Source organism: Nomascus leucogenys, chromosome 17 (assembly GCF_006542625.1).
Source record: "Nomascus leucogenys isolate Asia chromosome 17, Asia_NLE_v1, whole genome shotgun sequence".
NCBI classification, from domain to species: Eukaryota; Metazoa; Chordata; class Mammalia; order Primates; family Hylobatidae; genus Nomascus; species Nomascus leucogenys.
This window is the reverse complement of record NC_044397.1, coordinates 48,767,981-48,912,159: the sequence shown is the minus strand read 5'-3', so window position 1 is coordinate 48,912,159 and position 144,179 is coordinate 48,767,981. Positions and strand designations below refer to the sequence as shown.

The following is a 144,179-nucleotide window of genomic DNA, read 5'->3' as shown; positions in this document are numbered from 1 at the left end:
CCAAAAATATTCTAAAAGAAGGGACAGAAAATCAAACTTCAGATACAGGAAACTCAGAGAATGTCAAATAGAACAAAAATAAGAATTACATTTTGAAAAATCTTTAAAAAATCAACTCTAAATTTTATATCTTGCTCCAAATATATAGAGATATAAACAGGTTATAATCAAGATATGGAGAAAGCCATATCATGGAAACACTAAAATAAAGCTGTGGAAGGACTACATTGATATTAGACACAACAGAGTTCAGAACAAGAAATAGTATCAGAGATGAGAGATAATATATAATATTATAATCAATTCTCAAGAAGATGTAAACATTCTACTAATTAGGGTATGCAGCTAACAACAGAACCTCCAAATACATGAGGTAAAACATGAAAGAAATCAAAGGTGAACTAGAAAAATCCAAAATTATATTTGCAGACTTCAACACTTTTGTCTTAGTAATGGACAGACTAGGCACAAACTCAGTAATCATATGGAAGATAAGAACAACAATATCACCAACAAGACATCCAATCTTCAATGGCAGATACTCTTTCCTTTCAAGTGAAAAAAAAAAAAACAGTATGGCGTATTCTCTAACAAACCCAGAATTTCTAATATTTGCGGTCTTCCTTCCTTCTTTCCATCTTCCTTTCTCTTCTCTTCCCTTCCCTTGCCTTCTTCCTTCCTGTCTTCTTTTCCTCTTTCTTTTCTTTTCTCCTGCCTTCCTTCTTTCCTCTTATTCTTCCTTCCCTCCTCCCTCCCTTCCTTTCTCCCTCCCTTCTTTTCTCTTATTCTTTCTTTCTCACTTTCTTGCTTTTTCCTTTTTTCTCCCTTCCTCCCTCCCTCATTTTCTTCCTTCCTCCCTCCCTTCCTTCCCTCCTTTTTCCTTCCTTCCTTCCTTGCTTCCTTCCTTCTCCTCTTTATTTTCTTTGTTTCTTTGCCTTCCTCCCTTTTACCATTCTCTCTTCCTCCTTTCCTTCCTCCCTTCCTCCTTTCTCTCTCTCTCTCTCTCTTTCTTTCTTTCTTTGCCCCATAGACGGGCAATAGAGGGAGCAGGACATCTGGTGAGGAGCTGCCACATCAACATCTTTTGATTACTCCAGGCCACGTTTTGAGCGGGGCCTCTGCTAGAATGTGGCCCAGTTTCACATGCCTCAATTCTGACACTCAGTGCCGGTAGAGGCCCCGTGAGGTCACACTGTGGAGGCTTCTTGGGAAAGTGTTGGCTCTTCAAAATCAACATCTTAGTTCATTCCTTTGATGCTGGAGACAATGACTTGTCTCTCCTATGTCTCATCAAGATAGTTAAAAACAGAGTGGAGTGTCTCTTTGTCCAGCAGCTTGGGCTGCTCTGGAGTTTGCACAAACACAAATAACCATCACAGGCTGTCAGGCCGTGTGTCTTGGTTATGACCCTTCGGCAGTGGACGTCTACATAGTGGAATTTCCCAAACACCTCTTTAAAAGAGAGAGAGAGAGGGTCTCACTATGTTGCCCAGGCTGGTCTCAAACTCCTCGCCTCAAGAGATCTTCCTGCCTCAGCCTCCCCAAGTGCTGGGATTACAGGTGTGAGCCACTGAGCCTGGCCCTTTGTTGTTGTTTTTAGACAGGGTCTTGCTTTGTCATGCAGGCTGGAGTGCAGTGGCATGATTACAGCTCACTGCAGCTTCAAATTCCTGGGCTCAAGTGATCCTCCTGCCTCAGCCTCCTGAGAAGCTGGGACCACAGGCATGCACCACTAACCACATCTAGCTAAGTAAAAAACAAAAAAATTTTTTTCTAGAGACAAGGTCTTGCTATATTGACCAGGCTGGTCTTGAACTCTAGATCTAAAGCCATCCTCCTGCCTCCGTCTCCCTCCCACCTTGAACACCTGTTTTCCCAGGTTTGAAAATAGAATCTACTCTTTGAGAAGGAGAAAGAAGGAGGAGAAAGAAATGAGTAAGACGGAAAACCAAGAAGCCAACCAGGCTTGCCTGGGTAAACACTACATCCCTTAAATTGGTTTTCCTTCAATGATACAGCTAATTAAGGGTTGTTTTTTTTTTAAGTTCCTACTTGGCATGTGAATAGTTTCTTCCTTAGTAAATTTGAATCTCAAGTGTCTATTCTGTGATTGAATGAAACAAATCTTTTACACATGGGAAACCATTATTAAATGATTTTGTTATAGAAAGGGGTGGATGGGGGCCGGGCACGGTGGCTCACGCTTGTAATCCTAGCACTTTGGGAGGCTGAGGCGGGTGGATCACCTGAGGTCAGGGGTTCGAAACCAGCCTGGCCAACATGGCGAAACCCCATCTCTACTAAAAATACAAAATTAGCCGGACGAGGTGGTGCATGCCTGTAATCCCAGCTACTTGGGAAGCTGGGACAGGAGAATTGCTTGCACCTGGGAGGCATAGGTTGCAGTGAGCTGAGATTGCGCCATTGCACTCCAGCCTGGGCAACAAGAGTGAAACTCCATCTCAAAAAAAAAAAAGGGTGGATGGGATGGGGGCAAGGCAGGGGCGGATGTCACTGTGTCTCTGTCCCTGTGCTCCCCACCCACCTTCCCTGTCCCTGCTCCCATGATGCTTGTCAAGGGGCACAATGTGCTGAAGGAGGGGTTACCAGGTGGCATATCCAGAAGGCATAATTGTTGGCTTCATGGAGTCCACTTACTTTGATCTAATTTGTTTACTCATAAAGTTCATTAAACATTCACATCAGCAGCTTCTGAATATCTAAGCCAATTAAATATGGTGATGTTACTCGTAACACTTTGGGAGGCTGAGGCAGGTGGATCACCTGAGGTCAGGAGTTCGAGACCAGCCTGGCCAGCATGGTGAAACCCCTGTCTTTACTAAAAAAAATACAAAAATATTAGCCGGGCATGGTGGTAGGCACCTGTAATCCGAGCTACATGGGAGGCTGAGGCAGGAGAATCGCAGGAACCCTGGAGTCGGAGGTTGCAGTGAGCCAAAATCGCACCACCGCACTCCAGCCTGGGCAATAGAGTGAGACTCCATCTCAGAAAAGAACAAAACAAAAAATAAGCTGGAGAAGGGTTTGTTTTAGCTTCATTTTGGAAATGTGAAGACAGGCAGTGAGAGGGAGTGAATTGTCCAAATTCAGGCAGCAAGCTAAAGACCATGTGGTCCCTGGCCCTTTGCAGCCAGAGTGTGTGGGCTGACTGTGTGGTGGTATGCACTCCCCCTCCATCTGCCGGCACTACCATGTGCCACATCTGGCCTTGTCACCTGGAGACCTGGAAGTCTTTGGTTTTCCCTGACCTTTGCCACCAGATCTGCTTACTTGCAAGTCCTGTTGGTTGTAACCCTCCTAGCCTTTCCCCTATCTTCCTCCGTTTTATCTTGTTTCATTGTTTTGTTTTCATTGTTTCAACCCAGCTGTAATTATATCTGGCCAAGATTACTGCAATAGTTCCTAGTTGGAGTCCTCCAAACTCTCTTTTTTAAACAAAGATGACTGAACAGGTGGCTCATGTCTGTAATCCAAGCACTTTGGGAGGCTGAGGCAGGAGGATCACTTGAGGCCAAGAGTTCAAGACCAGCCTGGGCAACAGAATGAGACCTCATCTCTACAAAAAAAATTTAAAATTAGCTGGGTGAAGGAAATAATATATACAGTGGTCCATTTCCAAGACAAAGTGGCTTAAATCAGGTTAGGTCAGCAAACTACAAAAGAAACAGTACATACTAGGTTTCTGCCTGGACACTCAATGCCTGCTTGTTACCACCCCCACCCTTTTAGTTGCCCCCACCTGAACCAAAGAAGTTTAGTCTAAGATGAAAGTTTACTAGCCTGCAAAATAGCTGGTTTTTTTCTGTTCTTATCAACCTGCCCAGCTACTTGGGTCATAAGTCAAATACTTGAAGAGGCTCTGAGCTAACTAGGATTGCAATGCATTGTGGGCTGCAACAAAATGCAGCAGGACAACTGTAGGAAGTAGAAAAGTTCCTCTTCAAAGCTCGTCTTGGTTTAAACATAAAATAATAGACACTAGGAATAATAGCTCCTTACTCTAAAGCCTCCTGTCAACTATTAGTTCTTACACTTTAGCCCATTGAGTTGCTTGGCTTACTCAGGCATGTCTGGACAGGCCCAGGCAAGTCTTAGCTCATAGTTTATGCCCCTTCCTTATTTGGAAATGTTATTGCTTCCTTAAGCCTTTCATAAGCAACTTCCTCTCTTTCTTTGTTCTTCCCTGCACTTACCTATTTAGGGAAATTTTAGGCTATTAGCAAATCGGGTATAAGTTTAAGATTGGAGGTTCAACTCCAACCAATGGATGCAGGACACAGCAGTAAGGACGACCCAAATAGGAATAAATAGATCTGCTTTTCCTTTGCTCAGGTGTGCTCTTGCCATTGTTCCATCTGTGATTGAGCACCCTTTCTGCAGAAAGTAAAGATTGCCTTGCTGAGAGATCTTTTGTCTTCATGCTGACTTTTCTTCATGGCACCAATTGTCTATTTCTAACAATTTTGGTATTTCTAACAACAACCCTAAAGAAAACACCTAAAGCCCCTACCCAAAAACCAATAGGCAACATCCAGGAAGATTGTGACCCCATAGTACTCAGCCTATGAGGAACCAGGGGAGGGACCTGCACACGAAGGGATACATTGCTTGTTGAAGCTGTGCTGGGTATGCCTGGTGCCAGACACCTGATCCTGCAAGACCATCATTAAAAGTCTCACTTTTGCTGTTCTCTGGGTCTCTGAGTCCATTCTTTTGGTTTGGACGGGTGAATTTGTTTCTCACACTGGGTGTGGTGGTGCATGTGTGTAATCTCAGCTACTCAGGAGACTGAGGCAGGCGGATGGCTGGAGCCCAGGAATCTGAGGCAGCAGTGAGCTATGATCGTGCTGTGGTGTGATCTCTGCTCACTGCAACCTCCACCTCTCAGGCTCAAGCGATTCTCCTGCCTTAGCCTCCCAAGTAGCTGGGATTACAAGCACCCACCAACATACCCTGCTAATTTTTGTATTTTTAGTAGAGACCGGATTTAACTATGTTGGTCAGGCTGGTTTCAAACTCCTGACCTCAAATAATCTGCCTGCCTCAGCATCCCCAAGTACTGGGATTACAGGCATGAGCCACTGTGCCTGGCCTCAAAAAACATTTTTTAATTAAAAAAATATAGTCTCAGCCAGGTGTGGTGGCTCACACCTTTAATCCCAGCACTTTGGGAGGCCGGATCACCTGAGATCAGGAGTTCAAGACCAGCCTGGGCAACATGGTAAAACCCTGTCTCTACTAAAAATACAAAAATTAGCCAGGCATGGTGGCAGGCACCTGTAATCCCAGCTACTCAGGAGGCTGAGGCAGGAGAATCACTTGAACCCAGGAGACAGAGGTTGCAGTGAGCTGAAATCGTGCCACTGCACTCCAGCATGGGTGACAGAGCAGGACTCTGTCTCAAAAAAACAAATAAAAAATTAAATAAAATGTTTAAATTATTTTAGACAAAGAACTAAGAATAGGATGGCAGGGGTGTGAGAAGTCACAGGCTTCAGGGTTCCTGAAGGTAACTGAGCTCTGTGACTAAGTTTAGGCTGGCAGCCAGGGTCTTGTTTATGCCTGTCTTAAATTATTTTCAGGGTCCCAGCGCTGAGGTTCACAGAGCTTGGAGGGAGAGGACCCCAGTTGAGACACATCACAGTGGCCTTGGGATGGCAGTTTGCAATGGAGTCTCTGCACAGTTTAGGATTTAAGCCTAGGTCTAGCCTGCTACAGAGCACAGGGGAGCCCCCTCTGTTTCACCTTGAGGCAAGAACAAGGGAACACCCTGGCCCTTGATAACACTGATAAAACAGAGGAAGTGGGTTGGGAAATATTCCATTCATTATATTCTGGGAATAAACAGAGCCTTCACATCAAATTGAGTGGTGATTTATTAAAGGGAAGCCAAGGCCGGGCATGGTGGCTCATGCCTGTAATCCCAGGACTTTGGGAGGCTGAGGTGGGTGGATCATCTGAGGTCAGGAGTTCAAGACCAGTCTGGTCAACATGGTGAAACTCCGTCTCTACTAAAAATACAAAAAATGGGCCAGGCGTGGTGGCTCACGCCTGTAATCCCAGCACTTTTCAGAGGCTGAGGTGGGTGGATCGCCTGAGGTCAGGAGTTCGAGAGCAGCCTGGCTAACATGGTGAAACCCCATCTGTACTGAAAATGCAAAAATTAGCTGGGTGTGGTGAAGGGTGCCTGTAATCCCAGCTACTCGGGAGGCTGAGGTAGGAGAATTGCTTGAAACCAGGAGATGGATGTTGCAGTGAGCCAATATTGGACCACTGCACCCTAGTCTGGGCAACAGAGTGAGACTCCATCTCAAAAAAAAAAAAAAAAAAAAGATTAGCTGGACGTGGTGGCAGGCACCTGAAATCCCAGCTACTTGAGAGCCTAAGGCAGGAGAATCGCTTGAACCCAGGACGTGGAGGTTGCAGTGAGACACAGCACCATTGCACTCGAGTCTGGACAACAAGAGTGAAACTCCGCCTCAAAAAAAAAATTTAAATAAATAAATACCAGGAAGCCACATGGAGGGGTGGAGAGGGAATACTATCAGATGGGCTTTGGTGCTAATTGAAGCTCTACCTTTTACAGTAATTGGGCAAGTTACTCAATTGCCCAATTGAGATTGACTTTTCTATGTAAAGTAGCTATTCCTGTGGATGGCTTAAGGGAAGTGGAAGCAAAGGTCATCAGAGTTGATGTATGACTCAACTCAGAGTTGAGGATGAAAAGTGGGGATAATAACACCTGCCTGTACCCTGGTACAGATCATAAGATGTTTATTTGTGGATACAGGGTCTCACTCTGTCACCCACGCTGGAGTGCAGTGGCACAATCATGGCTCACTGCAGCCTTGAATTCCTGGCCTCAAGCAATACTCCTGCCTTGACCTACAGGGATTTACAGGCATGAGTTACTGTGCCTGGCCAGATCTCATGAAGTTTAAATATGACATAGCATCTGACAGGTAGACTTGCTCAGTGGAGGCCTCTTTTTTGCCTGGTGGGTCAGCAAGTCCTGTGTGTACAAATGATGTTTACTGGTCCATTCCTCCAGGTTTATAAAAAGGAGCATTTTCTCTGTACTGACAATAATGAAATAAGGAAACTGAGGCTTGGAGAGGCAATATAGCCTGCCCGAAATCACATGGGTAATAAGTTAGAGAACTAGAATTCAAACTCCAAGTCTACCTCCTGGACCCAAGCTCTTAACTTCTGTGCTATGAACTAATACCACATGGAGAATTTTGATTATTTTCTTAGCATTTACCACCATATAACTTAATATGTATACTTATTTATCTTGGGATGTCACTTCTGGGATTAGGTTACAAAAAGGACTGTGATCTCACTCTCTCTCATTTTCTTTTTCTGTCTCTTCCTCTTTCCCCTCCCTAGCCCTGGGGTGAGCCAGTTGCTTCTTATGAAGAGGTGCAAGTGGACAGGAACTGATGTCTCCAGCCCACAGCCAGAGAGGACCTGAGGTCTGCCAGCAGCCGTCGAAGTGAGTTTGAAAGAGGATTTTGAAGCCTTGAGAGAGCTGCAGCCCTGGCTGACAGCCTGATTGTATCCTCGTGAAAGCCTGAGCCAGAGGACACAGCTAACCTCACCCAGATTCCTAGCTCATGGAAACTGTGAGGAAAAAAAAAGTTTATTGTTTATAAAGCTGCTGAATTTGGGGCGATTTTTACCCAACAATAGATAACGAATACAAGGATATTGCTTATTACTCAAAATCACTATATAAAGCCCCTGAAAAATTGAAAGCTGCAACCAAGGAAACACTGAAAATCTCCAAGAACACTGTGTTTCTTCTTAAAGACAGTGAGAAAAACACATACATCTGTTTTCCTTTTAGTTTTGGCCACCAGGAAGCTCAGAGCTAAATTTATGACGCAATTTTAATAATTGTATAAGCCCCTATGGCCTGCTTATCTGTGTTCTTATTCCTGGCCTTTCATTTTATTCTGACATTTCATTTTCTTCGTCCTGATTATATTAGCTCATCTTTATATTTTTCTATATTCTATGATTTATGACAAGCCACCTCAAATTCAGCTTATGGAGAAGCAAGGCATTAATAAATTTTTTTTTTTTGATACTCTCACTCTGTTGCCCATTCTGGAGTACAGTGGCACGATCTCAGCTCACTGCAACCTCCGCCTCTCGGGTTCCAGCAATTCTCATGCCTCAGTCTCCCGAGTAGCTGGGATTACAGGCGCCCACCACTACACCCGGCTAATTTCTTTTTTTTCCGTATTTTTATTAGAGATGGGGTTTCACTATGTAGACTAGGCTGGTCTCGAACTCCTGACCTCAAGTGATCCACCTGCCTCGGCCTCCCAAAGCGTTGGGATTACAGGCCTGAGCCACTGCGCCCGTCCCATAAATCATTTTTTTTTTTTTTTTTTTTTTTTTTGAGACGGAGTCTTGCTCTGTCGCCCAGGCTGGAGTGCAGTGGCGCGATCTCGGCTCACTGCAAGCTCCGCCTCCCGGGTTCACGCCATTCTCCTGCCTCAGCCTCTCCAAGTAGCTGGGACTACAGGCGCCCGCCACCACGCCCGGCTAATTTTTTGTATTTTTAGTAGGGACAGGGTTTCACCGTGGTCTCGATCTCCTGACCTCGTGATCCGCCCGCCTCGGCCTCCCAAAGTGCTGGGATTACAAGCGTGAGCCACCGCGCCCGGCCAATATAAATCATTTTTTAAAAACAGTTTTTAAATTTAAAACATAGTTTTGAACATTAAAAAAAAAAAAGTTTTGCACAGGTTGAACACAGTGCCCTTAGGTGGTCGTGGTAAGATCAGGTCACAGGAGTGTGACCCGGGTTGATTTGGATTGGGTCAGAAATATCAAGTGATAAGGACGAAAAAGGGAAAAAGGATAGCAATTGATTGCCACGCCCAGAGGGAGGGGCCGAGGCCTCGCCCAGTCACCCACAGTGGCATCCTTGCACCGCTCCCCGAAGTCCCTGCCGCGTGGGCCCACCTGGCCCCACCCCTCTTCGGCCCCTCCCGGCCACGCCCCGGCCTAGCCCCACCCCTCCCGGCCTCGCCCCTCTCTCCCTGGGCCCCATGCCTTGCGGGCGCCGTGGCGCGCTGCCTCAGTTTCCGCCGGCTGATCGGTCCTTCAGGGCAGTTGCGCGCTCCATCCGCTCCCTCCGCGCCCGCGCGCGCCTTCCCCGCCCCGCCCCGCCCCCCTCGCCCGCCTCGCCCGCCCGCCCCCGCCCGCCCGCCCCCGCCCGCCTCACTCCTTTTGGGGCAGTTGGGCCGCGCGCCTGTCGGGGCGTGGCCCGGAGCAGGCGACCGAGCCAATGGGGCGCGGCGGCGGCGGCAGATGGCGGCGCCCGTCCTGCTGAATGCAGGTGCCGCGATGGGAGAGGGTGACCTGATATGCAGTGAGCGCTGCCGCCGGGATCCTGCTCTCCATCTACGCCTACCACGTGGAGCTGGAGAAGGAGCGGGACCCCGAGCACCGGGCCCTCTGCGACCTGGGACCCTGGGTGAAGCGCTCCGCTGCGCTTGGCTTCGGGTAGCTGGCGTGGGGGTGTGGGCCGGGAGCCGCCAAGCGGGGCGAGGGCAGAGGCTGGGGCTGGGGAGCGCGCGGCGGGAGCTCGGGCCTGGAGGCCGCGGGGACCGGGCCGCGGGGGAATGGGCGGGGTCGGGGCTGGGCGGGAGGCGGCGGTCGGGCGCTCCTGCCCGGGGGCGACCCGAGCCCAGGTCGCGGGGAGGAGGTGGCGGGGCCGCGAGGTCGCCGGGGAGGAATGAGGTGGCAGAGTGCAGCCCGGAGGGGGCAGATGGGGAGCGGTCGGGCGCGCTGGGGCCGGCCTGGGCAGGAGCGCGAGGGGGCTGCGGAGTGTGGGTCCCGGCCGGCTTGACAGGTTTCCTGGTACTCGGGAGGCGGGCCGGGGGTGTGGGACCCTGTCCGTGGCAACCGCGAGACGAGCGGCCGCCTCTTGTCCCCACCATCGCTGCTGCTGAGTCTTTGGGGCGGGCTCGGACCCGGGGAGGGTTGCATTTCCGACTGTCTTCCTGGTGCTAGGACAGGTGTTTCCGTGGTCAGGTCTCTTTGTACTCCAGCGCTAGTGAGAATTTGCAGACTTACTGGGACGGTGACATTTGCGGGCAAACACGAATTTGACCCGAATTTGACCCTACTTTGGAAGAAGATACCGGCACTTAACATATCTGATTTTTTGGATTCCCCCTCGTATATTCCGGTGTGCCAGGAGGGGGAAATGGTCTGAGTTCGAGTCTAGTTTAAGCTTCATTGGAGTAAAGGACAAGTATGTTATGTAGATGGCGGTGTTATAGGCATTGGGATGACTTTTAGACATTGTTGCTTATTAGTATAATACGATACCCACAACAGATTAAAAACACACGCTTTGCTAAACTGGAGTGACTGGTTTGTGTTACCGATCATTTTAGTTTTTTTTAAAATGTTGTAATTGATTTGTCTGTTACGTTTTATTTTAATGCATTGAATTTCCCCAGGCAAGTTACTTTGAGAAAGGGGGAATTTATATTTTAAAAGTGGATGCGTGTTTTCTTTCTTTTTTTAATGAGGGGATTAAAAGCATAACAAAAGTCGAAGGAATGATTTCAAAATTGATAGGTTACGATTTTAATAGAGACTATGTGGCACTCTGCCACCTCATTCCTCCCCGGCGACCTCGCGGCCCCGCCACCTCCTCCCCGCGACCTGGGCTCGGGTCGCCCCCGGGCAGGAGCGCCCGACCGCCGCCTCCCGCCCAGCCCCGACCCCTTCCATTCCCCTGCGGCCCGGTCCCCGCGGCCTCCAGGCCCGAGCTCCCGCCGCGCGCTCCCCAGCCCCAGCCTCTGCCCTCGCCCCGCTTGGCGGCTCCCGGCCCACACCCCCACGCCAGCTACCCGAATGTGACACCCATCTCTACTCAAATGTGACAAAACAGTAGTCACATTTGAGTGATTTCTTCCCCTCCTGTTGATTGGTAAATTTGTATGTATCAGAAATATATAGCTCACTAGTTTATTTCGACTCACATATTGTTGATTACATGAACAAGCAGCATTGGAGTTTGTCTTGTTATTGGTTACAAACTTTAGGGAGCTGATCTTTCCACTTAGCCTTTTTCATGGACCAGATACTCTCTCATTTGCTCTTAAACAAAAATCCTGTAGCTTTTTACAGGAGAAATAATTATCATAGGGCCGAATGAAACATTTTAAAAATGCATTTAAAATGCAGGTATCAATTTACAGGGGAAAATACATAGATGTGACAAAAAGCTCACATTTGTTGTTGGTTATTAGGCAGAATAGGCTGATTAGACTCTCAGATACCCTTTGAGAATCATTGAGTGCCTTTTATGCAAACATTTTTATGTTATTTCCACTTTCGGAAAGGACTTTTAAACTTGCAAGTACCTTCCATCCAAAGTTAGTTGAATGAATAAATATATAAGGAAAACATGTAGCAGCACATTTCAAGTATTTAAGAAACAAGAAGAACTAAAAATAACTTTTGATCCTAGTTTAATATGGAATTTAAGCAGAATTATTACCAGTTTTAGATTTTTTTTTGAAACAAGTAGTCTACAATAGATGGACCTTTTAACACTGGGGCATGGAAAGAGTACTTTACTGTATGCTTAAGTTGTTTTATTTTTTGAGGTGGAGTCTTGCTCTTGTCCCCCAGGCTGGAGTGCAATGGCGCGATCTTGGCTCGCTGCAACCTCTGCCTTTAGGGTTCAAGTGATTCTCCTGCCTCAGCCTCCGGAGTAGCTGGGATTACAGACTCCCGCCATCAAGCCCGACTAATTTTTGTATTTTTAGTAGAGACGGGGTTTCTCCATGTTGGCCAGGCTGGTCTCAAACTCCTGACCTTGGTTGATCTGCCCGCCTCGGCCTCCCAACGTGCTGGGATTACAGCTGTGAACCACTGAGCCCGGCCTGCTTAAGTTCTTAAAATTGACTTCTCTTGGCTGGGCGCGGTGGCTCACACCGCAATCCCAGCACTTTGGGAGGCCAGCACTTTGGGAGGCTGAGGCGGGCAGATCACCCGAGATCAGGAGTTCGAGACCAGCCTCGCCAACATGGTGACACCCATCTCTACTAAAAAATACAAAAATTAGCCGGGCGTGGTGGCGCATGCCTGTAGTCCCAGCTACTCGGGAGGCTGAGGCAGGAGAATTGCTTGAACCCAGGAGGCAGAGGTTACAGTGAGCCAAGATTGCACCATTGCACTCCAGCCTAGGTGACAAGAGTGAGACTCTATCTCAAAAAATTAAAAAAAATGGACTTTTCTTTAAAAAAGACAGTTTTGAACCATTTAATAAGCATACACTCTAAATATTTTCATAGTTATGCATCCTGCAAGAGCTGTGTGTTTTTGCACCATAAAACATCAAGTAATATATTAAAAGTATATATAAGTACATGTAAGACTAAAGGTAACTGGATCTCTTTATAGTTTTAAATGTGAATTTAATATGTTGTGACTGAAAGTGATGTTTCATTGTGTAGCTGTGGACATAAAATAGTTTAACTTAGAAGCTTGCAAAAGGAGGGTGGGTAAAAATAAGATAGGCTAATAAGAGTACATAATTTATTTGCTATCTATACAGTGAAATTAAGAAATTTGTTCAGTTTGATCAGCCTGTTTATAAACTACTTGCAAAAATCAAGTAGTTTATAAACTACTCATTTAATTTACAAATCAACTTGTTTTGCAAGTAGTTTATAAACAGACTGATCAAAATCATATGTACGTATACATATATAATCACATACAGATGTACATATATAGACTAATTTTCTTTTGGAAGTGGTAGACACAACATCATTGAAAGTTTTTATTTTGTCAAGCTGAAGGAGACTTTCAATGAAAGTTGATTATTGGATGCCTCAAGTTAGTTTATTTTGATAGTGATTGCCATGTAGCAGTAATACTCAAAGATGTGACTGTTTTAGGAAAAGAAAGTTTAGCCCAGAGGAAAGTTAACAGATGAAAAAGATTCTGAAGAAAGCAATCTTCGAGGACCCAGAGTCAGCGTGTGGTTTTGGATTGCTTAAATTCACTTTATTCTCATTTCACAATCCCTAAATGTCTTAATCCAAACAGAATAAGGTAGAGATTAATGAGAGAATCTTGAGGGGCGTGTGTAATCTGTGTGTAAAGTCCTCTGTTATTCTGGGGAGGCATAATGATGGAAAGTTCCAGACTTTTAAATTTCTGAAGAAATATTTCCCCCCAATTAGGAGGCTACAATAGAAATGCTGATTTTTTAATTCTACCAGGTACAGCCAGTGAAAACAGTAACACACCACTATCTCCTATCACCATCATTTCATTTAACAAAAGGATATTTCCATTCAAACAATTTGAAAGAACAGTCTCTCAGAATAAAAGATCTTTAAATGGAATCAGTTAGCTATATGGAAAAGTTTACTTTCAGACCAGCCTGGCCAACATGCTGAAACCCTGTCTCTAGTAAAAATACAAAATTAGCTGGGCGTGGTGACATACACCTGAATCCCAGATACTCTGGAGGCTGAGGCAGGAGAATCACTTGAACCCGGGAGGCGGAGGTTGCATTAAGCTCGCACCATTGCACACTAGCCTGGGTAACAGAGCGAGACTACGTCTCAAAAAAAAAAAAAAAAAAGTTTACTTTCATGTTCTTACTATTCCCCATTTTCCCATAAATCAGTGAAAACTCTGCTACAAACCTGCACCAGCCTGCCAGCTAACATTAAGTTAGCACTCCCTGCCCCCTTGGTTTGGTACACTGAACTCAAATCTAAGGAATCTGTGTGGGCTTCCAACCCGCTGAGTTCTTAGACTTGTGGCCTTATCTTCATGATGCCTCAGTTTCTTATGTTAAATAGGGATTTTAACACCTACTTAGGGCCTGGTGCAGTGGCTCACACCTGAAATCCCAGCACTTTGGGAGGCTGACACCTGGCAGATCTCTTGAGCTTAGGTTTCAGACTAGCCTGGGCAACAGGGCAAAACCCTGTCTCTACAAAAAATACAAAAGTTAACTGGGCATGGTGGTGCCTGCCTGTATTTCCAGCTTCTTGGGAGGCTGAGGTGTGAGGATCACTTAAGCCTGGGAGGCTGAGGTCCACAGTGAGCCATGATGGTGCCACTGCCCTCCAGCCTGGGTGGTAGAGAGAGACCCTGTCTCAAAAAACAAACAAATAAACCAAAAAACCCTACTTTGCTAGATGAGTGTTAGGATGAAAAGTGATACATGTACGTTCCAGAAATAAAGTCTGTCCTCAGTTATAGCTGTTACCATTGATTGGAGATGTTCTTATTTTTTTCAGTGTTTGATAACAAGTGCCTTTAAGTATAATAAATTTCTTATATATACTTGTTTATATATTTGAATATTAATTGTTTTAATGTTTATTGCCGACATAAAGATGTGTTCATTTAAAACAATTTTGAAGTTGTACAAGAGAAACTAATATGCAGAATTTTTTTTTTTTTTTTTTTTGAGATGGAGTCTTGCTCTGTCACCCAGGGTGGAGTGCAGTGGCATGATCACAGCTCACTGCAACCTCCGCCTCCTGGGTTCAAGCGATTCTCCTACCTCAACCTCCTGAATAGCTGGGATTACAGGCGCACGCCACCATGCCTGGCTAACTTTCGTATTTTTAGTAGAGACAGGGTCTCGCCATGTTGGCCAGGCTGGTCTTGAACTCCCGACCTCAGGTGATTCGCCCACCTCAGCCTCCCAAAGTGCTGAGATTGTAGGCGTCAGCCATTGTGCCCAGCCCTAACATGCAGAATATTCTATGTAAGTATTTCCTATATATTAGAACCCCTCTAAGAAGGGTTTCTATGTAAGAATAGTACAAATGATCCGGAAAGGCTAATAGGCTTGACAAATCTATGTTTCTTAAAACTGTAAAAATAGTCTGATTGTCTTATGGTATATGTATAGGACATATGTATAGGACATATACCATAGGGGATTTGTTCCAGGACCCCTATTTCTACCAAAATCCTAGCATAGTCAAGTCCCCACTGTGGGCCCTGCAGAACCTGGATATATGAAAAGTTGGGCCTCCAATGCAGGTTTCGGTCTGCATTTGGTTGAAAAAGATCCACATATAAGTGGGCCCATGCAGCTTAAACCCGTGTTGTTCAAGGGTCCACTGCATTTGAAAATCAAGTCCACGGTCGGGCGCGGTGGCTCACACCTGCAATCCCAGCACTTTGGGAGTCCGAGGTGGGTGGATTACCTGAGGTCAGGAGATCGAGACCATCCTGGCTAACACGGTGAAACCCAATCTCTACTAAAAAAAAAAAAAAGAAATACAAAAAAATTAGCCAGGCGTGGTGGCGGGCACCTGTAGTCCCAGCTACTAGGGAGGCTGAGGCAGGAGAATGGCATGAAACTAGGAGGCAGAGCTTGCAGTGAGCTGGGATTGCACCACTGCACTCCAGCCTGGGTGACAGAGTGAGACTCTATCTCAAAAAAAAAAAAAAAAGAAAAAAAAAAACAAGAAAATGAAGTCCACAAAAAAGTTGCCGTGTTTTACAAAATGTTGGATTACTACCTCCCCCATATCAAAATGTTGGATTACTACCTCCCCCATATCTTAAAAAAAAGTACAATCCATTTACTACCCCTCTGAGATAATGAAACTTTTAGAATTAGAATAGAACCTAGGGCCCGACATGGTGGTTCACGCCTGTAATCCCAGCACTTTGGGAGGCTGAGGTGGGTGGATCACTTGAGTTCAGGAGTTTGAGACCAGCCTGGCCAACATAGTGAAACCCCCTCGCTACTAAAAATGCAAAAAATTAGCTGGGCGTGGTAATGAGTGCCTGTAATCCCAGCTACTCGGGAGGCTGAAGCAGGAGAATCACTTGAACCCAGGACACAGAGGTTGCAGTGAGCTGAGATCACGCCACTACACTCCAGCCTGGGCAACAAGAGCAAAACTCTGTCTTCAAAAAAAAAAAAAAAAAAAAATTGCCGGGTATGGTGGCAGACACCTGTAATCCCAGCTACTCGGGAAGCTGAGGCAGGAAGATCACTTGAACACGGGAGGCGGAGGCAGCAGTTAGCTGAGATTGCGCCATTGGGCTCCAGCCTGGGCAACAAGAGAAAACTCGTCTCCAAAAAAAAAAAAAAGAACCTAGAACTATTTATTGCTGCTTGCTTTGTCTGAGATTCGGAGTGACTTGCTCAAGATAACACAGGTAGTAGTAAACTGAGACTTGACACCTGACTTTCAGAGTACTTATTTAGAGTCCCCTTTGCAGCCCCATTTTAAAAATTAAATTCTTGGCTGGACGCTGTCGCTCACGCCTGTAATCTCAGTACTTTGGGAGGCTGAGGCCGGCGGATCACGAGGTCGGGAGATCAAGACCATCCTGGCTAACATGGTGAAACCCCCCTCTATTAAAAATACAAAAAAAGTTAGCCGGGCGTGGTGGCACATGCCTGTAGTCCCAGCTACTCAGGAGGCTGAGGCAGCAGAATCGCTTGAACCCGGGAGGCAGAGGTTGCTGTGAGCCGAGATCGTGCAACTGCACTCTAGCCTGGGTGACAGAGTGAGACTCCATCTCAAAAAAAAAAAAATTTTGAATTCTTGTCTAGATAATATATTCGCTGCTTCAGATTTGAAAGATAACAAAGCATGTACAGTGAAGTCTCCTTCATATCCCTTCAATCAGACAGTTCTCCCTCTCGGTAGACCGCTTTGAAACTTTTCAGAGCCATTTGACGCACAGACAAACATCCATATGACCATATGATTCCTGCCTTTTTTTTAACATGGGAGTATCACATATGCGTCCTGATTGATAGCCTGCTTTTTGCTTGGCATTTGTTCCATTACTCCCATACTTTAAATGCTTGTATTCATATTTAGTGAAATGTTAATAACTGCTAGTATGTAAAAGAGAGTTTGTTCTAGTAATTTTGACTAACCAAGATGAATTTCAGAAATAAAATTCTTAACATTATCGTTGTTTCTTGGTATGGAAATTTCAGAAGCAGGTTGAACTGGAAAATGTCCAAGAGGAATAGAGAAATATCACAAGGAAGTGAATGTGGACTGTAGTAGAGATAAATGTTAATACTTACAGATAATGCTTACTATGTGCTAGGCAGTGTTCTAAATGTTTTACATATATTATTGAAGTCTCACAACAGTCCCATGAGGCAGGTAGCTTTTATCACCATTTTACACATGAGAAAACTGAGCCACGCAGACTGACTAACATTTGATCCAGGTAGTACAGTGGCAGAGGCCTGATTCTAACCCAGGCAGTCTGGCTCAAGAGTCCAAGCTCTTTACCACTACTCTTTCTGTCTTCCTTCTCTTCTTTTTGCTTTCTTTCCCTCCCTCCCTCCTTTCTTTCTTCCTTTCCTTTCTTTTCCTTCCCTCCCTCCCTCCCTCCTTTCTTTTTTTCTTTTCTCTTTTCTTTTCTTTCTCCTTCCTCTCCTTTTCTTTCTTTCATTTTTTCGAGACATTGTCTCACTCTGCCTACCCAGGCTGAGTGCAGTGGTGCAGTCATGGCTCACTGCAGCCTCAACCTCCCTGGGTCAAGTGATCCTCCCACCTCAGCTTCCTGAGTAGCTAGGTCTACAGGTGCACACCACCATGCCTGGCTAATTTTTTCTGTTTTTCATAGTGACAAGGTCTCACTTTGTTGCCTGGGCTGGTCTCAAACTCCTGGCCTCAAGCAATCCTCCCACCTTCACCTCCCAAAGTGCTGAGATTATAGGTGTGAGCCACCACACCCAGCCTTTTACCACTACTTTAAATTCCATTTAGATTTAATATTGATAGAATGATAACCATATCAACCAGATTTTTAAAATATGCAAACAATGGTGCCATTTTTTTGTATCTGTACGACAAAAATATATATAGTTTGTATTGTAGCTTTTATCTGTTTAGAGCACTCTTGGGAAAGGCAGGGAAATTACTGTGAAGGTATTGGTATTCGAGAAGTAGGTTCCTGGAGTGTTTGCCTTCTAAGCCTGAAGGGGTGAGGACGTGGTTTGTCACATCCAATTAACCAACAGATAGGCAGTGGAGTGAGCTATCCAAAGACTTAGCAGATTAGCCTAGGGAGGAAGAAGAAAGGGGATCTGGGCACCTGAAGGGAGGGGGAGGGAAAAGAGTTTGTTTGAATCTGCCCCAGGTTAGGGTAGCTCTTTCTGAGGGAGGCCTTTTCATGTGGACCTGCTGCATATATAGACAGGAGAATTGGGCCTGAGGTGTGGTGCTAGCTAATGCACCACGTAGATCTGAGAATTTAAGAGGAGTTTATTTCCTCAATCATTAGAAAGAACTGGAAAGGGTAGCAAACTGTGGTCATTTGAGAAGAATAGCAAGTGGTCTATTTGAATGTAACATACTCAACTGGGTTGGGAAAGAACCAGAATCTAGAGGTTGGCCGTAAAAAGTGCAAAACCAGGCGTTCTTGTAAACCATGTAGTCTTGTAAACACTGATGAGACACAGCACTGAGTCCTGGGCTTTTCTTCTATAAAGTACTTGTACAGGCTGAGGATCAGAAAATGCAAAATCTGAAATGCCCCAGTGAGCATTTCTGTTGAGTGTCGTATTGGCACTCAAAGTTTTGGATTTTGGAACATTTCGGATTTTGGACTTTCAGGTTTGGGATGCTCAACTGGTATATAAAGCATATATTCCCAAATCTGAAAAATCCCAAATCCAAAGTATTTCTGCTTCATAGCATTTTAGATAAAGAATACTCAACCTGTACTACATGGTACTAGAATTGCATTAGATTACCAGTTTTCAAAATTTGTACCTCAGAATCCTTGTTCTGTGTCAATGAAACAGGGATATGATACACCTTTGATTCACATTTTAATGTTTTAAACTTTAAAATATTATAAATGTTTATACACACTCAAATGCATCTCATGCTACATTTTAATATATTAGAGACAACTGATTTGTACCACCCAGTTATCTCAAGTGAGTTATACTGAGTGAAAACCAGTGAGAACCCTAAAACGTTACATACTGTTTGATTGTATTTATGTAACATTATTGAAATAACAAACCTGCGGAGATGGAGAACAGATTTAGTGGTTGCTAGGAGTTAGGGATGGGAGGTGAGGGGTGGTGTGGTTATAAAGTGGTAGTATGAGGGAACTGTGTAGGGATGGAACAGTTCTGTATCTCAGGTGTGATTATATAAAGCCGCAAATGTGATGAAATTTCATGCAACCACACACATACATACTGCATACAAATCCTAGCATACTCAAGTCCCCCTTTGCTTACAAAACTGGTGAAACCTGAATAAACTCGGGACTGTACCAAGGTCAATTTCCTGATGGTGACCATGTACTAGAGTTACATCAATAACATTGGAGGAATTTGGGCGAAGGTACTTGGGACCTCCCTGTGTACTTTTTTGCAAATTCCTGTGATTTATAATTACAGTAATTTTAAAATAAAAAGTTGGCCAGGTGCGGTGGCTCACACCTGTAATCCCAGCACTTTGGGAGGCCAAGGCGGGTGGATGACCTGAGGTTAGGAGTTCGAGACCAGCCTGGCAACATGGTGAACCACCGTCTCTACTAAAAATACAAAAATTAGCTGGGTGTAGTGGTGGGTGCCTGTAGTCTCAATTACCTGGGAGGCTGAGGCATGAGAATCGCTTGAACCTGGGAGGCAGAGGTTGCAGTAAGCTGAGATCGCGCCACTGCACTCCAGCCTGGGCAACAGAGCAAAATTCCATCAAAAAAAAAAAAAAAAATAGCAATGCATTTAGAATATTTGAGAGAAAAGAGAAAATAAGCGAAAGGAAGAAAATGTAAATTATCTATAATGCCCACACCCAGGACAACAATCCTTGGAACAGAGTGTCTCACTTTGTGTATAGACTCGAAACTTTTAAAATGCTATTTTATTTTTTAATTAAAAATTTCTCTTTTGTTTTTTTCCCTCCTCAGAGTTAGGAAGGATAAAAATGTTATTGATCAGTGAGACTGTAGCTTTATGTTGATATTTTGAAATTTTAGGCTAGTGCTTGTTTGTTCATGTAACATTATATAAGCACAGTCAGTACTATTAGAACTAATTGCATTATGCAATAATGTGACTGCCTTATGCATATATCAAGATTAGTACATATTGTAAAGTTATTTTTTACCAAAAAGTTTATGACTACCAAGTATTCATTCCTTAACACTATTATAGAATTAATTTAGAAATGTTCTACTTTTAAAACTTCTGGACAGATGTAATTAAATCCTTAGATAGCGTTAATGTACTATTTTAAAAAAACACACAAAGCATTATCATTCGTAAAATATGCTTTATTCATCTTTGTGAATCAGGTTTTTCTTGATACCATGCAATGAAAACAAAACAAATTTGACATAAGACTGCCCAATCATCCATAATTTAAAGTTTGTGTTCATCAGAATAATTTTATTGTTCTCATTATACATGTTGTACATTTGAGTTTTTTTTTTTTTTTTTTTTTAAGATAGAGTCTCATTCTGTTGCCCAGGCCAGAATGCAGTGGTGCAGTCTCGGCTCACTGCAACCTCCACCTCCCAGCTTCAAACAATTCTCCTGTCTCAGCCTCCCAAGTAGCTGGAACTACAGGCATGTGCCACCATTCCCGGCTAATTTTTCAGTTTGTGTGTATTTTTAGTAGAGATGGGGTTTCACCATGTTGGTCAGGCTGGTCTTGAACTCCTGACCTCAAATGATCCACCCACCTTGGCCTCCCAAAGTGCTGAGATTACAGGGGCGACCCACTACACCTGGCCACATTTGAGCTTCAAAATACATTGATATAATACTGCTTTAACCTGTTTCTTTTTGAGACTGAATTTCACTCTTTCACCCAGGCTGGAGTGCAGTGGCTGGATCTCGGCTCACTGCAACCTCTGCCTTCCGGTTTCAAGCGATTCTCCTGCCTCAGTCTCCCAAGTAGCTGGGATTACAGGCGCACACCACCATGACCGGCTAATTTTTGTATTTTTAGTAGAGATGGGGTTTCACCATGTTGGCCAAGCTGGTCTCAAACTCCTGACCTTGTGATCTGCCCGTCTTGGCCTCCCAAAGTGCTGGGATTACAGGCGTGAGCCACTGCGCCCTTATCTGTTTCTTATGTTATAGATCCACATAAAATTTCATTTAGAAAAATCTTCCTGTGCTAAAATATTTAAAGCAGTTGGATTATGATTTATAAGTTTTATTTTGTAGTTAGCATCTCTAGGAAAATTTCAGGGACACTGTTGCTGTCTTGTGATTATTGATCCTTTAAAAAATTCATTGTATTTGAGAAGTAAAGTAGTAGAAAATCTATGACAAAATAGGGAATTAAAGTAGACAGTATACTCAACTCCACTGTGTTTAAAGACTTTGATTAATTCCCGTACATCGTGCTAGTAGTTAAGGTCTGGGACTCTAGAGTCAACCTGAGTTGAAATCTTGGCTCCATCACTTGATCTCTTGTTGTCTCAGTTTCTTCCTCCATAAAATGAGGGTAATAATAGTGTTAACTCATAGGATTATTGTGAATATGAAGTGGGCCAGTACATGTAAACAGACCTGGTGCCTGGTATAAAGGCACTCATAAAACATAGTTATTATTATTTTAGAACATGGATGAGATCTTAATGCATGTTTAATATGTCTTTTCCTCACTTAACATATCACGGCTGAGCGCAGTGGCCATAATCCCCGTACTTTGGGAAGCTGAGGCAGGTGGATCATCTGAGGTCAGGAGTTTGAGACCAGGTTGGCCAACATGATGAAACCCTGTCTCTACTCAAAATACAAAAATTAGCCAGGCGTGATGATGCACACCCATAATCCCAGCTACTTGGGAGGCTGAGGCAGGAGAATTGCTTGAACTGGGGAGGTGGAGGTTGCAGTGAGCCAAGATCATTGTACTCCGGCCTGGGTGACAGAGAGACTCTGTCTCAAAAAAAATAAAAAAAATAAAAACCAAAAACATATCACAACTGTTTTCCCATGTTGTTAAAAATTCCACCAGTAATGGAAGAGAATACTGGGTTCCCTGTGCCCTTGCCAATATTGGGCATTCTCATTTTTTAGATATTTGCCAATATGATATATGAAAACTGTCATGTTATTGTTTTGATTTGCATTTTCCCCAAGCGTCAGCAAGATTTAATGGTTTTCACATTTAAAAAATTCATTTTTTAATTTATGATCACCTTGTTTGATAATGAGATTTTCATGTTATTATTAACTGTGTTTCTTTTCCGGCCTGGATAAATCTTAGAATATTTCACATTGGTTTAGACAAATGCTAGTACCAAGGTTTTTTTTAAGTCTGTGACAATTTTAGTGATTTTTCTTGGTAATTTTTTCTGTAGATTCAAGTTCAGATGGGCATTTCCCATTCTGATATCGTGTAAATATGTGCAATTTGTTAGTTTTGAAAAACATGACATCTTTAATCCCCTAGAATGTAGTATACTAGGTGTTACATGAGTCTACAACATAATTTTTGTACAGACAAAAATTTTGCATTTCTTCTGGATATTGCCTGTTTATACCTTTGCCCATTTTTTCCCCTTCTGGGTTGTTTACCTTTTCTTCTTCTTGCTTTATAGGAGTTTTTTAGATACTGCAGTGGTTAATCTTTTGTTACATGTGTTACACATATTTTTCTCCTCATTTGTTACTTTTAATTTTGTTTATAGTGTCTTTATATAGAAGTTTTAACTTATGTGGTCAGATCTTTCACATAAAAAATTCTTCATCTCAACATTATCTTTTAAAAATTTTCCTATATTTTATGTGAAAAATTTTTTTTCACACTGAGCTCTTTAGGTTTGTATGGAATTTCCTTTTGTGTCTAGTGTAAGGGTAGGGATCTAAATTTTTCCTAAATGCATAGACTTTTGCCTCTCTCAGTTCACTCACTTGTTCATATTTCAAATACCACAAGGCTTTCCTGCATACATAAGGCCTTTTCCTGTATTCTCCGTTCTGTTCCAGTGACAGGTCTGTCTGTGTTTATTCTATTACCTCCTCTCCCCCATGGCTTTTTATAGACGTTTGATACCTGGTAGGGTAAATATGCTCATTTTCAAATTTTTCTTAGCTATTCTCATGAATTTAGTGTTTCTGGTGAATTTTAGAATTATTCTGAGTTCTAAGACACATCCCATTGATATTTTGGTTACAATTGTGCTAAATTTATAGATAAATATGAGAAAGTCAGTTCTCACTAGCAGGTCTTTCCATCAAGGAGCATATTGTATCTGCTTATTCTGGAGTTGCCTCTCTGATAACAGTTTTAACCTAGATGCTCATTGTGGCATTGTTTTGTTCTAAACACGTGTTACAAAGATAGTATTAGAGTAAATTAGTTGAGGGAAAAGCTTCATATCATCTGTGCCTGTTTTTATTTCTCTTTTCATCTTTAATTTTGGTCTAAGGAGACTTTATCATGATACATGATATATGTATACTTAGGCTCTTGTAATAATTGGCAGTATGTTATCTCGTTTTCTTATAGTCATTAATTTAATAATTAAGGACCATTTAATCAAGTTGATGACTGTAATTAACTCTTATTGTTAGATATGAAGGATGTTTCCAGTTTCTAAGAGTACACATTAAGATAGTGCTTTTACTCTTTTTTTATTTGAAAAATGTGGCTGGGCGCGGTGGCTCATGCCTGTAATCCCAGCACTTTGGGTGGCCAAGGCGGGCAGATCACGAGGTCAGGAGATTGAGACCATCCTGGCTAACATGGTGAAACCCTGTGTCTACTAAAAATACAAAAAATTAGCCAGGTGTGGTGGCGGGCACCTGTAGTCCCAGCTACTTGGGAGGCTGAGGTAGGAGAATGGCGTGAACCTGGGAGGTGGAACTTGCAGTGAGCCGAGATCGCGCCACTGCACTCCAGCCTGGGCGACAGAGCAAGACTCCGTCTCAAAAAAAAAAGTTTCAGGAGGGGTTGTTTTTTGTTTTTTGTTTTTTTTTTGAAAAACCTCTTTGAGGCAATGTGTAATTGTTGTGAAAATTTCGTACAATATTACAGCATATAAAGAAGAAAGTGCCTTTTGAGAAGGTGAGAGTTTTGTTCTCCAAACTTTCAGTCACGGGAGTGCCTCCTTGTTACTTTTGCCATATGTTTGTATCGTCTGTACTGTTAATTCATAACAGTTTTCTTAAAATTTACTAAAGAAACCCCAAAATCCTTAGTGATAAGAGCTGTGAACTCATAGATTGATATATATTAGATAAATACATAACATTGATATTATGTACATTGCTGTATATTAAAGAAATATAACACTGATGTGTATTAAATAATTTTTTCAAAAGTATGTATGCTTTATGACACACTGGCACAGTGAGTGGAAGTGTAGGTTCTGAAATCAAGGTTTGATGGTTTTAAATCCTAATTATGCTATGTCCTCCCTCAGTGATACTAGGTAATAAACTTAAGCCTCCACTTCCGTTTTATTTGTAAAATGAGGATAGTATGCCACCTGCCTTGTAAGGTTATTGTAAAATTAAACGGCAGTTGTACAAGCAGTCAGCACAGCCCTAGTACATAGGTGTTCAACAAATACTAGCTATCATTCAATAGAATAATTTGTAAATACTTTTCATCTCCTTCAAAGTTGGTTCTCACACAAGCATCTCATTTTTAAAGTGTTTACATAGGAATTTTTTTTTTTTTTTTTTTTTTGAGACGGAGTCTCGCTCTGTCACCCAGGCTGGAGTGCAGTGGTGCGATCTTGGCTCACTGCAAGCTCTGACTCCTGGGTTCACGCCATTCTTCTGCCTCAGCCTCCCGAGTAGCTGGGGCTACAGGTGCCCGCCACCATGCCCGGCTAATTTTTTTTGTATTTTTTTAGTAAGGAGACGGGGTTTCACCATATTAGCCAGGATGGTCTTGATCTCCTGACATCGTAATCCGCCCGCCTCGGCCTCCCAAAGTGCTGGGATTACAGGCATGAGCCACTGCGCCTGGACCATAGTATTAATTTTAAGAATGTACTATGATTTACAAAACTTAGCCTTTTTTAAATTTTGTTTTTTTTTCTGTCATAAAAAAGAAAAGCAACAAATAACAGGATTGGTTCCTAATATGTATCACCAGATTTCCCTCCCAAAGGACCGTACTAATTTGCTGTTCTGTCAGTTTAGACTTTATCATTTAAATATTTGGTGGGAGATGATAGTGGATTTAAAAATAAAAATTGTTTTTGTTTTAGTTAACATTTGTTATTCACCAGCCATTAAGGAACACATTGATTACTATTTATTCTTTCTTGTTGAATCTGCGCAATTTTCTGAGAGGTAGGTAAGCCCGCTTGTGTGTGTGTATGTGTGTGTGTGTGTGTGTGTGAGAGAGAGAGAGAGAGAGAGAGATGCAATTTATGTGTGTGGTGCTAGAAATTGAGAACTTATGGTAATTTCTTATTCTGGTCAGGGATCCCTGGAATATCAGAATTGTCTCCAATCTATAGCCACTCTTTTCAAGTCTACAGGGTTCCTGGGAGAAAGATTTCTATTAGATATTTGCACTGACAAATGGAAAACAAAAGGATTCTACATTTTATTCTTAACTAGGACTTAGGCACCAAACTCCAGGGTAGAAGACTGGAATGAACCCAGCTGGTTCAGGTGGAAATACTGTTTTTTTGGAATCTAGTTAAGCTTAAATTGTTTCAAACTAAAGCAGGCCATGAGATGAACCCTTTTCATCTCCCCAGTTCTCAAACACACTGAGATCTTCCCCACATTTCACTCCTTTCTGTCAGTTGCCCCGAGTCATGTAACCAGAGCAAGTCATGTAACCCATTTGCCCTGGCTGACTGCTGATCTGGCCTTGGACACCTGCCCTGGCTTCTTCTGCCCAAGCTGTAGGTTTGGCCCTGGCTTTCCCTTACTGTGGGGGTATAAGGGGTGCAGGGGGGGTGTACAACCTTCTCAACCACTTCAGTCACATGGAAGAAGCAGAAAAAGTGAGCTCGCATCTGTGTGCTGACTTTTAACAGTGATGCTGCCCAGTAGCGCACAAACCCAATCAGTGTTCTCACATCTGCCTTCCTCCTTCTTGAGAATCAGGAGAAGGAAGAGCTCAGCCTTGATTTCTCACCACAGAAGACAGCACATAAAAACTTGCAGCCATTCTCAGAAGTATTGGTTTTCTGTTGGGTTGTTGCTTGTGTCAAGTCAGCCAGAAAGAGGTGAAGTAAAACCTGGCCTGCTGAGTAGTACACGTAATTCGTGTCCTTCCCCTTTAACTACGCATCAACCTGCAGAGAGTGACTTCTTACTCTTGAGATGCTCTTTCCTCTTGCTTAATGGTTCATGACAATTCTTCATCTTCCTCCTATTACTCTCAGTTTTTTTTTTTTTTTTTTTAGCTGGCTTATTCTCCTGTATCTGGCCATTAAATATTGATGTTCCACCAATCAGCCCTAGGCCCTTCTGTCATTCTTCTTTCCCTAAACAGTCACAGCCATGTCCATGGCCTCAGTCATGGGTGAATCCAACATATTTATCTCTACCCTAACCTCTGCTGTTGAGTACTCCATCTGCTAGTATCTAATTGCCTACTGGACCGTCTCTACTTGGATGTCTCAAAAGTATTCTAAGTTCAGCATTTCAAAGATTTATTTCATACTCTTCCTCCGAAAATGCCGTTTGCTATCTCAGTGAAAGGCATCACCACCCAAGCAGTTGTGCAAGTCAGAAACCTGGGACTTGTCCATGATTCTTTCTCTCTCCTCCCCTCCCCCACCAAATTCAATCAACCACCAGGTACATTGTTTGTTTTTAACCTTCTTTTATTGTGAACTATAACATACACACAGAAAAATCATTGAGTGGTGCAGCTTTTTGTTGTTGTAATCCACAAAGCATAACCCTGTCACAAACATTCTGGTCATTAAACAGACCAATGCCAGCACTCCAGAAAGCCCTCCCTTAACTTCCCCCAATCAACTATATGCATCCTCCTTCTCAAAAGTGACATCTGTCCTGACTTTTATGAAAATCATTTTCTTACTTTTCTAACATCGCACCCAAACTTAGTAGTTTAGTTTTGCTATTTGAACTTTATATAAATGGAACCATTTAGTTTGTTTTCTTTACTCAGCTGCTTTCACTCAGTGTCATTTTGTGAGATTCACCTGTGGTTTTTTTTTTTTTTTTTTTTTGAGACAGGCTGGAGTGCAGTGGCACAATCTCGGCTCACTGCAAGCTCCACTTCCCGGGTTCACGCCATTCTCCTGCCTCAGCCTCCCAAGTAGCTGGGACCACAGGTACCCGCCACCATGCCCAGCTAAGTTTTTGTATTTTTAGTAGAGACGGGGTTTCACCATGTTAGCCAGGATGGTCCCGATCTCCTGACCTCGTGATCCACCCGCCTCGGCCTCCCAAACTGCTGGGATTACAGGCGTGAGCCACTGTGCCCAGCCTCACCTGTGTTTTATGGAGCTGTAGTTTGTACATTAGTCACTGCTGAATGATACTCTATTATGAATATAACACAATTGATGTATTCACTCTCTTTTTTTTGGAGACTGAGTTTCACTATTGTCACCCAGGCTGGAGTGCAATGGCATGATCTCGGCTCACTGCAATCTCCGCCTCCCAGGTTCAAGAGATTCTCCTGCCTCAGCCTCCCAAGTAGCTGGGACTACAGGTGTGCACCACCATGTCCAGCTAATTACTGTATTTTTAGTAGAGACGGGGTTTCACCATGTTGGCCAGGCTGGTCTCAAACTCCTCACTTCAAGTGATCCACCTGCCTCAGCCTCCCAAAGTGCTGGGATTACAGAAGTGAGCCATCACGCCCAGCCTTCATTCTCTTTTTGATGGATATTTGTCTCCAGTTTGCAGCAATTATGAATACTGCTGCTATAAACATTTTTGTGTATCTTCAGTTTTACTCAGTAATGCCAGACTATTTTCCGAAGTGGTTGCACTAGTTTAAATTCCTACGAACAATGTGTGAGCATTCCTGTTTATCCACCTCTTTGCCAAGGCTTAGAATTGTCAATTAAATTTTATTAACCATTCTGGTAGGTACATAATGGGTTTTTGGGTGTAATTGAGGTAGGTGTCATACACAATAAAATGTAAAAATGTATAGCCTGAAAAATATTTTACATAGAAATATCTAATCACTACCCAGATGAAGATATAGAATATTTCCATCACTCCAGAACGTTCTCTCATGCTCCTTTCCAGAAAGAAGCTGCTATTCTAACCACACTGTTTTGACTTCGGCCACTATACATGCATTTTGCCTGTTTTTGAACTTCATATAATTGGGCTCAGACAGTATGGACTCTCCTGTGTCTGGCTTCTTTTGCCCAGTGTAATTTTTTTTTTTTTTGCACTTTATCCAAGTTGTTGGCTGTATCAGTTACCCTTTTTTTCTTGCTGAGTTCTGTTGTATGATTATATTACTCTTTGTTTATTCATTTTCTTATTGATTGTTTCTAGGTTTTGGCTATTGTGAATTAAGCTGCTATGAACATTCTCATATATACTCATTTATCTTGGGCATATATCTAGGAGTGGATTTTTGGGGTAGGTGAGTGTTTATTAGAAATGACAACAGTTTCCCAAAGTGGTTGTACTAGTTAACACTCCAGTTTGGTTTTAAGCATTTCCCTGGTTACTAATGAGGTTGAGCAGCCTTTTAGATGTTTTTTGGCCATTTGGATGTCTTCTCTGTGAAGAGCTCATTTAAGTCTTTTGGCTAATTTTCTGGTAGGTGTTCTTTGTTTTATTGGTTTGCATAAGGGATAAATATATTGATCCCCTCCCCTCCCTGCCACGTATCTGTGTTGCAGATACCTATTACTAGCTAGTGGCTAGCCTTTCCTTTTTATTCTCTTAAAGGTATCTCTTCACTAACAGAAAAATTTTTTTAATTTTTATTTGTAATTATTATGGTTACATAATAGATACACATATTTATGGGGTAGATGTGGTATTTTGATGCAAGCATACAATGCATAATTACCAAATTGGGGTAGATTACCCCACCACCTGAAGCATTTATTTATTTATTTATTTATTTATTTATTTATTTTTGAGATGGAGTTTCGCTCTTGTTGCCTAGGCTGGAGTGCAATGATGCAATCTTGGCTCACCACAACCTCTGCCTCCCGGGTTCAAGTGATTTTCCTGCCTCAGCCTCCCAAGTAGCTGGGATTACAGGCATGCACCACCATGCCTGGCTAATATTGTATTTTTAGTAGAGATGGGGTTTCTCCATGTTGGTCAGACTGGTCTCGAAGTCCCGACCTCAGATGATATGCTTGCCTCAGCCTCCCAAAGTTCTGGGATTACAGGCGTGAGCCACCGTGCCCAGCCAGCATTTATCATTTCTTCATGTTAGGGATATTCTAATTCTAGTCTTTTAGTCATTTTGAAATAAAAAATAAATTATTGTTAACTATAGTTGCCCTATTGTGCTGCTGAACACTAGACTTACTCATTTTTTTAAACTATATTTTTGTACCCATTAACCAATCACTCTTTGTTTCCCATTTCCCTTCCCACTTCCTTTCCTGTCCTCTATCTACATGGGTTCAATTTTTTTTCTTTAGCTTCCACATATGGGTGAGAACATGCAATGTTTGTCTTTCTGTGTCTGGCTTATTTCACTTAACATAATGTCCTCAAGTTTTATCCATGTTGTTGCAAATGACAGGGCAGCATTCATTTTGATGGCTGAAGAGTACTGCATTGTATGTAAGTGCCTCATTTTCTTTATCCATTCATCTGTTGATGGACATTTAGGTTAATTCCATATTTTGGCTATTGTGAATAGTGCTGCAATAAACACAGGAGTGCAGAAATGTCTTTGATACACTGATTTCCTTTCTTTTGGGTGTGTACCCAGCAGTGGGATTGCTGGATCACATGGTAGTTCTATTTTTAGTTTTCTTGAGGACCCTCCACACAGTGATTGTACTAATTTACATTCCCAACAACAGTGTACGAGGGTTCCCCTTTTTCCGCATCCTTGCCGTCATCAGTCATTACCTGTCTTTTTGTTTGCTTGTTTGTTTTTGAGACGGGGTCTCGCACTGTCACCAGGCTGGAGTGCAGTGGCGTGATCTCGGCTCACTGCAGCCTTCTTCTCCTGGGTTCAAGCAATTCTCCTGCCTCAGCCTCCCAAGGAGCTGGGACTACAGGCACCTACCACCATGCTCAGCTAATTTTTGTACTTTTAGTAGAGACGGGGTTTCACCATTTGGCCAGGATGGTCTTGATCTCTTGACCCCGTGATCCACCCGCCTGAGCCTCCCAAAGTGCATTACCTGTCTTTTTGATAAAAGCCGTTTAAACTGGAGTGAGAGGATATCTCATTGTAGTGTTGATTTGCATTTCTCTGATTAACAGAAATTCTTAATTTTAATGTAGTTGAATGTTTCTGTCTTTTCCTTTGTAATTAGACGTTTTTATATCCTGACGTGAAGATAATCTATATTATTTTCTGTTACTGTTTTGCCTTTCACATTTAGATCAACAATCTCTGGAATTTTTGTGTGTGTTGTGAGATGGGGTCAGTTTGTTTTCCTAGATGACACGATGATGATGATGATGTTTAGTTCCATTTATTGAAAAGGCCATCTCCTCCTGCTCAGTAGAGCTACCTTGGTCATAAATCAGGTGATTGTGTATACAAGGATTTGCCTGCCTCTTCTATTCCTGTCTTCTATTTGTCTGTCCTTTGCCAATGACCCATTGTCTTAAGTACTGTATTTTAGCAGTTCTCAAAGTGTGGTCACAGGACTATGGGGGTTTCCTGAGACCCTCTCAGAGTGGGGTCTTGGCCAGGTCAAAACCATTTTTATAGTAACACTTGGTTGTTTTTTGCCTCACACTCATTCTCTCACAGGTGTACGATTTTTCCAGAGGCCACATGAAATGCAGTGTTGCAACAGATTGAATATAGAAGTAGCTAAGAGAACCCAGCTGTCTCCCATCAAGCCAGACATTAAGGAGATTTCCAAAAATGTCAAAGAGTGCTACTCTTCTCAGTCATTTTTTAAATTTGTTTTGCAAAACAGTTATTCTTCATTAAAGTGTTATTTATGTTAGCATATAATAGATTTCTCGTTATTTTTAAATGAATGAATTGACATTTAAAACTTCCCTGTTTTGGCCGGGCACAGTGGCTCACACCTGTTATCCCAGCACTTTGGGAGGCTGAGGCAGGTGGATCACCTGAGGTCAGGAGTTCGAGACGAGCCTGGGCAACATAGTGAAACCCCGTCTCTACTAAAAATACAAAATTAGCCAAATGTGGTGGCACATGCCTGTAATCCCAGCTACTTGGGAGGCTGAGGCAGGATAATCACTTGAACCTGGGAGGCAGAGGTTGCAGTCAGCTGAGATCATGCCACTGCACTCCAGCCTGGGTAACAGAGGGAGACTCCATCTCAAAAAATAAATAAATATATTTCCTGTTTTAATTTCTCATGTAATAAATATAATAGCTATTACCCATGTTAACAAAAGCATTTTAGAGTCTCAGTATTTTCCAGGAATGTCAAACCAAAAAGTTGGAGAATGACTCATCTAGTTTTATGTCTTGATATCCTGGGCTCTGTCCATTTCCACATACATTTTAGAATCAGCTGTGATGTTCCACAAGAATACCTGTTAGGATTTTGATTGGAATTGTATTGAATCAGTCTGGGAATAATTGATTTTTTTTTTGCTACACCTACTATAATGGGAATTTGAAATCTTTATACCATTGAATCCTCTGATTGTAAACATTATTTCTCCATGTGTTTTGGCATTTAATTTTTTTCTCAATATTGTTACGTAATTTTCTGTATAAATTATATTTGCATATTTTCCAAACAGAATTTTTGAAGGAAAAAATTGTACTTAGAAATAAACTGGTCAGGCACAGTGGCTCATGCCTGTAATCCCAGCACGTTGGGAGGCCAAGGCAGGAGGATCACTTGAGCCCAGGAGTTTGAGACCAGCTTGGGCAACATGGTGAGACCCTATCTCTACAAAGAAAAAGTAAGAGAAACTTAAGAATTAGCAAGAAAATGAAAGATATTCCTGAAAAATATTGCAAAACTTTACTGAAGCTCATAAAAGAATTTAAAAAATGCTAAAACATATTTTGTTCTTCAGTAGGATAACACTCACATTTATAAGATGTCAGTATTCCCTCTAAGTTGCTGTATTTTATATTGTTAGAAAGACATTTTTTTTTTAACCTTTTACGATTTCTAAAGGTAAGATATGCCTTAAAACTGATGACATCTTCTTGGTACTTCTGGCCATGTGGTAATTATGAACTTAGATTAGGAGCATCTTAACCAATTTATTTTACATAACTTTCCTTTCATTATGAGCACAAGTCCGATGTGATATGAAAACAGAAGCATTTAAGTTTTAAGCTCTTTCAATTGGCCTAAAATATCTGTGCATCTTACATTGAAAATGTCTTAAATTTAGTGAAACAGGCCAGGCAGAGTGGCTCACGCCTATAATTCAACACTTTGGGAGGCCAAGGTGGGAGGATCACTTGAGGCCAGGAGTTGGAGACCAGCCTGGGCAATATAGTGAGAAGCCGTCTCTGAAAAAAAAAAAAAAAAAAAAATACATATATATATATACACACACACACACACACACAATTTGTGAATTTAAAGTAATCCCAATTAATATCTCAATAGGCTTTTCAAAACTTGATTCTGAAGTTTATATGAAAGAGCAAAAATGAAAATTTTCACCAAAATTATGAAAATCTGTTCATGAAGGGGGTATTAGTGCTGTCAAATATTAAAGTGTATGTTGAAGGCAAACCAATTTGAGCCTCAGATCACTGGCACAGAATTGACAGCACTGAAGTAGCCTCATCTATAGAAATGTTTTGTGTGGTAAACAGTGGTATATGTGATGAAAATAGGGAATTCTTCAGTAAACAGTATTGGATGAACTCTGTGGCTATTCAGGAAAACAGGAAAAAAGAGAACTAGCTTGCTATCTCACTTCTTTTTTTTATTTTTTGAGATGGAGTCTCCCTCTGTCACCCAGGCTGGAGTGCAATGGCATGACCTTGGCTCACTGCAACCTCTCCCTCCCGGGTTCCATGATTCTCCTGTCAGCCTCCCGAGTACCTGGGATTACAGGTGCCTGCCACCAAGCTCGGCTAATTTTTTTTTTTTTTTTTTTAGTAGAGATGAGGGTTTCACCATGTTCGCCAGGCGGGTTTTGAACTCCTGACCTCAAATGATCCACCCACCTCAGCCTCCTAAAGTGCTAGGATTACAGAGGTGAGCCACCACACCCAGTCACTATCTCACTTCTTTTGCTTAACATGTCTGTGAGATTTATTTATGTTGTATATTGCAATTCTTTTTTATTGTGTAGGATTATGTTGTGTTAATTTATCATATTTTATCTGTTTTACTGTTGATGGAAATTTTGGTTGTTTCTGTATTTTGGCTAAAATGAATAAAACTGCTAAGAACGTTTTGTACATGTTTGGTGGACATACTCATTTTCTGTTGGAATTGAGTGGAACTGCTGGGTCATAGGATGTATATTTGTTTTGTTTTGGTATATATTGCATTTTCCGGAATGACTGTAACAGCTTACACTCCTGCCAGCAATATAATAGGTTCCTCTCCTATCTTCCTTCCTTCCTCCCTCCCTCTCATGATTCCCCATCATTCAACTTGAGCCTTTGCATACAGAAAAAATGTTGATGAATTTGCATAAAAACCGACAAGCTGCTGGGCTTGGTGGCTCACGCCTGTAATCCCAGCACTTTGAGAGGCTGAGGCAGGTGGATCACTTGAGGCCAGGAGTTCGAGACCAGCCTGGCCAACATGGTGAAACTCCATCTCTACTAAAAATACAAAAATTAGCTGGGTGTGGTGGCACATGCCTGTAATCTCAGCTACTTAGGAGGCTGAGGCAGGAGAATCGCTTGAACCTGGGAGGTGGAGGTTGCAGTGATCAGAGATCATGCCACTGCACTGCACTAAAGCCTAGGCAACAGAGTGAGACTCCTCATCTCAAAAAAACAAAAACATAAGCCAGACAACCTAGGCTTGGCAAAAACTAGTATAAACAAAATTGGGACTCCAGTGACAAACTGGGAAAAAATAGTTGCCATGCAGCATGTTCAAAGGGCAAATTTCCTTTAAAAAGCAGGATCACTTGCTGACATAAAAGACCAACAACTCAGTAGACAAGTGAGCACATTCAGAGACAGTTTAAAGGAATGACAGGTGGCTTCTAAATGTATGAAATGGTTCTCTTTCAGTCGGTATAAGAGAAAAGCAAATTGAAACTATACTGAAAGCATTTAAAAAAATATCCAATTAACCAAGATGAAGAAGTTTGATTAGCTGTTGGCTAAGGTGTAGGAAAATAGCTGCTTCCGTATATTAATGGTAAGATTCTAAACTCTATGGAGAGCAGTTGGATAATATCCATTAAAATTTAATAATGCTCATATTTTATGTAGTATAGATAAGTTTAGATAAGGTGTGATGTATTTACACAATGGGATATTATAGAGCAATAGGAATGAATGAATTCCAATTCACCTAATATGAATGACTCACAAACAAAATGTTGGGTGAAAGAGCCATGCACAAAAATATAAGTTTAAAAACAGACAAAATTGTGATGTTAGAAGTCAGGGTAGTATTACTCTTGGGGAGCTCACACTGGATTGAGACAAGGGGCTTTTGGAGGCTTATAATCTTGTTTTTTTTTTTTTTTTTAATCTGTGTGTTAGGTGGGATTATATTGGGAAAATTCATCAAGCTATGAACTTTAGAATTATGTACTGTTCTGAATGTATGCTATACTTCAATACACATTTTTATGTAAATAAAAGTAGTGTACATACATGCAGTCACACATAAAGAATGCACTTAACTTTTGTTTTAACAGTTTCATCCTAGGCATATTATATATATATATATATATATATATATATACACACACACACACATATATACATATATACACATATATGTATATATGTGTATATATGTATATATACATACATATATATACATACATATATATACATAAATAACACTTTAATGAAAAATAACTGTTTTGCAAAACAAATTCAAAAAATGAGTGAGAAGAGTAGCACTGTTTGACATTTTTGGAAATCTCCTTAATGTCTGGCTTGATGGGAGACAGCTGGGTTCTCTTAGCTACTTCTATATTCAATCTGTTGCAACACTGCATTTCATGTGGCCTCTGGAAAAATCGTACACCTGTGAGAGAATGAGTGTGAGGCAAAAAACAACCAAATGTTACTATAAAAATGGTTTTGACCTGGCCAAGACCCCACTCTGAGAGGGTCTCAGGAAACCCCCATAGTCCTGTGACCACACTTTGAGAACTGCTAAAATACAGTACTTGAGACAATGGGTCACTGGCAAAGGACAGACAAATAGAAGACAGGAATAGAAGAGGCAGGCAAATCCTTGTATACACAATCACCTGATTTATGACCAAGGTGTATATATACACATGTGTATATATACATATATGTGTACATATACACATGTGTATATACATATATGTGTGTATATACACACATGTATATGCATACATATTTATATATACACATGTATATATGTGTATAGATACACATGTGTATACATATATATGTATATATAGATACACATGTATATACATATATATACACATACACTTGTCTATGTGGGGGTTAAAAATAGCACGAAGGTATTCATCACTGTGTTTATAAGCACAAAAGTTCATACAAAACCTAATTACCCATAAGTAGGGAACTGGTAAAATAATGGATATAGTCATACAGTGAATTAGTAGCAGCTCTTAAAAGGAGTAAGGCAGTTGTATATGAAGTAATTTAGAAAAGGCTCTAAGATATATTAAATGAAAAGACCAAAGTACATAAACAGTACGTGTAGTATGTCACTATTTGTGTATGGGTGTGTTTTATCTCAAAAGGCATATATTTGCAAGCATATATATATGCCTTTTGAGATAAAGTTAGAATATATTAGATATAGTTAGAATATATTTGGAAAGATGGGAAGATATGCTAACACTGGCTGTCTCTGAGGAGTGGAACTGAGTGGCCAGAAGGCAGAATTGGGTGACACTTTCTGTACTAATTTGTGACTTAAAATTTTTAAAATTTTTTTTCTTTTTTTGAGATGGAGTCTCGCTCTGTCGCCTAGGCTGGAGTGCAGTGGCGCGATCTCTGCTCACTGCAAGCTCCACCTCCCAGGTTCAGGCCATTCTCCTGCCTCAGCCTCCCAAATAGCTGGGACTACAGGCGCCTGCAACCACGCCCGGCTAATTTTTTTTTTTTTTTGTATTTTTAGTAGAGATGGGGTTTCACCATGTTAGGTAGGATGGTCTCGATCTCCTGACCTCGTGATCCGCCCGCCTTGGCCTCCCAAAGTGCTGGGATTACAGGCGTGAGCCACTGCGCCCGGCCCCAAAATTTTTAAAAATTTTAAATTGTGATAAAATACTTACCATCTTAAACATATTTAAGGGTACAGTTCAGTAGTGTTAAGTATATTCATATTGTTGTATAAGCAGTCTCCAAAACTTTTTCATAGACATTAAACAAGTACTTAATACCTCCCCTACCCTTGGTGGTCACCATTCTACTTTCTGTTTCTATGAATTTGACTACTCTGGATAGCTAATGCAAATGGAATCATATAGTGTTTGTCCTTTTGTAACTGATTTGTTTCACTTAGCACAATGTTCTCAAGGTCCATACTATTTTGTGACTTTTGAATTCTGTTCTTTCTTTTTTTTACCCATTTTCTTTTTTTTTTCTTGTTTCATGATTTTATAATTTAACAGGCTTATAAATATTTTTTATTACTTTTTTAAAATTTTATTATTATTATACTTTAAGTTTTAGGGTCCATGTGCACAACGTGCAGGTTTGTTACATATGTATACTAAAGAGCATTAAAGTAAAAAAAAAAAAAAGACCTTATTCCGAGCTGGTTAATTACATGGTAAAAAGTTGATGGTTAGTGTATCTTATTCATTTCAACCAATATTAAATGCCAGTTTGGGCAGCAAAACAACTTTATGCCAAAGCACCATTTGAAGCCTGGTTTATGACATGTTTCTCCTTTTCTCATCTATGGGTACCACCCAGAATGCAGGCTCAAGGCCCCAGCCTCTTGACTCTGCTCCACAGTTTCCCCCCTTGGCTTATTGTCCAACTTTGGCCTACTCTTCCAAATCCACCTCTTTATCCCAGGAACAAGCTGCTTCTATGCCAAGGGCATGGCTTCCTCTTTGCAGATTGTCCTCACATCTCTGACCTGGAAAAAAGGAGGTTTTTCATTCTGCTAGCTTTTTAGTGTTGCTTTGAGATTATTATTTTAGAGCCTTCTGCAGTAATATTGTTTCTCATGGATTGAAATTCATTGTTTCCAGTAGGCTTTTTGACAAGATGTGGGAACAGAAGAACAAGCTGAAATGACTCTGAAGCTTATGGGAGGACTGGGTATCATTAACTGGCACAGAGGGAGAAAGGCAGGCTTTAGGCGGAAGATATGTGACTTGCTTTGAAAATAATGTGAGATTCTGGCCTGTGAAAACAGCTGGAGTTATGAGCTCAAAATGGGGACTTAAAAAATAGCTGTGTGTGTGTGTGTGTGTGTGTGTGTGTGTGTGTGTGTGTGTATTGAAAATACAGGAAACTGTTACCCATAAAATAGATAATCATTCTTAACATTTTAAGTGAATTAACTTCGTTTGATAGTATTTTATTTTTAATCACTTTGAGATTTTGGACGTTCTTAGCCCTTTTTTCTTCAAATAACCACTCTACCATGTTTCCTCCAATAAGTCCCATATTCTATCTTCATGTTTCGCCATTTTTTAAGTTTATTTCCATGACTTAATATTTATAAATGATACATCTTTCTGATTCTTTTTTCTGCTTTATTAAGTCTGCTGTTTTGACTCTAGTAAATTTTTCAACTATTATTTTATTCTTCAGCTCCACAATTTCAATTGGGTTGTTTTTCATAGTTTTTAGCTCTTTGTTGTTATCTCATTTTGTTTGTCTGTGTTCTAATTTTGCTTATTCAGCATATTTAATAGAATTATTTTGAAGTCGCTGTCAGATAGTGCAAAGTTTTGTTCCTTCAAGAGGGACATGTTTCCTGCCTTCTCTTTATGTCCTGAGCTCCTTTGATGACATTTGGAAATTTATAAGCAGCCATCTAATGTAGTATTTAAAGACAGGCCTACCACAGGGGTGTACTGACAGCAGTCAATCAGGCTATAGATTTTGGGGGCTTCACAAACATGTTCCCAGATGTGTCTTCTCTGGACTTATGTTTGTATTTTCTAAGTTAAAAACAATTTTCCTCATTTCATTTCCAGATTCTGTAGTCTTTTGCTTCCCTGGTTGACTAGTGTTACTAGCAGTTTCTCTAGTGTAATAATAAGTACCCACTTTTCTTCTCAACAGCTACAAACTGTTATCCTATTACCCCATCATTTCCTTTAACAATCCTTGTTAGGGCGGACAGAATGTAGTCACCAGACAGTTCTTTAAAATGCCAAAACTTTGAATGTGTGTTTCACTCTTCTAGGTCACTCCTGAGGGAGACACTGAGAGTTGTTTGTTTTTTCCTGAACCTAATTGCTATTCTGGGAAAGAAGAAGGGATGTGGTGAACAGCCTTTAAGCATGCAGCAAAGGAAGTATCCCTGGAATGTAAATGGGAGAAGACAATAGCTATACACCCAGATTGGTGGGAATGTATGAGCAGAGGAGATAACATACGTGAGAGGCCCAAAGGTCAATGATGAAACCAGAGTTCAAAATGTGGTTTTGCAAGCTCTGCTTCAATGGAATTGTTTTTTTGACAAGCCCACCTCGGCCTCCCAAAGTGCTGGGATTACAGGTGTGAGCCACTGCACCTGGCCTGTTTTTTTTTTTTTAAAGCTGAGTAATATTCCATTATTTTTATATTCCAAATTATATTTATCCATTTATTTGTTGAGGGAAGTTTGGATTGCTTTTACCTATTGGCTTTTGTGAATAATGCCACAATACATGGTGTTAATAACTCATTTGAACATACATGTGACAGTTTTTATCTGTGCTGTATTCTGTTTTGTTGGTGTAGGGTTTTACCAAAGTTCTTTGATTACCCTACCTTCATTTTGTATTTTGAAATCATTAAGCATGATGCCTCCAATATTGTTTTTCTTTTTTAAATAGGCTCTTTGTGGTTTCTTAATATTCCATATAATTTGGGGGTTGTTTTACTATTTTTGGAGAACTAAAATTTGGAATTTGAAAGGGGTTGTATTGAATGTGTAGATAGATCACTTTGGTCAGTGTGTTCATCTTCACAGTATTAAGTCTTCCAACCTTTGGACAGGAGCATGCTTAAGAGTGTATTGTTTAATTTTCATATTTTGCGAATTTTTTGGTTTTCCTTTTAGTGATTTTTAGTTTCATTCAATTTTGGCCAAAAATAATAGTGTGTAAGATTCAAGTTTAAAAAATGGATTAAGACTTGTTTTATGAGATAGCAGGTATTGTATCTAGGAGAATTTTCTTATGAGCTATTGAAAAGATTGTGTATTCTGCTGTTGTGTGGCATATTCTTTGTATGTCTTTTAGGTGTAATTGTTTTACATTGCTTTCAAGTCCTTTGTTCCCTTATTAATGTTCTGTCATGCTTTATTATTCATTACTGAAAGTATTAAAGTATTCTCCCAGTATTACATTACTTCATTTCTGTCAATGCTTGCTTTATATATTTGGGAACCCTGATAGGAGATATAAATAGGTTCCCAGTGAATGAACCATTTTATTATAATTTAATGTCCTTGTCTGTCTATTGTGAGTTTTGACTTAAACTATATTTTATAAAATATGTCAGCTTTTGACTTAATATAATTAGTTCTCCAGCTCTCATTTGGTTAACATTTGCATGGAATGTCTTTTCTCATCCTGCCACTTTCAGTCTATTTTCTGAGGTGAGTCTCTTGGAAACATGACATAGGTGGATTTTGTCTTCTAAATTAAAAAAAAAATCCCTTTATTTAATATTTGCCTTTCGATTGGAAAGTTTAGTCCATGAATATTTTAATACTTTTCTGAAAGGAAATGACTTGCAATTGCCATTTTATTGTTTTATTTGACCCCTGTAGCTGTTTTGTCCCTGTTTACTTTTACTTTGTATTCCTTTGTGTCTTGTTGATATTTGCAGTGACATGCTTTGCTTTTTTATTTTCTATTGTGTATCTGCATTTTCTTTATGGTTACCATGTAAATTACATAAAATATCTTAAAGTTACAACTGTATATTTTAAACTAGTAACAACTTGCACTCAGTTGCATACAAAAATTCTTGCTCATTATATCTGCCCTCAACTTACAGTGTCACTAAGTATATCATATATTAATGGGTGTTTTAATTTTCATGTTGTCTTTCAAATTTTAAAGCACAATTGTTTTCTGCCTATTTATTATAATACTACAAAGTATTATTTTTGTGTATGTGCATATCTTTCTCAGAGAGCTGTGTATTTTTATATGATTTGGTTTGTTTTCTATCATTTTAAATTTTCAGTGGGAAAGACTTCTTTTTGCATTTTTGTAGGACAGTTATTCTGGTGATGTACTTTCTCAGCATTTAGTTATCTTGGAAAATCTTTATTTTTTAAAACTTTCTAGGACAGTTTTGCTAAAAGTTTTTTTCCTTCAGCACTTGGACTGTATAACCCAACTCTCCTCTTATCTGCAGGATTTTTGTTCAAAAATTCACTGGTAATCTTGCAGGAGCATGCATATAGGTGATACATCCCTCTTGTCTTTCTGCATTCAAGATTCTCTTCTTTTCTGTGACTTTCAAAACTTTGCTTATATTGTGTCTTGTTATGGGTCTTTTTATCCAAGATGGAGTTTGTTGAGCTTCAGTTTTTAGTATTTTTTTCTTACATTGGATAATTTCTCAGTCATTTTTGTATTCTCCAAAACTTGTTTCTTTTTGTCATTTTGTTGATATTCTTATTTTTCTGATTACACTTAGTTGTCTGTGTTCCCATGTTACACATTGAGCATAATCAAGATGTTTATTTTGATTTTTTTCAGATAATTTATACATCTTCACTTCTTTAGGGTTGATTTAAGCATACTTGTTTCTTTGATTAGGCCGTGTTAGTCTGATACTTTGTATATATTGTAGTGTTTGGTTGAGATATGTGCATTAAAAATAAAGCCACCCATCACAGTCTGTATAAAGTGGATTTCTTCCCTGCAATTTACCAGGATAGATATTGAGAATTTCTCAAACCATTCTTAAGATGTCTCTTCCCTAGATTTGTGTTCCTCTTACTGAGTTGTGTGGGTTCGCCCATGTTTCTGCTTAAGAGCCTGTAATTAGTTGGTACACCTGCTGTTTCTCTGTGGTCCTACAGTCTCTCTGCTGGCCTAACAATCATTTACCTTTTGTCTCACAGACAGTAACCTGTCATTCAAAGTACAGCACCATTTCTTTCAGCACTCTGTGTCACAGTAAACAGAAACCAGTCTTTGGAAAGATCCCTCAAAGCCAGAAGTATGGACACATGTGCCACTATTTTTTTTTTTCACTTTTGAGAGAGAAGCCAGGAGTTGAGAGTTTACACTTAAAGGCATTATTTTGTATTTAGGAGGAAGTATGGCTGTGGTGGGTAAATGTAACAAATGCTCCTTTGTCTTCTCTGTGGCTCTTGGCATCATTCTCATCTATGGCACTGTAATCTCTTAACTGGTTTTTAGAGCTCTTACAAAGGCATTTTGGTCAATATATTTTTGTTAAGTTTGCATGTCTATTAAGGAATTTGGGCTTGTAGTGTTGTGCCATCTTATTGTGCTTGGTATAATTTTATATTTTGTATTTGTAAAGTATATACACCTGAGTCTAATAAGTGGTATAATGTATTTTTATTTCTTTTAGCTTTGTTGTCTCATTTTACTCCAGAACTTTTGCCTGAGCAGAGCATAAAACATTCCTAAAAGTGATACTGAGAAGATATGAAAGCTATGGCATTGAAAATTTAAATTTAAGAAAAACTGGGAATGTGTGGGTGACTGTAAGGGACAGAAAAAAAGTTATAATGGACTTAACCAATGTTTAACAACTACCCTTAGCAAAATCTTTCAATGTGATGAAGTGGCAAAGCTTTTAACCAGTGCTCAATCCTTACTCAACATAAGAGAATTCATACAAGAGAGAAACCATACAAATGTGAGGAATGTGGCAAAGCCTTTAACTGGTTCTCAAACCTTATTCAAAATAAAAGAATTTGTACTGTAGGGAAACCCTACAAATGTGAAGAATTTGGCAAAGCCTTTAACCAGTGCTCACACCTTATTGGACATAAGAGAATTCATACTGGAGAGAAACCTTACAAATGTGAAGAATGTGATAAAGCCTTCAACCGGGGCTCACATCTCAGTGGACACAAGAGAACTCATACTGAAGGAAACCCTACACATGTGAAGAATATGGCAAAACTTTTAACTGGTTCTCATACTTTTCTCAACATAAGAGAATTCATATTGGAGAGAAACCCTACAATTGTGAAGAATGTGCAAAAGCTTTTATGCATGGCTCAATCCTTACTAAACATAAGAGAATTCATACTGGAGAGAAATGCTACAAATGTGAAGAATATGGCAAAACCTTTAACCAGAGCTCACACCTTATTGGACACAAGAGAATTCATACCTGAGAGCAACCTACAAATGTGAAAAATGTGGCAAAGCCTTTAACTGGTTCTCAAACCTTACTAAACATAAGAGAATTCATACTGGAGAGAAACTCAAGAAATGTGAAGAATGTGGTAAGTCTTTGATCAATGCTCGATCCTTACTGAATATATGATAATTCATGTGATCGAGAACATCTATAGTTGTAGGGAATATAGCAAAGGTTTTAATTTGTGCTCAACTTTTACTGTAAGTGAATTCATTCTGGAGAGAGACCCTACGAAGGTAAAAAATGTGGCAAAACCATTAGCGAATGCTGACATCACAATCTACAGCAGTGATTTCATACTAAATAAAAGTGGTATTAATGTAATGACTGTTGAAGGATCATTCACAAAATATAACCCTTAATGTGCACAAGATTATTTTAGTGAAGAAAAGCATTACAAATATAAAGGCAGAATACCTTACTTACACCACAGATTTTATTGTACGCTGAAAAATTTATACTGAAGGGAAACTTTCCAGGAATTCCTCAAACTTTATATTGGGGAGAAACCCTATGGACGTAATTAATGTGGAAAAACTTTTGTTCCATACATATACCTTAGAAAACACTGGAGGGTTTCTACTAGAATTTATTATACAGATTTAGGAAATGTGAAAAAGTAAATTAGAAATCAAGCCAAAGTAAATGTCATAGATTGACAGTAGAAAGCACCAAGGCAGTAACAGTTTGAGGCATGACTCTAATCAGTGTTGATTATAGCAAATAATGTAAAATAGGTTGCTTACTTGTATGTAAGTTTAAATGGAGAAGGAGATTGATTTTCTCTTTTTTGGACAGTTATAATTACATTCAAATTATACTTTTTGGAATTGAAATAATTATAGTTACTTTGAAAAGCAAATATTTATGTAAATTAAACTCACAAATTTCTTGATGTTATATCATCATTTCTAGTGCTCGTGTGAAAGCACGTGGTTAATGGTTCTGCATCAGAGCTCTGAGACATCTTTCTCTATTAAGTGGGACCATTAATACACTTTTCCGTGGAACACTAAGGACACTTGAATGTAAGATGCATAAAGAAAATCTAAGTGGAGAGGCCGTTTATAAAAATGTTGTAAGTGATTCATGAGGTAGGTGTTCAGGGTAATATGATTCTGCATTGTAGGAGAAGAGAAGCATTTTGAATCTTAGAAGTAAATTGTTTTACCAGTTACACATTAAAATAATAAAATGCAGTAGAGTTTAAAATGCTTTTTGAGATAATGTTTGAACTTAATTTATTTTAATGGAATAAAATTGTTTTTAGTATGTTAAGACTATTTTCCATTGAATGATATGCATCTTACCACCAACATTAACCTATCCCACCTTACCCCATGTTGTAGGTAACTGATGGTCACAATATACTACTGGATAGCAGAGTAGAGGATAACATAGTACAATGACATCTTTTGTAATCCCTTTTCCCAGTGGAATATTGTTACCAGAGGTAATACATTTATTTTTTCTTCTTTTTGTAACTACAGGATCATTATGGTTATAATAAATATTACATAAGACTATAATAAAATATATTCACATACTTCTGAATTCTGAATGAGTATTTTAAAATTGTATTCTATATTTTTCTGAATGTGCCCACTCCAGTCTGCAAAACATAGATTTTTAGTTTTGATTTACATGGGTTTACATATACAAATCTATCACATTATAGATAAATTTCAGGTGTAAGAGATTTGTGGTGAATGTAACTGTTTGTGCGTGAGTGTGTACCTATTTTGAGAAGAAAAGACAAACATTAGATCAATACAGATAATTTTTAAAAGTGTTGATAATTTACTAGGCAGATCAAAACCTCAAAGATTCTGAAAGTAAATCTATTTTCTCTGCTTTGTACTGAATTCATTTATCTAAAATCCTATGGCCCCTTGGCTCAGAATCTCCATGGAAATCCTCTGTTTTTTTCTTGCCTGTTTCTTATGCTGGACCTACTATATAATTTTTTCATTCCAAGGTTCATAAAGTGTTCTTTTTATGATGTCCTCTGGGATTATAAGAATTTTATGAAATTTTATTATTTGATAATTTTATTATTGGATTATAATATGGGATTATATAAATTTTATGAAATTTAATCATGCTCAGAAAATAACTTTTAGATGAAAGTGTTTCTACAGCGAGTGTTTTAAGTTACATTCCATCCTTTTTCTTTTAATTGGAGAACTTCATTTAAGCCACTTTTTCTTTCATGATTGTTCTTTTTGTAATGGACATAATCAAGTTTACTGAGCCAATTTGTTTATGTAAACAGTAGGAGGCTTCACACATCATGAGGCTGTTTTGGCACAGAAATGAACACATACAAGGCAGTGCTCGCTGTGTAAGAGAAGCTCCATAATTAGTAAAAATGCAGAGGCCCAGGGACTGTCATCTTTGTTCACTGAATTATGCCAAGCATCTAGAAAACTGATGTACACATTGTGCCGAAAATATATGTATTGAATAAACAAACCTCAACAAGAACCTCCTCAGATATCTGAGTTGGGTAGGGACTCCTCTTTCAGCATCCTAGGAAGTTTGTTCATTCTGTGTCAAGGACAAAATCCAGCTAGAAGAAATCTCAAATGTGGTTTACCAATGCAAACACAGCTTTGCTTTCTAGGTGCTATTTCAAATGTAGAGGGACACAGGCCAACGAGGCAGGAGAACTTCTTGGGCAAAAAGACAGAAACAATATATATAAGCAACCAGAGCATCCTAAGCAGCCAGGCACTCGGCATCTGCTTGGTGTGTCTTATGCCATTTAGTCCCTACAAGAACTCTATGAGGTTCATCTTCTCACTTTTCAGAGGCATAGACAGGCACAGAGAGCTGCAGTGATATCCTTAGAACCCACCTGGTAGCTTGCAGAGTCACCGCTGTGTCTTGGAGGAGATAGACACCTACTGAATAGCTTACCCAGGAACTGTGGATTGGTGGTGAAGTCCTGGTAGGAGCCTAGGAATGTGGTAAAGGAGAAGATGGCTCAACCTGGAAATCTAGTACCAGAAGCTCATTCAGCTTCTCTCTTGTACCTGGCTGGGAGTATCGACATTATTCTCATCTCAGGGTTTAGGGTAGACTTATTTTCATATGCAGGGGAACAAGAAGAGACATATGGTCAATGACAGCACTGTGCACCACTGGCAGATTGGGGGCTGGGGCTTGTATCAGAAAGCTCCTATTTTTCAGAGACTCGTGCATGTGGAGGACACAATACAGTGTCCATGGTGAAGAAGGTTCTAGGCTTCAAGAGTTTTATGTGGGCCAGGCGCAGTAGGTCATGCCTGTAATCCCAGCACTTTGGGAGGCCGAGGTGAGTGGGTTACCTGAGGTCAGGAGATCAAGACCAGCCTGGTTAACAGGGAGAAACCCCGTCTCTAGTAATCATACTAAAAATTAGCCGGGCCTGGTGGCGGGTGCCTGTAATCTCAGCCACTGAGGAGGCTGAGGCAGGAGAATTACTTGAACCCAGGAGGTGGAGGTTGCCATGAGTCAAGATCGCACCATTGCACTCCAGCCTGGGTGACAAGAGTGCAACTCCATCTGAAAAACAAACAATGACAACAAAGTTTTATGTGGAGGTGGAGAATAATTAAGCCATTAACACCTTCAAGGCATCTTCATGATACTTTGTCATCTGTGGAGCAACAACACCCACCTATATTAATAGCCTATATGAAGAGAATTATCCCAGTGAGTCCTCAAAAAATGTCCTTCTTGTAGATTTGGGAAAACACAGGCTTCGCAATGTCAGATGTCTGCTCAACAGCACACGGGTCAAAACTGAGAACTGTAAGTAGCAAGGGCTGCAAGAAATTTCCTTCAATCAGAGACAATGCACATGGCAAGACAGCCTAGGAACACCTTTTTGACTTTAAGCAACACAATTTTTTAACATTAGAAGGAATCTTGTCAAACAGCTACAATTCTAGACATGACAAGGGGGCAAATGCTGGGAGAGTCCAGGATGGGAGAAAGCCCATTTAAAGGGCCAAGAATCTGAGCAGATGATTCAGGGAAAACACATGTATTAAGCAATTGAAAGATGACTCGAGGGCCGGGCACAGTGGCTCACGCCTGTAATCCCACCACTTTGGGTGGCCAAGGTGGGTGGATCACCTGAGGTCTGGAGTTCGAGACCAGCTGACCAACATGGTGAAGCCCCATCTCTACTAAAAATACAAAAAATTAGCTGCCCTCTTTGGGCCTCTGTTTCCTCATCTGGCAAATGAATAAATGATGAGCCGGTTGTGCAGCCCCCACAGGGTCATGATGGGGTTTGGGGAGGAAGGGAATTTGAGGGTGCCTGTGCCTGGCTTTTCCCACAAAGGATGATGGTGACAGCAATGCTGAGAGCCACATGAAACTGAGTCCTCAGGAGGCCCTGTGAGGAAGGTGTGGTTCCCATCACACTTCCCTTTTGAGAAAACAGTGTCAGGGAGGCCCGGCTTCCTGCCCAAGGTGACACAGGCAGTGAGTGTTGGAGCTGGGAGTGAATCTAGAATCTAGAATCAGGGCTCACTGGAGGTGGTGGGAGCATTGCAACAGCTGACTCAGGCCAGTTATCCAGGATCTGAGGTCAGGGGGGCTGACCCTGGCAGGTGGGGACCTCCAAATTGGCCATGCTGGAGACGAATCCCTAGACAGCCTAGATGGGGCTGTGGGAGCAGCAGTGAGTGGATTCGTGGTGGGAGGGGCTCCAGGGAGTCGGAGGACAGGCTTCTTCCCCTCAGCTGGAGGCCTCCACATTAAGAGAACAGGGGGGTCTTCCTCCCCCAGCCCTGCCCTCCTGTGGCCACAGGGCCTGAAATGCCTCCATTAGAGAGACCAGAGAAACTGCCTGGGCGAGTTGGGCTCAGTGTAGACTTGGGGAACGATGGGACAGGGGACCCCATGACCTTATGACTTGTTAAAATCCCAACATAGAAGTAACTGGGGTTATCTAGTGGCCTTGGAGGCTAGCTGGGGAGATGGGGAGAGGAGGAGGAGGGCTGAGGGAGGCAGCTGAGGGTCCTGGGCTGTTCCAAGTGGGAGACCTGGGGAGGGGGTTTCCAGGCAGAAGTGGTTGGTGAGATTTCAGGGGGCAGGTCTTGGGTGGGCACCTGACAATAGGAGCTCACCACCACGACTACCCTAATGGCCCAGGGGGATGTGCCCTCTCTGGGCAGATTTCTCACTGACCTGGTGAAGCTGGACACTGCCATGAAGGACTGTGTGAATGGGAGTGAGCCTGGGGCAGGCAAGTCGGGTACCGGGATCCTGAGGCTTGGGAGGAGGTAATTCCCTCTTGTCACTGAAGCAGCTGCATTTTTGGAGTACTTTGATTTCCTGGAGCCAGAGGGAAGGACAGGAGGCTGACAGGGCCTGGGTGGAAGATGCTGAAGGGCCCTTGGGGAGGGAGTAAACTGAGGCTAATCTCTAGGGCTTTTCTATTAATGGGCCCCCTCTTCTCCAATCCCATGCAGTCCCACCCTTTTCTTAGAGTTGAATATAAACAGATAAACAGCCCCCCCTAGGAATTTGTCCATGATTCCTGTTCCCTACCCACATCCTCCAATTGGGATGGGTCTCCTCCTCTGTGTATCAAACCCTCCCAATAAATCTAGGATGCGGAGAATGGAGCCAGGGAGTGCTCTACCCAGGGTAAGTGGGTGGGGGTCTCTGACTTCCACATCCTCACCCTCCCCAAAGTGAGGGCCCCAGCTTCTCCCCTTTTTCCATTCCGGGTGTTGATCACATTTCCCTGGAAGACAGCCAGCCAAAGACCCTCAGAAAGGACCCCGGCCCATGACTTGCCCACATCCCCACACCCTCCCACGCTGCAAAAATGCAGCTGCTTCAGTGACAAGAGGGAATTACCTTCAGACTCAGGAGGAATATGGGGTTTGTTTCAAGTCCGTGGAGCGGCACAGTCTGAGAAGTGAGAGCTTAGCGGATTGACAGAGAGGGGGTGGAGGCTGTCTTGTGGTCAGTTTCAGACAGCCTGTGGCCATGGCTCCCTGGTCAGCAGCAGGCCCTGTTGAATGGGAGCCCTGGGCAGGGACTGGGAGGGAGGCCTGAGGTGTGGCTCCTGGAGCCTCACAGCTGCTGCTCTGTCCTAGAGCTACAACCTATCCTGCCGCTAAGCCCCATCCCAGTAGGCCAGCCACGCCCTCAAGGCCAAGAAGACCAGGCCATGAAGAATCTCAGGTCCACTGAGTGCCCGGGTGGCAGGGGCAGAGTGCCTCAGGGCTCAGTGAAGTTTGGGCTGACCATGGGCTCTGTGAGTCAGACAGCTGCACAGGGTTCCCAGCTCCACTGCGACCAGCCCTGTGACTGGGGCAGGGGACTCACTGCTGTAGTATTTGGGCATCGTTTTCATAAATTTAATGTGTTCATCCAATCCTTTTTTTTTAATCTGTCTTCCTCTGTAATCACCATGTACTAATGATCTCTGTTAGTGATTGTGTTCAAATGAATAAACATGTTATATAGTGTGTATTATACTTCTTCATGATTTCTTCACTATACTGTATAATTCCACTCATATGAGGTACTTAGAGAAATACAAAGTAGAAGACTGGTTCCCAGGGCTACAGGAAGGTAGGTGCGGTGTTTAATGGGTACAGAGTTTGAGTTTTGCCAAAACACTCCCTATAAATGTGGAGGATGCTGGTAAAACAGTGTGAATATACTTAATTCCTTTGACCGGCACACTTAAAAATTGTTAACATGAAAAAAAAAATTGTTGGCCGGGCACAGTGGCTCACGCCTGTAATCCCAGCACTTTGGGAGGCGGAGGTGGGCGGATCACCTGAGGTCAGGAGTTTGAGATCAGCCTGGCCAACATGGTGAAGCCCTGTATCTACTAAAAGTACAAAAATTAGCCAGGCATAGTGGTGCATGCCTCTAATCCCAGCTACTTGGGAGGCTGAGGCAGGAGAATTGCTTGAACTCGGGATGTGGAGGTTGCAGTGAACCAAAACTGCACCACTGCACTCCAGCCTCAGCAACGGAGCAAGACTCCATAATGTTGTATAAAAGAAAGTAGATGTAAAAGTCGAGATCGCACCGCTGCACTCCAGCCTGGGCGACAGAGCGAGACTCCGTCTCAAAAAAAAAAAAAGTGTACATACTATATAATTTGATTTATAAAAAATCCAATACGCAGACAAAACTGAGGTCCTGGCTTTCAGTAATACTGGATTCGCTTGTTGAATTAACACAGATTAGAATGATGACACCTGCATAATATATATTGTTATAGAAACACAGCTGCTTAATACAAATATGACCTATGTGTGAATAAGAACTGAATGAGGATTTCAGCTGTGCCCACTGTAGGGGAGATAGGTATTGAGGTTTGAATCCAGCCCAATTAACACCTTTTGTAAAAAAATAATACTGTTGTTAAAGGTACACAACAGAAATGAGAGTCTCTATAATGATTCTTTACAGTTTTAGTATACAACTTTAAAATTCATGATACGTGTGAAGAAACACGAAAATAGAATCCATACACAATTAAAAAAGCAGGCAGTAGAAGTGATCCTAAGATACTCAAGATGTTGTAATTCAGGATGTTTAAAGGCAGCTATTATAAATCTGTTCATGGGGGTAAAGGAAAATATTCTAACAATGAAGAGATGTGGAACCTCAGCAAAGAAATGGAAATTACGAAACAATAGGAAGATAAGGAAATTTGAAAAATACTTTTGAGCTTTTTCAAAGATTAGAAACAGAAGACAGAGCAATGGAAGTTGTCCATTCTGAATAAAAGTGAAAAAGCTTTAAGAATATGAAGAGTCTTAGAGACCTGTAGAGTGATTGAGTCCAAGTTGGAGAGGGAACAGAAAAATTAAATGAGGTACAAAGTTAATCACCAACTAATGGCTGAAAACTTCCAAAAATTGGTCAAACCCCCCCCCCCATTTTTATACCCAACATGTCAACAAACCCCTCCAAAAAATACAAATAAAACCCTAACCCTACCAAGGCCATATTGTGATTTAGGAGACTGGCAGAGGATAGCTTCCTATTGACTTGCTGTGATTTCTAATTTTAACTGCTTAGAAGAATGAAAAATAGGTTCTCCTTAGAGTTTCTTTTTTTTTTTTTTCTTGGAGAAAGTCTGACTTAGGCACAGATGACTGACAGTTTTTAAAGGTAGATGACTTTCCCGACTTCTCTTAAATTTCCAGTGTGTTAACGTTGAAAATTATTTGAACTTGTTGCTTCCAAATCCTGCAGTAATACTGATGCTCCAGAAAGGCATCCCACGGAGATTCTGCTCTTGTGCATCCCTCCTGCATGGCGCTGAGGCTGTGCCTCCTCTAGTTGCATTAGCGTGTAGTTGTGGGGTACTGCGAGTTAATCTGAAAAACTAAATGTTAAAATGGATTCAGGCCGGGCTCAGTGGCTCACGCCTGTAATCCCAGCACTTTGGGTGGCCAAGGCAGGCAGGTCACTTGAGGTCAGGAGTTTGAGACCAGCCTGGCCTACATGGTGAAACCCAATCTCTACTAAAAAATGCAAAAATTAGCCGGGCGTGGTGGCGGTTGTCTGTAATTTCATCTACTCAGGAGGCTGAGGCAGGAGAATCGCTTGAACCCGGGAGGTGGAGGTTGCAGTGAGCCCAGATCGAGTCACTGCATTCCAGCCTGGGCTACAAAGGGAGACTGCGTGTCAGAAAAAGAAAAGAAAAATGGATTCAAAGAATTATCACTGTTAAGTTCCACCAGCAAATTATTAAACGTGGTTCCAAAGGGATATTTAAAAAGGGAAATTAAAATTGTTTCCAAGAAAGCCCTATTCACAGCAGAAACGTAGACACTGTACCTGACCTCACCACACAAAGTTCCCTCACGTGTTGGGAGGGACCAAGGGGCTCTCTGGTCCTGCACATGCGTTAATTATGGCCGGGAGGTCCGCAGTAGGACCCTAAGGGCTAGGAACCAGCCTGGGTCAGGGGCAGAGAAGTGGTGGATGTGGCTCCCAGAATGGCTTAGGGGGTTCCCTTCCCTGTGGCTGGTCCTCTGACTGGATGCAGCAGGGTCAGGTCTTTCGGTGTGACGTTTTCTACTCTTTATTAGAGTGGCAGGAGCGTCCCTGTGCGAGGCCTGACCCAGGTGTGGGCCTGCAGCCAGCTCAGGGTCCAAGGGGCACTCCTGGGGTGCAAAGGAGGATTTGTGACAACCCAGAGGTTGGAGGAAATGGCGGCTTTGAAAAGGCAAGTGCCAGGTTATCAGGGATCGCTTATATCCATTTCTGGCAGTGAACTGACAATTTCAGACACTCAGGAGGGAGCTTCCCGCGTGGGATCACAAAAAGTCCGAGAACTGTCAGACATCTGGCCATTAACCCCATTCCTACGCAGGGACTACACTGCTGCGTGTCCGAAGGGGCGTGTCAGAGGCGGAGCGAGGATAAGGGGCGGTGCCGAGAAAAGAGGCGGGGCGAGAAGGGGAGGTGCTGAGGGGAGAGGCCCGGCCAAGGGAAGAAGCGTGCGAGAAAGGGTGGGGCGAGTCCAGCTACACGAAGAGTAGCGTTACTGTGGTAACCCTGACAGGTTTGTGAGCAGCCCCCGGTCCCCTGCCGCTCCGTGAGAAATCAAACTTCAGGCACTGACGAAGCATGAAGCCAGCATCTTAGGAAGAGGTAGTGACATAATTACAAGGTAGGACCAACCGCCCTGGTCCCACTGTCGCCTGGCAGGCAGGAGAGGTTTGGGAACAGCCAGGCTCCCCTTGACATGGCAGTACTGCTCTGGACGTCGGGAGGTGGGCGAGAGCTACGCCTGGCATACTGGGAGTTGTCGTCTTTGATTAGCTTCCAGTTTTTTAATTGCAGGGCGACCGAATTACAATCCCAACCTGCATGAACACGGGGCGGCGCGCAGTCCTGAAGAGGAAAGCCGGGCTGTGCTGACCTCGCTATGCATGCTGCGAGTTGTAGTCTCTTCACTGCTCCTGCCCGTTGTTTCAGGCGCTTCGGGACTACAATCCCAGCATAACCCGGGCTCGGGGACGGGGCGCAGTTCTCTTGGGAGGAGCGGGGCGGTGAGAACCTGGCTAGGCAGGCTGGAAACAGTAGCTCTTAACGGTTCCCCGCCAGTTGGTGGCAAGGCGGCTAGACTGGAATCCCAGCACGCGACATGCGAGGAGGCGGGCAGCCCAGGAGGGTTGGACACGGCAGTGTGGACCTCGCCGCTTCCACAACGATGCTGGCTACTGATCGCGTGCACTTCCTTGCCAAGGAAAGTGAGTCCGGAGAGGGACAGGAGGGGCAGGTCCGGGCTGGGCAGTGAGGAGGGTGTGACGCCGCAATGTACACCTCGCCCTTGTCCAACATGGACGGGTGTGGTCCTCACCCCACTTCCTGCTGCTCAGCTGGGTTCCCTCTCCCACCTGCACCCAGGGTCTTTCCTGGACATCGCGCCTCCTGCAGCCCAGGGAGCCGCCTGCTTTCCTAAGCTGCTGTGGGAACTGGCCTGAGGTCCAGGAGCTGTCCATTGTGCCGCTGCCCTCTTTTCTCTCCAGCCAGAGCGCAGTTGCGCCGCTGTGGGGAGAAATCCGCCGCCTGGCCCGCCAGTGCACAAGTTCAGAGCTTTGCACGGGGTGACATGGCCTGTGGCTTCGTGAAAATGTCACCCTCACCAGCGCCTTTTTCACGGATGTGGATATTGAGGGGGCAGGGAGGGCCATTATTGGCTTACCCAGGAGATGCTAAAAGCAGAGGAGAAAATCTCAATTCCCAGGCGTGTGTCTCTGGTGCGCCATTTTTCACCAACTCATTTGGTGGAAAGTTCCCCAAATAGCTACCTAAACCTAAAATGGTTTCGGCATTTTACACGTGATATCATTGGCCTCATCTCAACAGATGTCTGACTGGCCAGTGTCTCAAACACAGATGGCAACCTGATCCTCAGGAACAGGTGGTGCTCCAGCTTTGTGGGAGCGACTTTCAAGGTGTGGACCACTTGGGGAGTCTTTGTAACTCCTCAGGCTTCACATCTTTGCTTTGAATGGAAAGCTCATCACCCCCGGCACTCCCGGAGGTACCTTTACTCTCTCGGGCTGATCTGTTGACTTTTTCTGTCTAGACAATGGAAACTTCTGGGATCACTTCTAGTTTCGTGTAGCTTCCTAAGAATTGATGTCCCTAATTTCCATATGTCCTCAGGGACAGTCCCTTTGATTCTGGAATGGCGCCAGCTTTTATGCTTTTATGTCTAATCCGTAAAAACCAAGGTGTTAATCTACGTGAAAATAAGACCTTGTTCATATCGCACATTCCAACAGGCTTCATTTGTGATTCCTGAATGTGGATTACTATTTAAAAAAACCCTAAAAACCCTGGTCATGGATATTAGACACTGTTATTGTACTTTGTGAAGAATTTACTCCTTCAGGATTAATTGCACACGGGCTCATCAGCACCTTTGTAAATAAAGGAACAAGAACCATGTGGTGTCTATGGATGTGGCGAGATGAGGAAGAGCCACAGCGCAGCGGTTCTTCTCTTGTTTTCAATAGAGTCTGTGGAATCAAGTACCTGCGTTTCTCCCTCATCGCCCAATATTCTCATTCCACTCCTGAGTGTTCCCCCTTTAGGTGGAAGTTTCTAAATACACTTGTCCGCAAGTGTTGGTGGGGATGTTGTAACGTAAGGGCATCCATCATCCATCACCTTAAAGATAAATGGAGAGGATTTTGTGGTCTGTGTTCAAGAGGCACTGCTTTTGGGTATGTTGCTGCCAAAACACATGATCTCAGCTGTCTTAGAAGATTGGTCCTGATGTAGCCGCAGCTGCTGTTCACAGAGCCAGGAGCTCTTTGCGGTTTGGTGTATTCTGCTGAGATTTATGGCTCCGACCCTCCTCTGCTCTGCCATTCCTGGTAGTATCTGCTCAGCTGCCTGGTTTGCTCCAGTGTCCTGGGACCCTGTTGTGTAACTGCATTTCAGAGGGTCTTAAGAGATTCTATCCTCACTACACCAGTCACTCTACACTGGCCATGCACTTAGCTTCTTGGAGCCCTGCGTGTGTCCTCTTAAGTGGAGCTGTGAAGAGTTCTACTTAGGGATAGATCTCGTTCTTACGTGCTTCAGGCTTATTAGAAAGCTGATCATCTCGTCTTTGGACACATGGACATTGTTACTTTTGTGTATTTTGAAGTCCGATGCTGTTTTTTGTTTTTAATAAAAAAAACAATGTGGACCCTAGCAGTAACAGTCACTTTTAAGTATCTTTGTGAATTTAACTCTGGCAACAACTCGATGAAGTTGGCATGCAATCCCCATTTTATAGGTGTGGACTGACACTCAGAGAGGTAGAGTAGTTTTATTTACTTCACACAAGCTTTTGATGAATTTCAAGTCTCAACCTAGAAGTCTTCCTCTAAGGCATGATCATGGCATATTCTACTTTGTTTCTCTGCCAGCATCCCAAAGGGGTCCACATCTCATGAGGACTCCATTTTCTTAGTAACAGGAAACTTGCAGAAACAGGCCTTTTTAGGGGAGAGCACTCGTTGGGACTTGGCCTTCCCTGTCCTCCACCTTCCCCTTGGCAGAGCATAGATGATTTGAGGGAGCTGGAGCAGCAGTACCTTACCTGGAACACTTGTTATGTAAAGCCCTCACCTGGAACGCTTGTTGTTTTGTAAAGATAACTACCTCTCACTTTTTTAGGTGTGATTTTTTTTTCTTCTAATTATTCCTCTGGGCTTTCTCTTCTAGATTTGTGCTGTGCACTAGCATGCAATACAAATACTGATGAAAATAAAACTATTGCCCTCCTACCAAATGGTAACAACGCTTACATTTTTCCTCTTTTTCTAATTATAAAAGAAATGCAGCCGGGCGCGGTGGCTCACGCCTGTAATCCCAGCACTTTGGGAGGCCGAGGCGGGCGGATCACGAGGTCAGGAGATCGAGACCATCCTGGCTAACACGGTGAAACCCCGTCTCTACTAAAAAATACAAAAAAAAATTAGCCGGGCGAGGTGGCGGGCGCTTGTAGTCCCAGCTACGCGGGAGGCTGAGGCAGGAGAATGGCGTGAACCCCGGGGGGCGGAGCCTGCAGTGAGCCGAGATCGCGCCACTGCACTCCAGCCTGGGTGAAAGAGCGAGACTCCGTCTCAAAAAAAAAAAAAAAAAAAAAAAGAAATGCATACTGTTTTAAGAATATCAGATCATAGAGATCTTTACATAGTGAAAATCTCCCATGTCTTCCTCTTTGTTCCAAACTCACTCCCTTCTTGGAAGGAATTATTATAGCTTGGTGTTTATTTTTCTGGATGTTTTCTATAAATTTATAAATACATATAAAGTTGGCCAGGTGCAGTCGCTCATGCCTGTAATCCCAACATTTTGGGAGGCTGACTGGGGATAATCCGTTGAGCTCAGAAAGTTGAGGCTGCGGTGAGTTGTGATTATGCCATTGCACTGCCATCTGGGCAACAGAGTGAGACCCTGCCTCCAAAAAAATGAAAAATAAAGAGGAGATAAATACCTGTACAGTTTTTGAACACATTATGTCATACTATATTGTTTTTTATTTTGCTATTTCACAAGCAATATATCATTTACACTATTCCATATCAGTGCATGAGATTTTTTTTTTTTTTTTTTTTTTTGAGATGGAATCTTGCTCTCTCGCCCAGGCTGGAGTGCAATAGCACGATTTCAGCTCACTGCAACCTCTGCCTCCTGGATTCAAGTGATTCTCCTGCCTCAGCCTCCCAAGTAGTTGGGATTACAGGCATGTGCCACTATGCCTGGCTAATTTTTGTATTTTTAGTAGAGACGAGGTTTCACCATGTTGGTCAGGCTAGTCTCGAACTCTTGACCTCAAGTGATCCTCCCGTCTCGGCCTCCCATAGTGTTGGGATTACAGGCGTAAGCCACAGCACCTGGCCTCTATTTTTAATGTCTTAAATATATTCCAAAGAATGGGTATACAAGACTTGTTTCACTGTTTATTCTTTGATAGAAACTTAGATTATTTCTAGTTTCATCATTATTAAAAAATGCAGCAATAAGATTCTTGTACATAACTTATTACACTGATAACTAACTGTTCAGTTTATCTTGCCGCCTTTTAGTCAGAGAATATGTCATGAGTTTAATATTTATGATTTGATTCATAGAGAAATTAATGTTATGACTGGATAAAGACGATTGTGAAGAAACTGCACTTTGAGGTTGTCTATCTCTGTATTCTGATGGAAAAGCGTGGAGTTTAGAAGCATTGCTCGCTCCTTCAGTTTCTAACAAGTCAGTATTCTCATATCAATTTAAATTTAAATGTTTGAATTACCTCCCCTTCCCTGGTTCAGAATAAGTATGTTGTTTTTCTGTTTGTAAAACTTCTGACTCTGAGTTTTTTTCCAGTTGGGCTTTAGAGAGGATAACTCCCATATTGCTGTTGTATCTATTTCTCTTCAGCATCTGGCTGCATGTGATAAAGATCATAGAATTAGACCTGGTCCTGTATGTATTTTGGGACCAAAAATTCAAAGTAATCAACTCAAGATAGGAGTCTACAATTTTAATTCTTAATAAAAGATTTCCTTTGATTTCCCCACACCTTTATGATTCCTAGTGTAGCAGGACAAGCCACAGACAAAACCCCTCAGACACCAAGTTAAAGAAGGAAGCGGTTTATTTGGCTGGGAGCATTGGCAAGACTCCTGTCTCAAGAGCCGAGCTCCCCGAGTGAGCAATTCCTGTCCCTTTTAAGGGCTCACAACTCTAAGGGGGTTCGCTTGAGAGAGTCGTGATTGATTGAGCAAGGAGGGGGTACGTGACTAGGGGATGTATGCACCAGTAGTTACATTGCAACAAAACAGGACAGGGATTTTCACAGTGCTTTTCTATACAGTGTCTATAATCTATAGATAACATAACCGATTAGGTCAGGGGTCGATCTTTAACTACCAGGCCCAGGGTGTGGCGCCGGGCTGTCTGCTTGTGGATTTCATTTCTGCCTTTTAGTTTTTACTTCTTATTTGGAGGCAGAAATTTGGCATGAGACAATATGAGGGGTGGTCTCCTCCCTTACTAGAAGAAATTCACCCATGGGTGAAGCATGTGGTTCTGTTGAATAATGTTTTATTGGAGATCTCCACATCGAGTTTCATGAGGCATACTGTTTCACAGGGTTTTTTTGGTACTGCCTTTCCCTGATTCTATTGGAGAGTAATACTAGCTTCCTAAAATATATTGGGAAATGTTCTCTCTTCTTCTACTTTTGGACAGTATGAAACTCATAATGACAAGTTTTCTTGTGAAAATGCTCTGAAAAAAATGTAGGGTGGGCTGGGCGCAGTGGCCCACACTTGTAATTCCAGCACTTTGGGAGGCCAAGGGAGGCAGATCACGAGGTCAGGAGTTTGAGACCAGCCTGACTGACATGGTGAAACCCCGTCTCTACTAAAAATACAAAAATTAGCCGGGCATGGTGGTGTGTGCCTGTAGTCCCAGCTATTCAGGAGGCTGAAGCAGGAGAATCACTTGAACCCAGGAGGTGGAGGTTGCAGTGAGCCGAGATCGCACCACTGTGCTCAGCCTGGGCGACACAGCAAGTCTCTATCTCAAAAAAAAAAAAAGTGTAGGGTGCCTTTTCCTTTTGTAGTACCTAACATTATTTATCTTGATTGGTATTTACCCCTATACCTGCCAATGGTTCAATGAGCCCCTGTCTTCTACTCTCCAATTGTACCATACTTCAGCCCCTCCTCCCTACTTTCTGGTACTCAGCCCCGTGTTTTTCTCTCCTCACATTCTCAACCCTGTCTCCTTAACATGTGGACTTCCATGCTTTTCCTATATCCTCCCACCATGCACTGCCAGGAGGCTCTGCAGGCTCTAAGCTGGGGCAGCAACACGGTCCCCTCTCTTGGTTTCGGCCTCCAGACCTCAGTCCTGTGCTCGTTGCAGATGCTTCTAGTGTTTGGAAACATCTGGTTCATGTGGTTGGTCTGGCTTCCTATGTGTTTGGTGCCAGAAGGAGTCTGTTTCTTGCTCTTCCACCATACAGAGAAGGCAAAGCTCTGAATTGATTTTGAAATCAATTCTTGGTTATTTCTTTTGGGCTGAAATAAATTGACTATTACTTTGTGATGACATAAATATTGTAGCTTAGTTTGTGGTAGTTAGAATTTCATGTTTATTTATTGTTTCACAGGCCATGCCACTATGCGCAGCTAATGTTTTATTGTTTGGTAGAGGCATGGTCTCACTCTGTGGCCCAGGCTAGTTTCCAATTCCTAGGTTCATACAGTTCTCCCACCTTGGCCTCCCAAAGCACTGGGATTACAGGCATGAGCCACTGTGCTTGGCCAATAGTTAAAATTTTAGATTATTATGTACAGTATTGTGATCAGCCATATTTAACTTATTCACAGACAAGGCTTTAATAAAAGAATTACTTCATGTTAGAATATTTTTCTTTAATTTTTAAAAATTAGTTTTCATTTTTTTTTCTCTAATCTTTTTGTTCTAGCCTCAGTCACTTTTACCCTGAGTTTCCATCCTGGTCAGCAGAGGCAGCTCCATGGTTGATGGACCTGTGGCTCTGTGTACTTGGGGCTCTTACCAAGTAAGACTTTGTGACCAGGAGGGGGCCACAGGCCTCTTTTCAGGACAGAACACCTGTGCCTAAAACAAAGGAAGAGCCCTTCCAGGCCAGGAGTACTTAGCCAAAATCTTTTTGCTTTTGAGGTTTCTTTTTGTTGGTTGGTTTTTTTTTTGTTTGTTTGTTTTTTTGGGACAGGGTCTCACTCTGTGGCCCAGGCCAGAGTACAGTTGGGTGATCTTGGCTCACTGCAACCTCTGCCTCCTGGGTTCAAATGACTCTCTTGCCTCAGCCTCTCAAGTAGCTGGGTTTACAGGCTCACACCACCGTGCCCTGATAATTTTTGTATTTTTAATAGAGATGGAGTTTCACCATGTTGGCCAGGCTAGTCTTGAACTCCTGACCTCAGGTGATCCGCCTGCCACGGCCTCCCAAAGTGCTGGGATCAAGGGCATTAGCAACTGTGCCTGGTGAGTTTTTGAATCTTTATCCATCATTGGACACAATAAATATCCAGATACACAGATGTTTCCCGACACGTCTATGAGTTTAGAGATTGGACATTTCTTTTTCCAGTGATCCTCGTTCTTGACCTTCTCATTTAAGGTGTTGCCATCTCCCAGCAGCAGACACAAGATCTCCTTAAGCTCTGTTGGTGTAGAGAGAGGGTCTTTGTAAAGCACCAAGTATACACTGTGAGTATTTCAAGGTGCATCCACATTTCTCTGTCTCTTCCAGGCCAGTACTTGGAGAGACCAGGAAGCCAAGAGTTTCCTCAAAGAATGGGGATTCCTTGGAAGCGAGATTCATTTTTAGTCAAGAAAGACGAATCACACGCGGTCAAAAGCAATTGCCCAGGGTCTCAAGAACAGAGCCAGAAAGAAGAGCTGGGGCTGGTGGGATTGTGGGGGTCCTCTCTCCCACTTGAAAAGCTACTGCTGCCTGCCGACGCTCTCAAGAAAAGACCTCTCTGGGCTCCAGCACCTAAAACAGGCAAAACTGGGAGAATGCTTCTCTCTTCTGTGTCACAGATGTCCTAGATAGAGAAAACCTGTATATCTGAATGACCAAAGAAAATGATGAGAAAAAATGCAAAATCTGTGCCAGGTCATTCAGTGTCTGGTTGGGGCTCTGGGGTGTACGTACATTCCAAGAAGATTGAAGGGTGCTGAGCCTGCAGGAAATGTCCGCCAAACCTGCGTCTCACACGTGGAGTATGACTGCCCATCCAGGTTCATGATGCAGAACTGTCTTTAAAAGGCGACTGCAGATATGGAGAGAGGGATTTCTAACCCTGATAGAACATGACCAGCTGTCCCGCTGGGGAAAGCCGCATCCACCAGTGACATGCTGCCTAACCTGGCCCAGACCACACTCTACTACCTAAGGAATAAGCCCCACATTTGCTCTTTTTGGGTAAAGGGAGAGGGTGAGAGAGGAGAGGAGTGTCCGCACAGACTTGAGAAGACTGCAGATCCAGATGACCTCCCTTGCTGATCAGAATATTAAAGACTGATGTATGGAAACAATGATCCCGTAGCAGATAAGCTTCTACAGCAGGCTTCAACCATGCATCACCTGGACCCACTGGCAGAGAAGTCTGCCCGCCGTCTATGTTGATGGTCTGGGGGATACAATTACTGAGACAGATTTAAGAAATGATCTCTACCTGTTGGCGAGATCCGGATGGTCACTGTTGTGCAGAGACAGCAGTGTGCTCTCATCAGCTTTCCACAGGGCAGGCTGCGGAAATGTACATTGTACATTGATTGTCATGGCTGCAGACTCACCGTCAAATGGGGGAAGATTCCAAGCCTTCAAGGAAACCTTGAAGAGTGGTCACGGGGGACCCTCATTCACCGCTGTGCCTTCTGTTCCTAGATTTATTTCAGTTGTTAAGCATTCATAGCCATTTGTCTGCGCATCTCATGCCCTAATGTTTTTGCTGTAGATAAATGATGGAATGAGCTGAGCTGCCAGGCTTCCTGAAGTGATTCTTGGATGCTGGGTCATGTGCTTAGGGGCCCCAATGGGACTAAACTGGAAGGAGCGAGAATAGGACAGAACCCAACCCCTGATGAGTGGGCACTGGTAATCTGGCCTCATGACCACAGGACACACTGTTCCCAGGGCACAGACACCCTGGGCTTTGGTTGGGTCTTGGCCTCCAGGTAGGGCCTGGTGGGCAGCAGGCAGCGACTCCTGAGACACTACTGTGATTCTTGGTGGTAGCTGTGGTAAAACACCTGTAGGGCTGGAGTTTAGTGTGAGATTCAGCAGGAGCTGTGGCCTCTCCCAGTGACAATGTGTCACTCCCACTCACCAGCACCCATGCCCACAGGCCATGGCCTCTGCCTAACCAAACCCCTGCCAAGTCACCCATCCATGGAGCAGCTCCCATGCAGCAAAGTCAGGCTCTTACCTCCACCTCCAGGGCACAGACAGGGGCAGCTCTGTCTCACTGTAAGGCAATGAGGAGAGCTGAGGACCCGGACCAGGCTGGGGGCCATCCCGTTTCCCGAGCAGGCCTCAGTGAAGGACCAGTCCCATCCTCATCCAACCCAGGTCTCAGCCCAGGAGCCTGCATAGGGAAGAAAGGACAGACAGAGCCTCCATGCTGGCTGACACTCAGGAGGGGCCGGGGCAAGAGAGCAGAGGGAGCGCAGGGCCAGGCAGGGGCTGCTGAGGATCCATGGGGGCTCAGGCTGCACAGTGGGGCTGCCCCTCCTGGGCTGCAGGCAGCATCCGCTATGGGAGCTGAGAAAGTCCAGTCCTGAGATGGGACAGTGCTGCCCAGGGGTGTGTGGCTGGGCCCTGACAACAGTCTCCCCAAAAGTGACCACATCACCAGGCTCAGTTCCAGGAAGGCTGAGAAATGCCCAGTACACCGAGGATGCACCTGGAGCCCATCCTGTCTTAATAGACTCTGACCATCCCGTGTCCACCTGCCTCTCCTGCATGTCGGCCACCATGCCTTCCCTTTTCCTCATTTCTCCATCGTGTCTGACCCAGAGGCTGTGACCCTCTCTCCAGCCACAGTGGCCCTTCTTTTACCCTTGTCCTGTCAGAGCTCCTAAGCAAGACTCCCCAGATCCATCCACAGGCCTGCCTGGTCCAATTACTCATTGCTTTGCTGTGCACTGCTGGGGTGGCACGACAGGCAGTGAGGGTGACTGAGGGCCCCACAGGTGGCCAGCCTGGCCCTTTACCCCATCACTAGCCTCAGGGGGTTCTCAGGGCTGTCAGCCAGCAGCCCTGGCTTGGGGCACCTGGCTGTCCTCCTCCCTCTGTTCTTTTCTGACTCAGCCTCGCCCACATGTCCTCTGTCCATGGGGCTGACCAAGCCAGCAGGGAGCAGGTTCCCAGAGGGTGCTGCTGAGCTTTGGGGACCAACCAAGACTCCTCTGCTGAGGGCGTCCCAGGTGAGTCGCTGCCCCTGGTTCTATGTCATCTGCTGTCCTCTTCACTACCATCCTCCCCCACCCCCGGCCAACTCCATGCAGATGCATCCCCGAGTCACCAGTCTCAGGGTCCTCTGTTGTGGGATGGAGATTACTGTACCTGCTGTACACATTCATATTTATTGTGTGAAATATAGAATCTAAAGTAAATGAGGACTTTGATTTGCATTTTCCTGATGACTACTGATGTTAAGCACTTGTTAGCCATTTTTATATCTTTTTTAAAAGATAAATGTCTATTCAGGTTCTTTCCTTGTTTTTAAATTAGGTTGTTAGATTTTGGTGAGTTTTCTCTCTCTTTCTTTTTTATTCAGTTGTCTGGGCTTCTTATGTATTTTGATATTACCCCTTATGAGAGATATTGTTAGCAAATATTTTCTCCAAGTTCATAAGCTGCTTTTAAATTTCATTGATTGATTTCTCCTGTACAGAAGATTTAGGGTTAGATGTACTCTTACTTGTATTTTTGTTTTTTTGTTGCTTGTGCTTTTAATGTCCTATTTAATAAATTATTATCTGAACCAATGTCAAGGAGCTTTTGCCCTGTGTTTTATTCCAGGAGTTTTATAGTTTTTGGTTAAATAACAATGGGATATCACCTCCCATCTGTTAGGATGGCTGTTATAAAAAGGATAAGAGATAACAAGTGTTGGTGATGGTATGGAGAGAAGGGAACCTTTGTACACTGCTGGTTAGAATTTAAGTTAGTACAGCCATTATGGAAAACAGTATGAAGGTTCCTGAAAATCTAAAACTAGAACTACCATATGGTTCACCAATGCCTCTTATAAATTATATATCAACAGGAAATGAAATGAGCATTTTGTAGAAATATCTGCACTCCCCTCTTCCCCATGCCCCACCACAGCATCGTTCCCAACAGCCAAGCTATGGGATCAAGTTGCTGTGCACTGATGGACAAGTGGAGAAAAAAAATGTGGGGGAGGTGTTTGTGTGTGTGTGTGTGTGTGTGTGTGTATAATATATCATATAATATTTTTCAGCTTCTAAAAAGGAGAAGATACTGCCATTTTTAATAACATAAATGAACCTGGGGGATATTAAGCTAAGGAAAATAACTTAGGGAGAGAGAAAAATACTGCATAATTTTTGTTATATATAAAATCTTTAAAAAGATTAAATACATAGAGACAGGATAGAATGATGACTGGGGGAAAAGAGACACAAGTCAACATTTCAAGTCAACATAAAATAAATGAATCTGGAGGACTAAAGTACAGTTTAAAGGTTATAGTTACTATTTTTATACGATATACCGGTAATTTTTGAACAGGGTAAACTTTAGGTGCTTTGACACCAAAAGGAAACTACATGAGTTCATGCACATGTTAAATTGTTTTACTGTAGTCATCATTGATATGTGTATATATATATATAATTATGGGCTCATTAAATTTAAATATTATAAATAGGTAACAAAGAATAAAGTTAATTGGAAAACTGCCTCATTAGACTTGATTTCGTCTAAACGACAAATTGAAACTACCTCCTAAGTGTTAGTACTTGCACATCATATACACTTCTTATATTGGAAATATGTTTAAGGAAAAGGAATTATAAATTTTAATAAACACAAAATGACATAGTAAATGCAAAATGGTAGAAAGAGATGAAAATCTGATTAATCAGAGTGGTTAATGCTTAGATATAATTAATGATGTGTTATGTGCAATTTCAAGCCATTTACACATAGATTTAATACCAAAGAGTTTAATGTGTACACAGAAATTAAATAAAAAATTGATACATTTACAATATTAATTGATATTAAAATGATCATGGAAATCAACTGTCTGGTATAGAAAAAATAAGGAGTCTTAAGTGACTAATAGGAAGTTTGAAACTTTATTGGAAAGTTAATTAAGTGGAGAAGTGATCAGCATTTTTGAGCACTAAAAAGAGGATGGACATAATTTTCCAGTACCAAGAAAATCATTTAATATTGCAAACTTTTAAACCTAAATTAGTGTCTTTAACTTCACAAAGGCAGAAATCCTATAAGCAATGTTTCTTGAACACTGTAAAATGACAATAAAAATTAAAAGTGTAACCAACAAGTAACATGTAGCCACATGCAAATTTCTTTTCAGATTGTTTTATTATTTTTTAATTTTATGTGAACTTTTATTTCAATAGGTTTTTGGGGAACAGGTGGTGTTTGGTTACAGGGATAAGTTTTTTTGTTGTTGTTTTTTTTTTTTTTTTTTTTTTTTTTGAGATGGAGTCTCGCTCTGTCGCCCAGGCTGGAGTGCAGTGGTGAGATCTCGGCTCACTGCGAGCTCCGCCTTCCGGATTCACGCCGTTCTCCTGCCTTAGCCTCCCGAGTAGTTGGGACTACAGGTGCCCGCCACCACACCTGGCTAATTTTTTTGTATTTTTAGTAGAGACGGCGTTTCACTGTGTTGGCCAAGATGGTCTCAATCTCCTGACCTCCTGATCCGCCCGCCTCGGCCTCCCAAAGTGCTGGGATTACAGGCGTGAGCCACTGCGCCTGTAATAAGTTTTTCTGTGGTAATTTCTGAGATTTTGGTGCACCCATCACCTGAGCAGGGTACACTGTACCCAATGCGTAGTCTTTTATTCCTAAGATTGTTTTAAATGACATCTAGATTAAATAGAAAATTCAAACAGGTTACTTTAACAGCACCAGTGAAATGCTGAGGAAGCTTTGTGACTGAAACCAAAAGACCTGAATTTATATATTCAATTCTACTAATTAACATTCTTAATTTTATAGAAGAACAGCAATTCAGCCCATGTGCAGGAGTTATGCATTAAAGTGGAACATGATCACTTCAGATATTTGTCCAAAACATAAAAATTCTCCCAAGTATTAAGAAAATATGGGAGCAAAGATGGCCGAATAGGAACAGCTCTGGTCTACAGCTCCCAGCATGAGTGGCACAGAAGACGGGTGATTTCTGCATTTCCGTTTGAGGTACCGGGTTCATCTCACTAGGGAGTGCCAAACAGTGGGTGCAGGACAGTCAGTGCAGCGCACCGTGCGCGAGCCGAAGCAGGGCGAGGCATTGCCTCACTCGGGAAGCACAAACGGTCAGGGAGTTCCCTTTCCTAGTCAAAGAAAGGGGTAACAGACGGCACCTGGAAAATCGGGTCAGTCCCACCCTAATACTGCGCTTTTCCAACGGGCCTGGAAAACGACACACCAGGAGATTGTGTCCCGCAACTGGCTCGGAGGGTCCTATGCCCACGGAATCTCGCTGATTGCTAGCACAGCAGTCTGAGATCAAACTGCAAGGTGGCAGTGAGGCTGGGGGAGGGGTGCCCACCATTGCCCAGGCTTGCTTAGGCAAACAAAGCAGCCAGGAAGCTCGAACTGGGTGGAGCCCACCACAGCTCAGGGAGGCCTGCCTGCCTCTGTAGGCTCCACCTCTGGGGGCAGGGCACAGACAAAAATTCAGCAGGAAACTCTGCAGACTTAAATGTCCCTGACTAACAGCTTTGAAGAGAGTAGTGGTTCTCCCAGCATGCAGCTGGATATCTGAGAATGGATAGACTGCTTCTTAAAGTGGGTCCCTGACCTCCAAGCAGCCTAACTGGGAGGCACCCGCCAGTAGGGACAGACTGACACCTCACTCGGCCAGGTACTCCTCTGAGACAAAACTTCCAGAGGAACTATCAGACAGCTGAATTTGTGGTCTCACGAAAATCCACTGTTCTGCAGCCACCACTGCTGACACTCAGCCAAACAGGGTCTGGAGTGGACCTCTAGCAAACTCCAACAGACCTGCAGCTGAGGGTCCTGTCTGGTAGAAGGAAAACTAACAAACAGAAAGGACATACACACCAAAAACCCATCTGTACATCACCATCATCAAAGACCAAAAGTAGATAAAACCACAAAGATGGGGAAAAAACAGAGCAGAAAAACTGTAAAAAGCAGAGCACCTCTCCTCCTCCAAAGGAACGCAGTTCCTCACCAGCATCAGAACAAAGCTGGATGGAGAATGATTTTGACGAGTTGAGAGAAGAAGGCTTCAGACGATCAAACTACTCCGAGCTACGGGAGGAAATTCAAAACAATAGCAAAGAAGTTAAAAACTTTGAAAAAAAATTAGACGAATGGATAACTAGAATAACCAATGGAGAGAAGGGCTTAAAGGAGCTGATGGAGCTGAAAGCCAAGTTTTGAGAACTACGCGAAGATTGCAGAAGCCTCGGGAGCCGATGCGATCAACTGGAAGAAAGGGTATCAGTGAAGGTAGATGAAATGAATGAAATGAAGTGAGAAGGGAAGTTTAGAGAAAAAAGAATAAAAAGAAATGAACAAAGCCTCCAAGAAATTTGGGACTATGTGAAAAGACCAAATCTACGTCTGATTGTTGTACCTGAAAATGATGGGGAGAATGGAACCAAGTTGGAAAACACTCTGCAAGATATTATCCAGGAGAACTTCCCCAATCTAGCAAGGCAGGCCAACATTCGGATTCAAGAAATACAGAGAACGCCACAAAGATACTCCTTGAGAAGAGCAACTCCAAGACACATAATTGTCAAATTCACCAAAGTTGAAATGAAGGAAAAAATGTTAAGGGCACCAGACAGAAAGGTCGGGTTACCCACAAAGGGAAGCCCATCAGACTAACAGCTGATCTCTCGGCAGAAACTCTACAAGCCAGAAGAGAGTGGGGGCCGATATTCAACATTCTTAAAGAAAGGAATTTTCAACCCAGAATTTCATATCCAGCCAAAGTAAGCTTCATAAGTGAAGGAGAAATAAAATACTTTACAGACAAGCAAATGCTGAGTGATTTTGTCACCACCAGGCCTGCCCTAAAACTGCTCCTGAAGGAAGCACTAAACATGGAAAGGAACAACCGGTACCAGCCACTGCAAAAACATGCCAAATTATAAAGACCATCGAGGCTAGGAAGAAACTGCATCAACTAACGAGCAAAATAACCAACTAACATCATAATGACAGGATCAAATTCACACATAACAATATTAACTTTAAATGTAAATGGGCTAAATGCTCCAATTAAAAGACACAGACTGGCAAACTGGATAAGGAGTCAAGACCCATCAGTGTGCTGTATTCAGGAAACCCATCTCACGTGCAGAGACACACATAGGCTCAAAATAAAGGGATGGAGGAAGATCTATCAAGCAAATGGAAAACAAAAAAAGGCAGGGGTTGCAATCCTAGTCTCTGATAAAATAGCAAAGTTCAAAAAGCAAAGATCAAAAGAGACAAAGAAGGCCATTACATAATGGTAAAGGGATCAATTCAACAAGAAGAGCTAACTATCCTAAATATATATGCACCCAACACAGGAGCACCCAGATTCATAAAGCAAGTCCTGAGTGACCTACAAAGGGACTTAAACTCCCACACAATAATAGTGAGAGATTTTAACTCCCCACTGTCAACATTAGATAGATCAACAGGACAGAAAGTTAACAAGGATATCCAGGAATTGAACTCAGCTCTGCACAAAGTGGACCTAATAGACATCTACAGAACTCTCCACCCCAAATCAACAGAATATACATTTTTTTCATCACCACACCACACCTATTCCAAAATTGACCACATAGTTGGAAGTAAAGCTCTCCTCAGCAAATGTAAAAGAACAGAAATTATAACAAACTGTCTCTCAGACCACAGTGCAATCAAACTAGAACTCAGGATTAAGAAACTCACTCAAAACCACTCAACTACATGGAAACTGAACAACCTGCTCCTGAATGACTACTGGGTACATAATGAAATGAAGACAGAAATAAAGATGTTCTTTGAAACCATCGAGAACAAAGACACAACATACCAGAATCTCTGGGACACATTCAAAGCAGTGTGTAGAGGGAAATTTATAGCACTAAATGCCCACAAGAGAAAGCAGGAAAGATCAAAAATTGACACCCTAACATCACAATTAAAAGAACTAGAAGAGCAAGAGCAAACACATTCAAAAGCTAGCAGAAGGCTAGAAATAACTAAAATCAGAGCAGAACTGAAGGAAATAGAGACACAAAAAACCCTTCAAAAAATTAATGAATCCAGGAGGTGGTTTTTTGAAAAGATCAACAAAATTGATAGACCACTAGCAAGACTAATAAAGAAGAAAAGAGGGAAGAATCAAATAGATGCAATAAAAAATGAAAAAGGGGTTATCACCACCGATCCCACAGAAATACAATCTACTATCAGAGAATACTACAAACACCTCTACACAAATAAACTAGAAAATCTAGAAGAAATGGATAAATTCCTCGACAAATACACCCTCCCAAGACTAAACCAGGAAGAAGTTGAATCTCTGAATAGACCAGTAACAGGCTCTGAAATTGTGGCAATAATCAATAGCTTACCAACCAGAAAGAGTCCAGGACCTGATGGATTCACAGCCGAATTCTACCAGAGGTACAAGGAGGAACTGGTACCATTCCTTCTGAAACTATTCCAATCAATAGAAAAAGAGGGAATCCTCCCTAACACATTTTATGAGGCCAGCATCGTCCTGATACCAAAGCCTGGCAGAGACATAACCAAAAAAGAGAATTTCAGACCAATATCCTTGATGAACATTGATGCAAAAATCCTCAATAAAATACTGGCAAATCGAATCCAGCAGCACATCAAAAAGCTTTTACACCATGATCAAGTGGGCTTCATCCCTGGGATGCAAGGCTGGTTCAACATATGCAAATCAATAAATGTAATCCAGCATATAAACAGAACCAAAGACAAAAATCACATGATTATCTCAATAGATGCAGAAAAGGCCTTTGACAAAATTCAACAACCCTTCATGCTAAAAACTCTCAATACATTAGGTATTGATGGGACGTATCTCAAAATAATAAGAGCTATCTATGACAAACCCACAGCCAATATCATACTGAATGGGCAAAAACTGGAAGCATTCCCTTTGAAAACTGGCACAAGACAGGGATGCCCTCTCTCACCACTCCTATTCAACATAGTGCTGGAAGTTCTGGCCAGGGCAATTCGGCAGGAGAAGGAAATAACTGGTATTCAATTAGGAAAAGAGGAAGTCAAATTGTCCCTGTTTGCAGATGACATGATTGTATATCTAGAAAACCCCATTGTCTCAGCCCAAAATCTCCTTAAGCTGATAAGCAACTTCAGCAAAGTCTCAGGATACAAAATCAATGTACAAAAATCACAAGCATTGTACACCAATCACAGACAAACAGAGAGACAAATCATGAGTGAACTCCCATTCACAATTTCTTCAAAGAGAATAAAATACCTAGGAATCCAACTTACAAGGGATGTGAAGGGCCTCTTCAAGGAGAACTACAAACCACTGCTCAATGAAATAAAAGAGGATACAAACAAATGGAAGAACATTCCATGCTCATGGGTTGGAAGAATCAGTATCATGAAAATGGCCATACTGCCCAAGGTAATTTATAGATTCAATGCCATCCCCATCAAGCTACCAATGACTTTCTTCACAGAATTGGAAAAAACTACTTTAAAGATCACATGGAACTAAAAAAAGAGCCCGCATCGCCAAGTCAATCCTAAGCCAAAAGAACAAAGCTGGAGGCATCACACTACCTGACTTCAAACTATACTACAAGGCTACAGTAACCAAAACAGCATGGTACTGGTACTACAACAGAGACATAGATCAATGGAACAGAACAGAGCCCTCAGAAATAATGCCTCATATTTACAACTATCTGATATTTGACAAACCTGACGAAAACAAGCAATGGGGAAAGGATTCCCTATTTAATAAATGGTGCTGGGAAAACTGGCTAGCCATATGTAGAAAGCTGAAACTGGATCCCTTCCTTACCCCTTATACAAAAATTAATTCAAGATGGATTAAAGACTTACAAGTTAGACCTAAAACCGTAAAAACCATAGAAGAAAGCCTAGGCAATACCATTCAGGACATAGGCGTGGACAAGGACTTCATGTCTAAAACACTAAAAGCAATGGCAACAAAAGCCAAAATTGACAAATGGGATCTAATTAAACCAAAGAGCTTCTGCACAGCAAAAGAAACTACCATCAGAGTGAACAGGCAACCTACAGAATGGGAGAAAATTTTTGCAACCTACTCATCTGTCAGAGGGCTAATATCCAGAATCTACAATGAACTCAAACAAATTTACAAGAAAAAAACAAACAACCCCATCGAAAAGTGGGTGAAGGACATGAACAGACACTTCTCAAAAGAAGACATTTATGCAGCCAAAAAACACATGGAAAAATGCTCATCATCACTGGCCATCAGAGAAATGCAAATCAAAACCACAGTGAGATACCATCTCACACCAGTTAGAATGGCCATCATTAAAAAGTCAGGAAACAACAGGTGCTGGAGAGGATGTGGAGAAATAGGAACACTTTTACACTGTTGGTGGGACTGTAAACTAGTTCAACCATTGTGGAAGTCAGTGTGGCGATTCTTCAGGGATCTAGAACTAGAAATACCATTTGACCCAGCCATCCCATTACTGGGTATATACCCAAAGGACTATAAATCATGCTACTATAAAGACAGATGCACACGTATGTTTGTTGCGGCACTATTCACAATAGCAAAGACTTGGAACCAACCCAAACGTCCAACAACGATAGACTGGATTAAGAAAATGTGGCACATATACACCATGGAATACCATGCAGCCATAAAAAATGATGAGTTCATGTCGTTTGTAGGGACATGGATGAAACTGGAAAACATCATTCTCAGTAAACTATCGCAAGGACAAAAAACCAAACACCACATATTCTCACTCATAGGTGGGAATTGAACAATGAGAACTCATGGACACAGGAAGGGGAACATCACACTCTGGGGACTGTTGTGGGGTTGGGGGAGGGGGGAGGGACAGCATTAGGGGATATACCTAATGCTAAATGACGAGTTAATGGGTGCAGGAAATCAACATGGCACATGGATACATATGTAACAAACCTGCACATTGTGCACATGTACCCTAAAACCTAAAGTATAATAATAAAAAAAAATATTTAGGTACACTCTATACATGTGGAAAAAAAAGAAAAATTAACTCTGTAATAACTGTTTGGGGCTTTAAAAATCTTTTGGATACTAAAAAAAAAGAAAAAAGAAAATATTTATACTTCACAGATAATGTTAGTGTATAATACATGGGCATTGAGATGTTTTAAATGAGAAAAATTGCAATTTCTCATGGGGCACTGTTCTACACAAAATATTTATGTAACATTTTTTACTCATATATGCATGTGGACATTTGATGTTTTAGCACAGAATAACATATTCTCAAAGGTCATTTAATGTAGTAAATTAAAAATATTTAAAGTTTACAAGAATTCTAAAACTCCCCAGCAGAGCTGATAGAAAAATATGGAAACTTTCCAGGACCAGAAGTGAATTAAGAGGCAAATTTACAGGAGTCATGAAAGCGAGAAGTTACAGCCGCCTTTGGGCACAGCTCTGATTGCAGGGCTGATTACACAGATCTCAAGCCTGTGAGGATCGTCCACTCTGCCCCTTGGAATAAACAGAAAATTACTAACCAGCGCCATCCCAAATGTGAGACATCTATAATGTAAGAACCAAATTGTAAATTATGAAGCACACAAACTAAACTACCCTTAAAAGGGAAAGAAGTTATACATCACATAAACTTCACAGATTGGAAACATATTTAATTAAGTAACACAAATGGGGAAAGAGAATATCAAAATAATTTGGAAAACACGTGAAGTTTTAAAGTGGGCATTGGGGGCAGTGGCTCATACCTGTCCTCCCAGCACTTTGTGGGGGCCAAGGCAGGAGGATAACTTGAGGCCGGGAGTTTGAGACCAGCCTGGGCAACAAAGCAAAATCTGTCTCTACAACAAACAGATATGAAAACATAATCCAGGCACAGTGGCATGTGCTTGTAGTGTCAGCTCCTGGGGAGGTGGAGGTGAGAGGGTCTCTTGAGACCAGGAATTTGAGGTTGCAGTGAGCTATGATCACCACTGAACTCAAGCCTGGGTGACAGATCCTTTCACACACACACACACACACACACACACACACACACACACACTAAACAGTCATGTTTTTCAGACTTAAATGGAAATTGAACAACTGAAACTTAAATAAATATACAATGTATGGTTTAGTTATTAAATTAGACCAAGTTAATAACAGGATTAGTGAACTAGAATACTGAAATGAATAAAACAACTACAGAAAAACAAAATGATCACAATACAAATATGATTGTACGTGTACAAAGAATAAAAGGAGATGAAATCAAACACATTGGTTTCACTAGCTTACATACAAATAACAAATCACACTAATAACAAATATTTATAAATTTCTGAAACGGAATATCAGATAGGAACCCTTGAATGCAGAAGTGTATTGTGATTGAAAGTGACCACCAATGAAAAAATACTCAACAGAAATAAAAGTCAAACTGCGTAACATCAAAGAAAAGAAAAAAATATTTAAAACCATGAGAGAGAAAAGCAGGGAGAACCAATGAAGGTGAGAGCAAAGTCTCTGCAGCCTGCGTTCACTCAGAAAACAGAGAAATAAGTAAGAGTGCTGAGAGAAGTTACTGTTCAACCAATAATTAGATACTTCACTAACATGTTTTGAATAAGTAAGGATGCCTTAACTGATTTCCAAAAGTAAAAGAAAATGAGGAATCTTATTACCAGTATGAGCTTATTAAGAATACACTTCAAAAAGAAAACAAAATTTAAAATGAAGTTTAAGGAATCAAAATGAAATGCAAGAAACTGCAAACATATTGGGCTATGAAATCATGGTGGACAATGAACTAAAGGATCCATCAAGTTTTTGGTAGCAACAGTTTCCAAATGATTTACATAAAATAACAGTGTTTGCAATGAAATAAAATATCAAATGCTCTGATACTTTCAAGTATTAAATTATTCATAATTTAATTGATGTTAGAATCTCCTTTTCAGAGTCTGATACTTGAACAATTTAACTGATGTTAGAATCTCCTTTGCAGATAATTATTTTCATAGAAAAAAATATATGGGCCAGGCGCGGTGGCTCACGCTTGTAATCCCAGCACTTTGGGAGGCCGAGGCGGGCGGATCACGAGCTCAGGAGATCCAGACCACGGTGAAACCCCGTCTCTACTAAAAATACAAAAAAATTAGCCGGGCGTGGTGGCGGGCGCCTGTAGTCCCAGCTACTTGGAGAGGCTGAGGCAAGAGAATGGCGTGAACCCGGGAGGCGGAGCTTGCAGTGAGCCGAGATCGCGCCACTGCACTCCAGCCTGGGTGACAGAGCAAGACTCCATCTCAGAAAAAAAAAAAAAAAAAAAAAAAAAAAAGCTACTTCTGTCTCATCATTTGCAGAATATCAATTATCCTTTTTTCAGACCTTATTAGCACCAAAAGGCTCACAGTGGCATAGGCACTGGTCAGAAGCCTCTGGACACCCAGGACGACTGGATCATATGTTGATATCAGGATCAAGTAGGATGAGAGGCTCAAATCCATCTGGTACATGACCACAAAGAAACTCACCAACAGCAAGATGGTCTTGGCGGCCCTTTTTTTCTGGAGAGACTCTTGGGGAGAGTCTGGTGCTGTGAAGGTGCTGGGATCGCCTCTGATGCCTGCACAGGACAGTCACCATGTATTCACTTGAGAGCAGCATAATTCCCACAAAGGACACACCTCTGGATAATGAGAGAGTAACAAAAATAAGGCTCCTGATGATGGACTTCCTTGGGAAAATGAGGCAGTATATATTGAGCGTCAGAAAACTGGTTTGAGTCTTATTGAAAGAAAGCAGTGTAGAAGATTATGTAACTACTGCAGGACAAACTGAGGGACCATAAGAAGACAAGCACATGTGAAATGTGATTTGTGAATTTATGTTTAAACCTCACCAACCAGGAGGTTCTGGGGCTGATGGTGATGGCCTGGAGCGTGCTCAGGAGGCAGGTGATGCAGATGGAAAGGTCCCTCATCACCCTGCTCAGCTAGAAATGCATCTTACACTTGAAGTCATCTTGAAAATGAAGGGACTCAAAAAGGTCTCGAGACACCAAGAACACAATGGTGAGCAGCATCATGATGTGGACGAGGGCCAAGTGACTGGTGGTCAGGTCAGTGAGCTCAGGATCCAGAAGGAGCGTCATGATACAAGAGAAAAAGAGGAGGATGTTGGTGGAGACTCCAACACCAGCTTGGGCAAAGAAGGCACTCTTGAGTGATAACACAAGTGGAAACTGTGTTCATTTTAATGGCAAAGAGGAAATATTTTATGTACCTGACAAAAACAACCAATAGAACTTCCATCATCAATTTACTTCAGAGTCAAAATTATCATCATCATTTTAAATCCACCCATGAATTTTGATTAATGTTGATTATCACATAAATTCTTAAACCTACAGCCTGATCATTATATGATAAACCAAATTATTAATGTAGTTGAGGGAACACCCACACATGCACAGTCACACCTGTAGAGGGCGCACATTATCCGTACTCCTATAGTACCAAGGACACACTTTTTTAGTTAAGCACTTAGTTTTCACTTTTTGCAATCCTTCATTTAATTGTCACCACCAAGTACTGTGACATGTATATAGAAATAAATCATGAGTGTTTGTAGAACTGAACTGAAGTAGATTTTGTGCTAATGGGAAAAGCAATCACCTAAAGTATTTTGGAAAAAAATAATGCATTGAGTGGATGTCATATCACATCACTCTGACATCATGCTGAGTATCACATTCATGCATGCAACGTTGCATGTATCCTATAAAAATTATATAGCAGATACATAGCAGAAGGTGTTCTTTTCAGATAGTTTTGTGGTAGTAAAAAAACTCCCTATTAGCGATTAGTATAATAGGATTAAACATAATTTTATTATGGTCATCTAAAATCTTAATGTTAAGTATATTAAAAATCTTGGGAGAGCGCTGGGCTGGCCCCGTCGTGGGGCCGCGCGGGGACGCACGCAAGTGGACGCTGGGACCCATAATGGCCCGGGCCGCGACAGCGGAGCAGGGCCGCGTGCCTCCCGCCGCGCCTGCGCGCAGCAGGGAGGGGCTGCTGCGCGGCTTCCTGCAGAGCCTGCCCACCCTGTTCGACATTCTGGACGACCGACGGCGCCGCTGCTGCACCTGCGCGAGATCTAGTCCCGCTGGCAGGGCGCCGACGCGCGGGAGCTGTCCAGCGTGGTGCTGGAGGGCTTGCGCCAGATGGCCCCGGCCAGTGGCTGCCTGACTTTCGAGCGCTTGCTGACCGGCCTGCGCACCTCTCTGCTGAGCGCCGACGGCGGCCCCCGGAACCCCATGCGTGCCCCGGCCGGCCCGGGGACCAGCCGCCGCCGCAGGGCCTGGTATTCGCGCGGGCCGACGAGCCGCGGACGGTCCTGGAGAGGAAGCCCCTGCCCCTGGGCGTGCGCGCCCCTTTGGCCGGTCCCAGCTGCGCGGCCGCAGCAGGAGCAGTTGTGCGCCCCTGCCAAGGCGGCGTCCTGCCCCGCGGAGCCCGAGCTGTCCCAGAGTGCGGCGCTGGAACGGAGCTTGAGCGCCGACGCAGGTGCAGCGGCCTGCAGGGTCCTGGAGGCGGACTCAGGGGATGCCCGTCGGGCCCCGCTTGCCGGAGGGGAACACGGGAGGCACATCATCACCAGCGGCTGGACTGCGGCCTGCTGAAGCAGATGAAGGAGCTGGAGCAGGAGGAGGATGTGCTGCTGCAGGGTTTGGAGATAATGGCGCGGGGCCGCGATTGGTACCAGCAGCAGCTGCAACGAGTGCAGGAGCGCCAGTGCCGCCTGGGCCAGAGCAGAGCCAGCGCCGACTTTGGGGACGTGGGGAGCCCCTACCCACCGGGGCGGCTACTGCCCAAGGTACAGGAGGTGGCCCTGTGCCTGGGGGAGCTGTTGGCTGCAGCCTGTGCCACCCGGGCCCTGCCTACGTCCTCCTCCGGGCCCCTCTGCTCTGCCCTGACGTCCACCTCGTCCCCGGGCTGGCAGCAGCAGATCATCCTCATGCTGAAGGAGCAGAATTGACTCCTCACCCAAGAGATGACCGAGAAGAGTTGAGCGCATCAAGCAGCTGGCGCAGAAGTCGGCGTTCATTAAGCAGCTGTTTGGGGCCCGAGCCCTGAGCCAGCTGGACGGTGCGGGTGGGGGCGGGGTGGGCCTCTGGACTCCACCTTCATTTAGCCCACATGGGCTGAGCGGGCCCCCAGGGCCGGCCTGGCACTCAGCCCTTCGAGGGCGGGCGCCCTATCGCACCCAACCTCTCTGGCTGGAGACCCCGGCAGGCCCAGACAGTCCCGGCGTGGGCGCATTCCTGCACCCCTTGCCATCCGGGTTCCCCAGGCCTGCCCCCGGCAGGGTCCCACACGGAGCCCTTGACCCGGTTTTGGCTCCTGGTGCTGACATGGGCTGGGGCTCTCTTGAGTCCGCATAGTCCGAAGCTACTACTGCCGCCCTCAGTGGACAGTGGGGGACCCCTCCATGGGTTACCAGATCTCTGGCCGCCCCAGTTTCCAGCAGTGCTGCCCTGGGTCCCATCTCCAGGGAAAGGCACTACTCAAGCCAGGCTGCACTTCCGACAATGGCCAGCAGAGGGCGCCGGGCGGCTCCGATGCTGCGCGGAGGCAGCGCCCGAGACCTGGTGGTACAAGTGCAGCTTCCCGCCCATCTCAACCCAGGGCACCAGGACAAGGCTGTCGCTCCGACGGGAGCAGATGGAGGGGGTGGGGATGGCCTCTAAGCAGGGGGTGCCCGCCTGGCAGGGGAGTCCCAGGGATGGCGGTCGGACTTCAGGTCCCGGCCAAGGCTGAGGGACTGGCTGCAGCGGATCAGGGAGCCGGGAGAACGACAGCTTGGCCTGCGTGTGCCTCCCGCAGACCCCGGGGTGATGGCCTTCCTCATCCTGGCCAGGACGCTGCCCCACGTTGAGTCCCACAGAACAACCTGTGAGCCTGGCTCCCCAGGAGGGCCCTGTCCCCAGGAGGCGGGTCAGCCTGGGCCCCCAGGCAGTTCCCAGGCACGTCATAGGGAGAGTCTGTCACCCCCCACTCAGGATTCCCAAGGTCTGGGGTCCTGCTCACCCTCCTTTCCTCCCACGCCCAGCCTGACCCCAGGTTTCTATGGGGAGAGGCCACTTCCCTCAGCCAAGGAAAAGGAGAATCCCCCAGGGTACAGAAGGAGGCTGGGGCAGTTCCCCTTTGGTGTCACTCCCTGCCCCCCTGCCCAGGCCCACTCCCGCTGGTGCTGGGATACGCACTGGTGGGGACCCCCTACTCAGCCCAGCCTGGAGGGCCCCAGTGCCACCAGAGCTAGGGCACGGCAACATCATGGATGGTTTCTGCAGCCCAGGGTCCCCGATGAGGGGTCAGTGTGTGGGGGACGCAAGGTCCCCGATACAGGGTCAGTGTGTGTGGGGCGCAGGGCCCCCGATGCGGGGTGTGTGTGGGGCACTCATTCTAAACTTCAGAACCCAGCTATGGCTACTCTGCTGTTTTCAGGAATTAGGTACATTTAGTTTTCTCCTTGGTGGCCCCCCTTTCTAACAATCGCAGGGCCAGTGCCATCCTGCTTCTACAGGTGACATGACAATTATGGGCCTGAGGGAGATGAACTGACAGCATCCCTTCCTTATAACCATGGCTCAGGGACCACAATTCACACACAGACTCACTCCAAGACTCAGCCGGGTGAGCGTCTGTTTCTCGGCTTCATTACCAGTTAGTGATCAAGACTCAGGTGGGATGATGTCTGTAATTCTCTCACGATTTGTTCTTACGTCTCACTGAATTATTACTAATCAGTAGGTGTTTCTAGATGAAATATTAATATTATGAATATATAAGTGTATCGATTTGTGGAAGAAAATTTGAAATTATGTAATTATATTTGAATTTGAATTTTGACTATTTTCCATTTTAATAAATTAGTACAACAAATTATGCATTTATGCAAATCTTTACATTTTAAAACACTACAAACCTGTACTAATTCAGAGTGATGTAATGATACTACTTTCGGTTTATTTAAGTTTGGAGATGCTGTAGTGTATTTCTAATACTTAAGGACAGTTTGAATGATAAGTGATAAAACAAGATTTTTTTTTCATATTTCCAGAAATCTCTTTTATTTCTTTAGGTATATAAAACACTGTTACTTTATATTCTCTTTGATAATTCCAGTATCTGTGTCTACAGAGTCTACCTGTTGTTTCTGCTGGGTCTCATAGTGTATTGTTTTCTTGTGGTTTTTATGAATTTTAAAACTAGAGATCTCATTTTCTTTTCTTTTTTTCTTTTTTTTTTTTTTTGGTAGAGATGGAGTCTCTCACTACGTTGCCCAGGCTGGTGTTGAACTCCTGGTCTCAAGTGCTGGGATTCCAGGCATGAGCCACCGCAGCCAGCCAAGATATTCATTTTCTTTGGAACTTGATCAACACAAAACCTGAGGCCTGGTGTGGTGTTCCTCTGGGGCAGATTCTCAACCAGGGACACTTCTGCCCGCAGGGACACATTTTGATGTCCTGAGACAGTTCTGGGTGTCACAACTGTGTGTGCACGCACTTGTATGTACCTGCACATGCTAGTGGTGCCTCGTGGATAGAGGCCAGGGATGCTGCTCACATTGTGTAAGGAGACTGACTCGCCCAGCGCCACTAGGGTGGGCTCCAGGCAGGGTCTGCATGTGCCTTTGCCAGCCACCTAGACCCTGCCAGCCGGGGCCACTTTAAATTCTCCCCTCGTGGTCTGCAGGGTCACACACTAGCCTGATTGCAAGCTGTAAACTTGGAGGACCTATTTTTTTTTTTTTTTTCACATTGCACGGAACACCAAGGCTGAGAGGCAGTTTTTCCGGAGATGCCAGCCTGTCTCATATTTCCGCTTTAGCTGCAGGGTCCAGCTCTATGTGGGTGGTCTCCTGATGAAATCACCCTGGGACAGACACTGTTCTGTCTCCTGCTTCTAGTCTTGTAAAGATGCCAGGATCCCCCAGGGCATGGCAGGCACCCTCAAAGGCAGACGTGGGGAGGCCGTGGTGGGCAGACCCCAGCCTGCTGATGGGGGGGCTTCTCCCCAGCTGCCGCTGGCCCACCCACTGCGCTGCAGTCCACCTGGTGCTGGGGCTGTGGGGCACAGGCCTTCAGGACCCGCTCCTTTTCCCGCCCAGGAGGTCCAGGCCTGGCGTCTTTATGTCCCCTGGGAAGCCCATTCCCATCCTCAGGGTAGGAGGGCAGCTGCACGCTGGACTGACTTGGGCTTGTCCTGGAACACCCCTGCAGGCTGGGTGCAGCAGGGGATTTGGTTCTGTGGGTTTGCTGTGGGCAGGTAGCTTGAAGGTGGGTTCCAGAAGGGAGTTGCCGCGCTACCTGCCAGGACCCCTCCTCTGAGACAGGGTGCCTTGTTGGACAGTGTACCAAAGTGCCCTGGGCATGAGGGGTCCCTGCACCCCACATACACCCTGCATCGGGGGCCCTGCACCCCCCACATAGCGACCCCCGCATCGAGGGCGCTGCGCCCCACACACACTGAGCCCGCATCGGGGGCCCTGTGCCCCCCACACACTGACCCTAGGTAACCTTGCACAGGTGGATTGCCTCCTCTCAGTCCTTGTCAACAAAACAGATGTTAAAGAATAACTCTAACTTCAAACCGTCTTTACATATTCCTGTCAGATTACCAAATATTTCCTTACTGAAAAGAAAAACTATACATACATACAATGGATGAATGAATATCACAATGTTGCATACAAGAAACCAGATTAAAGAGCATGCATAGTATCTAATTCCATTCATGAAAAAAGTCAAAAGCAAACAAAACTGAGTTTCTGGCTTCAGGTAAGAGTGAAGTAGCTTGTTTAACTAGACTCTCACAGGAAAAATAATACATTTTTGATAAAATATGATATGCATTTCCACTGTGGCCCACATTCTTCTGAAAGCCCAGCCCCAGAGGCCAGTGGACCACCCTAGGGCTCCTGCCACAGTCACTACTGCCACTGCTATTGCTGCCATGAGGCCAAGGAGGAAGTGTGGAGACCAGGCACTTTCCTGCACCCCGACAGTGGAATCCACCCTGTTTTTGAGGAAGGGAGGTGGCAAGTGGGCCACATTGTTTCACAGCTGTCAGCCTCCACTGCAGCCACTGAGGGGGGGCCTATGCTCCCCAGTAACAGGCCCATAGCATAGACACACCGTCCATGTCTAGGTATTTTGGTTTCAGCTGCGCACTCCTCTGAGGCATTGTGACTGCAAGAAACCAGCCCAGTGCAGAGCTGCCTGACATGGAGTTCCCTCCTCAGCTGCTGGCAGAGCTGTTGACTCTGATGGAAGGGGTGAGAAGCTCTGCTCTTCAGGGCAGGGCAGGGCAGGGTCAGGCCATGCCTCTGGCACCAGCTGTCTTAGACCAGCCATTCCCTGACTACAGTCCAGTGATCTGGGTCTTATTCCAGCTCCACGTTTCACTGATTGTGTGACCTGGATGAGTTTCTTCACCCACCAGCCTTCCCTGTCCATATGCAGACAATGGGTATGGGACACAAACAGTGCCAACTGCAAAGAGTGACTGGGCACATCAAATGAGATGGGACAGATAGGAAGAAAAGTGGAGGCCTGGCCCATTTGTTGGTGGAGGTGCTCACTGAGGTGCAAGCAGGTCTATAGGTCACCCACCCGTCTGCCCAGGAGCCTCACCTGCCTCAGCACTTATTAGGCACCTGACACAGAGATTCTATGGCAGACACCCAACAGAGCCCTTAGCTGTGGCTCCCACATGATTCTCCCACCTTGGCCTCCCAAAGTGCTGGGATTATAGGCATGAGCTACCACAAATTTAACAAACTTAAATTTTTGTTTCATTTTTGTTGTTTTTACATGCTTTAATTACTTTCTCTTTTTCTTCTGTGTATCTACTGAAGTTTTTTCCTAGTGGTTATCATGAGACTTACATAAAACATGTTGTATCTTAACAATCTTATTTGAGATTATGACAATTTAACTTCTATGTGTAGAAAAACTTTACACATTTTCTCCCTTTCACACATTTATACTATATATGTTACACTTACAATTTTTTGTTGTGTCTATTAACAAATTATTGTAGCTATTTTAATATTTTTTATAGATCTTATACTAAAGTTCAAAGTGACATGCAAAACCACTACAGTATTAGAGTATTCTAAATTTCACTATGCATTTACCATTTTCACTGACATTTATACTTTAATATTTTTCATGTTATTAGTATTCGGTCATATCAGTATAAAGACTTCCTTTTAGCATTTCTTGCAGGACAGGTTGAGGTGTGATAAATTCCCTCACCTTCTTTTTTGTCTTGGAATGTTGGAATGTCTTGACCTCTATTATTTCTAAAGAACAGCCTTGTTGGATAAACTCTTCTTAATGGTCAGTTTTTTTCCTTCTTTCAGCATTTGAATATATGGTCTCCGAGTTTGCTTGCAAAGCTTCTGCTGAAAAATCCACTGATACCATTATAAAGGTTTCCTTCTATGTGAAGAATTTATCTCTTGCAGTTTTCAAGATTTGTGCTTTATCTTTGTATTTTGACAATCATAATGTGTCCAAGGGCAATCTTTATTAGGTTCTTCTTGCTGAAGGTATTTTGAGCTTCATAAAAGTTGATGTTCATATTCTTTTCTAGATTAGGAAAGTTTTAAGACATTATATATTTAAATCTCTGTTCCTCTTTCTCTCTTTTTCTGAAATTTCTGAAATGTGTATATTTGTTCACTTTATGGTTGGTTACTTGTAAATAGCCTGTCTTTGAGTTTGCTGAATTTTTCTTCTTTATGATTGATTCTCCTGTTAAACATTTCTATTATATTTTTTCAGTTCTGCCGTTGTTTATTTCAGTTCCAGGATTTCTGTTTGATTTTTTTTTTACTTGCTCAATCTCTTTTAGTGGCACACATAGAATGAATGAATTAGCTCTTAGTTGTGCCATACTTAGTAAGTCTGATCTTGCCTATAGAAATAGGATCTTAATACTTCATTCTCAGAACACTGTAAAACCCAAGACACCGTTTTTCTTTCAAGGATGTGGAAAGCATTCCTCATTCAAATCTGATTTACGGTTTTAGAAAGTATGTACCTCATTTTTATTAGTCATTATCTTCATGCTGGATTCTAATATTCTTTTTGATGGTGGCATGTTCAATGATAGAAACTTACAGAGAAAATTCCTTCCTTCTCAATTTTAAACATTTTAAAAGCAACATTTTTGATGTGGTAGGAAGACATTTATATGACATACGCAGCTACTGCCTTAAACTGGAAAAAATAACAAAAGAAAAAATTGTTATTTAACCTTTAAATAATGAGTATCTATTTGCTACAAATCTACAAATATTTTAAATATATTTCCTCTACTGCAATAAAAATTAAGACAACCCTCTGTTTAATAGCTTTTGAAGATGTTAATTTTATAAGGAAATAAAAAAGATTGACTTGCCTCCCAAATATCCAATGATAAAATGAACCCTAATTTCCTTCCCTCAAGAACATAAAAATGATGTAAAGTGGATCAAAGTATGTAACAATATTAACAATATTAAAAATGATTTTTCATATGGTCTTTCACTAAAGTAATAAATGTAAAAAGAATGTAAAAATGTGTTTTTCCTTGAAGATTTAGTGAATGTCCAAGAATCACAATTTTTTTAACCAATCTGTTTTTTTAATTATTAAATTCTTGACATTACAGAACTAAACTGAAATTTATTAACATTCCACTCTTACATTTCTTATCGACAAACAGAAATAAAATTCTCCCGAGTATCTTGGACTGCAGGTGCCCGCCACCACCCTGGCTAATTTTTTGTATTTTTAGTAGACACAGAGTTTGACCATATTGGTTAGGCTGGTCAAACTCCTGACCTCAGGTGATCCACCCACCTCAGCCTCCCAAAGTGCTGGGATTACAGGTTTGAGCCACCGTGCCCGGCCTAACCATTTCATGATCCACATTCAGTTCAATATTGATTGTCCTACATCCAAGGAAATAGATGGATGTTTTTCCCTGAGGGTCCCTGTGTGGACAAGATTTCTCCCTGACCATGCCTGAGAAGTAAAGAAGGTGAGTTTTGTCTGATTCAGGGACTACAGGCAGAACCAAGTTTTGCAGGCCTGTCACCTAAGTCTCAGGTGAGTATAAATTCTCCTGGGTTTTTGGCAGATGGTTGCAGTGGCAGGACCAAGGCCTAGTGAGCGATAGCTAAATCTACAGTGGGATGTGGCGGTATTTTGTTTTGGAGCTGGGACCATCATTGGCAAGCATGCCACTTGGTCAAGGGCTTACTCTCTCAAATTGTTCCCCTTGGTCTTTGCCTCCAGCGTCACAAACTGACCTGGATCCCAAGGCTCTTATCGATGCAGTTTTGTTTGGCATGGCTTCCACATTCTGTTGTGGGGGATATGCCTGCAGGACCTCCTGTTCCATTATCTTGCTTATGTTACTCTCCTATACACTTCACTTTCTGAAATGAATGTCGTTTGTGACTTTGATTCAAAAGTTACACATTATGTAAGATGTAAGTTAAATTACCAGTAGGTGCCCACATATTTATTACAATATTTTGTTATAATTTTAAGCTCACTGGAAGCAAAAAGACATCATTAAAATTTATATTCATTTTCAATCTGTTTTCTAAATGCCAGTATATTTTAATTCCAAATATTTACTTTAAAGCCAGGCACCATGGCTAACCCCTGTAATCCCAGCATTTTGGGAGGCCGAGGCAGGTGGATCATTTGAGGTCAGGAGTTCAAGACCAGCTTGGGCAACATGGTGAAACCCCATCTCTACCAAAAAAAAAAAAAAAAATCCAAGCGGTAGTGGTGGGCAACTGTAATCCCAGCTACTCAGGAGGCTGAGACAGGAGAATTGCTTGAGCCTGGGAGGTAAAGGTTGTGGTGAGTCAAGATGGTGCCATGGCACTCTAGGTGACAGAGTGAGACCCTGTCTCAAAAAGTAAATAAATAAATAAATAACTTAAATATTTACTTTATACTTCAGTAATGCTGATTGTATTTTGCAAAATTTACGTTGTTCATTTTAAAAATATAGTTTTTATTAGCTCCCAAATGCCATATTATAGCCAGTATATTTGTGTAAGAATACCACCAATATATTGAGAACATGATAAAAACTTCTCCTACTGCCTCTTTAATGCTTATTTGAAAATTTTCTCATTAGAGTCTATTATTAATGATTGTAATGTATTTTCTATGAAAGTTTACTGCTCTGCATTGAATACCAATGATTCACAGTGTCTTCTCTTCATGAGTACACACAGTTAAGAACTGCAGATATCTAAAGAATTATTTTTCATAGTACATCTATGTTGTATTCAGCATTTTATGCATTAAAATCTCTCTTCTTATTTTCAATTCTATATTTATTGTGTTTTTTGGGGGGTATGATTTCTCAGATCAGTTAATTGTATTTTTGCATTTAATGCTTGATATTATGAATTGAATAATTTTTTAGCTCTGTACGCTCTAAGACAATAAGATGTTTAATTTATATGTAAATTAGCCACATGTCTGTTGCCTATAGACATATCTACGTGTTTTCACCTATGTAAATATTGCCCCTACTTTGGTTATGACATCTTTTTTTCCTTGGTTTTTTTTTTTTTCCAGTTTCAGATAGGTTTTTTTTTTTTAGAAAGAAAACTTTAAAACAGTATCAAAAGAACAGAAATCAGTTATCTGTCCTCTTCCTTCTTCACAGGTTCGAGACTATGGTTAGGTGGTGAGGAAGGCAGGCTCAGCACCCAAGCCTTGGGGAGATGCAGAAAGGGCCCATCCCAGGCACTCAGGTGGAGGTAAGCATAGCCTTTGGGCCATAAGATCTCATGGCCACTGGGGTGCTGGTCTGGAAACAAGTCCTCATCTTCCCAGAAATGTCATCTGTTGTTTGCAGCAGCTGGCTGGAGAAAGATTTCAGAAAGGTGTGTGCCTGGGGCACCCAAAGGCATGACCTTCCTTTCTCCTTGGCGTAGGCCTTACAACACTGAGGAAAGGCCATGGTTTGGCAATGGAGCCTTCAATAGTTTTCACCCCTATGGATCGAAAAGATTGTCCAAATAGAAGCTTATAAAGGATGTTAAAAATTAAACTGACAGGACTATGAAAATTGTCTCCCAACAGAGTACAACTTTTTTTTTTTTTTTCTGAGATGGAGTCTTTTGCTCTGTCACCCAGGCTGGAGTACAGTGGCGTGATCTCGGCTCACTGTAACCTCCACCTCCAGGGTTCAAGTGATTCTTCTGTCTCAGCCACTCGAGTAGTTGGGACTACAGGTGCGTGCCACCATACCTGGCTAATTTTTTGTATTTTTAGTAGAGGCAGGGTTTCACCATGTTGGCCAGGATGGTCTCAATCTCCTGACCTTGTGATCCACCCACGTCTGCCTCCCAAAGTGCTGGGATTACAGGCGTGAGCCACCGTGCCCGTACCATTTTTTTAAAAATACAGAAATATTGGTAAAACCATTATCAAAAACATTGTGGAGCTTTCTAAAAACTTACAATACCACATTATCCAGCAATTCCACTTCCAGATATATAACCAAAGGAAATAAAATTAGTATCTAGTATCTAGACATCTGTGCTCCCATATTTATTGCAGAATTATTTACAATGACAGATATGCAAACAACCTAAGTATTAATAAATGAATGGATAAAATAATTGTGGAGTATTTATATAATGGAATATTATTCAGCCATAAAAAGAAAATCCTGTTATTTACAACTATATGAATGAACCTGGAGAAGAGTAGGCTGAGTGAAATAAGCCAGACAGAGAATGAGAAATATTGTTTGATTTCAGTTATATATGAAGCCTAGAAAGTTAAAGTCATAGAAACAGAGAGTACAAAGTGGTTCCCAGGAGATGGTGGGTGGGAGAAATGGAGGGTTGTTAATAAAAAGTGCAAACTTTAAGGCATAAAATAAACAAGTTCTGGTGGTCTACTGCACAGCATGGATGTTACTGAATGTTATCTTAGTCTGTTCCAACTGCTGTAATAAAATACCTTAGAATAGATAATTCATAAGCAGTATAAACTGAGTTCTCGCAGGTATGGAGGCTGAGAAGTCCAAGCGCAAGGCACCAGCAGGCTAGGTGTCTGGTGAGGGTCCGGTCTCTGGTTTCAAGATAGCACCTTAAATTGCTGTGTCTTCACACAGCAGAAGGACAAAATAGGCCAAACTCATTTTCTCAAGCCATTTTACAGTGGCAGCTAATTGCGTTGTTAAGGGCAGATTTTTCACGCCCTAGCAACCAACTAAAGTCTAATACTATTGTATTGAGGATTAAGTTTTAAAGTAAATTTGGGAGGGACACAAATATTTGAACAATAGGAGTTATGTTAATTTAACTGATTGTGAAAATGACTAGACAATGTATGCATGTATCAAGTCATCACACTGCACACCTCGAATATACTCAAGCCTCACTTGTCAATTAACATTTTTAGATTAATAAAATAAAATAAAATGTGGAAGTAATTTATCCTTTGAGCAATAAAAAAGTCAACTGAAGATTTTTTAACACCAGCACTACTTCGGCTGTTTGGTGTTGTGAGATTGCTAAAAACTGAAAAATGCAGAAAGAAACGGAAAGAATCACACAGTCTTCACAAAAAAGTCAGCTCTGAGTGTGAGGTGGTGTTAATCTGGGTGGGGCAATGACAAGTGATGGCAAATAAAAATAACCCTAAGACAAGATTTTCAGAATAAATTAAATTTTGTTAGCTTACTGGAAAAAATTACATTACTAGCCATGTAACAAACCTATTTTGTACAGGTGGTGAAACCAAATTTTAAGTATAAATTATGATGTATTAAAAAACAAAAAGAATATTTTTGTGGTCTTAGAAAACAATTATTAAATGAACAAGTAAGCAGAATATACAACATTTTCAAATACTAGAGAAAAAAATCATTGAAAATTGCAAAATTTTAGGCTCCAAAAGACTCACTAATTTAATAAAAGCAGAAATCCTACAGCTAGAAAATTTACAGATAGAAAATATATTTTCAGCTTGGAAATCAAAACAGAAACTACAAATTCAAGTGTAACCAACAAATAATATATACTTACGTATCGTGCAACTTTTTGTTGAAAAAAGACATTTTGAATATTATAATATAGTAATTTTGAAATCAGATTATCATCTTTTCTGTGCTTTTGTTGCTACCTATTGTGATGTGCGCTCTGTCATGCATGTACATTGACATCTCTGTTCCATTAGCTTGGTGGTAAGCTAGTGATTTGCAGAGATTTTCTTAAATGTTTGTTATTTCCCCACTTCCTCCAAATAAATTTTATAATGTTCTCTTTTGGGTGTGTGTGTGTGTGTGTGTGTGTGTGTGTGTGTGTGTGTGTGCTGGAGCATGCCTTTACTAATCAGCCAGAAAGTTACAACTTGGTTCTTGCCTTACTTTCTGCTGATACAGAGTTTGATGGTCAAACAAGGGTGAATACTGAGGGTCTTCCTGGGATTCTTTTTTCTTTTCTTTTTTTTTTTTTTTGAGATGGAGTTTCACTCTTGCTGCCCAGGCTGGAGTGCAATGGCGTGACCTCAACTCACCACAAACTCTGCCTCCCGGGTTCAAGTGATTCTCCTGCCTCAGCCTCCCAAGTAGCTGGGGTTACAGGCATGTGCCACCACACCTCACTAATTTTGTATTTTTAGTAGAGATGAGGTTTCTCCATGTTGGTCAGACTGGTCTCGAACTCTAGACCTCAGGTGATCCACCTGCCTCGGCCTCCCAAAGTGCTGGGATTACAGGTGTGAGCCATCGTGCCCGGCCCTCTTCCTGGGTTTTTCTAGACCGCATACCTGGCCCTGAGCCTCCATATGACCTCCTAAATTTCCTAGACTATTATCACAGCCCAATCCCCAAAGTGTCCCATTCCCCAGTCTTTCCTTTTAGGGCTTTTTTTTTTAGCATGATTATTTTTTCCTCTATTAGTATATTTTGTCCCAGGAAAGCCAAGTAGTATATTCATTTAAAAGTTTTGGAGAACTTGCCGGGCGCGCTGGCTTACGCTTGTAATCCCAGCACTTTGGGAGGCCGAGGCGGGCGGATCACGAGCTCAGGAGATCCAGACCATCCTGGCTAACACGGTGAAACCCCGTCTCTACTAAAAATACAAAAAAATTAGCCGGGCATGGTGGCGGGCGCCTGTAGTCCCAGCTACTCGGAGAGGCTGAGGCAGGAGAATGGCGTGAACCCGGGAGGCGGAGCTTGCAGTGAGCCGAGATTGCGCCACTGCACTCCAGCCTGGGCGACAGAGCGAGACTCCGTCTCAAAAAAAAAAAAAAAAGAAATAACAAAAGTTTTGGAGAACTTATTATTATTGACTTGAGTTTTTTTTTGTTATTGAGTTTTTTTGTTGTTGACTTGAGATTTGTCTTTCTTTTTTAATGAAGAAATTCACTGATATAGGTTTCCCTCAAAACACTGCTTTCACCAATTTCTATAAGTTTTACGTTTTGGTTACACTGTCATTTATGTTAAGATACTTTCTGATAAGTATTTGTGGTTTTCTTTTGATCCATAAATTATTTTGGATTTTGCCATTTAAGGTCCACATACTTATGAGTCTCCTAAATTTCTTGCTTTCATTGATCTCTGATTCTCTTTTATTATAATTAGAAATCAGCCATTGTATTATCTCAATCTCTATTTTTACTGATGTTTTATGGCCCAGCAGGTGGTCTGTTCTAGAGAATGTTCCATGTGGATTTGAGAAGAATATATATTCTCATGTTGGATGCAGTGCTGTGTATATGTTTGTTAGGTTTATTTGTTTTATAATGTTGTTCATGTTTTCTATTTTTTATCTTCTGTCTACTTGTTCTATCCATTAATATAAGTGGAGCATTAAAGTCTCCAACTATTACTGTTGAATTATCTATCTCTCCCTTTATTTCTGTCATTTTTGCTTCATGTATTTCTGTGCTTATTTGATAACTGCATATATGTGAATAATTTTTTTATATTTTCCTGATGAGTTTACCCTTTGCCAATACAAATATCTTTATCAGTATATATTTTTTTGTTTTGTTTCATTTTGTTTTTGAGACAAGAGTCTTGCTCTGTCACCCAGGCTGGAGTGCAGTGGCACGATCTCGGCTCACTGCAACCTCCGCCTCCTGGTTCAAGTGATTCTCCTGTCTCAGCCTCCTGAGTAGCTGGAATTACAGACACCTGTCACCATGCCTGGCTAATTTTTGTATTTTTAGTAGAGAGAGGGTTTCACCATGTTGGCCAGGCTGGTCTTGAACTCCTGACCTCAAGTGATCCACCTGCCTCGGCATCCCAAAGTGCTGGGATTACAGGCATGAGGCACCATGCCTGGCTGCTTCTTGCAAGTTTTCGAACATGTCAGTGAAGAAGCAGTCGTGTCATTTTGTGAAATAAATTTCCATTTACAAACACAGGAAGAGGATACATTCATGGACTCCAAACATAGGTGGAGCTGGCCCTCCTTATTTATTGGTTCTGCATTGCTGGATTCAACAAATGAGCCTCAAAAACATTTTTAGTAATGTTTCTGTATTGAACATTTACAGAATTTTATTTTTCTTTTCACTATTCCCTAAACAATACAGTATAACAACAACTTAGGTATTAGAAGTAATCTAGAGAAGATTTAAAGTATGCAGGAGAATATGCATAGGTTATATGTAAATACTATGCCATTATACATAAAGAACTTGTGCATCCATGCATTTTGGTATACAAGAGGACTCCTAGAACAAATCCTCCAGAAATAGCAAAGAAATATGATAAAGAGTACAGTGTTCATAAAACTCTAGCTGCTTACTAGAACAGTTCGATGAAGTAAAAGATGGACTTGAGACTGCCCTTGGCCTGTATGGCTTGGCTGGCAGCCCCTGGCTTGCATGCCCCTTCTAGCAAGATGCACATTAAGGCCACCATGTGCAGCTGAGGGAGAGTCAGGTGGCTCTTCACCAAGAGCAGATCGCATCCTTCTTTTGTCACATTCCTCCCTCTTAAGAGTGTCATGCTGAGTGGCATGCCTTCTTGATGCAGGAAAGAATTTGTTGGCAAGCTCTGCCAAACATCTTTTTCCATGTACTTCCTACACACCCACAGTTGCAGATCATGAGAAATTAGATAGTTTATCAAAAATAGCTTTCACTTTTTAAAATGTTCCTTTTTAGTTTCAGTTGAAAAAGAGAGAAGACGCAGTGCTAATTCTAGAAATGAAAGAGGATCTATCATTACTGAGCATATGAAGAAATAAAGAATAATAAACATAAACCACGCTATGCCCACAAATTTCATAACCTAAATAGACAAATTCCTTGAAAGAAACAACCTACCAGAATCACACAATAAGAAACAGACAATCTGAATAGTACTACATCTATTAAAGAAATTGGGTCAATGATAAATAACCTTACCAAACAGAAAGTACCAAACCCTAGTATATTTATGTAAATATTTAAAAGAAATTATTCCAACTCTCTACAATCTCCTCCAGAAAACAGAAGCAGAGTGAATACTTTCAAAGTCATTCAATGGGGCCAGAATTACCATAATACCAAATTTAGACAAAGACAGTACAACAAAAAAATGCAGAGCAATATCTCACATGAACAAAGATGCAAAAGCCCTCACCCAAATATTAAGAAATCAAGTCCAAAAATGTAAAAAAAGAATTATTTACTACAACCTAGTGAGATTTATACAGGCATGCCAGGCTGGTTCAACATTTGAAAATAAATTAGGCTGGGTGTCGTGGCTTATACCTGTAATCCTAATGCAGTAGGAAGCCAAGGAGGGAGGATCACTTTACGCCGGGAATTCAAGATAAGCCTGGGCAACATAGCAAGACTCTGTCTTAAAAAAATATTAGTTCATCATATTAAGTTAAAAAAAGGTAAGATCTTATCAATACTTTCAGAAAAATCATTTGACAATATCCAAAACCCATTCATGAGAAAACCTCTCTGCAGACTAGAAATAGAAGAAAACTTCCTCAATTTCATAAATAATGTCTATAAAAAACCTACATCTGGCTAGATGCGGTGGCTCATGCCTGTAATCCCAGCATTTTGGGAGGCCAAGGCGGGTTGATCATGAGGTCAGGAGATTGAGACCATCCTGGCCAACATGGTGAAACCCTGTCTCTACTAAAATACAAAAAACTAGCCTGGCGTGGTGCGGCGTGCCTGTAGTCCCAGCTACTTGGGAGGCTGAGGCAGAGGAATTCCTTGAACTCGGGAGGCAGAGGTTGCCATGAGCCAAGATCGCACCACAACACTCCAGCCTGTAGACACAGCAAGACTCCATCTAAAAAAACAAACAAATAAACTCTGCATCTAACCTCATACTGATTTTTTTTTTTTTTTTTTTTTTTTTAGAGGGAGTCTTGCTCTGTCTCCCAGGCTGGAGTGCAGTGGCGTGATCTCGTCTCACTGCAAACTCCGCCTCCCAGGTTCCTGCCATTCTCCTGCCTCAGCCTCCCAAGTAGCTGGGACTACAGGCGACCGCCACCGCGACAGGCTAATTTTTTTGTATTTTTTAGTAGAGACGGGGTTTCACCGTGTTAGCCAGGATGGTCTTGATCTCCTGACCTCGTGATCTGCCCGCCTCGGCCTCCCAAAGTGCTGGGATTACAGGCGTGAGCCACCGCGCCCGGCCCTAACCTCATACTGAATGTTGAAACACTAGATGCTTTCCTGCTAAGATCAGGAGCAAGGCAAAGACGTCTCCTCTCACCATTCCTATATAACATTATACTATAAGCCCTAGGTAATGCAATAAGACAAGAATAGAAAAGGTACATAGAGTGGGAAGGAAGAAATAAAACTGTCTTTTTACACAGATGATGTAATTGCCTATGGAGAAATACAAAAAGATCACAAAACCAAATCTTAGAATAACAAATTTTAATGAGAAATTATAGCAATTTGCACAATATAAGATTAATATACAAATGTCAATTACTGTCCTATATATCAGTAATGTAGTTAGAATTTGAAATTTAAAAATTCAGTGACATTTAGGCTAGCACCAATAACAATGAAATTCTTAGGTAAAAATGTAACAAAATAAATATAAATATAGAATCTATATGAAGAAAACAACAAAACTGTAAAAACATCAAAGAAGATCTAAATAAATGGAGCGATAATCCACAATCAAGTAAAGAAGGCTTCAACATTGTTAAAATGTCAGTACTTCCCAACTACATTTACATATTCAATGCAATCCCAATCAAAATTCCACAAAGTTAGTTTGTGGATATTGACAAACTGATTCTAAAGTTTATATGGAAAGGGAAAAGGCTCAGAATAACCAAGAAAATATTTTAAAAGGACAGTTATAGGAATGACACTTCCCACCTGTAAGCACTACTATAAAGCTACAGTAATCAAAACAACATGGTAATGGTAAAAAATAATAGAGAAACATCAATAAAACAAAAGAGAAAGCTCAGAAATTGACCCATAAAAAAATAGTCAGCTTATCTTTGAGGAAAGAGCAAAGACAATTCAATTGAGAATGAATAATTTTTCAACAAACAGTACTGAACAACTGGACATCCACATGCAAGAGAAAAAAAGGAAAAAAAAAACCCTAAACCTAGACCTGACAACTTTCACAGAAATTACTCAGAATGGATCACAGACCAATATAAAAGGAAAAACCACAAAACTCCTAGAAGACAACAAAGAGCAGAATCTGAATTACCTCAGGTTTTGCTCCTTTGATAAAACACCAAAAATGCCAGGTGCAGTGGCTCATGCCTGTAATCCCAGCACTTTGGGAGGCCAAGTCAGGTGGATCACGAAGTGAAGAGATCGAGACCATCCTGGCCAACATGGTGAAACCCCGTCTCTACTAAAAATACAAAAATTAGCTGGGAGTGGTGACACGTGCCTGTAGTCCCAGCTACTCTAGAGGCTGAGGCAGGAGAATTGCTTGCACCCAGGAGGAGGAGGTTGCAGTGAGCCAAGATTGTACCACTGCACTCTAACCTGGGCGATAGGGCGAGACTCTGTCACAAACAAAAACAAAAACAAAAATACCAAAAAACATGATCCAAGAAAGGAAAAACTGCTAAGTTGAACCATATTAAAAACAACATTTCTGCATTATCAAAGACACTGTTAAAAAATAAAAAGACAAGCCGCAGAATGGGAGAAAATATTTGCAAAACACATAACTGATAAAAGACTGGTATCAAAAATATGCAAAAAAATTCCAGAGCTCTTAAAACCCAAGAATAAGAAATGAACAACCCAATTATAAAATGGCAAAAGATACAGATCCTTACTAAAGAACATATAAGCATGGCAAATAAGCACATGAAAATATGCTCAACAGCATGTCATCGGGAAATTGAAAATAACAATGGCATACTGCCACACACATATTAGAATAGCTAAAATCCAAAACAGGGGCTACACTAAATGCTGGTGAGGATGTAGAGTAACAAGAACTTGTTGGTGAAAATGCAAAGACCTATGACTAGTTTGGAAGACAGTTTGCCAGTTTCTTACAGAGCTAAATACACACTTACATACAATCCAGCAATCACACTCTTTGGCCTTAATCCCAAAGAGGTGAAAACTTTCATCTGCACAAAACTCTGCAGGTGACTGTTTAGAGCAATTTTATACATAATTGCCAAAACATGGAACCAACTAAGATGGTCTTCAATGGGTAAATAATGTTCTTAATAGGTAAATAATGTTCTTCAATAGGTAAATAAATAAACTGGCTGTGGCGCAACCATACAACAGAACATTATTCACTGGTTTAAAAAAATGAGCTATCAAGGCTTGAAAAGACATGAGGAACCTTAAATACATATGGCTGTGAAAAAGACAGTCTGAAAAGGCTCCATACTATAGGATTCCAACTATATGACATTCTGTAAAAGGCAAAACCATGGACATAGTAAGAAGACTTGTGCTTTCCAAAAGTTTGGGGGGAAAAGGGGTGAGATGAATAGATGGAGTACAGTGGATATTTAAGACAATAAAATTATTTTGTATAATGCAATAATGGATACATGTCATGTCATCATGCATTTGTCAAAATCCACAGAATGTAAAACAGAAAACATGAATTCGAATGCAAACTCTAGATTTTAGTTAATAATAACTTTTCTATATTAGTTCATTAAGAGTAACAAATACGCCACACTAATGTAAGGTGTTAATAATAGAGGAGAAGCTGGGTGTGGGGAGAGGATACATGGGAACTCTGTACGTTCCACTCAATGTTTGTGTAAACTCAATACTCATCTAAAAAATAAGTCATATTAAATATCCCAATGATGACTATCAAAAGTAGAATAGATTTAAAAATTATACTATGTTCATATAATTGAATATAGTACTATGCAGCAATTAAAATAAATAAATTCAGATGTTAAACGTCATCACCATGATGGTACCATCATCAAATCACAAAAAGAAGCTATAGAATATACACAAAGGAAATAAAAAGTTAAGATATTTTACTAAAAAAAATCAATAAGAAGAAAATAATGTAGAAAATGTAAAATAAAAAGACATAAGGTATACAGAAAGCAAATAGCAAAATGACAGAAATCTACTTATGAATAATTATTTTAAATGTAAATGGATTGAACTATCGAATTAAAAGGCAGAGATCAGCAGAACAGACTAAAAAGCATGATGCAACTTGTTTGTACAAGACTCACATTAGATTGAAAGACACAACTAGGTTGAAAATGAAAAGAGAAAAACAGATATTTCATGCAAATAATAAGCAAAAGAGATTTGGGTTGACTATATTAATATCGGACAAAATAAGACTTCAAATTGAAAAATGTTACAAAAGAAAAAAAGGCATTATGTATTCAAATCCAATAAGCAAACAAAACTGAGGTTCTGACTTTCAGTAATGCTAGAGTAGCTTGTTGAACACTCTCACAGGTAACAATGATAAAATCTGGATAAAATATATATAGTTACACAGAAATGCACAACTACATACAATACATGCATGTGTGTATGGTAACTGAATGAAGATTTCAACTGTGTCCACTGTAGGGGAGGTAGGTATTGCTGTTTGAATCCAGTCAGATTAACCCCTCTTCAAATAAAAATGCTCTTCAAAGTAATACGACAGAATTTAAAGTCTCTAATAACTACTATTTATAATTTCTAGTACACAATATTAAAATTCATGAAATGTGTGAAGAAACGTTAAAATGTAATCTATACACAAGATAAAAAGCAGGCAGCAGAAGCTAATTCTAAGATGTCCAAGACGATGTCATCAGCAGACAAGGGTTTGAGAGCAGCTATTCTAAGTATGTTCATGGGGATAAAGGAAAACATCCTCAAAATGAATTAACTCATGTGGAGCCTCAGCAGAGAAATGGAAATGATAGAAAAAATGGAATAGAGAGATAATGAAATGAAAAATTAAAAAGACCCTTGAGTTTATAAACAAGAGTAGAAACAGAAGACAGCAATAGAAATCATCCAATCTGAAGAGTGAAACAAGTTTGAAGAAAATGAAAAGCGCCTTAGAGACCTGTGGAATGACTGAGTACGAGAAGGAGAGGGAGAGACAGAAAAATTAAATATGATACAAAAGCAAATAAACAACTAAAAGCCGAAAACTTGCAAAATTTGGTCAAAACCCCAAATTTGTATATTCAAAAGGTGAGCACACTTCAAAAAGAAAATACACATAAAACCATACCAAGGCTCTATTAGAAGACTGGCAAGGCAGGGTTTTCAAGGGACTTGCTATGATTTCTCATTTTCACTATTTATAATAATGGACAATATGCTCTCCTTACAGTTTTCTTCCTGTAGAAAGTCTGTTACGTCAGGTGCAGATGACTTTTTAGTCTAGTTTTCAAGGTTTAATTTCTTAACTTGGAAATCAATTAAATTTGTTTCTTTAAAATCTTGCAGTAAAATTGATGCTCCAGAAAGATGCCCAGGGAGATTCTGTCCTGCTGCGTCTGCACTGTACAGAACTGACGGCTGTGGCTACGCCCGTTTCAGAAGCGTGGAGTACTTAACAGTTAATCTAAAAAAGCAAATATAAAAATGGATTCAAAAAAATGATCACTGTTAAGTTCCACCGGCAAAGTCTTAAAAGCGGTACCAAAGGGAGTATTTAAAAAGGGGTAAAGATTTTCCAGGGAACCCTATTCAAGGCAGAAACAGACACTGTCCAAACCTCACCACACAAACTTCTCTCATGTGTTGGGAGGGACCAAGGCGCTCAGGTCCTGCACCTGCGTTAATTACGGCAGGCAGGTCCACACCAGGACCCCAGGGCCTGGGAACCAGCCTGGGTGGGGGGCAGAGAAGTGGTGGATGTGGCTCTCAAAGTAGTTTAGGGGGTCCCTTTCTCCTGGGACTTTTTCTCCTCTTTATCACAGTGGCAGGAGCGTCCGTGTGCGAGGCCTGACCCAGACGCCGGCCATGCAGCCAGCCCGGGATCCAATAGGTGCATCTGGGGAGCAAAGGGAGACAGAAAAAAAGGTGGTTTTCAAAAGTGAAGTGCCAGGTTACCAGAGACTGGGTACCTTCACATGAGGCAGCAAACTGATGGTTTAGGACACTCACGAGGGAGCTTCTTCCCTCGCCGGACCAAGGAGCAGCACTGCGCATGTGGCCAGGGGGAGGGACAGTAGAGGGCGGGGCTAAAAGGAGAGGCCCCTCAGTGGGAAGGGGTGGGGTCGACCCGGCTGCGGGTGGGGGTGGGGGGGGGGGGGGGTGGGTGGTGAAAGGAGCGTTACCATGGCACCCCTGCGGCGGAAGCTGTGAGAAGCTCTTGGCCTCTACCTCTTCTGCGAGAAAGTAAACTTTGGGCACAAGTCGTGAAGTCGGCACGTTGGGGAGACACCGTGTCATAATGACAAGGTGAGATCAGCTGGCCCGGCCAAGCTGTCTCCTCGAGCGCAGGGTTTGTGAACAGCCAAACTTCCCTCCGCACGGCGGAACTGCACTGGAATCCTGAAGGAGCTCGGTGCAGAACGGGCCTTTGCTGGGAATGATGGGAGCTGTAGTCTCTTATCCGCACCCAGGTGTTAGTTGTAGGCTTACGAGACGACAATCCCAGCACGAAACAGGATTGTGCGTGGTGCAGATCCCTGGAGGGAGACATAGCGCGGTGCGCTACTGCAGGGCATTTGGCAGGAGTAGTGTCTTAGCCGCTTCCGGCCGTTGGTTGCAAGGCTGCGGGACTACAATCCCAGCATACAACGGGAGTGGGGTTGGTGAGGACACCTGGAGCGGGGAGTGCGGGGCGCGCCTCGCCGGGCATGCTGGGAGAAGTAGTTTCTTAACCGCTTTCGGCCGTTGTTCGCAGGGCTGCGGGACTACAATCCCAGCATGCAACGGGAATGGGGTTGGTGATGATACCTGGAGAGGGCGGTGCGCGCCTCGTCAGGCATAATGGAAGGAGTAGTTTCTTTTTTTGTTGTTTTTTGCTTTTTTTTTGAAACAGAGTCTCGCTCTGTCGCCCAGCCTGGAGTGCAGTGGCGCGATCTCGGCTCACTGCAAGCTTGGGAGGAGTAGTTTCTTAACCGCTTTTAGCCATTTGTCGCAGGGCTACCGGCCTACAGTCCCAGCAAGCGCCGGGCTCGGGGGTGGTGCGCAGCCTCAGAGGGAGGTGCAGGGCCGTGTGGACTTCTCTGCGTCCACACCTATGCTGGCCCCTCATTCTGTGCCACCCTGGCTAAGGGGATTGAGTCCGGAGAGGGACTTGAGGGGCAGGTCTGTGCTGGGCAGTGAGGAGGGTGTGACGCTGCGAAGTGCATCTCGCCTTTGCCCAAATAGGACGGGTCTCAGCCTCACTCCACCTCCCGCTGCTCAGTTCGGTTTCCCTCAAAAGCGTCGCGCCTTCTCCAGCCCAGGGAGCCGCATGCTTTCCTAAGCTGCTGTGGAACTGGCCTGAGGTCCCAGACGCTGTCCATTGTGCTGCTGCCCTCCACGCCCTCCAACCAGAGCGCCAGTTCACCCGCTTTTGGGAGAACTCTGCCGCCTGACCTGCCCGCGGATAAGGTCACAACTTTGCAGGGGGGGTTACATGGGCTGTGGCTTCCTGGAAATGTCACCCTCACCAGCAACTTTTACATAGATGTGAATTTTGAGACACAAGGGAGGGTAATTATTGGTTTACTCAGGAGATGTTAAGAGCAGAGGAGAAAACCCTAATTTCCAGGCATTTGTCCTGAGCCAGGGACAGGTTAGCCAGACCCTGCTCCCCCAGTGCCACCAGAGAGCAGCCTACTGCTCTGGTTTCTGTGGAAGTCCCTTCATGCTGCTGGGCCTTAGCCTCAGGGACAGCTCAGTCAGGTGACCGTGGGGATGGCCCATGGGCTTCCGGAGCTGGGCTGGTGGTCCTGGAAAGGCCGTCCCATCCCCCTTGGAGAGGGTCTTTGTGCTGAGGGATGCCCACAGAGGCCTGGATACCAGGAACGCTGCTCCAGGCAAGGGGCCTTTCTTCCAGATTTGGCTGGAAGGAAGGAAGACTTGGTCAGCTTTTCTACCCAGCCCATCTGGCCCTTGCAGGGCTGCACCCCATGGAACTGGGTTCCTGGAGTCCTCGAGGGCTTTGTGTGGCCCACTTGTTCTGATACTGATGACACCCTGCAGGCTGTTAATTTCAGAGTAAGGGGTGTGTGCAGACTGTGGCATGAGTGCTGTCAGGGCACCCCAGGCTGCTCCGGGGACAGCACCCCAGTGTTCAACTTGGCTCAAGGCTTCCTGCCTCATGCCCTTTCCCCAGGGATATTTGGCCTGGGCTCCAGCCCTGGTCCAGAACTCAGCTGGGAAAGGCCGTAACTCTCACCTCACCCTCTCGCCACCTAGTATAAGGGCCTGACTCCACAATAGGTGAGACGCCCCTGCACACTGGTCTCTTCAGCTGTGCAGGGCCATCCGCTCCATGCTGTGAGTTCCCACACTGAACTGAACTGTGTTCTGGCTCTGGGCTGGGGCCTCCTGTGCCCTTTCCCTGAATCCTCTCTGGGTCTGAGAGACTGATTCTCTCTACTCCCTGGCTTAATTAAGTGTTGACATCCTTGGAGGGGTTCTCAGAAGTGAGGGGCTCCTGCTGCTCTCTGGGGCTGTTGGTACTCACAGGTGTGGGTGTTGGCTTGCACTGAGAACTCCAACCCCTCCAGTGCCCTTCAGGGGTCCTTCCAGAGCAGGAGTGGTAGGGCGTGGGGGAGTACCTTAGAGGGGTCTTGCCCTCATCCTCTGCCCTGTCTCTGAGATGTGTCCAGTAAACCCAAGGTCAGCACCTCAGGAATGAAATGTCTTTTGCAGCAACTTGAATGAAGCTGGAGGCCATTATTCTAAGTGAAATAACTCAGGAATGGAAAATCAAATACCATTATTTCTCAGTGGGAGCTAAGCTATGCATATGCAAAGGCCTGCAGAGTGATATAATGGACTTTGGAGACTCACAAGCAGAGGATGGGAGGTGGATGGGGGTGAAAAACCTGCCTATTTGGTACAATATATACTACTCAGGTGACAGGTGCACTAAAATCTCAGAATTCACCACTATATGATTCATCCAGGTAACCAAAAACCACTTGTACCCTAAATGATACTAAAATAAAAATTATAATAAAACAACCATAATAAAATTAAAATTATATAATTATAAACAAAAATTATAATAAAAAGCTTTTTTTTCTTAAAAAGAAAAACCCAGTGCCACAGTTTTTGGGTTCTGGTGTTTTGGATAGAAAGCCCCTTTTGCTCAGTAACACACACACTACGGGAGAAACAAAATCCTGAAAATTCAAGAAGAACCTTGGCATAAATGATATTTCTGACAAGTTATTTATACACTGCCTACATGAGTATTGCAGATATGTTTTAAAGACAAAGATCCATGTTAGACTGGGTCAGCTTTATGCCTGGTCATTTTATTTCCAATTCTCCCCTAAAATACAAGTCATGGGTTGCCATGGTGATAATTCCAAATGCACTGTGATCACATGGAACTGGTGATGTGTTCTAATTTCCCTCTTAGTTACAAAATGAGCCCCATGGTCTTAGCCATCAAAATCTCACCAACACCTACTACTTCAGTTTAACTCTGGTTCCTGTTTCAAGGAAATCACTCAAGGTTGCAAATCACAAAAAGACAAAAATGTTTTAATGAACCAAAAACTTAAAAAATTATACCCTCCTGAAGCCATGTAATTTGGTTTTTATTTATTTTATTGTCTGTTCAGGTTCATAAACCTACAACTGTAACAAAATATGCCATTCATGATAAGTTAATATTTATTGAATAGTAAAATAAATACATGGTAAGGGTAGATCTGGCTTCAGGTATAACTCATCAGGGCTGAAGTGATATGTCTAGTAGTCAAGGACAAATGTCAGTTATAATCTGACCTCCTCCACTTGAAACACACAACAATACTTTAAATGTCTGAAAAGAAAGTTACACGGGAATACATGAAAGAAAAGTTATGAATTAAATTAAAATTATGAATTAATCTTAGATTAAGATTATGAATTAGATTAAGTTATGAATTAGATTAAACCTGGTTTTAAAGTACATAAAGACATACAAATATAAAAAATACTGAAGAACAATTAGCATAGAGGAGAACTAAAAGTATGATAATGTGTTTAAAAATATTAGTTTCTGAGTTAAGTTTGTAGATATAGAGACCTGACAAAGAGTTGCTCCTACACATTAAACAAGCAAACAAAACCCTGGAGAAACTGCAAATGAATGGATGGTTTCTCCTGAGCCCTTTAGAGAACTGAGGTCACGGGGCAGACTACAAACGCAACATCAGGGGATGCAGAAGCCTGCAGGTCACACAGGCCCCAGGTTTTATGTGCACCCTGCAAACCATGAAAACTGGTGAAATGAAGCCAGAACTTTTGAACTAGTTCCTAGTGGCTGTGTGTGGGAGGGTGAGGAGAATGTGAAACCTTGGAGTCTACAGACATAGGGTTTACACCGTTGTGTATAATTTTTTTTTTTTTTTTTTGAGACAGAGTCTCGCTCTGTCGCCCAGGCTGGAGTGCAGTGGCGCAATCTCGGCTCACTGCAAGCTCCGCCTCCCAGGTTTACGCCATTCTCCTGCCTCAGCCTCTCCGAGTAGCTGGGACTACAGGCGCCCGCCACCACGCCCGGCTACTTTTTTGTATTTTTAGTAGAGACGGGGTTTCACCGTGGTCTCGATCTCCTGACCTCGTGATCCGCCCGCCTTGGCCTCCCAAAGTGGTGTATAATTTTTCTAGGAACCCTACAAGGCCTGTCAGGGAAGATAGGGTAGAATCCTGAGAATGCTCCCACACAGTGCTGATGGGGAAGGACCACTATCCCATCCACTGCTACAACTCTGGAGACACAGCTCTCCTATCTCCCCTATATGACACAAGGCCTCATCTACAGAGAAAGAGCATCCAAACCTGAGTCACAAGGCACTGGGGAAAAACTCCCGAACTGAGGGTGGAGAAACAAGGCCAACACCTACATTTTTGCACAGATGCATCTCCCATAAAGAAAATAAATGATTAACTTACAGGGCACTGTTGCAGGCCCACTTCAACTGGGAGTTAAGAACATGGAGAAGGAGTATCTCTCCCCTACCATGGACAAGTAGGGACAGGAATGTGTTCTTGCCCTGGCATTGCATCTACAGGAGGGGCAGGAAACTCTTCAAATGTCAGTAACCCCACACCCCAGTTGACAGTGCTGAGTCTGAGGCTTCCTCAGAACATTGGAGGAGCACTCCCTCACCGCTGCTACTAGGCTAAGAAGCATGGAGTCGAAAGAACCGTGGAATATAGCTGGGCCAAGTGCAAGAAACCATGTGTGGGAAGAGGCACAAAGGGAAGGCACGGCAAACCCGGGAGATATTAGCAAAGTATCATGAGAGGGATTTGAATTTCCTCGTCTTCAGAAGGCTATTACTGCCATATAGACTTTTAATCCCAGCCTACCTCTCATCTACATGACCACAAACCCCTACACTAAGGCCTGAGGGAAAATTGCTCATCGATAACCTAAAAACTATCCCCTTTCAATGTCAGTGGGCTGATGAAAAAAATAAAAAGACTAAAAAACCCACTTACCCCAATGCACTATCCTATACAACATATACATATACAACATATGCTATTGCTTTTAACAAAAATTAGATGCCAAGACATCCTTTTTTATCTTTAGTGAGGCATTTATTTGTGTTAAAACTAAATTAAGGTCCCAGTGCAGAGTTCAGGAGGCTGGGACCTCAGACCATGCTGGGCGCCCGCCTCCCGTCCGCCGTGGCCCGACCGCGTCCAAGAAGGCCCAGCAGAGGCTCCGGGGAAGGCGACCCTGGCAGGCGGCCAGGCTCGCGACATCGAAATCGGCGTCCGTTGCCCACCGAGCGCGGGAGGACGCAGCTGCAGCCCGACGACCGCACGCACCCGCGGGACACAGCGCATGAATTCCGCGAGTACACTGTCGCGGCCACGGCATCCCGGGCCAGCACCGCGGCCTCGGCTCCCTGCTCTGCGACTCTATCCCCAAGGCGGCTTTGGGTTCTGAATGTTCCAGTTCCTCAGCAGCCAGACGCGGGATGCCCAGGGACTGCCTTACAACAGCGCAGGCTGCCGTGCAGCTGGGGCGTCCGCGTGGCCGAGGCCGTGGTGGTCGTATTTCCCATGGACGCCATCAAGGTGAAGTTCATCCACCGCCAGACCTCCCCAGACGTCCAGTGCAGAGGAGTCTCCCACTGGGGTTAGGGAGATTGTGCGGGAACAAGGGGATTCAGCGGGGCCTCACGGCCCCCAGGCCGAAGCAGGGCTGGAACCAGGTCATCCGCTTCTTCTCCTGACCCCCCTGCATAGCTGGTACCGAGGGGACAACCCCAGCAAGCCCATGAACCCGCTGGTCGCTGGGGCCTTCGGAGCCATTGCAGGCGCAGCCAGTGTCTTGGGAAACGCTCCAATGCACGGGATCGAGACCCGGATGCGGGGCCTGGAAAGCACAGATGCGGAACACACGGGACTGCGGCTGCAAATCCTGAGGAAGGAAGGGCTCAAGGCCTTCTACAACGGCATTGTCCCCACCTGGGCCGGGTCTGCCTGGATGTGACCACAGTGTTTATCCTCTGCCATGAGGTAGGAAAGCTGCTCAACAGTGTGGAAGACGGAGTAAGGCCGGAGGGGCCTTGAGGGGACCACCTCAGGCACCTCCAGAGCGGCCACCACACTTGTCTCACAGGATTCCAGTGCAGAAATGCCAAGCGGCCCCTGCCCAGGTTCCTTGAGCTCTGTGACCTGCCTTGTGCATTGTGACGTCAAGTCTGTGTGTCCCCTAGGGCCATGTCTCCCCGTGGTCTGTATGTGACACCGGCCCTGTGTCCACTCGTCTGGCCTGGTCTTGACTGGATGTCCATCTGGTCTGTGAGTCTGTGCCCCCTTGTCCATGTGCTTACTGTGATCCCTGGGCCTGTGATTCGTGTTCTGCGTCATGTGACACTGCGCCCCACCTCCCGGGGTGCCCGTGTGGCCTGGGTCCTCGGGCCTGTCGCCCTGGCCCAGTCCCAGTCCACTGCCTTCCACCCTGCCCTGGCCTACCACAACTGCCTCCAGGCCTCAGCCTGGTTTCACCACATTCTAGGGATTACACCCCTGACCCCCAAATCCCGCCCCCAACCAGTGCTTCTCCCACTATTGGCTTAACTGGCCCGCTGGCCCTCCCTACGCCCAGGAGAGGGTGACACCCACCACTCTCAGGATCACCCTGCCAAGGCAGAATAAACCGGATCCTATTGCAAAAAATAAAAAATAAGAAGTATGAAGCACAGAAGAAGACAAGGTACGAGGAGAAAGGGTTAGAAGTTTTTTTTTTTTTGTTTTTGTTTTTTTTTTTTTTTGAGGCAGAGTCTCGCTCTGTTGCCCAGGCTGGAGTGCAGTGGCGCGGTCTTGGCTCACTGCAACCTCTGCCTCACGGGTTCAAGTGATTCTCCTTCCCCAGCCTCCCGAGTAGCTGGGATTACAGGCACGCCCCACCAAGCCCGGCTAATTTTTGTATTTTTAGTAGAGACAGTTTTCACCATGTTGGCCAGGCTGGTCTGGAACTCCTGGCCTCAAGTGATCCGCCCACCTCGGCCTCCCAAAGTGCTGGGAATACAGGCATGAGCCATTGTGCCTGGCCGGGTTGGAAGAAATTTGATATCACATAAACTTTGCATACTGGAAATATATTTATAATATTTTAAATGTAAAAAGTAGTATAAATATATTTATATTTATAAATATTAATATAAAATATTAAATTTAAATATTTTAAATGTTTAAGTAAAAACAAATGGGGAAAAGATGATACCAAAATAATTTTTGAAAGAGCAGGAAACCATAAACTGAAGAAACAAATTTGGAAAAGAGCAAATAGAAATGGAATAATTTAAACATAAAGAAATTTAATATACAATATGTGAGTTAATTATAAAAGTGGACTAAGATGATGATAAGAGAATTAGTAAACTGGATTAATGAACTGGAATTTTGAGCAGAACGAATATAACCAAATAAAAGGAAGAGAAACAAAATAATAGCAATATGTATGTAATTATACATATGTGAAGAATAGAATGACAAAGAGTAAAGCACAATTATTTCACTTGAATCCATACAAATAATGTCATACTAATAAATAATTATTTACAAATTTCCGAAATTAAAAATCAGACATGTGCCTAAAAGAGACACTGTGCCTAAAAGAGAGCAATAAAGAGGCCGGGTGCGGTGGCTCATGCCTGTAATCTCAGCACTTTGGGAGGCCAAGATGGGCCCATCATTTGAAGTTAGGAGTTCGAGACCAGCCTGGGCAACATGGTGAAACCTTGTCTCTACTAAAAATACAGAAAAATTAGCCAGGCATGGTGGCGGACTGTGATGCCAGCTACTCTGGAGGCTGAGGCAGGAGAATCGCTTGAACCTGGGAGGCCGAGGTTGCAGTGAGCCAAGATTGTACCATTACACTCCAGCCTGGGTGACAGAGCAAGACTCCATCTCCATAAAAAAAAAAAAAAAGTGAGAGAGCAATAAAGAAAGATATCCAACATGATAAGTCAAACTGCATAACACCAAAGAGAATGAAGAAAATTAAAATCCATGAGAGAGAGAGAGAATCTACACAGGTGAGAATAAAATCTCCACAGCCCATGGCAGAGCCAGAAAACTGAGAAGGAAATATTAAGAGTGTTGAAAAATTATTGTTCAACCTATAATTGAATACATAGCTAGCATATTTTTTAATAAATAAGGGTAAACTAAATAACCTTCAAAAGTAAACACACACACACACACACACACACACACACACACACACACAAAGAGAAACTTTATCTACCAACAGGAGCATCTCAAATATACACTTTAAGAAGGTGGAAAAGTTGTCTAATATAAAAATTAGGGAATCAAAATTAAATATAAGAAACTCGTGGACACAGGGAACTATGATGGTGGACTTTGAACTAAAGAAACCACCAAGTTCTTGGCAGCATAGTTTTCAAAAGTATTAAGATGAAATAAAAGTGTAATAAAATAATATATCAAATCGCCTGCTTCTTGAAAAATTTGATGTCAAAATCTGTTTTTCAAATAATTGTTTTCATAATTTATTAATCATCTATGATATTTATATCACACATTACGCAAAATTTTGATTATTCTTTTATCAGAACTAATTAACATAAAAGGGCTAACAGAAATTGCCCACAAGCATCTGGACACCCACGATGACTGAGTCATAAGCCCATAACAGGGTTGAGGATGATGAGATGATAAGGTCCACCCAGTACATGACCACAAAGCAACTCACCAGCAACAGAATGGTCTGCGTGGCCCTTTTCTCTGGGGAGGCTTTTGCAGAGAGGTTAGTGCTGGGAAGGTACTGGGGTTGTCTCTGATGTCTGGACAAAAGAATTACCATGTATGCACTTGAGAGAAACATGATTGCTACGAAGACATCTGTAAGTAGTGGCAGCATGAAAAACAGGCTCCTGATGATGTCCCTTATGTAAGAAAGTGAACAGTATTTACTGATACTTAGCACATTGCTATTGGTCACATTAGAAGAGGCCACAGTGGAGGAGGGCAGGTTACTACTGAGAAACAAACTGAGAACCCAAAGAAGTGAAAGATGCAACGTGTGAATTTCTGTTTAATTCTCGCCAACCAGGAGGTGCTGGGGCTAATGGTGACAGCCTGGAGCACACTCCGGAGGCAGGTGGTGCAGATGGAGAGCCCTCATCCCTCTATGCATGTAGAATACCTTACACTTGAAGTCATTCTGAAAATACAGTGACTCCAACAGGTCTGGAGCTGCTAAGAAGCTCACAGTGAGGGGCATCACTAAGTGGACAAGGGCCAGTTGAGAGGTGATGAGGTCAGTGGGCTTAGGCCTGCAGTCCAGAGGGAGTGTGAAGATACAGAAGAAAAGGAGGAAGGTGTTGGCTGTGAGTCTAATACCAGCTTGGAAAAAAAGGGCAATTTTTAATAGTATGATAAGTGGAACATGGTCATCTTAATGGTGAAGAGGAATCATATTTTATATATCTGAAAAAAGCAATAGATATCCTATCATCACTATTTATTGCATGGTCAAAATTATTACCAACATTATCATTTTAATTTTACCCATTTATCTTGATTAACCCCAATTATCTCATATAAATTCTTTAAAATGTAGCCTGAGCTTTATTTTACAACAAATAAGTTATACATATCTCAAACATCCACACATCCACAATCACACCTATGTAGGGTGCACATTATCTATACTCATATAGTACTTGTGGCTCACTCCTCAGAAAGCATTTCCTTCCTTTCTGAATTTCTCAAATCGCTGAACATTCTCAGGTCTCGAATTTTTTCTTCATAAAAGCTTTTCGACTTCTAAGAATATATGTATTTCAATGCTCAAAGACAAAAAACTGTCCACTAAAAATTTTATCCTCAGAAAAACTATCAATTAAAGATAAATAAAAATAAAGGCATTTCAGTTAAATAAAAACTGAGGCAATTTCTTGATAGCAGAAAGATCATTTGAGAAAGAATAAAAATAAGTTTTCAGGCTGAATGCAAGTAATCCCAGATAATTTCAATGCCCCAAAAAGACAAAGAGGACTAGTAAATGTAACAAATATTTAAGACAATATAAGAAATATTTTTTCTCATATTATCTGATTGTCAAAAGCAACTTTGTAATATTGTTTGTAATTGCATCTTCAGAGCAATTTATATAACATAAAGAAATTTATTTGCCAATAACAGCACAGAGAAGGTGGGTTCAAAAAAAGATATATTGGGCTAAGAAAATCTTTCCAGATAATAACTTGTATCCACAAAGATTTAAAAAAATACGTTAGTAAAACTGAAATATTAAAATAATACAATGAATAAGAAGTTTAACAAAATAAACCTGTAAATATACAAGTGCTTTTTTCTTATTTCAGCTAATTTAAAACAAATAAAATTATATGAGCAGATAACTATAAAAATATATTGTGTTTGTAACATATGTAGATTTAAACATTAGTACCCAAACTAGGAGGGAAAGAGAGAATAAAGTTGTACAGGAGTAACATTTTCATAAAAAGAACACAGGGTTAAAATGTGATGCTCCAATAAATACATACATACATATACATAGTGTAATTATCAAAGTAATGTAATGAGCAGGTACTATTATGTGTACCTGCTGGTGCCCTAATCGTGGACTTCTCAGCCCCCATAACTGTGAGAACTAAGTTTAGACTCTGTATAAATTGCCTATTCTAAAATATTTTGTTACAGAAATAGGGAAAGCCTAAGACAACATACATGGACATCCATGCTATACATTAAATCACCAGAACTTGTTTATTTTATGTCTAAAAGTTTGCACTTTTGATCAACATGTCTTCATTTCTTCCACCCACCACACCCTAGGAACCACTGTGTACTCTCTGTTTCTATGACTTTGACATTTTTGGCTTCATATATGAGTGAAATTAAACAGTATTTGTCATTCTGTGTCTAGCTTATTTCACTTAAGCTAATGTCCTCTAGGTTCATTCATATTGTTGTAAATGGCAGAATTCTCTTTTTTATGGCTGAAGAATATTCCATTATATAAATATTCCATAATTTCTTTATCCATTCATCTATTAATGGATACGTAGATTGTTTGCATGTCTCAGTCATTGTAAATAATTCTGTGATGAATATAGAAGTGCAGACGGCTCTTCTAGAGACTAATTTTATTTTCTTTGGTTATATATCGAAGTGAAATTGCTGGATAATATGGCAATTCTGTTTTAATTATTTGAAAAACTTCACAGTGTTTTTTATAATGGTTGTACTAATATTTCTGTATTTTTAAGGGCATGTTATACTCTGTTGGGAGACAGTTTTTATAGACCTGTTGGTTAATTTTTTTTATGTCTTGTATAAGCTTCTGTTTGGACAATCTTTTCAAGGATGTTTTTAAATAACTAATAGCCTTGTGTGAAGTGAGTAGTGTCTCTTTTTAGAGCAGAGGTCAAATACATACATAAATAATTTAATAAAAATTATGTTTTCCCCAGAGGCAAAGGTTGGGAAGGTTTTATTTGAAACATTTTATTGATTTTTCAGCAAAATTCTCTGTATTTTGGTGAAGTAAGACAGTAGTCCTTGAATGGAGGAGAGGACAAAAAGGGAACCCCCAAAATACATGATGTGCCAAGAACCCCAAAGTCCAGTGGAAGTCACATCAGACACAAATTCCAGAGAGGTTCTGAATGAAATCCCTGCTAGAAAATTTAGCCATATGAGATGAAGGAGTTCCCCAAATTTAGAGATGTCTCCTAAGCCAAGAAACAAAATGATGGAGGGGGGCAAGGGCTGAATACTTAAGAGTTTTTCAATTTTAGAGGAACTGGGAAAGCACATGGGGACCCCCTCATCTAACCGGGTGGGGGATATGAGATCCTGATGCAACATCAGGACAGCAATAAAACATTGATTAGTTGGTGGGCAAGGCTCCTTGGCATGGCGGGCAAAGATTGGCTCCCTAGTGGCTGGGAGTGAGGTCTAAGGCTCAAGACAGCCTGTGCTGAGTAGGCAGGAAGGCAACTCATCAGCCTGGGTTTAATAAAAGGAAGGTTTAGAGGTATCTCCCTCAATCTTGGGGAGCAACCCTCGCAGCAGAAAAATTGTGGCCAGAGTCTGTGGCAAAAGGAGCCACTCCTTATACTGGAACTTGAGGCAGTCAGACAGCAGGTGCCATATGGCTTGGGGCAGTTGCTGGAGATTTTTCTGAGGTCCAGGGACAAAGAGTCACAGCCCACCATAAAGATAATCTGGTCACAGCTGCCAGTGTGGCTGTAAGGCAGTGAGCCATTCATGAGCTTTTAAAGCACAACCACATTGGCATAGACGTCCGACTGGAAGCTGAAGGGGTTCAGGTTCTGCATAAAAGTCACCTCAGCTGCAATCCATAAAACAGAGGCCAAAGGCTGCTCCAAGGGCTGGGCCCTGCTTCATTGTGTCTTCACTGTGGTCAGAAGGGAGTCACTCATCTTTACTGGGAATGCTTTGTGTCAAAAAATGTTATTAGATTTGAGATCTCCTTGGATAATATTCTTGGCATGGGAAGTAGTTCATGCCCTGGGCAGTCTGCGGGGCCATGTCAATTAGCTGGACTATGTAAGATTAATATAATATAATATAATATAATATAATATAATATAATATAATTAATATATAATGTAAAATATAATATGTTTGATATAATATATGTGAGACATTATATAATGATGTCATAATATACTGTGATATATGTATTATGATATCACAATGTATTATGATATATGCCATATGTATGGTATAATACATTGTGATATCATAACATTTTGATATTTTAATATATTTTATATATAATTATAAAATAACATAAATTATAATAATATGACATCATATTGAACAAAATTTTATTACATTACATTACATATCATAGTATATTGTGATATTATAACATAAAATTTTGTCATCTTATAAGAAAATTGATTTAAATTTTGTAACAACATTAGCATATAAACTTAATAGAACCTAAGAAAATTATCTGCTCTCTTGTAAATGACCGCTCTTTTGATAACTCTGTGAAGGCCAGCTATGAGTGTGAAAAGGGGTCTGCTACTTACTTTATGAGACATTGACTTCCAGATCATCACTATTATTAACCAGTGCCCTTGCAAGATAAGAGAATATTTTACTCTAAGAAAGCATTTCCACAGATACCATAATAGGAATTTTGCTCAATTTAGTTAATAAATTATTATAACTTTTTTGGTTATTAATAATTCATGTCATTATTAAAAATATACTTCTACAGATAACACATTACACAGGTGTTTTGATTTGTCCTTTAACCTCAGGTCAAATTTAAAAATTTTTATTCATCAAATTTTATTTATTTTAAATAAAAGAGAACTTGTATCTACCATGTGCTGTAATATCTGTACTTTGTTAGAAAGACAAATTCTCAGACAAAATTCATGCCTATTTTGAAATTCTCAGACCCAATTCAGCCTATTTTTATCAAAATCTAGATTTTAGGTAATGTTTCTAGGTGTTTCCTTTCAATAAAAATCCAAACCAAAACAAATTAAAAATGTATAGGTAATTCCCATGCATAGCAATAATTTTTAAGTGGGGTACTTTTATGTTTAAGAGAGGGATTGTTTATATGTATGTATTGATCTGTCAATCCAGTACAGTTAAGATTGTACCTTTTTTTTTGACAGCATCTCAATCTGTCAGTCAAGGTGGAGTGTAGTGGTGCAATCACAGCTCATCGCAGCCTTGACCTCCCAGACTCGAGCAATCCTCCCAAGGCAGCATCCCAAGTAACTGCACCATCTACAAGTGTGCACCATCGTGCCCAACTAATTTTTAAAAAATTTTTGTAGCGATGAGGTCTCATATGTTGCCCTAGTGAGGTCTTGTTATGTTGCCCAGGCTAGTCTCAAACTCCTGAGCTCTGGCTTCCCAAAGGGATGGAATTACAAATGCAAGTCACTATGCCCAGCCAAGATTGGACCTTTCAATAAGCTCACATCTTACTTTTTAAAAAACCTAATTAAAAGATAAAGTCTGAGTAACAAATGGGTTTACAGTGATGATTATTAACCTGGATACTTCTATTCTTAAAAGAAAAATTGTTTATATGTGCGTATTGATGTTTTAAAAAGTACAGTTAAGATTGAACCTTTCTCTTTTGTTTTTGAGACGGAGTCTCACTCTTTCACCCAAGCTTGTGTGTAGCTGCCCAGTCACATCTCACTGAAGCCTCAACCTCCCAGACTCAAGGGATCCTGCTATGTCAGCATCCCAAATAGCTGGGAATACAGGCATGCACCATCATGGCTCATTTTTTTTTTTTTTGTATTTTTAGTAGTGATGTGGTCTCACTATATTGCCCAGGCTGCTCTCAAACTCCTAAGCTCAAGTGAGCCTCCTGTCTTGTCATTCCAAAATGGTGGAATTACACGGGCTTATGCCATTGTGCTCAGCCAAGATTTTACCTTCAATTAGCCCACATCTTACCTCAGAAAAAAATAATAATAAAGAATAAAGTCTGGGTAGAAAATGGATTGGAGTATACATAAAACAAATTTGGCACGTTATTAGTGGTTGTTGAGCCTGGGTAACAGGCGTATTACACTGTTTTCTTTATTTTGTATATGTTTTAAATTTTCTGTAATGAAACATGTATACAAATACAAAGTTGATCTACAATGTTAGCTCTTAAGACCTTAGTGACTTTGGGGAGCAAAAAGAGAGAAAGTGGGATTGTTTGGGGCAAGATGGCTGAATAGGAACAGCTCTTGTCTGCAGCTCCAAGCGAGACCAACGGAGAAGGCAGTGATTTCTCCATTTCCAACTGAGGTACCCAGTTCATCTCATTGGGACTGGTTAGGCAGTGGGTGCAGCCCATGGAGGGCAAGCAGAAGCAGAGTGGGGCATCACCTCACCCAGGAAGTGCAAGGAGCCAGGGAACTCCCTCCCCCAGCCAAGAGAAGCCATGAGGGACTGTGCTATCCAGCCCACATACTATGCTTTTCCCACGGCTTTTGCAATCCACAGACCAAGAGATTCCCCTTGTGCCTATACCACCAGGGCTCTAGATTTCAAGCACAAAACTGGGTAGCTGTTTGGGCAGACACCGAGCTAGCTGCAGGAATTTTTTTTTGGTACCCCAGTGGCACTTGGAACCCCAGCAAGACAGAACAGTTTACTCCCCTGGAACGGGGGCTGAAGCCAGAGAGCCAAGTGGTCTGATCAGAGGGTCTGACTCCCATGGAGCCTAGCAAGCTAAGAACCACTGGCTTGAAGTTCTCACTGCCAGCACAGCAGTCTGAAGTCAACCTGGGATGATCGAGCTTGGTGAGGGAATGAGTGTCTGTTATTACTGAGGCTTGAGTAGTAGGTTTTCCTCTGACAGTGCTAAAGAGGCCAGGAAGTTTGGACTGGGTGGAACTCAACACAGCCAGCAAAGCGGCTGTGGCCAGACTGCCATTCTAGATTCCTCTTCACTGGGCAGAGCATCTCTAAAAGAAAGGCAGCAGTTTCTATTTATTTATTTATTCTGAGATGTCTCGCTCTGTCGCCCAGGCTGGAGTGCAGTGGCATGATCTCGGCTCACTGCAAGCTCCACCTCCCTGGTCCACACCATTCTCCTGCCTCAGCCTCCAGAGTAGCTGGGACTACAGGCATGTGCCAGCATGCTTGGCTAATTTTTGTATTTTTAGTAGAGATGAGATTTCACCGTGTTAGCCAGGATGGTCTCGATCTCCTGACCTCATGATCCGCCCACCTCGGCCTCCCAAAGTGCTGGGATTATAGGCATGAGCCACTGCACCCAGTCCCCAGTCAGGGGCTTACAAATAAAACTCCCATCTCCCTGGGACAGAGCATCTGGGGGAAGGGGTGGCTGTGGGCACAACCTCAGTGGACTTAAACGTTTCTGCCTGCTGGCTGTGAAGAGAGCAGCAGATCCTGACAAGGATAATTTTCCCAGCACAGCCCTCGAGCTCTGCTAAAGGACAGACTGCCTCCTCAAGTTGGTCCCTGATCCCCATGCCTCCTGACTGGGAGAGACCTCCCAGGAGGGGTAGACAGACACCTCATACGGGAGAGCTCCAGCTGGCATCAGGCCAGTGCCCCTCTGGGATGAAACTTCCAGAGGAAGGAGCAGGCAGAAGTCTTTGCTGTTCTGCAGCCTCCACTGGTGATACCCAGGAAAACAGAGTCTGGAGTGGACCTCCAGCAAACTGCGGCAAACCTACAGAAGAGGGGCCTGTTAGAGGAAAAACTAACAAACAGAAAGCAACAACATCAAAATCAACAAAAAGGACCCCCACCCAAAAACCCCATCCAAAGGTCATCAGCCTCAAAGATCAAAGGTAGCTAAATCCACAAAATGAGGAAAAACTAGCGCAAAAATACTGCAAATTCCAAAAACCAGGATGCCTCTTCTCCTCCAAATGATAGAAACTCCTCTCCAGCAAGGGCACAAAACTGAATGGAGAATGAGTTTGACAGATTAACAGAAGTGGGCTTCAGAAGGCGGGTAATAACAAAACCCTTCTGAGCTAAAATACTATATTATAACCCAATGCAAGGAAGCTAACCTTTGATAAAAGATTACAGGAACTGCTAACTAGAATAACCAGTTTAGAGAAGAACATAAATGACCAGATGGAGCTGTAAAACACAGCATGAGAACTTTGTGAAGCATACACAAGTATCAACAGCGAAGTTGATCAAGTGGAAGAAAGGATACCAGATATTGAAGATCAACTTACTGAAATAAGGCAGCAAGACAAGATTAGAGAAAAAAGAATGAAAAGGAACAAACAAAGCCTCCAGGAAATATGGGACTATGTGAAAAGACCAAACCTATGATTGATTGGTGTGCCTGAAACTGATGGAGAGAATGGAACCCAGTTGGAAAACACACTTCAGGATGTTATGCAGGAGAACTTCCCCAATCTAGCAAGACAGGCCAACATTCAAATTCAGGAAATACAGAGAACACCACTAAGATAATCATCAGATTCTCCAAGGTTGAAACAAAGGAAAAAAAGTTCAGGGCAGCCAGAAAGAAAGGTCAGATTACCTACAAAGAGAAGCCTATTAGACTAACAGTGGATCTCCTTGCAGAAACCCTACAAGCCAGAAGAGAGTGGGGACCAATATTCAACATTTTTAAACAAAAGAATTTTCAACCCAGAATTTTGTATCCAGCCAAACTAAGCTTCATTAGCAAAGGAGAAGTAAAATCCTTTCCAGACAAGCAAATGCTGAGGGAATTTGTCACCACCAGGCCTGCCTTACAAGAGCTCCTGAAGGAAGCACTAAATATGGAAAGGAAAAACTGGTACCAGCCACTGCAAAAACACACCAAAATATAAAGACCAATGACCCTATGAGGAAATTACATCAACTAATATGCGAAATAACCAGCTAGCATCATGATGACAGGATCAAATTCACACATAACAATATTCACCTTAAAGGTAAATGGACTAAATGCCCCCAGTTAAAAGACATGGACTGGCAAATTGGATAAAGAGTCAAGACCCATCAGTGTGCTGTATTCAGGAGACCCATTTCACATGCAAAGACACACATGGGCTCAAAATAAAGGGATGGAGGAATATTTACCAACCAAATGGAAAGCAAAGCAAAAAAAAAAAAAAAAAAAAAAGCAGGGGTTGCAATCCTAGTCTCTGGTAAAACAGACTTGAAACCAACAAAGATCAAAAAAGACAAAGAAGGCCATTACATAATGGTAAAGGGATCAATGCAACAAGAAGAGCTAACTATCCTAAATATGTATGCACCCAATACAGGAGCACCCAGATTCATAAAGCAAGTTCTTAGAGACCTATAAAGAGACCTAAACTCCCACATAATAATAGTAGGAAACTTTGACACCCCACTGTCGATATTAGACAGATCAATGAGGCAGAAAATTAACAAGGATATTCAGGACTTGAACTCAGCTCTGGACCAAGCAGATCAAATAGACATCTACAGAACTCTCCACCCCAAAACAACAGAATGTACATTCTTCACAGCACCACACAGCACTTATTCTAAAATTGACCACATAATTGGAAATAAAACACTCCTCAGCAAAAGAAAAAGAATGGAAATCATAACAGTCTCTCAGACCACAGTGCAATCAAATTAGAACTCAGGATTAAGAAACTCACTCAAAACTGCACAAGTACATGGAAACCGAACAATCTGTTCCTGAATGACTACTGGGTAAATAACAAAATTAAGGCAGAAATAAAGAAGTTTTTTGAAACCAAAGAGAACAAAGACACAACATACCAGAATCTCTGGGACACAGCTAAAGCAGTGTTAAGAGGGAAATTTATAGCACTAAATGTTCACATCAGAAAGTGGGGAAGATCTAAAATCGACACCCTAACATCACAATTAGAAGAACTAGAGAAGCAAGAGCAAACAAATTCAAAAGCTAGCAAAAGACAATAAACAACTAAGATCAGAGCAGAACTGAAGGAGGTAGAGACACAAAAAAGCCTTTAAAAATAAATGAATCCAGGAGCTGGTTTTTCAAAAAGATTAACAAAATAAATAGACTGCTAGCTAGACTAATAAAAAGGAAAAGAGAGAATAATCAAATAGACACAATAAAAAATGATTAAGGGGATATACCACTGATCCCACAGAAATACAAACTACCATCAGAGAATATTATAAATACCTTTATGCAAATAAACTAGAAAATCTAGAAGAAATGGATAAATTCCTGGACCCATACACCCTCCTGAGACTAAACCAGAAAGAAATTGAATCCCTAAATAGACCAATAAAAAGTTCCGAAATTGAGGGAGTAATTAGTAGCCTACCAACCAAAAAAAGCCCAGGCAACACCAGACGGATTCACAGTCGAATTCTACCAGAGGTACAAAGAGGAGCTGGTACCATTCCTTCTGAAGCTATTGCAAACAACAGAAAAAGAAAGAATCCTCCCTAACTCATTTTATAAGGCCAGCATCATCCTGATTCCAAAACCTGGCAGAGACGCAACAAAAAAAGAAAATTTCAGGCCAATATCCGTGATGAACATCAATGCGAAAATCCTCAATAAATTACTGCCAGATTGAACTCAGCAGTACATCAAAAAGCTCATCCACTACAATCAAGTCGGCTTCATCCCTGAGATGCAAGGCTGGTTCAACATATGCAAATCAATAAACGCAATCCATCACACAAACAGAACCAATGACAAAAACCACCTGATTATCTCAATAAATGCAGAAAAGGCCTTCAATAAAATTCAACTTCCCTTCATGCTAAAAACTCTCAATAAACCAGTTATTGAGGGAGTGTACTTCAAAATGAGAGCTAGTTATGGCAAACCCATAGCCAATATCATACTGAATGAGCAAAAGTTGGAAGCATTCCCTTTGAAAACCAGCACAAGACAAGGATGCCCTCTCTCACCACTCCTATTCAACATAGTATTGAAAGTTCTGGCCAGGGCAATTGGGCAAGAGAAAGAAATAAAGCATATTCAAATAGGAAGAGAGGAAGTCAGATTGTTTGTTTGCAGATGACATGATTGTATATTTAGAAAACCTTATTGTCTCAGCCCAAAAATTTGTTAAGCTGATAACCAACTTCAACAAAGTCTCAGGATATAAAATCAATGTGCAGAAATTACAAGCATTCCTATACACCAATAATAGACAAGCAGAGGACCAAATAATGAATGAAATCCCATTCACAATTGCTACAAAGAGAATAAAATACTTAGGAATACAACTTACAAGGGACATGAAGGACCTCTTCAAGGAGAACTACAAACAACTGCTCTAGGAAATAAGAGAGGACATAAACAAATGGAAAAAATAAATTATATGCTCATGGATAGGAAGAATCAATATTGTGAAAATGGCCATACTGCCCAAAGTAATTTATAGACTCAATGCTATTCCCATCAAGCTACCATTGACTTTCTTTGCAAAATTAGAAAAAACTACTTTAAATTTCATATGGAACCAATAAAGAGCCCATGTAGCCAAGACAGTCGTAAGCAAACAGAACAAAGCTGGAGGCATCATGCTACCTGACATCAAACTATACTACAAGGCTACAGTAACCAAAACAGCATGGTACTGGTACCAAAACAGATATGTAGACCAATGGAACAAAACAGAGGCCTCAGAAACACCACACATCTACAGCCATCTGATCTTCTACAAACCTGACAAAACAAGCAATGGGGAAAGGAATCCCTATTTAATAAATGGTGCTGGGAAAACTGGCTAGTCATATGCAGAAAACTGAAACTGGACCCCTTCCTTACACCTTACACAAAAATTAACTCCTTGTGGGGGTGGTCCTTGTGGCTTTCCTGATATTAGGGAGGGAGATTGTTCCTGGCTGACACATGACATTGGAACAAGGTGGTCATAGTTCTACCTTCAATATACCAATAAAATAACCAGCTTGCAAAAAAAAAATTAACTCAAGATGGATTAAAGACTTAAATTAAAACCTAAAACCCCTAAAACCATAAAAACCCTAGAAGAAAACCTAGGCAATACCATTCAGGACATAGGCATGGGCAAGGACTTCATGTCTAAAGGACCAAAAGCAATGGCAACAAAAGCCAAAATTGACAAATGGGATTTAATTAAACTAAAGAGCTTCTGCACAGCAAAAGAAACTACCATCAGAACGAACAGGCAACCTACAGAATGGGAGAAAATTTTTGTAACCTACTCATCTGACAAAGGGCTAACATCGAGAATCTGCAATGAACTCAAACAAATTTACAAGAAAAAAACAAACAACCCCATCAACAAGTGGGCAAAGGATATGAACAGACACTTCTCAAAAGAAGACATTTATGCAGCCAAAAAACACATGGAAAAATGCCCATCATCACTGGCCATCAGAGAAATGCAAATCAAAACCACAATGAGATACCATCTCACACCAGTTAGAATGGCCATCATTAAAAAGTCAGGAAACAACAGGTGCTGGAGAGGATATGGAGAAATAGGAACACTTTTACACTGTTGGTGGGACTGTAAACTAGTTCAACCATTGTGGAAGTCAGTGTGGTGATTCCTCAGGGATCTAGAACTAGAAATAACATTTGACCCAGCCATCCCATTACCGGGTATATACCCAAATGATTATAAATCATGCTGCTATAAAGACACATGCACACGTATGTTTATTGCGGCACTATTCACAATAGCAAAGACTTCGAACCAAGCCAAATGTCCAACAATGATAGACTGGATTAAGAAAACGTGGCACATATACACCATGGAATACTATGCAGCCATACAAAATGATGAGTTCATGTCCTTTGTAGGGACATGGATGAAGCTGGAAACCATCATTCTCAGCAAACTGTCGCAAGGACAAAAAACTAAACACCACATGTTCTCACTCATAGGTGGGGATTGAACAATGATAACACATGGACACAGGAAGGGGAACATCATACACCAGGGACTGTTGTGGGGTGGGGGGAGGGGGGAGGGATAGCATTAGGAGATATACCTAATGCTAAATGATGAGTTAATGGGTGCAGCACACCAACATGGCACACGTATACATATGTAACAAACCTGCACATTGTGCACATGTACCCTAAAACTTAAAGTTTAAAAAAAAACCACCTAAAACCATAAAAACTCTTGAAGAAAACCTAGGCAATACCATTCAGGACATAGGCATGGGCAAAGACTTCATGTCTAAAACACCAGAAGCAATTGCAACAAAAGCCAAAATAGACAAATGGAATCTAATTAAACTAAAGAGCTTCTGCATAGCAAAAGAAACTATCATCAGAGTGAACAGGTAACCTACAGAATGGGAGAAAAATTTTGCAATCTATCCATCTGATAAAGGGCTCATATCCAAAATCTACAAGAAACTTAAACAAATTTACCAGAAAAAGCTAAACAACCCCATCAAAAAGTGAGTGAAGGATATGAACAAATACTTCCCCGAAGAAGACATTTATGTGGCCAACAAACATATGAAAAAAGCTCATTATCACTGGTCATTAGAGAAATGTGCAAACCAACACCACAATGAGATACCATATCACACTAGTTAGAATGGTGATCATTAAAAAGTCTGGAAAAAATGGATGCTGGCTAGGATGTGGAGAAATAGGAACACTTTTACACTGATGGTGGGAGTGTAAATTAGTTCAACCATTGTGGAAGACAATGTGGCAATTCCTCAAGTATCTAGAACCAGAAATACCATTTGACCCAGCAATCCCATGACTGGGTATATACCCATAGGATTATAAATCATTCTACTATAAAGACACATGTACATGTATGTTTAGTGCAACACTGTTTGCAATAGCAATGACTTGGAAACAACCCAAATGCCCATCAATGGTAGATTGGATAAAGAAAATGTGGCACATATATATCATGGAATACTATGCAGCCATAAAAAAGAATGAGTTCCTGTCCTTTGCAGGGACATGGATGAAGCTGGAAACCATCATTCTCAGCAAACTAACACAGGAACAGAAAACCAAACACCACATGTTCTCACTCATAAGTGGGAGCTGAACAATGGGAACATATGGACACAGGGTGGGGAACATCACATACCAGGGCCGGTTGGGGAGTGGGGTGAAAGGGGAGGGAGGGCATCAGGACAAATACCTAATGCATGTGGGGCTTAAAACCTAGATGATGGGTTGATAGGTGCAACAAACCACCATAGCACATGCACACTGTGTAACTAGCCTGCATCTCCTGCACATGTATCCCAGAACTCAAAGTAAAATAAAAGAAAAAATGTTGTAAAATGATGCCTACAACGGATACAGAATTATAAAACTTTTCAAAAATTACCTTCAAATCACAAAGGATTTTGCTCACACAAAGATAATATAGATTTCTCAATAAATACATTATAAAATTAAGTGTATTTTTATGACTTCTCACCTGAACAGGATAAAGCATCCTTTGACACCAGCCAAGAAACAAGAAAAAAATTAAACAAATTTAAAAGCATGTCATTCTCACGGATAGGAATAATCAATATCATTAAAATGGCCATACTGCCCAAAGCAACTTATAGATTCAATGCTATTCCCATTAAAGCACCATTAACATTCTTCACAGAACTAGACAAAAACTATTTTTAAATACATGTGGGAATAAAGTAGATCCCAAATTGGCAAAGTAATCCTAAGCAAAAAGAACAAAGCTGCAGCCATCATGGTACCCAACTTCAAAGTGTAATGCAGAGCTACAATAACCAAAAGGGCATGTTACTAGTACAAGAACACATAGACCAAGGGAATAGAATAGAAAACCCAGAAATAAGACTGCACACCTACAGCTATCTGATCTTCAGCAAACTGGATAAAACCATGCAATGAGGAAAAGATTACCTATTCAATAAATGGTGCTGGGATAAGTGGCTAGCCATATGCAGAAGATTGAAACTGGGCACCTTCCTTACACGATATACAAAAATTTACTCAAGATGAATTGAAGACTTAAATATAAAACCCCCAAACTATAAAAACCTTGGAAGACAACCTAAGCAATATCATTCAGGAGCTAGGCACAGGCAAAAATTTCATGACAAAGATGCCAGAAGCAATTGTAACAAAAGCAAAAAATAACAAATGGCATCAAATTAAACTAAAATGCTTCTGCACAGCAAAAGAAACTATCAACAGAGTAGACAATCTACAGAATGAGAGAAAATTTTTGCAAATTATGCATCTGACAAAGGTCTAATATCCAACATCTATAAGTAGCTTAAACAAGTTTATAAGAAAAAGAAACCCTATTAAAAAGTGGGCAAAGGAGGTGAACAGACACTTCTGAAAAGAAGACATACAGATGGCCAATAATCATGTGAAAAAAGCTCAACATCACTGATGATTGGAGAAATGCAAATGAAAACGACAATGAGATACCATCTCACACCAGTCAGAATGTCTGCTGTTAAAAGGTAAAAAAATAATAGATGCTGTTGAGATTGTAGAGAAAAAGAAATGCTTATACACTGTTGGTGGGAGTGAAAATTAGTTCAACCAGGTGGAAGAGAGTATGGCGATTCCTCAAAGACCTGAAGATAAAAGTACCATTCAACTCAGCAATCTCATTACTGAGTATATGCCCAAAGGAATATAAATCATTGTATTGTAAAGACACATGCAAACACATTACTGCTGCACTATTCATAATAGCAAAGACATGGAATCAACCTAAATGCCCATCAATGATAGACTGGATAAAGAAAATGTGGTACATATGCACCATGGAATACTATGCAGCCATAAAAAATAATGAGATCATGTCCTTTGTAGGGACATGAATGGAGTTGGAGGCCATTATCATTAATAAACTAATGCAGGAACAGAAAACCAAATACAGCATGTTCTCACTTTTAAGTGGGAGCTACGTTGTGAGAACACACAGACACACAGAGGAGAACAACACACACCGGGGCCTATCAGAGGGTGGCAGTTGGAAGGAAGAAGAGGATCAGGAGAATTAATGAATGGGTACTAGGCTTAATACTTGGGTGATGAAATATTCAGCACGAACAAATCCCCATGACACATTTACCTATGTAACATACCTGCACATACACCTCTGAAATTAAAAGTTAAAAAAAAAATATATATATATATATATATACACAAGGTAAGACATGAACAAAATTGGGGCCTGTAGTTCCCAACTGGACACCTAACTTTTTTCTGGCATGTGAAAGTTGTATTAGTCCTTGAGGCACAGATGACTTTTCTCCTGGCCTCCTTGTTTGCTTTCCCCACATGTTCAGGAACTAAGATCTGGGCTGGTCCTGTGTCTCTAAGAAGCCAGGCACCTCACTATGAGAATGAGGAGGAATGGGGTTTGAGGAAAGAGAGGAGAAGGTGAGCTGTGAGAGAAGGGAAAACAGGACAACCAGGCACCTGGGGCCACTTGGTGGCGGTGTGGGCAGGAATGGCTGCTGCCTAGGCAAGGTGGTCCGGGGTGCCAGGAGTCATTGCTATTCCCAATCTCCATCTAAGAGCACCAGGGCAAATCTGAAGTCATTCCTAAACTGGGTGCTCAAGAAACTGAAGAAGCAGCAGCTTCAGCTTGGAGTGGCGTAAGAGTAGGCGCATTGCCCACCACCTGATGCCCACAGTTTTGTCTGCAGCCTGGGCCAGGGTGCCCACCAAAACAAGGTTGGTGCAGCTGCCCTCCTACTTCTCTTACCTTCTTCTATTGTGCAAAATGTTCAGGTGGCTGCATCTCAGGCAGAGGGGTCAGAGATGTCTGCAAGAAGCCCTGTTTGTGTTCTTGGCATGGAGGAGAAAGAAAGGTGGCCAGCTGGTTCGGGTTTTAGGGGGTAAAAACCTATAAGACCCTGTCTCTTCAGGGGATTTTCATTGAAGTCTTAACTGGTCTCCACTCACCTGAGCCTCTGAAAACAGAAGAAATTGGCTCTTTTAGATTTTCCCAGCCATAGTGGTCAGGACCCTTGTGTGTGTGGCTCTCTGGAAGCCATTCTACTTCAGGAGTATTCAATCCAGGTGTAGTTAGGGCCTCCCAGCAGAGTTGCTGAGATGTCTGGGCGGATCTTTTTATTGAAACTGGCCTATCTAGCCTTCAGTGTTGCAGGCCATGTCTGTTGCTTTCAGAAGGCCCCTGCAAGCCTCAGTGTTGCTGGGCCCAGGCCCTGACTCCCTCTTTTTTTGTGTCCCATCTTTCACCTCAGCGCATGATCCAGAGCACTGACTCTGCCCTTCCTTCCCTTTCCCAGGACAGGACCCACACCCACTGCACTCTATCAGGGCATGTCTGGACCATATGTGTGTCTCTTTGTTGTTAAAAAAGAGAAAATTATTTCATTGGCTTTTTCTTTTAACTTCATAGAACTGATTTATTATTAAAATGTTCATTTTATGGGTAGGTATGCATGGAAATTTATATAAAAATGCTAATGATGTGAGATTAACATTCTTACACTTTGTTTGATGACTATGGAGTTGCCATTTCACCTTTCCCTATTTTTATCTTTATGTTTATATGTTCAATGGAAAAACATCCAGTGAAGACTCCTCAGTATGATAGACAAAAGGTTGTGCAGTCAATCGTTGACAGATGCACAGTGAAGTGACTTCCAGTTCCCATTTGGAGCTAGAATTAAAAACTCCTGGTGGTAAATTCACATGATGAGGAGTTATAGGATGCTATCATTTTCTACACATCCATCTGCCTTCACAGTTGCTGTTTGAACTTGCCAAGGGAAAAAGTGGGAATATGTTTTCTGAAGACCTACTCTTCTCCATTTTCTAGTTTGTGCTTTGTTCAGATTGCTTAGAAGCTGATGATCACAGAGAAGAGGTCATATTTGTCATGAGAAAGCTTTCCTGCACCAGGATTCAGTAAAGGCATTTACCACCAGGGCCTATGGTGCCTCCAGAGGCAGGATGGGGCTCAAAACCCATCACTGAGGCCAGGAAGTGAGGACAAAAGTTGAGGGCTGCCCATAGGAAAGAGAAAAATGCTCCCTTTGGGTTTCCAAGTAGTTACTGCTTATTCTTGCATCAGTCTTGCTCCTGACCACGATGTGTTCCTTGTTCATTCTCCTTGGTATCCCGCTGATTGTGCATCTAGGAAAAAGAAGACTGGATGGGGAGTGGTGCAAAGAACAACTGCGTCCTTCTAGAGCTGATGCCCTGGTGAGTTCTGAAGCACACTGAGCAGAGCCTGAAATCTACTCTCCCTGGCGGGTACGTTGTGAAAAAAATCCCCATCTGCTCCCATGGGAATGGCAGCAGGTTCAAGATGCTGAGGAAGGGACTCAGAGCCAGTGAATGAGATATGGAGTTTTACTGGGGGTTTACATAGAGTAGAGGGAGTCTAGTGTCAGTGGGCTGAGCAGGAGAACCACACCCACTTGCAAAATGCATGCAGTTTGTATAGCATTTTTATTTAGCACCTTCACCTGAACAACCTTCACTAGGCAACCTTCATTTAACAACGTGAAGGGCTTCAATATCCTGTATGGCCTGCATTCCATGGCCCAGGATGGGACACGCCAGAGGCTCAGAGGTTCCTTATAGATAAACAATGAATCTCCGGGTTGGTCGCTCCTAGATTCCTTAGCTAAGAACTCTGAATACTCATTCAGGAGCATTTTCCATACAGGGTCAGTCTCCAGGTATGCCCAAGTCAAGTTACCACTGTCAACTGCATCTGCCATACAGGGTGGTTCAGGAAGTGGAGACTCTTTCTACTGAGAATCTAGATTCATAAGTTTGTGCCTCTTTCTACATCTCTGGATTGATAGGAGCTTATCCAAAAGGCTTGAAGTTTGTACACATTGCTGGTGTGGTTTTTCAAGTGAATGAGATTGCTCTTTAGTTGGTGGGTTTTGTTACTAAAACAGGTGCGACTGAGTGTGTGAAGGCTCCTTCTCCAGGTTACCATTGGACCATGACATTCTGGGGCTCCTTGTTCCAGCCCAACTATTTTCCAAGATGGGACATGTCATGCTGAACCAGACCCTCAAATTGTGGCATAGGGTGACCAGCCTAAAGCCGCCCTTTAAAGGGCAGAACTGCCAGGTCCGTGTCTTATTTTCCTTTTCATTCTGCCATATTCCTTGGTATGGAGGCCAGAAACAAGTCTGAGTATGTGAGAGCTCTATTCCTAGAGTTGCTACTATTGATACAAGTGTCAAGGTAGGTTGAGAGATCTCTCTTCCTGCCACAGCCTGAATGAGCAGAAGGATTGTGACCCTTAGTGCTTGGCAAACCATAAGGTGTGTGGGGTAGAGAAAGAGCTGGTACAAATGACAAGTTGCAGGTCAAATAATTGGAGGCAGAAAGAGGATGAGAGCTGCTTGGGACAGTACACACACTGCCTGGGTGCAGCAGAACAGTCAGGCCAGTTCTCTGATTTGGGCCTTGTGCCATGGAATGAACAGGCCCATTTCTGCTCTGGCCTGGTGCTGAACTCTTTGGTTCTGGAACCAAATGTGAATTCCGGACTCTGGAATGCCAGTTGGGTTTCACAGGCCGGTAGAGTGAGGAGGCCCAGGTGGGCCCACAAGAGTGACTGTGGATGGGCTTACCATACATGACTGGTGGCTTCTACACCAACACTCACAAGGAAAAGGGATCTTCTCCCAGTTTCAGACAAGCCCAGGAAGGTCAGAGGCCTATGGAGGCCAGAGAACAAAGAAGGTAATGCCTCAGCCCAGTGCCTTTGCCCCACGTGGCTTATGGTTTTGGAGACTCAATTTGCTGATCAGGAAAATGAACTGACTGGCTGCTCACTCCACTCTCACCAGGCCACTGCACTGTGCCCATAATGCAGCTTGAGGTACGGCCTGTGCTTTGAAAGCCTGGGGAGTCTCTGGGATAAGTTCAGGACCCTGAGAGGGTTCTACCCCCAAGGATCCCTCATACCTACCCCTCTGTGCCCACTTGACAGCTCAGCATTTCTTCTGGATGCCACCCTCATTGTCTGCTCTGGCCAAGAGCATGTCTCCCCAGGAGAGCTGGGGGCCCAGGTGGGCTGAAGCCCAGGTGGGCTGTCCAGCCTCCCTCCAGTGCACAGCCTCAGGCAGCTGCTACCCAGGTTCCCTCCTGGAATGTGATTCCACGGGACCACAGAAGCACATTTTTTCCTAACCTATTTACTAATCAGTCACTTAATGTTCCAAGATGGATGTGGGCCCTGACACTTTTGATATCCTTTCCCTAGCAAGGCTGCATTGGGGTTGCCACCTTGATTCCTCTGTTTAAAAAAAAAAGCTAGTGGGTGAGATAGGACCCAGGGGCCACGGACAGGACAGGGCACCCTCTAAGGCCCCTGTAGGCAGGAGGGCTCAGTGGAGTTCCAGGACCCTCTTCAAGGATGGTGCCCGTAGCCCCTCCCTGGACCTCCAAGAAGGGTCAACTCCCTCTGCAACCTGCACCCACTAGTCTCTTGGAGGTGAGCATCCATCCATTTTTGTGCACATGGCTCTCTGCTTTATTTCCACTGGATAGTCTCCTTGGCAGAAACACCCAGGGAATCCTGGTGAGCCTGTGCCGGATGTTCTGTAAGTACCAAGGTCAGTAAGAGGGGCTTGAAAACTCAAGAATATAATTAATATTATTTTCTGCACTTTATTATCTCAGGGTTACTTTCCCTCCAAAATGTGTAAAAACAAATAATTGAGATCTCTATCCTTTACATTCTTTTAATTAAGTCATCATGCAAACCTTTCATTTTCTTGAAATTTATTTTTATGCCATTCATTAAATTTTTGTTTTCTTCATTCAAATTGTTACCTGTTTTAGAGACAAAATTTTTAACATTATATGCTTCATAAATTCTAATAGGAAACAACATTTTATTTATGTAATTACTAATGTAATTAAAAAGCATATTAAAGAAGTAAATAATTGAAGTAAATTTAGTTTATATTATATGAATTATTTTACATTTTATCCTTGATCTTAAAAAAATTTTAACTAGGTATGCAATTCAAAATTGACAGATATTTTAACTCAGAACTTTAAACATAATATCTATTGATTTGTGAATTCTATGAAGTTGTCAAAATATGGATTAAAAATCTCTTCTTGCTTTGTAGTTAATTAACATTTTATATTTCAATGATTCTAAATCACTTCATTTTGGTGTTAAGCTTTTTAGGTATTATGATGTTTTTAGATATTTGTTGTACTTTCCTTGGTTGACATTTTATTAGTTCTTTAAAATGTTTAAGCATGCCATATTTTCTCTATTTTGTTCAAAAAATAATTAGACAAGGCCAGGTGCGGTGGCTCACATTTGTAATCCCAGCACTTTGGGAGGCCAAAGCAGGAGGATCACCTGATGTCAGGAATTCAAGACCAGCCTGGCCAACATGGTTAAACCTCATCTCTACTAAAAATACAAAAATTAGCTGAGTGTGGTGGCGGGCAAGTAGTCCCAGCTACTTGGGAGGCTGAGGCAGGAGAATCACTTGAACCCGGGAGGTGGAGGTTGCAGTGAGCCGAGATTGTGCCACTGCACTCCAGCCTGGGCGACAGAGTGAGACTCCAACTCAAAAACAAAACAAAACAAAAACCATACAACAACAACAACAAACCATTAGACATAGCACTCATTTCATTTTTAACTTACTCTGACTTGTATATTTTCCACTCATTTTTCTCCTTGTCCTGGCATCTAAGTATTTCTTTTAGCTCTTTCCGTTTTTTTTCTCTTTTTTTTCTTTTTAGATGGAGTCTCGTTCTGTCGCCCAGGCTGGAGTGCAGTGGCGCAATCTCAGCTCACCGCAACCTCTGCCTCCCAGGTTCAAGCAATTCTCCTGCTTCAGCTTCCCGCGTAGCTGGGATTACAGGCACGTGCCACCATGCCCGGCTAAGTTTCTGTATTTGTAGTAGAGATGGGGTTTCACCGTGTTAGCCAGGATGGTCTTGATCTCCTGACCTCATGATCCGCCCACCTCGGCCTCCCAAAGTCCTGGGATTACAGGCGTGAGCCACCGCGCCTGGCCTTTTGAGCTCATTCTTATACTTTAGCTCATATTTTTTACTTTGCTCATATCCCTTATATTTATCTAAATAACTACGTATATATTTTTTCTTTTTTTCTTTTTGTATTTTTGTAGAAATGAGCTTATGCTATGTTGACCAGGCTAGCCTAAAACTCCTGGCCTCAAGTGATTCTCCCGTCTCAGCCTCCCAAAGTGCTGGGATTACAGGCATGTGCCACCATGCCTAGCTTACATATTTTCGGTACATCTGCTTTGGAATTCCTTGAAGTCTAGTTGTACAAGTGTTTTATGATGTTATTTCTGAACAAAATTAATTGTGTCCTTTAGTTTGCATGTTTAAAAAAATTACATTGTGTGATTATACTTGACAAGTCTGAACTTAAAAGATTTTCAGTATTTTGGGTTGAGATTCTTTTCCCTCAAAAAAATTGTCTGGAATTTTTGTTTTCTTCTCTACATGCATCTGGAAAACATTTAAATTAACATTAAATTTTTCTCTACAAAAACTCTGGGTCAATTCAAACCCCAACATATCAATACAGCTGGCCTTCCTTCCTAAATCAGCCAAGGCACAGACTGACTAGCTTCACTATTTATCTCCCTTTGACTGCAGGCTGCATGTTCTATCTCATTTTTCTTAGATTTGCAGAACTTTGAGGCTTTTGGCTTTAGCTGGGCTGGTCAGGTTCATCTCCCTTACTTTGATTCTAGTGTGGCACCACATCTACCCCTGAGAGCTGTAAAAACCCAGGAAATGATGCTCCTATTATTATCAACCTATTGTAGGAAGCCTCACCCTGCCAGATGTACTGTCTCATCCTCCCTTTTTTCTGCTGCCTGTGCTTCTTCATTTATTTTATTTTATGCTTTTGAGGTGGAGTCACTCTGTCACCCAGGCTGGAGTGCATTGGTGCTATCTTGGCTCACTGCAACCTCTGCCTCCCAGGTTTAAGCGATTCTTCTGCCTCAGCCTCCCAAGTAGCTGGGATTACAGGCGCCCACCACCGTGACCAGCTAATTTTTTTTTTTTTGTATTTTTAGTACAGAGGGGGTTTTACCATGTTGGCCAGGCTGGTTTCAAACTCCTGACCTCAAGTAATCTGCCCACCTCAGCCTCCCAAAGTGCTGGGATTACAGGCATGAGCCACCATGCCCAGTCCCCTTATTTTTACTTTAGCATTTAGAACTAATCTCTGCACTTAAGTACATGTTACATTGTCCAGCTGTTATGGTGTTTTTTCAAGAGAACTATTTTTAAACATGTAACTTTTCAGATTATTTCCAGAATCCCAGATAGCCACATTTACCTTTGGAGGAATTGATTATCAGAATAATCAACACAATTATCTTTAGAAAAATCATATGTCCCCAGGCAAAGTTCTAAATTTTTGGAGTATGTATTGTGTGACATTTTGAGTAGAATGCAATTATGACAATGTTACCATATGTTTCAACTATAAAATACTTTCTGTTATGTATAATACAAGAATTTTATGTGATCATGCCTTTTGCTGGGGAGAATGCACCTGTGTCTTGTTAAAATTGTTGATAATAATATTTTAATTGTTAATAAGAAAATTAATAATACCAAATCTTGTCATTCTCAACAGTACTACTCTTTTTAATCTTAGTTTCCACTTTTATCATATGCAATAGAAACATTTTTAGAAGCGTTTTCTTCTAGGTAAATGAATTATCTTTATTATGTATTATTAATTTTTTAAAACCATTAAGTAAGGAATATAAGTATGTCCTCTATTATATCTTACTGGAATGTGTGAAATTTTTATAGATGCCCTGTAGGAGGGGTTAAGCAAGATTTTTCTATTCCTAGATTTCTGGAGGCATTATTGTTAATGAGTAATGGATTTTGTCAAATACTTTTGTGTGCCTACCGAAATCATTATGGCTTTGTCCTCTATTCTGTTAATACGGTATATTACATTGACTAATATTTGAATGTTAAAATAAATTTGCATTGGTGAGATAATTCCACTTGGTCATGTTGTCTAACATTCTTATGTGTTGCTGAATTCAGTTTTCTAGCATTTTTAAAGATTTCTGGCCGGGCGCGGTGGCTCATGCCTGTAATCCCAGCACTTTGTGAGGCCAAGGCAGTGGATCACGAGGTCAGGAGTTCAAGACTAGCCTGACCAGTATGGTGAAACCCTGTCTCTACTAAAAAATGCAAAAATTAGCTGGGCGTGGTGGTCTGTGCCCGTAATTTCAGCTACTCAGGAGGCTGAGGCAGGAGAATCACTTGAACCTGGGAGGCGGAGGTTGCAGTGAGCCAAGATCGTACCACTGCACTCCAGCCTGGGCGACAGAGCAAGACTCCATCACCAAAAGAAAAAAAAAAGATTTCTGTGTCTGTATTTATGAGGAATAATGGTTTCTCATATTTTTTTTTATGCTTTCATCTGGTTTTGTTTTCTGGGTGATACTGGCCTCAACAAATGAATTGTTTTTTTCCCCTTTTATATTTTGCAAGTGTTTGTGTAGAATTCCTATTAATTATTCATTATATATTTAGCAGAATTTACCAGTGAAGCTATCTGAACCTTTTTTATGGGAAGGAATTTTATTAACCTCTTTATCTGTTGTAAGTATATTAATATATTCCATTTCTCCTTGGATTAATTTTGATAATTTGTGTTTATCTGAAAACTTGTTTCTAATTTCTAGTATTTCATGCCTCTAGATTTTCCTGGAGGTTGACATGTAAGAATAAAAAAAAAATGTTGAGAGAATAAAGCTTTGGGTAATTCATGAATGATCGAATATCTCATGATCTTCTGTTGTAAGATGGAGAAGCTTATTCTTCATGCTGTACTTAATATTCATATTTATATTGTAAAACAAATATGATATTCTATCTAAAGTGAACTAGGAAGATATGTTAGTTAACTTTGTGTTTAATCAGGATGGAAGTCTGAGTCTCTTCCATGAATATGTAGTCAGGACAGAAACATAATTTGAATAAGGACAAACACAAAATGATGGTAAGTGGAGAAGGGTACGACAGATTAAAATGTGGTGAAACAGCACTGAACACGTATATAGAATTCACAGTGTGTTACGCACTATTCCAAGTCATTTGCACATTCAGTTTTAATGCCTGTAAGACTAAAATAAACAACACAAACATTCATGTAAATGAGAAATTGAAACATTAAAAATAATATTAGGTGACGTTAAACTGTCATAAAAATAAACTGTTTTCATATACAACAAATAAGTTAACATAAAGAGTGCACATTAACATTTTAAGACAGTTTGGGCTGAGCACGGTGGCTCACACCTGTAATTCCAACACTTTGGGAGCCCGAGGTTGGTGGATCACCTGAGGTCAGGAGTTCGAGACCAGCATGATCAACATGGAGAAACCCCGTCTCTACTAAAAATACAAAATTAGCCAGGCGTGGTGGCACATGCCTGTAATCCCAGCTACTCAGGAGGCTAAAGCAGGAGAATCACTTGAACCTGGGAGACGGAGGTTGCGGTAAGCCAAGATCATGCCATTGCACTCCAGCCTGGGCAACAAGAGTGAAACTCCATCTCGAAAAAACAAAACAAAACAAAACAAGACAGTTTGATTAGTTATCAGATAAACAAATGGATAGCATTATTAACCTGTATAAAGAGCATACATATTATTTTCTTATTTTCAAGTTCCATAGAAAAATATTTAAAATTTTAAAATGCTGGATTCAAAATTATGTCAGTAACTTCATGAAAGTAGACATTCAATAGGTCATATTGTTTTGACATTGTGAAATGACATCAGAAACTGTCAATTAGAGTGTAACCCATAAACAATATCTAGCCACACACAAGTTGAAGACCAAGTTGAATAATTATTGAGTTTCAAAGGAAATTCATACTGAGGTTAATTTAGAGATTCAATGACATGACAAGAAGGAAGCATTGAGACTGGAACCAAATCACCAAATATTGCATAACAGATTCTACCAGTACTAACTTACTGTTAAAGACAGAAACATTCATTTTAGCCATGTGCAGCTACTAATATTTTCACATATTAATAAAGTAATCACACTGTTATGTGTGCAGTGTGAATGTTTGTGCATCCCTACAATGCCAAATAGGGCTAAAAAGTCACGACTTTGCAGGAACACAAATAAGTCAAGAAAAGATTCAAAGGAATTGTCAACATGAGAAGCCAATGGTTAATCACAAAGCAAAATTGATAATCTTGTGCCAGGTCAAGGAGAACAAACAAATAAATTATATTTGCAAATATATATAAAAAAAATCTCCAAAACATGAGATCTAAATGATAAATTATGACATATACAAGCAAATAAGTTCTCAGAATTTTTTTTATTATACTTTAAGTTCTAGGGTACATGTGCACAACATGCAGGTTTGATACATAGGTATATATCTGCCATGTTAGTTTGCTGCACCCATCAACTCATCATTTACATTAGGTATTTCTCCTAATGCTATCCTTCCCCCAACCCCTCCCCCCATGAGAGGCCCTGGTGTGTAATGTTCCCTGCCCTGTGTCCAAGTGATCTCATTGTTCAATTCCCACCTATGAGTGAGAACATGCGGTGTTTGGTTTTCTGTCCTTGTAATAGTTTGCTGAGCTTGATGGTTTCCAGCTTCATCCATGTCCCTGCAAGGGACACGAACTCATCTTTTTTTATGGCTGCATAGTATTCCATGGTGTATATGTGCCACATTTTCTTAATCCAGTCTATCGAGTTCTCAGAATTTAGAGTAAGAAGAAATTGAATGTTACATACATTTATAATATTAAAATTGTATTTAAAATGTTTAAATCAATTAAATGGTAAGATAAGAAACCAAAATAATATTGAAAGAGGAAAAAACTTTATTTATTTATTTTTGAGACAGTGTCTCCCTCTGTCATCAAGGCTGGAGTGCAGTGTCTGCAATCTCAGCTCACTACAACCTCTGCATGCTGGGTTCAAGCAATTCTCCTGCCTCAGCCTCCTGAGTAGCTGGGACTACAGGCATGTGCCACCATGCCTGTCTAATTTTTGTATTTTTAATAGAGATGGGATTTCACCATGCTGGCCAGGCTGGTCTCAAACTCCTGACCTCAGGTGATCTGCCCACCTCAGCCTCCCAAATTGCTGGGATTACAGGCGTGAGTCATAGCTCCTGGCTGAAGAAGAAAATTAAAATTTGAAGAGTATATGTGGAAAGAGCCAAATGTGAATTGAATAAAAGAAAAATAAAATTTATAAATTGAATATACATTATATGGGTTAACTGTTAACTTATAACAAGCCAATGAGAGAAATAGCTAACTGGGAGATTAAGCAGAGCAAATCTATGGTGATAAAGACAAACTGATATAAAATGCAAATATATTTACAGATCTATAAAGACTAAAACTAGAAGGAATAAAATATACTCAATTGCTTTACAAAAATATATTTAAAAAATAGAACACAGTTTTAGTCAAAAAATTTTTTTTGGAAAATTAAAAGCCAGAAACAAATTCTTGAATGCAGAAATGCATAGTTTTCAACAAAAAAGCAAATAAAGGTAATAATTCCAGCAGAAATAATAGTCAAACTGTGTAACATTAAAGGGACAGAAAAAACTGAAAAGTAGAGAGATGGAAAACAGAGGTAAACCACAAATTTGTGAGCACCATTTCTACAGTCTCGATAGAAGCCAGAACACAGAGAAGTATATATTGAGTGTAAGAATTTAATACTCAGCCAAATATTTTTAATAAATAAAGACAAGCCTGTAATCTCAGCACTTTGGGAGGCTGAGGTGGACAGATCACCTGAGCTCAGGAGTGAGACAAGCCTGTGCAACATGGAGAAACTCCGTCTCTAACAAAAAAAATTAGCCAGGTGTGGTAGCATGCACCTGTAGTCTAAGCTAATCAGGAGGCTGAGACAGGAAGATTACTTGAACCTGGGAGCTTGGAGGTTGCAGTGAGCTAGATCACCCCCACTGCACTCCAGGCTGGGTGACAGGGCAAGACTCTCTCTAAATACATACATACATAATAAAAAATTATCCAAAATACCAACATGGAGAGATTTTATTGCCAGAAAGATATTCTTTTTTTTTTCTATTTTATTTTTATTCTTTTGGAGGCAGAGTCTCATTCTGTTGCCCAGGCTGGAGTGTAGTGGCATGATCACGCCTCACTGCATCCTTGATCTCCTGGGCTCAGGTGATCCTCCCACCTCAGCCTCCTGAGTAGCTGAGACCACAGATATGCACCACCACACCAGGCTATTTTTTTTCTTTTCATTATTTTTTGTAGAGCTGGGGTCTCTCTATGTTGCCCAGGCTGATCTTGAACTCCTGGGCTCAAGCAATCTTTCACCTTGGCCTCCTAAAGTGCTGGATTACCGGCGTGAGCCACCGAGCCTGGCCTCTTGCTTCCAGGTGAGGAGCAGCACAGGTACTCCACTGAGAGTGTATTAGGCCAGAGCCCAGGCCTACTGAGTGAGAATCCTTTTATGAGAAAATTATGCCTTGTAGATAATTATCAGTCTCTCTCAGGAAGGAGACATTTTCTTTCTCACAAATGCTGTTTTTAATAGAATTTAAAGGCTGAATGCAGTGGCCCATGCCTATAATCCCAGCACTTTGAGGCCCAGGCAGGAAGATCACTTGAGGTCAGGAATTCGAGATCAGTCTACACAACACAGTGAGACTCCGCATCGCTTTGGAGGTCCCTTCGTGGTCGCCAAAATGTTTCCGGGGGTCCTTGCTCACAGAGCTCCCAAGATGGTGGCGAGCCGCTTCTAAGACGGTGGCGGGGCCGCTTCCAAGATGGTGGCAAGCCTTGTGTTCTCTGACCTGGGATTCTTGGCCTCACGGATTCCAAAGAATGGAATCTTGGGCCATGCAGTGAGTGTTATAGATCTATTAGAAGCTGTGGGTCAGAGAAGAGAACCGTGGAACCCAGTGACTAGTGTTCAGCTCAATTAGGATGAACCCAGGCACTTAGCCGTGCAAGAACAATGGCAAGCCTTCAGCACGATCGGGAGTGGCAATGGGAGTCTCGCTGGATCAGGAGCACAGCGGACACCCTGCTGGATCTGGAGGGATGGGAGTCAGTGGCGGGATGGGAGTCAGCGGCGGGTCTGCGACAGTGGCAAACAGCAGTGGTGGACAGCGAGCGGAAAGCTCAGCTTCAGCCCTAACAAACATGGACCAGAAGAGCGCAGCTGCAAGATTTAATGGGGCCAAACAGAGTGAAAACAGAGCTCCCATACAAAGGGAGGGGACCCAAAGGGGGTTGCCCCAGAAAGATATTCTTAATATAACACTGCAGAAAGAATAAAGGCTTTTCTATATTAAGGCCTGAAAATCAAAATGGAAGAGGAAGACACTTGTAAACAGATGGGAATATCAAATGATTATATAAATATTAAACTAGAGAAACCACAAACAATTGGCACAATCAGTTTTAAAAGTATTTAGAAATATTGAAAGTGTAAATCCATATATTTAAGTTAAATTAGATAGTGGGTTCTGTACTACTTAAATAACTTAAGTGGTGAGAGAATAATCTGTTTTCAATAAAAAGAAAACTGAAACTTCTGTCTCACAGTTTGCATCACATTGGTTATTACTATTTTTTTTTTTTTTGACGGAGTCTCGCTCTGTCACCCAGGCCAGAGTGCAGTGGCGCGATCTCGGCTCACTGCAAGCTCCGCCTCCCGGGTTCACGCCATTCTCCTGCCTCAGCCTCCGGACTAGCTGGGACTTACAGGCGCCCGCCACCATACCCGCCTAATTTTTTGTATTTTTAGTAGAGACGGGGTTTCACCATATTAGCCAGGATGGTTTCGATCTCCTGACCTCGTGATCCGCCCGCGTCAGCCTTCCAAAGTGCTGGGATTACAGGCGTGAGCCACCGCACCCGGCCACATTGATTACTCTTTTATCAGATCTGAGGAGCACCAAAGAACTGACAGTGGCATATACGGTGCACACAAGCCTCTGGACACCCAGGACAACAGGGTCATATGCCCATAGTGAGGCTGAGAAGAATGAGATGATGAAATCGACCGAGTACACGACCACAAAGAAACTCACTAGCAGCAGGATGGTCTGTGTGGCACTCTGCTCTGGGGAAGGTCTTGGGGAGAGGCTGGTGCTGTGAAGGTACCAGGATTTCTTCTGATGGCTGAGCAAAAGAACCACCATGTATGCACTTGAAAGCAGCATCGGTCCTGCAAGAAAAGCATATCTGGATAATGACAGAATAAGAAACAGTCCTCTGACCTCTGACGGTGAACTTCATGGGGAAAGTGAGCAGTATTTACTGAAATGCAGAAGATTGCTCAGGGTCGCACCTTATTCAGGTGAAAAAGATACTTTATACTTCAAGTCATTCTGAGAATACAGTGACTCAAACAGACCTGGAGACAACAGTGAAACCACAGCCCGGAGCATCACTATGTGGATGAGGGTCAGGTGACAGATGGTCACATCAGTGGCTTAGGCCTCTGATCTAGAAAAAGTGTGAAGACATGGAAAAGAAGGAGGAAACTGTTGGTTGAGATCCCAATGCCAGCTTGAAAAAAAGAGGCATTTTTAAAATGGAAGCAGTGGAATGTAATAATCTAAATTGTAAAAAGACACATATTTTGAATATCTAAAAATAACAGACTTCACATCATATTATTTATTGTATGTTCAGAATCATCACTATCATGTTTTTATCTCACTAAATTTTTTTGATAAATCCTATTACTTAAATTTTTTAAAATACAGTCTCACCATTATTTTATACACTATCATCTATCTATCTATCTATCATCTATCTATCTATCTATCTATCTATCTATCTATCTATCTATCTATATCTATCTGTGTATGTATACTGGGAATATATATATTGTTTGTGTGTATATAAATTATATATATAAAATTTAAAAATTGTTTCTAAAAAATCTGATTGACTCACATCACAGAATTCAGTTTCTCAGTCTCTCACATTTCAGGACTCTTGTGATTACCTGAGGCCCAAACTCATAGTTTAGTTGGTGGCCCCCCAAATGAAAAGCTGTCATTTGTACTTAAACGTTCACTTAGACCCTTCAAGTTTGTTGTGCTCATTGGTGTGCATAGTTTCGTGGTGACTCCAGCTGCACCCCTGGCCTAGCTGGCTGCCTGGTCTGCCATGCAGGGCACTTGCCCCTGAGGGGCTGCCTCAAACTGCAGGCCTTTCTTTTAGAGCTGCAGGCACTCCTCTTCCTGCAGCCTCTGCAGCCACTGCTGCTGCTGCTGCACTTGGGCTTCCTGTTTGCCTGGCCACTAAGCTTCCTGGAATCCAAACTGGCCATGCCTTTGCTCTAGCTCAGCTCTCAGGGGCTCCTGTGGGCTCCCACACATTGGCCTGAAGTCTAAGCATAGCACCTGGGCATGCAGAGGTGCACACCACATCGTCAATGCAGATGCAGTCAGGTGGCCTTGGGTCTGGTGTTGCCCATTCTAAACTGTTGATAGCTGGATAGTATTCTATTCTACAGCTATACTTTTTCCCTTTGATTAGCTAATAGTTATTTGCGTTGTTTCTACTTTGGGTTACTATGAATATTGCTGTTATGAGCATTCATATGAGTCTGTGTTGACATGGGTTTTCAATTATTCTGGGAACATTTCTGGCAGTAGAACTGCTGGATCATATGGTAATCCTACATATGACACTCTGAAAAGCCACCAAATTGTTTTTCGAAGTGGCTGCATTAGCTTACGCTTTTATGGGCAATGTACAGGGAGTCTGTATTCTGCCCCTCCTTACTATCTTTATTGTCGTCTATTGTTTGATAAGAGCTATTCTAGTGGATGTAAAGCTGTATGGCATTGTAGTTGTGTGGCATCTTTTTGCAGAAACACATTTTGCATTTTCAATAGTTTATCTTTTCTTTAATGAGTAGTAAGAGAAGTTTTGTCTGGATAGAAGCCCATTGTTAGATGTATCCCTTTAAATATTTTATTCCTTTTGGTAGCTTCTCTATTTGAACAGATGAATATACAAAGAGATAACAGCCAGTCTACATAGAAAAAGATAACTCTGAATACAAACTACAATAACCAGTCCCAAACAGCCAAGTTCAAATCAATAAGTGACAGCTGTTCTGTTGCCTCTTTTTCCAAATTAGCACTAAACGGAGAAAGCCAAGCATACATCCTCACCAAGTAAATGGGATATTGTTTCTGGTTAGCCCGCCTGCAGCTTCCCCGTGTCAACAGCCTCCAATAAAGGCCCATCTGAAGTCATGTCTTTTTTCACTATAAAGCTTTCCCACTCTTCTGCTGGCTTTGAGTCTCCACCAAACATAAATGATGGTGGCTAATTCCCCTCCTAGGGCATAGCTAAAATACATAGTCATTTCTTCTTTTCATTTGGTTGATCTCCATCTATTTTCTTTTTTATTATACGTGTCACTGAAATTTCTGCTGCACTAACCTACTTGAGTCATACTGATGGTGTTGGCATGGAAGTCACTAAAGAGGGAAGTGGTGTTAATGGTTCCACCTCTGCCCATTCTGTGAACACCGGAAAGCAGTTTGCATCCAAAATTACTAATGAAATGTTTCCATTTTCAAGGTGCCATGATTTCTGAGACTTTTCTAAAGAGAATGATCAAGAATTTGCTGTAGTTAAGTGACAAAGAATATACCTGTGGACTGTAAACTGCACTCATAAAAATAAAAAGGATGTAGTACAAAAGTGAGAAAATCTGTAAGATTCTAATATCAATCTGGAAAAGAAAAATCTTTCCAAATCTTAAATCCACAGAGGTTTTTCTTCTTGTTCAACATTTAACAAACACACTCAAAAATAAAAGATTCTGCATAAAAACATGTTATCTTATAAGCATTTCATTAAAAAATTCAAACTCCATCACTTCCCATTACCTCTCAAATATTTATTTCTAAGGTATATTTTCTCTTAACAGCTTTCCAAATTCTGATGTGCTTCTATATATAGTGCTCACAATATATGGCCTACTGTTATTAATGTTTTAACTATTCTAACTAATTTTATATTTGCCACACTTTGTGTTGGGATCTAATAACATTTTTCTTTTACAAAAGATGCTGATTGATTTAAGCTTCTGGTGTGTGGAAAGTGCATCATTCTTCTTATCTCAATTAGTTGATGCATTTACATCACTTAATGGTGCATTTACAACCCATAAATGACCTTAAACTTTCCAGTTTTTTTTTTAAGCATTTTACAGATTACAAAATTCCAAATATGTCACCAAAACCTACAAGTACTGTGTGAAATGACGCAGGCTGAGGAGAACAGTGAGAAAGCTGTAGCCATAATACAGGCAAATAAGGCAAAAGGCTGTGATACTTATGTAGCTGGAGATGAATATAAAGAAATAGAAATGGACTAGCAATATTTACAAAGTGAAAGAAACAATATTTTCTTCTAAATGTAGAGAGTCACTTGTGCAGCATGGGTACAGCTATTTTCTCTTCATAGGCAGAATCAATGTCATTTCTTCACTATAGGTATTTTCAATCTTTCACCTGAGGCCACAGGCTAACTTTAACAAGAATATTCATTATTAATTATTTAGCTTCTAGGACATAGCTAGCATTGTCCTGTGTTTGTTTACTTTATATATATGCCAAAAAGACCTCATGACTTATTAAGCCTCCAACTGTTTACTTGAATGAGTTGGCCCAATACATTCAATAAACTCAATTATGCCAATTTTAAAAAGTAAAGCAAACAATAACTAAACAAAATTGGATTAAACAGCATTCCCTAATTGACAGAAAAATTTACAACGCATGAACTAAATAACATATAATAATACACTCACTGTGAAATTACTTACATCTTAAAATTATTTTGTGGACACCATCAAATTTTATAAAAGTCAATTTTATAATCCTAAGGGGATAATATAAAAAATACTTAATGAAATTTGACAAAAAGATAATTATATATCAGGTCTAGGGTAACAGGCAAATAAACAAACAGAAAACAAAAAATCTGCATAAGATTCTAAGCCAGGAGCAATAGTATTTTAGATAAATGAATTCAATATAAAGCAGAGAAAATAGGTTTGCTTTCAAAATCTTTGAAGTTTCTGGTTTGCTGGTTAATTATCAATACTTGTAACATTATCTTTTTTATTGTAATATTTTTCTTTTCTTCTCAAAGTGGGTACACAGCTATACACAAATATATTACTTTCTCCATAAATCTGTTACACCTAAAGTTTATTTTAAGTGACACATCTGTATATTTAAATCCATGTAAATCAAAACTAAAGGTCTGTATGTGTTTTGCAGACTAGTCACATGTTCAACAACAACAAAAAAAGTAGGATAAAATTTTGTAAATAGTTGTTCAGAATTCACAAACATATAGCTCCGTTATACTAGTGTAATCTTTTTTATAACCATCATAGTTACCTGTAGTTACAAAAAGAAAAAAATAAAAATGCAATTTGTAGGAAAAATATTCTCCAAGTTGTTTGAAGTTTAAGGCCACTGACAAAAGGAATCACTACACATGTTATTCCACTGTCACCCAATACTATATTGTTACCATCTGTTACCTACAACCTTGAGTAAGATGGAATAAGTTAACGTCAGTGACAAGATACATATTCAATGTAAAACACATTAAGCACAACTTTAATTAAAACAAATTAAGTTGGCCAGGTGCAGTGGCTCACACCTGTAATTCTAGCACTTTGGGAGGCTGAGGCGGGTGGATTGCCTGAGCTCAGGAGCTCGAGACCAGCCTGGGCAACATGGTGAAACCCCGTCTCTACTAAAATACAAAAAATTAGCCTGGTGTGGTGGCGTGTGCCTGTAATCCCAACTACTTGGGAGGCTGAGACAGGAGAATCGCTTGAACCCGGGAGGCAGAGGTTGCAGTGAGCCGAGATCACGCCATTGCACTACAGCCTGGGTGACAGTGCAAGACTCCGTCTCAAAACAAAAGACAAAAACAAAAACAAATTAAGTTCACATTGTCATATAAAAGTATTTTGAAATTCACTGTATTTTAATTACCTTAATGTGCAAATGGTAAAACAATTTACTTCTAAAACTAAAAATGTTTCTCTTACTTTAATGCAGAAGGGCATGACAAAATGGTGTAGGATTAACGATCCTAAATGTGTATCACCCAACACAGAAGCACTCAGATTCATAAAGCAAGTTCTTAGAGAGCTTCAAAGAGACACAGACTCCCACACAATAATAGTAAGAGAATTTAACACCCACTGACAATATTAGACAGATAACTGAGACAAAAAATTAACAAAGATATTTAGAACCTGAATTCAGCACATAGTCAAATGGACCTGATAGATATATACAGAACTCTCCACTCAAAACAACAGAATATACATTCTTCTTATCACCACAAACACATACTCTAAAATCAATCACATAACTGGAAATAAAACACCCCTCAGCAAATAAAAAAAAAACTGCTATCACAGCAATATCTTGAACCACCAAATTCAAAATCATGTCTAAGAAATTCAGTCAAAACTATACAATTACATGGAAATTGCATAACCCTGCTCCTGAATGATTTAAGAGTAAATAATAAAATTAAGTCAGAAATAAAAATTTCTTTGAACCTAATGAGAATAAAGATATAATACAACAAACCAGCATCTTTGGGACACACCTAAGGCAGTGTTTAGACAAAAATTTATGATACTAAATGCCTACATCAAAAAGTTAAAAAGACCTCAAGTTCACAACCTCACATCACAACTAGAAAACCAAGAACAAACAAAGCCCAAAGCCAGCAGAAGACAAGAGATAACTAAAACTACAGCTGAGCTGAAGGAGACTGAGACATGAAAAACCATTAAAAAGGTCAATAAATTGTGGAGCAGAAGTACAAAAAAATCTACACTTCAACATTAGAAAAAATATATAAGAAAATCAAGAAGCTAAGCAAATTTCAACTAAAATTAACACAAAGAGATTCCTAACAAGATACAATGTAGGCAATATTTTGAAAGTCACAGACAAGAAAAGAATCTGTACTGCAGAAAGAGAAAATAAATGTGTCATTCATATTCATCCTCCTGCAAAATTACCAGTAAATTTATGAACAGAAGAAATATTTCAGGCAAGAAGAAAGTTGGATGCTACAGTTAAAACACTGAAAAATACAAAAATGTCCAACCAAGAATACCACATCCAGCAGAAGTATTCTTTTTTGTTTTGTTTTGAGAAGGAGTCTTGCTCTGTTGCCCAGGCTGGAGTGCAGTGGTGCCATCTCGGCTCACTGCAACCTCCGCCTTCCAGGTTCAAGCAATTCTCCTGCCACAGCCTCCCGAGTAGCTGGGATTACAGGCACCTCACACCACACCCAACTAATTTTTGTATTTTTAGTAGAGAGGGGGTTTCACAATGTTGGCTAGGCTGGTCTTGAACTCCTGACCTCAAGTGATCTGCCCACCTCGGCCTCCCAAAGTGCTGAGATTTCAGGCATGAGCAACCGTGCCCAGCCATATCCTTTAAAATACAGAAAAAAAGAGACTTTTCCAAGATGACCAAATGCAGAAAAATGTATCATCAGAAGAACTTTCCTACAACAAATGCAAAAAGGTCCCTCCCATTGAAAATAGTTTATACTACAAAAGAAGAAAAAATCATGTAAAAATACATAACTCTGGAAAAGATACGCACATACACCAAAATAAAAATGTACCATACTATAATGATGATTCAAATAGCACTTTGAATTTGGCTCTAAAATTTGAACAATGTGTTTCAGCTAGTTCCTAATTTGTAAAACAAACAAACTGAAAAAAACTTTAAATAATAAAAGCATAAAAATAATTTTTAAAAATCTATTAATGTATATGCAATATAAAATACATTATTAGTGGTGTTGATAAAAAGGGACACGTGTAATGAGTATCAATTTTTGTGTGCTACTAAATGTAAGTTGTTACCAGTTTAAAGTAAATGGTAATGTTAAAAGGATTTATGTAATTCCCATGTTAATTACCTTGAAAATAATTGTAGAGATAAAAAGTTAAGTTGAAGTCAAAGCATGTCACTAAATATAGAAAGACAGAAAAAAAGAAAAACAGAGACAAATTAGCTCAAATAGCCAAATAATAAAATGATAATAGTATGTTTTCTTTTAGAAAATTATTTAAATATTCATGAACTAAACTTCCTAATCCAAACACATACATGAATATATAGGGATTTTTTGAAAACTAAAAAAAAATTAACTATATCATGTCTCCAAGGGACTCACTTCAGATCTAATGAAAAAAACAGACTGAAAATGGGAGGCTGGAAAAAACATTCCAAAGAAGTGTTAAGCAACTGAGAAAAGGAGAGGCAACAATTATATTGTCAAAAACTGTCATATTTTATATAATTTACTTTAAGTCAAAATTCAGATGTTAACTTATAATAAGAGGGTTCATTCACCGAGAAACTATAAACATATCTGACATCGGTTTTCCCAAACACATCAAGCAAACATTGAAAGAATTGAAGCGAAAAATAGACAGCAGTATAACAATGGTAGGATACTTAAATATCCCCCTTTTAGTAATGAATAATACTGAATACATAGGGATTTTTGACACAAGACAGAATATTACTAAGGTAACAAAAAACTTGAATGCATTATAAAACAATTACACTTAACAAATGTATACAGACAGCGAAATACAC

General features: G+C 41.7%; 1 long non-coding RNA gene and 3 pseudogenes across 1 annotated transcript; 2 read left to right on the top strand and 2 right to left on the bottom strand.

Moving 5' to 3' along the window:
• The first annotated feature begins 52,837 nt into the window (after positions 1 to 52,837).
• On the top strand, positions 52,838 to 89,787 carry LOC101176333. Its single transcript, XR_001113376.2, has 4 exons — positions 52,838 to 53,053; positions 56,945 to 57,071; positions 85,594 to 85,687; positions 89,588 to 89,787. It is a non-coding gene; the product is annotated as an uncharacterized LOC101176333 (long non-coding RNA).
• LOC100582569 lies at positions 75,841 to 77,029 on the top strand (annotated as a pseudogene).
• Positions 89,788 to 106,526: 16,739 nt separating the features above from the next.
• On the bottom strand, positions 106,527 to 107,253 carry LOC105737683 (annotated as a pseudogene).
• A 2,705-nt stretch (positions 107,254 to 109,958) lies between these two features.
• On the bottom strand, positions 109,959 to 139,018 carry LOC115830820 (annotated as a pseudogene).
• Between the last annotated feature and the right edge of the window lie 5,161 nt (positions 139,019 to 144,179).